The sequence below is a fragment of the Podarcis liolepis genome (genome assembly GCF_965112155.1).
Source record: "Podarcis liolepis genome assembly, chromosome: 13".
NCBI classification, from domain to species: domain Eukaryota; kingdom Metazoa; phylum Chordata; class Lepidosauria; order Squamata; family Lacertidae; genus Podarcis; species Podarcis liolepis.
Window position 1 is genome coordinate 56578141 of NC_139573.1, and position 112693 is coordinate 56690833.

Here is a 112693-nt window from a genome sequence, read left to right on the forward strand (position 1 = left end):
CCTCTTTCCTTTTAGAACATAATGCACACGTGCCTTGAAAAGGTGGGCCACACAAGCCACGGGACTACTTGCCTCATGTAATTAGCTTTACTCCTAGCCATTGCGCTGACAATCTGTTAAGGAGGTTTTGCAGCAGGGTTTACCTGTCTCTAATGAGATTCATGCTTTTATTTGCAAACTTCCACATCATTAGTGTTTGAAAAGATCAACCCTGGGACTTGTGAGTGTGTACACACAGTCACATATCTCGTTTATCCCCTAAATGTTCTTTTCTTAGGTCCTGGGAGGAGCTCTAGAGCATGATAAACCTCCCTCTCGGTGGGCAGAGATCCATCTGCTTTGGAGGTCCTACTTTGATCATGATTGAAAAGGCCCGCTGCTGTGGCTTTCCTAATGGTGGTAATCTGCAGGTGGTAAAGGCATTCTGAAGCATCTTGGGGAAGCTCTGGATCCCTCCACAAATATTCCCTTTTTGCCTTTGCCACCTGTGGAGAGCCAACAGTGGGACAGCCAGGGCAATGGGTCTTCCCTTGTTCCTTGGGGAGGCAACTATGCCATCCCTAAAGCTGATGTGGATATTTTCTCTCCCATTGGAATTGGTGGGAGAGAACATTTTAAAAAGAAAGATACTGCAAGAAAAGGGGGGAGAGGCTAGGGGGGGAGCCATTCCTCATCTGTCTTCCTTTGTGGCTGCTGTGAGTCTGGGAGGCCTGAGGAAGTGGCGGTTCCCCTGGCACGGACGCGTCCCATCCTGCCACCTGACCTCCCTAGGACTGCTCTGCAAGTCTGCAAAGAGTAAGCTTGAAATGTGATTGCAAACTGTAGCTGCTAACTTGGTCATAACAAATGTTGAACCACGTCCTGCTCAGTACCATCTGGGAATTAAATTTTAGCTTGGATTTCCTGCCCTTTACCAATATGAAATTATTCTAAATGTAAACAAAGGTATGGCAGTATCTTGTAACCTATACTTACAATGATTGGCTTTGCAAAATATGGGGACCCAAGCCTTTTTGCTTAGGATGTAGGCATACAACTTCAAATTCTGTAGTGAATAGAGTGGTAGATATGGGTGTGGGAAACTCAAGATTCAAATCCCCACCCAGCCATCGCTTGCTGGCTATTAACTAAAACAGTCAAATGACCTTCCAGGTTCAGAAGCAGTAGACCGACCCCCAGGCGCCATATGTGTGGGAAGGATGTGTCTGCCTTCCTACATCTCAGATACATTTGCGAAACCATTGGAAGCAAAATGATGGACCTTTGCCATGACCCAGCATGGCTCCGCAACCTTGGGCCACACACACCCAGGTTGCTGCAAGGCTAAAATGCTATTCTAAGCTCTATGTATTAAGGGCTGGATACCAATATAAAAAATAAATTAAATATCAGCAGAGGAAAATAAATAGCTTTTATTTCACTTACTAACATAAACAGAACTGTAAAGGTCCACCCCTGCTGATAAAGCGTGCAAACCTATGCATGTCTACTCATAAGTAAAACACACTTAATTCAATTGAACCTACTCCCAGGAAGTGTATATAGGGTTGCAACTAAAGATGGCCATTTCTGCTCTAGACTACAACTGTAAATAGCTTATGTCCACCAAAATATATCTGCAGATATAGCTGAGTCTGAAGCTTCTGTTTATTTCCTTAAAATAGCCTGCTTTCAAACATTACAAATCTAATTCTCCTATCACCACAAATTTCAAAACCGTTTCTGCTGGCCTACAAACTATTTCAACTTTTTTAAAAGCAACAACAATCCCCCACACCAAATTTTAATGAAAGGGGGGGGGGTTGATGTGCTTGGCCGAAGCCAGGATTTATGGGGGGGGGGAGGCAGAACCTCAATTTGTGAAGTGTTTTTGTAGATTTACTTGATTTGGCCCTGCCCATGTTGATGCACAGCATTGCAATTTATGGTGGGTGCATCAAGCACATGCTGAAACATTCAAGGGCAGTCCAATAATATGTGGCAAGTGCTCAATTATATCTTTATCCCCACTACAACTTCAGTGCATGCAATAATAAATTAACTCCCCATTTCTAAACACATTTGCTGGGTGTGGGTGGAAAGTTGCCTCTGATTCAAAACTTTATTTGCTGTGGGGGTTTCTTTTTCTTTCTTTTTCTTCTTAAAAATAGTGCTCTCTGGCAAACACCCCAATAAATCTCGGGCAACCTTTTTGTGAGAGCCTCCAACAAACAGAGCTGCACTTATCAGAGTGAAGCTGATATGTTTCAACTGGTCATCCTGGTGTGAATTTGCACTTCTAATAATTCTTTAGGGTTGCACACCTTAGCACATTTAAATTGGTAGATTTATCAACCAGATTTAAGGGCACACTTTCTTTTTTTTCTTGTTGAATGAAAATGAAAATATTAAAGATATTTTCCACCAAAAATGAATAGTAGCTTTTACTAAATTCTAAATTCTCATATTTTCTTCTTTTTAAAAAAAGCACCTATTTTGAGGTTTCAGTAATATGTAACTGCTGCTTAAAAGTAATACGTTAAAGGCTAATCAATCAACTGAACATTATTTAATCAATTGACAGATCTAAAAATGTTTAATTGTACCAATTAGAAGTTCATTTATACTGGTACAACAGCAACAGATAATTTTGATGCAGCAATCTCTGAACCTACAAATAGGGGGAAATGCCCTGTATGGCATATGGCATTGTACATTCCCAAGAAGAACTGTAGCATGATGCTTCTAATTTTCAGAGTTTGCAACTAATTCAAAACCTTAGCAATATAAATTGAATCTTGAAATGTCAAGGTTCAGTTTGAAATATCTGGAGAACTTAGCTTTGTATTAAAATAACCAACGTTACATCATCACTGCAAGTTATTATCTAGCTCATATTAAATGTAAACTATTTTGAGCTGGTAATCTATTTGGTATATTTTCAATTATATAACTAGAAATAGACATAAATATGAGTTCACTGTCTACAAAGAAGACAGAAATATCTGCCAGCATGCCCTTCACCACTTATTTCAGATTGCAACCTCCTAAATAAATTTCCGGAACTCTATTTTTACATGTGTATAATATTAATGCACACTATTTTGAAAGGGAAGGATCCAGTACCTGGTCCTCAAAAACAGATTGTATATTTACAGCCTATATCAGCTTAAAATAAACTTTTTTGCCTACCTTGATCCAAAACAAGCATATTTCCCTTTTGGACACGGATGCCTGGTCTGAAAAGTCTGAAGGAGCTGTAAAGTGTTTATGAGCTGCAAGAAGAAGCTTAACTCAATACGAAACAAAGTGTCCTGAGACCTCTTATTTCCTGTTGATGATTGGTTAGCTTTTCCGTTTATTTATTCAGTTATTGTCAAATAATTATGAGGAATGAAATGAAACAAATTTACTTGCCTTGTAGGAACAACTGAGAAAATCAAATCAGTCCCTCACTTCAACCTGGGTTCAGTCCTTTGCATAAGGTATCATATTTGTTCAAAAAGAAGAAACTTAAGTTTATTAGTGTAGCTCAAAGACCAAAACTGAAAGCATTGCAGAACCTTATTCCTAAACCTTCTGATCAACACTTTTTGTGTATTTTAAAGGTATCTCACAGGCTGATCTCACTTCATCCGATGTAAATCCCATTCACATCCAACTACTGCAGCCTGACTTCCAGTTCATTTCAAGGAGATAGTTAAGCACATCAAACTGAAGAAACGCGCTTTTAAAAATATTCCAGTGGTGCATACAATCCAGTGCTCTTAAGCACCCTAATTAATGTCTACAATCCATTGATTTAAAATTAATGCAGCTGTTTTCAGTACCTCAGATATTCAGCTCAATCTGATGCACACCCCTTGATGTTCTTACTGAGTTCAGTTAAACATGCTCCAAAGTAGGTGTGCATATGATTCTTTTTTTAAAAAAAACACCACACAGTATATCAATGAATTAAATTGTATAGATCAAATGTTTCCTGTTCATGGACTGGGAGAAAAACTTAGCCTTATAAACAGTAAGAAATTGGGATAATTGGAGAAATTTAGGATATGAACTTCCTAAAATCTTGCCTAGTAAAATGCTTGTTTGGCAAGCCTTGATCTTGTGCTAATTTTTTTGGTGCAATCCTATGCTGATTTACTTGTTAAGTTTTAGCGTTTTAATGAGGTTTACTCCATAGTAAGTGTGGTCTAAATGTACAGTTTTTCCCACTCCTGTTGCTTTTCTAATGTCTGTCCATGGAAGTAACGGCAACAGCATATCAGCAGCCATCTTGATGGCAAGTGCAGTAAATTTCTTCATTCTTCCTCTTCATTTCTACATGTAAACTTATCAGAAAAGATCTATTGCATAGAACTTTCTATGGAAACTATTTCTACAGTAGGACTACTTTTAGAAAATGACCTTCTGAACCATTTTTGGTTCAGTTCATGGACTTAAAACAATTTTAAGAATGCTAATTTCATAGCCCACACATGGCCATATAAGTGTCACAGACTCTATAGCAATGAGCATTTATTTGCAAGTGGTTAATATAGCAACAATAAGGTATAAACTTTCTGGAAACCTCTTTAAAAATGCTTGTTTTCCCAGTGATATTAGAGAATCTATTTACCTTTCAAAGATATTCAGGGGCATGCAAACATGACTTCATTCCTTGAACTGTAATAAAATTTAAAGTGCAATCTAGAAGATCCAAAGTGTAATCCCCCCTCCGGTACGTTAATCATGAATGATAAGAAAATGTCTGCTATCTCCTGAATAAAACTTACATATCTAACCTCGTTTTCTGACAACTGCCAAACTTGTCTGCTGTGTCTTGTAAGTCTTGGATTACTTTTACAACTACTGTACTTTAACTTCAACACATAAATTTAAAGATTCCTTTAAAGTGTATACATTTAGATTCCAGTTAACATAGTCTTACTCTCTGGGTGTTGTGCTGGGCTACATAAGGAAACTTTTTTTACTGGTGGGATAAACTTCCACAGCCTCAGTTACATCTGATAAAGTAGATGTAAGCTCATGCTATGGTGAATTTGTCAGCCTTGGGAGTGTCACAAGCCTGTTCCCTCTGCTCCATGGGGCTACTGGGGGTCCCATCTGCAAACCTGGAGGGGATGTCAATCATCACGAGTCCCCCTTTGGATCTTTCAGTGAACATGTACGGCACTTTTTTCTCTTTTTTACATCTTTATGAAAATTAATAGAAATTACATTGGGTTCTTCCTCCCCACTTTTTTAGGAGGGGGTTGCCAATAATAATCATCATGAAATTCTTGTAACACCACATTTATTCATAAAACAACATTCCACTACTAACATTCAAAGCCCCCCGAGTTGTTGTCTCCCCAGCCGGCCACGCGCAGCTTTGCTTGTCGTTTATTCCTCCACCCCGAACCACTTTCAGAAACTGGGGGTCGGGGAGGGGGAGAGAAGGGGAGCAAAACCTTGTCTCCTTCGGGCAGATCACAATCGAATCCATGGACTCTGAATGGATCGATCGTTAGACAGACAGATCTAATCACCTCTCAGACCAGAAAAACAAAGTCAGCAGGCAGCTCCTGAAGTTTAGAGGCGCGGAAGGCTCCGTACAAAGTTGCCGGCTGCTTTCCTTGAACTCGACAGCCAGGATCGCGCGCACTTTGCCCGCGGGCTCAGGCGCTCCGCGCGCGCTCTTTCCGCCGGGCGGAGTTGGCGCTGCCTTTCCCCACCAGAACTTTTCTCTCCCGAAAAAGTTTGCTGCCGCGAAAGACAAGAGGGGAAAGAGAGAGGGAGAGAGGGAGAGGGGAGAGCGCAAGGCGGGGAGGCGAGACGGTACCTGCTCCGGGCGCGGCGGGATGTCGGCGGCTGGCGGGGCCGAGCTCTCGGTGTGGCGGCAGCAGCGGCGAGGGCAGCAGCAGCGCGCCCGCAGGCAGCTCGGCTCCGTCGGCGCCCCAGCCCACTTCCGCCCGCCAAGGCAGCATCGCGGCGGCGGCGCCCGGCAGCGCCCAACCTGCTCCCTCGCCGCCGGCGCAGAAAGCGCGCCGCGCTCGCCCAGCCCGTCAGCTGACGAGGACCCCCCCCCCTCCCCACGCCGGGCCGGGAGGGGCGCACCTGGCAGAGGCCACCTGGCCGGCGAGGAGGAGGCGCCCACTGGATGCCCCTCGCCCGGTGCGCCGCCTGGTTGGACGTGCGCTCTCCGCGCGCCGAGCGCCCCAGAAGAAAAGGCGCAGAAAGTGGGGCGGCCCGTGGGGTTCAGGGCCACCTGCTCGCAGGGGGAAACCTCCCAGGGGCTTCCATTTTATTTGGGGGTTGTTTTTTTTAGAAAAACCATAGCTAAAACATTTACAGCATGATTTAAAACATGCGGAGAGTTGAGAACCCGGACAGAGCAGACGAAAACCAAGTGAAAACACCTGCAGACCTTGCAAGCAACCGGGGAGGCTTCCCTGCACCAGAATGTCTGGAGCAGCCCAGAAAAGAGGAGGCGGGAGGCGCCCTCTTGCTGTCCAGAGGCAGGGAGTTCCAAAGGGCCAATGGCGCCACACGAAAAAGGCGGCGTTTCTCGCCATCCCTCCCCATCTTGCACCCCTTATCACAGCGATCCTGACTTGGAAAGGACGCTCTGGTCTTCAGTACAGTTACACTGTGTTATTCAGAAGTAAAATCTCATTGAGCGCAACCGGGTTGGATTTGAGTAAATGCGCTTAAAGACCGAAACCTACGTGCTGCTTTCCGCACAGGAGTTCTGCCCCGTGGGAAAGGGCACTTGGGTTTCGGGCTGGAGAACTTTCCCCCAGACACTTAGGGAGCATCGGGAGGCGCATGAAGCCTCCATGTAGGTTGCTGGGGGTTCGGGCTGGTGCACCCCTGCTGGGAAGCTGTGGAAGTGGATGGACCAACCGCATCCACACGGCAGCAAGTGCGAGGTCATTCGGGCGGGATGACCTGGCCAGCAGACTAGTTTCTCTCTTCTTTGAGTAGCTCCTGTTCATCCTGTGATGAAGTAGATTAAATGCTCCAAGCAGGTGAGCAGGGACGGACTACACTGGTGCCAATCCCAGAATGGGCAGCCTGCTGTAAGGAAGATGCCAGTTCCAAGAGGAAGCATCCACAGCTGCCAAAAAAGTATGAAAACTGGCTGAAGATGTTGGAAGATGGCTATTATACTGTTTCTCCCAGTTAAACATTCCCAGCTCTCCCAACTGTTCCTCATCAGTCTTGGCTTCCAGATCATTGATCATCTTGGCCATCCTCTTCTGCACACCTTCCAGCTTATCAATATCCTTCTTAAACAGTGGTGCCCAATAACTGGTCTCTGGACTCTAGATGGGCTCTAACCAAAGCAGAATAGAGTGGCACTATGGCTCTCCTTGATGTGGTGTGTTGAACCAAAGGTGAGACGGCTCTGGAAGGTTTGCAAGTCAAGATAACCCTGTGGGTCCTGGGGTGCCCTGTCAGCCTTGGATCATTGGCACTTATTCCCTCACCTGTCAGGTGGATTGAAGAGAGGTTCTGGCCAAGCTGATGTATGCTGCTTCTTGTATAAGTAACGTCTACATGTTTAACTGGGTGCAGACAAGCAATAACACTGGCTTGCTGATATGGTTGTCCGTCTCGCATCTGTAAGGGCAGAGAGGCTCTGTTTGCTGTGCTGTAGGTTTACACTTTTCTTTGGGACTCCCTACCTCAGAGCTTTCCAAACTGTGTGTCGCGAAACGTTGTGTGGGTTGCAGTGCATCGGTGTGTCGTGCGAAGGCTCTCCACGCTCCTCCTGGGGCTGGAAAGGGGTTAGTTTAACCTACCTTAGCTTGGCTCCATCCTTAGAAGACAAAGTCCAGCAACTGGAGGAACGTGTAGCTACGCTCCAAAGAATTAGAGAGCTGGAGCTCTTCTTGGAAGCAACAGAGAACACCGTCTCCACCAAGGAGGAGACAGGGGCACCCCTGAGAAGGAGGCTAGTTCACCAACACAGGTGCCAGATATATGGAGAAACGTGACTCAAAGAAGTAGGAGGCCCAGGGTTCGCTCTGATTGCTTAGAAATACACAATCGCTTTGAAGTCCTCTCCCCTAGCATGGAAGACGAAGAACAGACTCCATTTGAGGATCTGTACCTCATTACAGTCGATCAGGTATATGAAGACGAGCAGCAAAGTCAGTCCTCAGGGAATGTGCAGGCGACCTTGGAACGGACAGCTCACGGAAGAACCCCGACCAAACCTAAGAGGAGGCGTGTAGTGGTGATAGGGGATTCCCTACTGAGGGGAACAGAAGCAGTGATCTGTGGGCCTGACAAGATGTCTCGGGAAGTGTGCTGTCTCCCCGGGGCTAAGATCCAAGATGTAACTGAACGACTGCATAAAACCCACTGACAAATACCCCTTCCTCTTGGTTCATGTGGGAACCAATGACACTGCAAGCAATAGCCTCCAGAAGATCAAAAGAGACTACGAGGCTCTGGGCAGGAAATTGAAGCATTTAAATGCACAAATTGTTATCTCATCTGTCCTCCCAGTTGAACGACGTGGCCCAGGGAGAGAGGGGAAAATAGTGGAAGTGAACAGCTGGCTTCGCAAATGGTGTAAACGGTTTGGATTCTTAGATCACGGACTGCAGTTTCTTGAAGATGGACTTCTGGCAAGCGATGGGCTGCACCTCACAACGGTTGGGAGGAATGTTTTTGCCAAAAATCTCAGAAACCTCATCAGGACGGCTTTAAACTGACTAATATGGGGGAGGGAGACGGTGCTCCTGAAGGTAGGAGTCTATCAATTGATGAAGATGATCATCCAAATGTCATAGACCAAATGGAGCAAACAGCACGCAGACCTAGTGGTGGGAGGAAAAAATCCTTAAATAAGAGACACGGGGGAATAATTAATGGACTTCAATGTCTGTACACTAATGCGCAAAGCATGGGAAATAAACAAGATGAGCTTGAGCTCTTGGTACAGCAAACTAAATATGACATAATAGGCATCACTGAAACCTGGTGGGATAAGTCCCACGATTGGAATGTAATAATGGGGGGATACAATCTATTTCAGAGAAACAGACCAGACAAGAAAAGAGGAGGAGTGGCGTTATATTTCAGGGATGTGTATACCTATGAAGAGATCCAAGATTTAGAATCTCAAAGCCAAAGTGAGAGCATTTGGGTCAAAATTAAGGGAGAGAAGAATAACAGAAACCTCATTGTGGGAGTTTACTATAGATCCCCAAGCCAAACGGAGGACATAGATGATGCCTTCCTGGAACAGATGGCCAAGTATGCAAAAGGAAGGGAGATAGTAGTAATGGGGGGACTTCAATTACCCGGATATTTGTTGGAGGTCAAACTCAGCCAAGAGCATAAGGTCAAACAGATTCCTCACTGGCCTTGCAGACAACTTCATTGTCCAGAAAGTGGGAGAAGCAACAAGAGGAACAGCCATTTTAGATCTGGTCCTAACCAACGTTGATGACCTGGTTAGTGGGGTAGAAGTGGAAGGATCATTAGGCGCGAGTGATCATGCTCTTCTGAAGTTTACTATACAGCGGAAAGGAGCAGCCAAGCATACTAGGACTCAATTTCTTGACTTTAAGAAAGCCGACTTCATAAAACTTAGGGAAGTGCTGGGTGAGATCCCATGGACAGTAATACTAAAAGGAAAGGGAGTTCATGATGGCTGGGAGTTTGTTAAGAGGGAGATAGTAAAAGCACAACGTCAGGCAATACCAATGAGACGGAAACATGGAAGGTGCCTAAAGAAGCCAGGGTGGCTATCTAAAGAACTTTTAACTGAGTTAAGATTAAAAAAGGATGTGTACAAAAAATGGAAAAGGGGGGAAACCACCAAAGAGGAATTCAAACAAATAGCCAGCACGTGTAGACACAAAGTCAGAAAAGCTAAAGCACAGAATGAACTCAGGCTTGCTAGAGAGGTTAAAAGCAACAAAAAAGGCTTTTATGGGTATGTTTGTAGCAAAAGGAAGAACAAAGAAACAGTGGGGTCACTCAGAGGAGAAGATGGTGAAATGCAAACAGGGGACACAGAAAGGGCTGAACTCCTCAATGCCTTCTTTGCCTCAGTCTTCTCCGATAAAGAAAACAATGCCCGACCTGAAGAATTTGGAGCAAATGATTCAGCAGAGGAAACACAGCCCAGAATAACTAAGGAGATAGTACAAGAATATTTGGCTAGTTTAGATGTATTCAAGTCTCCAGGGCCAGATGAACTGCATCCAAGAGTATTAAAAGAACTGGCAGATGTGATCTCAGAACCACTGGCACTCATCTTTGAGAATTCCTGGAGAACAGGCGAAGTCCCGGCAGACTGGAGGAGGGCAAATGTTGTTCCTATTTTCAAAAAGGGGAAAAGAGAGGACCCAAATAATTATTGCCCAGTCAGTCTGACATCAATACCAGGGAAGATTCTGGAGCAGATCATTAAGCAAACAGTCTGTGAGCACCTAGAAAGGAATGCTGTGATCACCAATAGTCAGCATGGATTTCTGAAAAATAAGTCATGTCAGACTAACCTGATCTCGTTTTTTGACAGAATTACAAGCCTGGTAGATGAAGGGAACGCAGTGGATGTAGCCTACCTTGATTTCAGCAAGGCATTTGACAAGGTGCCCCATGATATTCTTGTAAAGAAGCTGGTAAAATGCGGTCTTGACTATGCTACCACTCAGTGGATTTGTAACTGGCTGACTGACCGAACCCAAAGGGTGCTCATCAATGGTTCCTCTTCATCCTGGAGAAGAGTGACTAGTGCGGTGCCACAGGGTTCTGTCTTGGGCCCGGTCTTATTCAACATCTTTATCAACGACTTGGATGATGGACTCAAGGGCATCCTGATCAAATTTGCAGATGACACCAAACTGGGAGGGGTGGCTAACACCCCAGAGGACAGGATCACACTTCAAAACGACCTTGACAGATTAGAGAACTGGGCCAAAACAAACAAGATGAACTTTAACAGGGAGAAATGTAAAGTATTGCACTTGGGCCAAAAAAATGAGAGGCACAAATACAAGATGGGGGACACCTGGCTTGAGAGCAGTACATGTGAAAAGGATCTAGGAGTCTTGGTTGACCACAAACTTGACATGAGCCAACAGTGCGACGCGGCAGCTAAAAAAGCCAATGCAATTCTGGGCCTCATCAATAGGAGTATAGCATCTAGATCAAGGGAAGTAATAGTGCCACTGTATTCTGCTCTGGTCAGACCTCACCTGGAGTACTGTGTCCAGTTCTGGGCACCACAGTACAAGAAGGACACTGACAAACTGGAACGTGTCCAGAGGAGGGCAACCAAAATGGTCAAAGGCCTGGAAACGATGCCTTATGAGGAACGGCTAAGGGAGCTGGGCATGTTTAGCCTGGAGAAGAGGAGGTTAAGGGGTAATATGATAGCCATGTTCAAATATATAAAAGGATGTCACATAGAGGAGGGAGAAAGGTTGTTTCCTGCTGCTCCAGAGAAGCGGACACGGAGCAATGGATCCAAACTACAAGAAAGAAGATTCCACCTAAACATTAGGAAGAACTTCCTGACAGTAAGAGCTGTTTGACAGTGGAATCTGCTGCCAAGGAGTGTGGTGGAGTCTCCTACTTTGGAGGTCTTTAAGCAGAGGCTTGACAACCATATGTCAGGAGTGCTCTGATGGTGTTTCCTGCTTGGCAGGGGGTTGGACTCGATGGCCCTTGTGGTCTCTTCCAACTCTAGGATTCTATGATTCTTCTTGTCCTTCTGCTGCCAGGTGAAGACTGTTGTGTTCCAGCAGGCTTTAGGAAACTTACTGCTTTTAAGGAAAGGGGTTTTAACGTGATTTTTCCATTGTTTTAATTCCATTATAGTTTAATTACTTTCTAATTATTATATTTTATATCTTTTTTAGCTTCTAAGTTCGTATTGGTTTTTGTAAGCCACTTTGAAACTCAGTTCTGGGGAAAAGGTTGGGTATGTAATAGTAGTAGTAATAATAATAAATACAATACAATATAAAAAAGATGTATTGGATAAATACACAATGCCTAATGACAATGGTTTCTCTGTTTTGCATAACTGAAAGAGCATACTTATATTTTAATTTATAAATAAGACAAAACATAAAGCTTATATTGCACATGACTGAACTATAAGCTGAGTGAGGCTGCTACCCACCCACCCACCCACCTGAGTGCGCACAGCACTGCCAGGAGCCCCCCCCCCCCCGGCATCTCCTGCATCTCCTCCCTTCCTCTCCTCAAAGGGCTAAGGGGGGGCAGGATTTCATCCCTGATTAAATTAAAAATGTATGATGTTGGGTGTAATATAGAAATGGAAGCATGGGAACGATTGTGGAAGCATGTTAGCATGTTATGATTTATGAGAAAATTATATGGAAATGCTATATAGATGGTACCTAACACCTAGTGGATTGGCTAAAATGTATAAATCAAAGTCAAGTAAGTGGTGGAAATGTGGTGGTCTTATAATAAGGTTAAAGCTTGCTGAGAAATGATATATAATGAATTGAAAAAGATGTTTAAGATACCATTTATGTATTAAAAAAATCAGAAACCCTTTTCTTGGGAATTATAGGATTAGAACTACCCAAACAGTATGGAAATTTGTTTATGTACTCATAACTACAGCCGCAAGAATGTTATTTGCCCAAAAGTGGAACCGTGAAGAGGTCCCAACAAAAGAAGATTGGATACAGAAACTAATGGTGTATGCAGAAATGGCGAAACTTACTGGAAGAATAAGAAATCAAGATTACAAACTCTTTAGAAAGAAGCGGAAGTGATTTATTGAGTATTTTCAAACAAATTGTAAACAGATTAAGACATTGGCAGAATTATTGTAAAAACCTGCAGTTTTTTTAAAAAAGTGAGATATATATTCGAATAGACAAAAGAATAAGTTAAAACAATTTGGAGTATGCAGAAAAAGATGAAAATAAATTTAAGGAACCACAGAAAGAGGGGGAAGGGAGCCCAAATTAAAAATGTTAAAAATTGGCAAAATTATTGTTGTAATGTATATAAATAAAAATCATAAATATTTTTTTTTAAATAAATGTAAAAAGGTATGCGCATGTGACATTTTCCCCATTACAGGGGGAGTTTTTTGTTGTTGCTGCTGTCATGCAGCTGTTAAAGGCAAAGGACATAAGATCTTGGGGCTTTTTAGTGGTCCTGCAGTTGAAGAAGGATCCCCATTGGGGGGAAATGCCTGGGGGGGGCGGGCTTTTCTGCCCACTTTTTGGTAGCTTGGGGGGGGTTAACTCATGCATTTTACAATAGTGCAAGCAGTAACTTTTGAGGTTTTCAACTATTTTATGTGATCATTCCCCCTCCCAATACATTTTATTTATGTGGGGTGTGTGTGTGTGTGTGTGTGTGTATCTTATTATTGGAAAACATCTAAAAACACATTTTTAGTACTTTGAGGGGGTTTTCTACAATCAATTGGTATAAAAAATGAAAATAAATAAACGTTAATGAAAAATTTAAAAAACAGCATGTTTTATAAGCAACAAGTAAAACATTTTTGGAAGCTGATTATTCGGTATTCACAAGATTATGAATTAGTCACAGAGACTGGATTAGAAGGAACAAACTTTACTAAGCAGTTAAGATGTGTCCTAGATATTTTATTTCAAACGCGGCAAATCTGCCCTTCACTTGGTGTTGGTTTCCCTTGTGGCACCTGCGTAGAACTTGCTTCAGTCTCTCCTTACATTCCTCCTTGGTCTTCCACCCACATCGGGATATCATCTGTGCAGCCTGTCACCCCCACCAATGCCCTCAAATGTCTGTGGGGTCACAGACCTTTGGGTTATAAAACTTGGGAGCTGGAGACCTAATGGCATCCTTGTAAACTGGTACCTGCCAAAAGACATATTAAATGTACTTAGCCTGGAATGTCCATCATCAAGCTGCATATGCCAGAATCCACTACTGGCATCAATGATCAACTTCTGCTTCTGCTACCTTACTGGTAGTTTCTTGTATGGTAGGCAACTGAACATGTTCTTTTTAAAATTGTCTCTTGGGGCTAAACAAATTATTGTCCGGTCTTGGCTAGGCTTGTCTACAACCAAGGTTGAATTCATCCACTCTGGAGTTCTACCTTAACTATCACTTCAACTGTCAGTGAGAAGCAGTTCTTTTGGACTTTATCCCTTAGTGTCACAGAGTCTCCAACAAAGATGTGCTCTCCCAAACCCACATCCCCAGCATGTTCACACTCTTGTCTCAGCGATGTCTGTGCTGGCTTGGTCATGTCCACAGTATGGAAGATGGCAGGATCTATGGGGAGGATGTGCTCTAACGGATGCAGGATTTGGGCGCCAGGCCAGTTGGTACACCAACTCTATGCTCCAAAGATGTCTGCAAATGTGACGTCAAGGCTGGCCACATGAACCTCGCCGTGTGGGAATCCCTTGCAAATGACTGCAGGGCCTGGAGATAGACATTCAGGTCCTGTATCCAGTGACCATTGGGAGGAGTGCAAAGAGAAGAAATGCCCTGGTGCATCTGCAGCAGCATAACCAGACACCTTCACCTGCCCCAGGTGCAACAATCCATGGCAGATGGCCATCCAACCTCTGCCCAAAAACCAAATCATTAGCATTTTTATCTGGTTCATCCACTTAAGAGACTCGTGCTCTTCCAACTGAGCTATCTCCAAAATCTCACCCAAATAATGTGACATGAATGCAGGCATCTATTGCAACAATCCTCAAATTCATAAATTTGGAAGCTCCTAAAGTGCCTGGCGTGCTTTGGTCTATGGGGTCACAAAGAGTCGGACATGACTGAACAACAACAACAAAAGTACTGTTATGAGTTTGTGGGTGCCAGGGCATGTGGGTGCAAGACACCCATAATTCCTGGATTTAGTAAATGATAGAATTTGATCAATGTCTGGAGAGTTAAACTGGGAAGTCAGATTCTTAATAGTTGGACTTAGCTTCTCATATTCAAAAGATCGCCTGAGAGATGTGCCATTGTTGTTGTTTAGTCGTGTCCAACTCTTCGTGACCCCATGGACCAGAGCATGCCAGGCACTTCTGTCTTCCACTGCCTCCCGCAGTTTGGTCAAACTCATGCTGGTAGCTCCGAGAACACTATCCAACCATCTCGTCCTCTGTCGTCCCCTTCTCCTTGTGCCCTCCATCTTTCCCAACATCAGGGTCTTTTCCAGGGAGTCTTCTCTTCTCATGAGGTGGCCAAAGTCTTGGAGCCTCAGCTTCACAATCTGTCCTTCCAGTGAGCACTCAGGGCTGATTTCCTTCAGAATGGATAGGTTTGTTCTTCTTGCAGTCCATGGGACTCTCAAGAGTCTCCTCCAGCACCATAATTCAAAAGCATCAATTCTTCGGCGATCAGCCTTCTTTATGGTCCAGCTCTCACTTCCATACATCACTACCAGGAAAACCATAGCTTTTACTATACAGACCTTTGTTGGCAAGGTGATGTCTCTACTTTTTAAGATGCTGTCTAGGTTTGTCATTGCTTTTCTCCCAAGAAGCAGGCGTCTTTTAATTTCGTGGCTGCTGTCACCATCTGCAGTGATCATGGAGCCCAAGAAAGTAAAATCTCTCACTGCCTCCATTTCTTCCCCTTCTATTTGCCAGGTGGTGATGGGCCAAGTGGCCATGATCTTTGCTTTTTTGATATTGAGCTTCGGACCATATTTTGCACACTCCTCTTTCACCCTCAATAAAAGGTTCTTTAATTCCTCCTCACTTTCTGCCATCAAGGTTGTGTCATCTGCATATCTGAGGTTGTTGATATTTCTTCCGGCAATCTTGATTCCGGTTTGGGATTCATCCAGCCCAGCCTTTCGCATGATGAATTCTGCGTATAAGTTAAATAAGCAGGGAGACAATATACAGCCTTGCCGTACTCCTTTCCCAATTTCGAACCAAACCGTTGTTCCATATCCAGTTCTAACTGTAGCTTCTTGTCCCACATAGGAGACAGATGAGGTGATCAGGCACTCCCATTTCTTTAAGAACTTGCCATACTTTGCTGTGGTCGACACAGTCAAAGGCTTTTGCATAGTCAATGAAGCAGAAGCAGATGTCTTTCTAGAACTCTCTAGCTTTCTCCATAATCCAGCGCATGTTTGCAATTTGGTCTCTGGTTCCTCTGCCCCTTCGAAATCCAGCTTGCACTTCTGGGAGTTCTCGGTCCACATACTGCTTAAGCCTGCCTTGTAGAATTTTAAGCATAACCTTGCTAGCGTGTGAAATGAGCGCAGTTGTGTGGTAGAATCATAGAATCATAGAATCATAGAGTTGGAAGAGACCACAAGGGCCATCGAGTCCAACCCCCTGCCAAGCAGGAAACACCATCAGAGCACTCCTGACATATGGTTGTCAAGCCTCTGCTTAAAGACCTCCAAAGCAGGAGACTCCACCACACTCCTTGGCAGCAAATTCCACTGTCAAACAGCTCTTACTGTCAGGAAGTTCTTCCTAATGTTTAGGTGGAATCTTCTTTCTTGTAGTTTGGATCCATTGCTCCGTGTCCGCTTCTCTGGAGCATTCTCTGGTAGTTGGAGCATTCTTTGGCACTGCCCTTCTTTGGGATTGGGATGTAAACTGATCTTCTCCAATCCTCTGGCCACTGCTGAGTTTTCCAAATTTGCTGGCATATGGAGTGTAGCACCTTAATAGCATCATCTTTTAAAATTTTAAATAGTTCAGCTGGAATATCATCACTTCCACTGGCCTTGTTATTTGCAGTGCTTTCTAAGGCCCATTTGACTTCACTCTCCAGGATGTCTGGCTCAAGGTCAGCAACCACACTACCTGGGGTTTACGAGCCATCCATATCTTTCTGGTATAATTCCTCTGTGTATTCTTGCCACCTCTTCTTGATGTCTTCTGCTTCTGTTAGGTCCTTTCCACTTTTGTCCTTTATTATGGTAATCTTTATACGAAATCTTCCTTTCATTTCTCCGATTTTCTTGAACAGATCTCTGGTTTTTCCCATTCTATTGTTTTACATATTGGGTAGAATTCATATTATCTTACCACTCTGGCAAATTTCCTTTAGCTGGGCAGAAAATCCCATTTAAGGTAGCAGAACCAGACATTTCCACAAAGGGACAGAAATTACATCCTCATATCCCAAATATCCTCATTTCGTATCAATTTGAGAGAACTAAGTGCATTTAAGAGTCGAGCTTAGGCAGAAAATATGACGATCTGAGCTCCTGCTAAGCCCCAGTGCTCCCAGGGATGCAAACTTTAATTTGGACCACAGCCCTGAAGGGAATTTCTGTAGCCTTCTGGTGCAATCCTGGAGGTGTGGAAATTCCATTCCTGGCTTTGGGTCAAAGCTCCTTCACAGAATAAAGCCATATTCCACTACTTGCACCTTTGGACCTGGAGGAGGAATTTCTGGTATCTATTATATCTCGTAGCAGTAGAGGCCTTTTAGCATTAGAGTTATGAATGGAGGCCAGATACAGGATAAAGGAAGTCTTTTATTAGGTTTTTTGTATTGTTATATGTTATGCTCACTGTATGTTATGTTCACATTTAATGAGGGTGGATTTGTGTATTGGGGGTGGGGGGTTTGTGTTATGTTGTAAATAAAATTCAAATAAAAAATTAAATTAATAGTTATGAATGGGCTAGGCGATTAATAATTAATGCTACAACACCACCCCAAATTTTGTATCTCTGTTTCTCTCTTTTCTTACAATGAAAGAAAGCTTTGCTTCAGTCTCATTTGGATCTACATTCTTGGGTTTTACACAAGTATTCAAGCACATTCAAGGACAGCACCTGTTTATTGCTCGCAAAACACACACACACACACCGCCCCTGTCAAGGAGGCATATTTAAAGGGATGTGGGGATGGCAAGTTCACACACGAGGTTTCCCAATGGACTTTATGTTAACAGCTTCTGTCATCTCATATCACTTCCTGGGAACCTGTCTTTATTAAAAAAAAATTCTACTGAGTAGAAGCTTTTGTTAAGCAGTGCAAGGTAAAGGTAAAAGTACCCCTGACCGTTAGGTCCCGTCATGGACAACTCTGGGGTTGCGCGCTCAAACAACGGGAGCTCACCCCATTGCAGGGATTCGAACTGCCTTCCGAACGGCAAGCCCTAGGCTCTGTGGTTTAGACCACAGCGCCACCCGCGTCCTTAAGCAGCGCAAAAGGGATTCCAAATAGACAATTGCAAAAACGTGGCTGTTGCCTCTTATCAAAGCCCAAGTGACGTGAGCCAATATACATCTCCACTGCTTGGAAAGTTCATTTTAAAAATGAGTTAGTTGCAGTTCCAGTTCCCTTCTCCAAAAACGAACTAAGTTCCCATCAATTGTGATCCTTAAGCTTTAAACAGCAGCAGCATTTTCCATATAGGTAAAAAACAATAAATGCAATGACCACAATCAAACACAGAGTTAAGTGCAATGAATCTTCTACGTATGCAAATTGTTGAATTAAAATTGGGCAATTTTAAATTCAATTTAATTTCACCATGAAGGGAACACTTCGCATTCAGTTCACCTGGAAATTATAGGAACTACTTTCAGGTGTAATTCAGTGATTTTCAAATTAATTCAGTGAATTAGTGACTTAGTTTATTCCAAACTGGCCTTTTGTTACATAATTGTGTGTGTGTGTGTGTGTGTGTGTGTGTTGGCTCTTGGTAGGCTGGGAGTGTTCTCATATGATGCCCGTACTGAGCACCTCTGGTTCTCCTCTCTCACTAGGCTCTGCCTTAGGTAGGATACATTGAAGATGGAAACGGTGCTGTAAAGGGGAAATTAACCACAGGAAGGATGATTAATGGGGCACTGGGGCTATTAGGCTGCAGTGAGTGAATGTCAGGAAAAGAAATGTTTACTACAACTGCCCCATTACACTATAATTGGTTTATATAATTCAAGCTTAGTTCTATGTAATTTATATGAGAGAAAAACTCTTTAGAGGCCGACTGGATGCGCCACATGGAACAAGTGCGCGGCTGGACTTAAACTCCTGCCAAAGCAACAGCAGTGAGGTTACCTTCTCATGCTACGCTGTGCTGACAAATAGCTCTTGACAGACCACAGCTAATTCAGTGAAAAATATTATTCATCTCAAGAATGGCGAATAGTAACTGTTTTCCCTGTTTCTCCGACTTCATTTTCCTGTGCGTAAGCTAGTGTGAAAAGGAAAGCGGGGGGGGGGGCGGGGAGGGGGAGCTGAAATAAGTTTGAAATTTCAGGTCATGCCATGAGCTGCAAGGCAGGAATTCTTGCTCTTTCGGACACGCCTGCCTTGAACATCTCCTCCCCCCCCTCCGCCCTACTCTCCTTTGGTTTCTCAAGTCCCTGGCCAGCCACAAATACAAGGCTGGTGGGCTGAATTAGGCTTGACGGATCAGATGTGTGGGCCTGATAGGGAGAGAACTTATTCATTTAGTTGGAAGCTGCAGCTTCTTAGCTGCTAGTCATGTTCACCCCACCACCTCGAATCAAGGATGCCAAGTATTCTGTGGTTTCCCCCAGGAGCCCTCGCTGCTAACCTCAGCCCTAGAGCAACTGTGTAAAGAGAGGAAGCCGACATTTTAATAATCTCTGTCAGGATCTGACAATTTTCTCAAGGAAACTCTTACCCAAACATGCCACTATTTTTATCTTCCGTTTGTGTTATAAAAAGGAAGGGGGAGGGAGAGGGGGAGCAGATGGAGTGGAGTGGGAGCTGAGCCAGCCAGGAGGCCAGGTGAGTCACCTGTCTCAGGGAGCAGAATCCGCAGGCAGAGCACCTCTGGCCTCCAAGGAACATGCTCCTTGGATCTGACTCTGCTGCCTCCTACGCAGCCCCTCCGCTCCATGCAGCCACACCAGCACTGTGGCTGCTGCCTGCCTGCCTCAGGACGCCTGTGCCATGATGGGCATCACGTTCTTCCATACACTTTTGGAGAGGTGGGCCATTGCCCTAGCTGCCTTGCCAATACGCTTGTCTCACTTGGCATCGATGGAGAGGTTGCTGGTTATGGTGAAATTGAGATAGACAACATTGTCTACTCCCTCTAGCATGTGGTCACCAATGCTGATGCATGGAGTGCTGGCAATGTCCTGATCCAAGATGCCGGTCTTTGTCAGGTTGATGGCAACACCAAATTCCCTGCAGACCTGGGCAAAATGGTAGGTGAGTCTCTTGAGAGCTTCCTCGAATTGCACTGTCAAGGCCACGTCATCTGCAAACACCAGCTTTCGGATAAGGTTCCGCTACACTTTTGTCTTGGCATGGAGGCGTGCCAAGTTGAATAGACTCTAGTCGCTCCTTGAATGGATGTACACACCGTCTTCAGCTGAGTACTAGGGAGAAGAATCTGCCCCAAGAGAACTGGGGTGAGAACACAGCCCTGTTTTGCACTGCTCTTTATGTCCAAGGAGGAGCCGTCATACTAGACGGTGCCACTCATGTCCACCATAATCTTGTGGAGCTTAGGTGGGCATCCTGTCTTATTTAGCAGTGTGAAGAGTCCTTTTTGGCTAACTCGGTCAAAGGCCTTTGTCAGGTCTGTAAAGGTGAGGTACAAGTGGCACCTCTGCTCTCGGCATCTCTTCTGCAGCTGGCACAGTGGGAAAATCATGTCGACTGTTGACCTCTGATTTCTAAAGCCGCATTGTGACTCGGGATAGACCCTGTCAGCAGATGACTGTAATCTGCCAAGAACGGCACAGGCAAAGGCTTTCCTCACAGTACTCCGCAGGGAGATTCCACAGTCGTTGCCACAGTCATGGCAGTCACCTTTGTTCTTGTAGAGGTGCCACATGTCTTATGGCACAGATCCTTGTTCCCAACACTGCAAAAGGCGGCGCAAACTCTCAGCGGTGGGATCCTGGTTTTACAAGTGGTTTCCTTCAATGTCATGCCTCCAGTATAAGCAGGTTCTACTTAGCCACTACGCAGCACCAGCTTTCCAACTATCCATCCCTCTGATCCACACTGGCTCTCAGCTTTCACATTCCCCCCCCCCCCAAGCTGGGCAAGGGGGCTGCTCTACCCGGGTATGAGCACACTTTTAGATTCCACTCTCCCCTCCCTTCTGAACCATGTAAACCAGAGGAACATACAGGAAAATGGGGTTTGGACCAGCATGCGACACCCTGAAGTTGCAAGGAATGATGGGAATCGGGGCCTGCACGCTGCCTTCCCATTCTCAAACTTCCTTGTAGGCTTGGTGTGTATTGTCAAAACTTCAGAGGCTGATGGGCAAATAGGTTGTGTGGGTTGTCTCCCTCTCTCACCCATCAAATCTCTCTCCCGAAATCTACAGCAGAAAAAAGAAAGAGTGCCTTAAACATTTTTTAAAAAGAAAGGTAAAATGAATTTTAAGCAAGCCTATGTTGAAGAACCAGGATAGTATATTCATTTTATTTTGTATATCTAGACATTGATTTTAATGTTATGTAAATTCAGCTAGCAATTCCTAATCTATCCTGAAATGCAAGTGTCAGCGCTCTTGTGTAGTACAGGTTACTGATGATAAAAACAAGCTGTGTTTTGCCCAGGGAAGGAGCATGATTACCAGCTTTAGAAATTCAGGGCTTTCCCCCCTTCATTACAAATTTTAAAATAGGACAAGCTAATGCAATGGAATCTGAGGGAGCACCGGCAGCTGAAAAAGACAGTATTTTTTTAAAAAGAGTCAAGTTTGACAAGAATTGTTTTTCCTCTCTCCTTGAATCTGGACCAGACACTGTTAGATGGAGCTAAGCACTTATTAATTGTCCAGGCTGAGCATTGGCATTCACTTTCTCTTTTTAAAGGAAAGCTCAAAGGATGTTTCCAAACATATTGGCTTAGTTTCGCATGGGTAACTTGAGGCAATCATGATGAGTAAGTAATTCCTGTCCATTGGCTCAGCGGCAACGGAGCTGAACAAAGCAAAGGCAGCCTGTCCAATCTCCTGTGATTGAACTCATCAAATGCTGCTCAATCCCTGGCGCAGCCATTTAACAGTGGGAATCTGCCAGAGCGTTCGGAGGATCACCACGGAAATTTCGCCTCGAGGAATAAGGAGGCAAACAGGAAAGTGAAGTCCCCCCCTCAGGTGAAACATGTGAAGAAATCTGAGGGGAAACATCTGTAACGAGACTAGCAAAATTTCCCAGGGAGGGTTCCACATCCCCCAAGGTGGTTGCCAGATTTCAAAATTTGGAGCAAATGGAGATGAAGAATACTGGGGAAACACAAGGCACTTGATAAAATTGGTGAAATTTTTCAGAGGCTGCAGTGGAGAAGATACAAAACTAACTTATACAATCCAAGTCAGACTATTGTTCAGTCTAACCCAGGCTGACAGTGTTTTTTCAGACCGACTGTGACATAGATCTTTCCTAGCCCTGAAACTGGAGATGTTTTAACTCGAGTTGCTTGAGATTTAGCATCAGGTGTTTTGCATGCAAATAATGAAGACTGGTACAGTACAATGCCTACCAGGTTGTATTTGTATTAAAAGCTCCAATTCATCTTGCTTGTTTCCCATACTCTGTGCGTCTCCTGTAGAAACAATTGAAACCATGAGTTGTTCCCTCTAGCTGCTTCCTTCTTTTAGTTTCTTGCCCTTTAGCAAGTTTCTGGAGTACCACCTCAATTTCCTGTGCATCAGTGAAGCTATTATCCCCAGTACCGTGTATTCTTCTGTTGTCTGTAATGCTGTCTCCCTCCCCCTCAATATCTAGTTTAAAGCTCGCCTGACCACGTTCGCAAGACTCTTAACAAACACATTTTTGCCAACTGCTTGAGAGTGGTGCAGCCCATCTCTTGCCACAAGTCCTTCCTCAGGGAAGCAGAGACCATGACCCAAGAAACCAAACCCTTCCTGATGTCACCATCTGTGCAGTCAATGGTTTACCTCCAACATTTTCCTCTCACTTCCTGGGCCACAACCTTCAACAGGAAGGAGTGATGAAAAAACCACCTGTGCCCCAAGGCTCTTCAGCTTCCTGCACAGAGTCTCATAGACAGCACACCTCCTGGGACACCCAGTTTCCTACGCACACTACTACCTCTGCACACACACACCCCGTAGGGAGTTACCTATCAGCACCACACATCACTTCATCCTCTAGGGAGTGGCAGGAATTGTTCTGTACATTGTGCCTTCAAAGCCTCCTTGGAGTATTCTGAGGTCTGCAACGGCTGTTCTTGAGTCTTCCCCTGTTCTCTTCTGGAGCATATTTGGATATTGTTGGGATAGATCACAAAGGCAGGAAACCAATGGCTTGAGTACTTCCTACTCCTTCCTCTCAGCTTGTCTTCATGCTGGTGGGGATCAGTTGGTCTGTCACCACCACATGGCCTGTCATGGTGATGTCAGCAGTGGATGCAGGAGTTGGTTTGGGGTGCTGTGGCGAGTGAGGTGGGTCCAGATGAGGTGGTTATTTCTCACAATGCAGCAGCTGTTGGGAAGCCATCATCCATGGTGGGCGCAGAGGGGGATGACTGGGACTTGAACTGCACGGATCCAGGACATGCTGGGGACAAGGATGCTGAAGGAGGGCGTGGCAAGAAGGCCTTGTGCTGCTGAAGCAGCACCCAGCAGGATTGAATCGTCCTGCTCTCTGCAGGGCCATTGTGGGTGGGATGCAGGATCTCCCCTCCCCCCCCCCCGCTTGTATAGCATTTAAAAACCTTAATTATACATTGTGGTGGTGGCTATTTCGGGGACAGATCTGGGTTGCTGGGAGGGTGACTGGCGCTCCCAGCCCTAGAAATTAACAAATTATTTTATCCAGTTATAAATCTCAGTATTTATATTGTTTCTTGCCATTCCTGAGCAATACTGCACACTTTACAGCTAGCAAGCTATGTTCTGCACGCAGAAGGTGTAAGTGTTCAGTTGAATTGTGGAGTTTGCACACCCTGGTACAAAATGTTTTAAATAATTCACAGCATCTCAAGCAAGTCTAGTGGTACAGGGATAGCTGTGTGCTGGGACATGACACTTTACAGGAATGAATTAATTTTTGCTTCCAAGGAAGGTCAGAGGTTACTTCAAAACAGCAACATGTTCAACAGCACAGGCACATCTGCCTTGGCTACTGTTGTCAATGAAGTTAAAACAGATGCAAGCATTCATCTAAGTAATTGCAGGAGGGGAAAACATTAAGAATATGGCACATGTTAAAAATGAACCCTAATTAAAACTGTTACTTAATAAACAGGCCCATTTTATTAATCATGAATTAAAAAAACAAGTAAGTGGCTGTAAAGCAAGCAGTTATAAGGCTCATAGAACTCTATATTGTGATTAGGAGGGAAAGTCATTTCACAATCGTCCAGTGATCCATTTTCTACCCCACAGCTGTCAAAGTAAGCAGGCAATTGGCACTCCTTTCATCTAGAGATGCACCGTTGCTATACTGTTGCTCTTAGAGCCAGTAAGAGCAGCACTCTCAGACTGGTCCAGGCTGTAACTGATTACAAGCTTGCTGACATAACTGTGTATATTTTTATGTATGTATTTATAAAAGTATTTTTATGCCAAGTTATAGTGTACAAGGCGGTGTACATTAATAAAACAGAAAGCATCAACTAATTTTCTCCCAATGTCTCCCAAGACAGATGAATACAAACAAGATAAACTAATGAAGAATAATTTATTTTTACAAAATCATTTAGAAGGCAGTGGCGAGGCGTGGGTTGTCAGCACCCGGGGCTGCGCCCCCCAACCCGTGGATTTGTGCCCCCTAACTTGTGGATTTGCGCCCCCTAACCCTAACCCCCAGATGTTGCGCCCGGTGCGGCCGGCCCCCCCTGCACCCCCCATGCTACGCCACTGTTAGAAGGTATGCATTTATGTATTTATAAACATTTATTTGAAAACTGCTGCAACTTCTTCCATTCTTAACTACAAGAACCTGCCAGAGTCATTTTGCTGTACCACATCATTACTACTAATCACATTTGTATACCCTTCCTCCAAGGAGCTAAAGACAGAGGCTGTCCTGTTTTATTGTCCCAACACCAAGCACTGCTAAGCAGAAAAGTATGGGCCGGCTGAAGGTCACACCGAGTCTCAGGTCTCCCTGATCCATATTCCGCATGCTCCCCATTATGCCAGGCTGGCTTTTCCATCCAGCGAGTCGAGAAGAGTTCCCAAGCACCCTCTGTAGCGTTGCTGCAGTTCTTGGGGTGTACCTTATCAGATCATAACATTGCCTAACTGAGTCTTGCCGACACAAAGCCTTGCCAACAGTAATTCACACCAACCCTCATTTGCCCAGGTATTTTATAATCCAAATCAGTTGTAGATCTTCTGTGCTGTCCTGCATTCTGGCAGAGGCAGATTTAGGGGAGCAAGACCAGTTCAGTTGCACTGGGGGCGAAGCCTTGGGGACACAGCACCACTATTATTTAGAAGGGAAGGGGGCGGGGAGACGGACAACCAAATTTTGGTGTTGTATAGGGCACCGCTGAAATTCAAGACCCCAAGGTCTGCCTCTGATTCTGATTTAACTGAATGTATTGTATGCAGCATTTTTTAAATTCTTCTAGAAAAACAGGTGCCAATACGCACCATGAAGTTGTTACAGTAATTGCCACACTTTTTAACAACAACAAAAGAGGTGCTGGTACTGCATACCGCTGAGTACCCCCTGAAAAAAGCACCGATTGTACGAATGATGCCCACAAGCTTGTCTTGTGTACAAATCATGGCAGCAATCCATGGCCACCTCTCTCACCATTCTATAGAAAGTGTGCACGACGTTGTGCTTCTCTGCTTCTTGCCTTTTCAAATTCGTGTGATGAAAGAGGAGCCAGTTTTCTGAAAGGTGGGGAGTCTTGAGTGAGACTACATATCCTATCCTTGCCAGCATTCTAGAGAGACTCAAAGTGCCATTGAGCCTCTCTTGTTTGTGTCTACATTCAATCAGATAGAATCAGTGGCGTAGCGTGGGGGGTGCCAGGGGTGCCGACCGCACCGGGCGCAACATCTGGGGGGGCGCGAGTCCAGAGGGAAGGGACAAGTTCCTTCCTCCGCCGGGCTCCCCGCCGCCACCGCCAGCCTTGCGCCCTAGCGCGCGCGCCCCCCGCCGTCGCTGTGGCTGCGCTCCGCTCACTGCTCGCAGGAGGAGCAGCCGCTGCAGCAGCGCCGACGCCGCCACCGACGCCTGGCCGGGCACGGGCAGCCTCTGCACCCTGCCGCCGCCGCCGCCATCCCCTCGGCCGAGCCACAGCCGGCGGCTGCTTCTGCCTCCATCCTCCTCCGGGCAAGCAGCGTTGTTTGCGCGGCAGCGCCAGCGGCAACTCGCAGGTTAGGGGTTGGGGGGGGCGCAAATTACTTGCCTTGCCCCGGGTTAGGGGGCGCAAATTACTTGCGTTGCCCCGGGTGCTGACAACTCACGCTACGCCGCTGGATAGAATAGATAAAAATGGCAGATAGAAAGTTGGATAATTTCCAACATTAGTCACCTCCAAGTGGCACTTCCTCCTAATTCAGATTTTCCGAAACTGGGGGGCACGGGGGGGGGGAATCCTCTTTTTTGTTTTGTTATTTTCTTATTTCTTGGAAAATAAAAAGAATAGCAGTAGAATCATGTGGGGGTTTTTAAGCTTTGGAAGATGAGAAATGTCAGGGATCTGTGGAATACAGACCTTGCAAAGGCATGGAAACTCAAGGATAAGAGTAGTAGATAGGTAGCCGTGTTGGTCTGCCATAGTCAAAATAAAAAATTCCTTCCAGTAGCACCTTAAAGACCAACTAAGTTAGTTCTTGGTATGAGCTTTCGTGTGCATGCACACTTCTTCAGATACCAGTATCTGAAGAAGTGTGCATGCACACGAAAGCTCATACCAAGAACTAACTTAGTTGGTCTTTAAGGTGCTACTGGAAGGAATTTTTTATCAAGGATAAGAAGAAGAGGGAAAATATCAGAGATAAAAGTGGGTCTGAAACAGAGAAAGAAACATAATGAATATTAGAGACAACGTATCAGAAATGGAAACCCTGAATAAAAACCGTTGTTATTTAATTCAGCAGCTTTTAGCTAGTTGTACTGAATACTTTATTTAGTTGAATAAAAATGATAGATTTACACAGGAGTTTGTGCTAGATTTATGGATGAATAGGAAGAAACAGAAGTCAAATAGTAAATCAAGACAGAAAAGCAAGAGAGGAAAGATGGGTATTCAAATACTGGGTGTTCAAATATTTCATCCACTGATATATTTCCCACATTGGCCAAGCAAATCTGATCTTATAAAAAGTCAATTTCAGTAGAGTAGGAAGATATATCATGTCAGCCCAAGCTCACAAGCAGAGCATCGTTTTGCAGATGCTGTGCTTTAGCAGAGGGGACAGTGGGTGCAGAATTCTGCTTTCTGGAAATCATAGATTCCTAGAATTGTAGAGTTGGAAGGGATCACGAGGGTCCACCCCCTGCTGTGCAAGACTAGGTTGCCCAATGTGGGGCTCAAACCCACAAGCCTGAGATGCAGAGCCTCATGGTCTACTGACTGAATCATCCCTGACAATTGGCCTCACTAACCTGGACCAAATCTCAGCTTTCCTTTACAAAAAAAAGTAAGTGTCTCCCCCACACAGATAGGAAGATCTGTGGAGAGAGCGGTGAATTCTCAGAAGCCAAAATAATGGTAGGGATAAGATTTCTGGTAGTTGTGGTGGTTGAGTGGGGAAGGATGGGGGGTGAGGCCCTTGATGAAAAGTGCTCCTGTTTGCAAAGAGGAGAAGAATCAAACAAAGGAAGATGAAAGAAATCCTTGCTCATGATTAGCACCAGGAAGGCAATAAGCATGTTCTGTATAATGCAAATAACTAACCTTGAGTAACAGGAAAAGGGAGGCCATTGCTATAGTCAGGAAGTGGGAGATAATGAAACAGGTGGCAATTGGAGGATTTGAACAGCAAGTGCAGCATGCTTTTCAACATATTGGGGTTACTTACTAGAAAAGGGATACACACTACAAATTGTGGATTAGGGTGTAAGATTTGTGCAAGGCACCCTAAGGCCTCTTGTAAGTGAGCCCCATCAAATGCAATGGGATTTACGGAATAGACATGCATGTCAGTGGGCTTACTTATTGTGTTTGACAAGCTCAGTCCTAGTTTTCTGGATCTTGCACCTTGTAGACCAGGCATAGGCAAACTCCAAATGTTTGGGACTACAATTCCCATCATCCCTGATCACTGGTCCTGTTAGCTAGGGATGATGGGAACTGTAGTCCCAAATATCTGGAGGGCCGGAGTTTGCCTTGTCCCTGTTCTGTCTTCTGAGATTGGGAGCCAGGACAGGAGACTAGTAATGTGAGCTGCTCATCTTCAGGATATGGCCCCTTCGATTCAGGAGTCTCTAGTCTAAAAGTTAATCTCTGACTAGCAGGCATATGCATCTTGTCTCAAATGCATATACATGCAAACGCAAGTTCATGAAATTCTGAGGTGTCACGTGAAGCATAGCCCAGCATTTTGCATGCTGTAGCTGGTACTTGTTTTAATGTAGTAACATTAGTGAAAATTAAGTGCTCCGGTGGGTGCACAAGTACAAATGCAAAGAATGTACAAGTGCAAAGCATTGGGAGAATGTGCATCTTCTGAGGAAAGATGTGCATTCTGGACTTCAGATGTGACAGTATGGTGAGAGAAAGCACATGTATTTCATGCTCTCATGCTGCAAAATGTCTGGAGCCCCTTGTGTTTAGGAGGCCCTTTCAATGGGCGATCGTTCACAAGGCTGGGAGCTGCTGCAACCGATACATGGCTTTAGCAGCGGTTGAAGGGCTGCTAAGTGGGCATGCCTTAAATATTCTTCTTCCAAAGAGCTTTAGAGATGCCAATAACTTTATTTTTCAGAAAAACTATGCTCATCCAACTGCAAACTGATCCCTATCAGAAGAATCAGAAAACTGAAGAGCCGGAGGAGGAAGGAAGATGATAAGTATCTGTGGGCACACTCTCAAGATCACTTGAAGGTGTCTGTTGACCTTTTGCTGCAGCTCTGTGTGTAAAGCTTGGCAAAGGGGTGTGAAGTTGTTTTCTTCCTTCCTTCCTCTATCTGCTTCTTAGCATGGAACATTTGCATTTTTGATTCTGAGAATATTCCTGCTAAATAAAAATTAACGGACTGCTTTCATAAACATGCATTGGGTGGGCACACTGGCAGAGGAAGGGGGGTGCGTCCGCCCTGGGTGTCATTCCTGAGGGGGTGACATCGCCCCCACCCCCTGGCAGGCTCACCGCCCCCCCCCCCCGTGGGTGGCTCACCCTGCCCCCGGGTGCACAGCAAGTGTGCCGCTCCGGGTGCCAGAGCAGCTAGCTCCGCCTCTGGGTGGGCAGAAGCCACACCTTCTTTTTAATAGTAGATAGGTAGCCGTGTTGGTCTGCCATAGTCAAAATAAAAAAAAATTCCTTCCAGTAGCACCTTAAAGACCAACTAAGTTAGTTCTTGGTATGAGCTTTCGTGTGCATGCACACACACGAAAGCTCATACCAAGAACTAACTTAGTTGGTCTTTAAGGTGCTACTGGAAGGAATTTTTTTTATTTCTTCTTTTTAATGTATTTTTTGCTAGCATATTTTTGTGGAAAGGATGGTAATTCAAGCATAATAACATAATAACAATCTTGAAAATGCAGTGTAGAAAATGATCAGACCTGCACAATTTGCAACGCACTAAACTGAGTTACCATGGCACCTCCTGCAAGCTTCTGCCTTTGTTGCCTAGTTGGGACTACCAAATGGAAAAGAAAAATGGGTAGGTTATAAGAACCTGCCAGGCTGCACAACGCTGAGTTGAGTTTGGTGCGTCACAAGCCCCAGTGTAGACTGTCATTTTAATTCAGGTTTATGAAAACAGTGCGGATGGTGAAATTGAATTTGGGGTCTTCCATGCACACTAAATATTAATGAGGCAAGACTTTGCTGCAAAATAAATGCAGAATCACTCGAGTGCCTGAAAGTTAGAGTCCGGCAAACCTTGGCTTCAGTTGGATCGAAGAGATTTTAATCTGAATGGTCTGTTTTAAGGTTATGAGTGTCAAACTGTTCGTTCTGCAGAAATCAGCAAGTGAAGTTTTCCATTGCATGAAGACAAACAGTATTGTGCAGGGGTAGCGGCTTTTTAAGAGTTAGGCAATCCTAACACAAATCCTAAAGCAATGAGATTGTGCTAGTCAGTTTACCAACACACACCCTTCAGAAGCCATTGCAGGATTGACTATTTCAGCGTAAAGGAATGCTGTGTACAACAAGGAATAAATTTTACAAATTCACATCCATATTTGCACCTGTGAAATGTTGAAGGCATGCCTGCAGAAAGCAGCCCAAATATGCTTTCCCTGTTAATGTTCAATATATATATTGCCTCTGCAGTTACTCTTTTTTTAAAAAAAGGATTTGACTTGCAAACCTTCTCCGAGCTCCCAGATGCCCTGATTGCCCCGCTGAGAATACAACATTATCGACCACCTGAACGTTTAGTGCACTGTGCAGCCACACTGAGCATGATATTTATAGTACATCTTCTGTAACCAAAACCATGTCAGTTAAACCACTAGAGACCAATAAATGTCTTGGTGCCATTTGACAACAGGATATAGTGTCATGTGAGAGGAACACCTACGCTTCTGTCTGTTTCTCTCTTTTGCAGAGAGGAGCAGCCTACAGACCTGTCTTTGAGGCGACCAGTAAACATAGCAAGCAAGCAAGCTTACTAGGATTTTCCCAGCCCCCAAATGGTCTCCTGGGCAGGGCTGGTTCCAGGTTTTGAGGGACCCTCAGCAAAATGCCCTCTGGCGCTCTCCTGCCCAGGGGGCCTCCAGTGGTGGGCTTGCTCAGTGATGGTGGCAGCAGGGAGCTTTGCGTGACTACAGTGGGTGCTTGGGTTGCAAACGTGATCCGTGTGGGAGGCACATTCACAACCCACAGTGTTCGCAACCCGCATCTGCGCATGTGCAGGTTGCAATTTGGCGCTTCTGTGCATGTGCAAAGTGCGATTTAGCACTTCTGCACATGCATGACTGCCAAAACCCGGAATTATAGAATCATAGAATCATAGAGTTGGAAGAGACCACAAGGGCCATCGAGTCCAACCCCCTGCCAAGCAGGAAGTAACCTGTTCCAGTATTTCCGGGTTTCGGTGGTCCGCAACCTGAAAAAATGCAACCTGAAGCGTCTGTAACCCGAGGTATGACTGTATTTTAAATTGCAAGCTGAATGGTGGAGGGGGTCCACAGCAAATCCTAGAACAGGCCTCCGTGCTGGGCCCCCAGCAGCTGCCTGAGAGTGATAATGGCCAAAGTGCAAAGCTGTGTCCTGGCTCACAGCAGAGCGCCCAAGTCCGTTGCCATTGTGCTGGGAAAAGGAAACTCAGTTAAAGAGTCCACTTGGGTGGAGGCTGCCTGCAGTGTCTCTGCATGCTTTACAACTCAGCCCTTGCCGCCTTTCAGTCCACGTCTCCTGGAAGAGGGAGGATCGCAAGTGGCCGTTCTCTTTGCATCACATGCAATCAACTACTTCAGTCACACCTGATGCAGAGACACACCATGGAGATATATTTCTCTCTGTGTGTGTATTTTAATTCTATTAATGTTTGATTGTTTTCAATGAGTCCCTCGTTTGTTTTTAGCTGCCTTCCCTGTCAGGGAAAAAGGTGGGTTATATACAAACAAGCAAGGAAGCAAGGAAGCAAGCAGTGCAATCCTATGCACATCGACATGGGAGTAAAATCCACGGACTTCAGTGGAAACCCCTTCTGAGTAAACACACCTAGGATGCCCCTCCTGGGCCCTTCTCTCAGTGGGGGCTATTAGACTCCCTATTAGAGCTACAAGGAAGCAGGGAAGCATTGGCCAGTTCCACTTTGGGCATCCGGCTGGCCCCAAGGCTGTTCTCCTGTGCGGAGCAGGGAAGCTTCAATGGCTGAAGAGGGATATAGTTTGTATATATAGCTTTACCCAAATAACAGTTGGCTTTTAAGTGAAAGGAGGACAACAAATTAAAGTAGTATACTTTTTATTTTCTATTTATTAAATTTGTATGCTGCCTTTCATCTGCAGATCTCAGGGAGGTTCACAACATAAAAATACAAGATTAAAACACAAAATGCATAACAAAAACAAGAAGAAAATGAAAATAAAAGCACAAACCATTAACCCTACACCCCCCAACCCCACAAACACATTTTAAAAGGGCATTGGATGTCAATCAGCCAAAGGCCTAGTTAAAGAGGATCCTTTTTGCCTAATGAAGGCACCAGGCAAGCCTCCCTGAGGAGAGCATTCCACACATGGGGAGCCACTGCAGAAAAGGCCCCGTTCTCGTGTTGCCACCCTCCAGACCTCTCATGGAGGAGGCACACAAAGGAGGACCTCCGGTGGTGATCTTAGAGTCCGGGTAGGTTCCTTGAGGTACAGAGTTTCTGAGCCATTTAAGGCTTTATAGGTCAAGAGCAGCAGTTTGAATGGAGCCCCAAAATGAATTGGCAGCCAGTGCAATTGAGCCAGGATTGGTGCAATGTGCTCAAACCTTCTTGCCCTGGGGAGCTGCCTGATTCTGCACTAGCTGAAGTTTCCAAACAGCCCTACTTATAACGCATTGCTGTAATCTAACTTTGAGGTTACCAGAACATAGACAGCAGTAGTTAGGCTGTCCCTGTCCAGATAGGGGTGCAGCTGGGCCACCAGCCGAAGCCGAAGGAAGGTACTCTGGGCCACTGAGGCCACCTGGGCCTTGAGCAACAACAAAGGATCCAGAAGGACCCTGAAGTGATGTACCTGCTCCTACGGTTGGAGTGGAACCTTCATCATTGTGCCTGTGTAGCTGGAGGGTGGTATCCTTGGTATGAGAATAGGATTGTCATGTGCTCCTATTTTCACCTACGGAATACTGGAGAGTATGCTCATATGAGCTGAGTGCGTGCTCTTGAAAATCCCTTGGAACACAATTCTCTGTAACAAGCGGACTCTGTAGGGGGCTTTCAAGGATTCTCCAGCAGAGAAGCTGATGTGGAAAGTGTTCTCTGGAGGGAGAATGTTTCTAAAACATTGCATAATACAAGATTCTCTGGAACTGATGTTGAGCCAATGGTGTTGGGGACTTGAAGCCATCCCTGGCAGATGTTTATCCTACCCCTTCATGAACCAACAAAGATTCTGCAACTTCTTTGGCAACTTGCTGTATTGCCCAACTTCTCTTACTACTAGGAAATTTTTCCTAATATTTGTCTCGAATCTCTGCAGATAGAACCACTTCCTCTTGTCCTAAAACAACAGGCAAAAGGAGAACAAAGCTGTGGGCTACCTTCTCTGTAACAAGCATTTGGGGTTGGTTGTTTTTTTTGGTGTTTGGCTTTTATTCTGTCCCCCCTCCCCCACTCCCAAGTTGTTTCTTCTTTTGGTTACTCAGCAGCGAAGGCTGGCGGCAGATCGGCTTGAAGGTGTTCTTGGGTGGAGCCTGGGAAGCGACTCCTTGAGAAATCCCCCCCCCATGCAAATAAACAGTGTGCCCTTAAGCAGTGCAGTTATACAAATGCTTAGTGCTGAAAAGCGTCTGCCTTGGTTCAGAGGGATCCCTGCTGTCCCACTTGCTTCTCTGCAATCACATTTCTGGAACTCCAGTTAGAGGGAAAGCATTTGAGGAAATCCAAGTCCCACCTCTCCTCTCACTGGTTTCCCTTTGAAACCCCCCCCCCCCCTTTCACAACTTCGCCACTCTAAGTCAGAGATGCAAAATTCTTCCAAATGTGTGGTTCTGGTCTCAAATCTTCAGTCTTACACCACTTTGTAAGCCATATCCGCCATGGAGTCTATATATTGTATATACAGTATTGTATATACAGAAAGCAACACTACTTAGCATGACCACTAATGTTTCAGAAAAATACTGATTTGGCCAGAAAGCAAGCAGCACATTGGGCTATGGTACGTGTGCAGGTGGTTTTGAGTGTAAGTTCTACTAAGATCATTGGAGCTTACTCCCAGGTTAGTGGGTGTGGGATTGCTACCTTTCTTGTGAAGGTTGGAGAGATGTGACCTACAATGCTCCATATCAGGTCTATTCAGAAGTACTCCCAGGAAGGAGGGTTAGAACTGGAGTTAGCATGTAACTGTAACCCAGTTACCTGGGAGCAGTGCTTCACCTCTGAGCAGAAGTATGACTGGGGTTATGCAGGTAGTCCTTCTATGCTCTCCCACAAAGCCTGCAACATAATTAAAAGGGAATCCTCCGAGATGGCAGGGCATTAACTTGCTTAACCGCCTGGTTCCCAAATTGTGCAAAACACAATTCCTAACAGAGTGGAGGTTCAGTCCTCTGTCCATTCCCTGGGAGACCAGTCATGTGAAGGCTGCACTTAATGGGCACCTCTGTCCTGGCATAAGTTTATATGGGCTGGAGTTCCCTACAGCAACTGCATATTGTATTCTGTTGCCCCCACAGCCCTCTCATGCAACATAAGAAAGAACGCAGCCCCAGCCAGTTCCCTTTGCCATCCAAGCCTCTGCCCATCGTCATTTGCCTTGTCTCACCCTTGGAAAAGGACCCAACGCCCCTCTGCTGTAGAGAAGGCAACATCCCTCTACCCCACCCCACACAACCTGCTGCATGAAGGGCCCCCATTCTCCCCCCTCCACCGGGCGGGGGGGGAGAGGGGTTCTGCCTCCTTGTTTCCTCTACTGGGGATGGGTCTGGAGCTGACCCCTCAGTTTCTCACAAAATCAATGTTTCAAAAGCAAGACCCAAACACTCCCACACAGGCTGGCAGCATGGTGGGCTGCCAGGGCAAGAGCCCAGGGCACATTTTTTAAGGGGGCTCTGCACATTTGGCTCCTCCGGCCACCCTGCCAGCCCAAGCTGCTTTGCCATGCTGGGATCTGATCTGAATAATAATAATAATAATAATAATAATAATAATAATGGTGGTTTCTTCTGTTTTGTATTTTTTTATTTTGTCTGCTTCTCAGAAATCAGCAAAACCTAGCAAAACCAAAACGACACCAGATTCCTTACACTTCAACAGCTTGTAACGTAAATGTAATATAAAAAAAATCAGTTTGTAATTATTGTCTGAATAAACTATACTTTCAATAAGTAAATGTGGTCATTTTGGGGCAAAGCAAGTTACAATTACAATTTAGGATCCTAAAGGAACATAGTTGCTTTTATTCTGCAAAGGGCACTAAAAAAATTGCAAATTGTTCAACCTCCCTAGCCATTTTATTCTTTTTTTGTTCCTTATTAAATTCATATACTACCCTTTATCCAAAGATCACAGGGTGGTTTACAGGTTTAAGGTTTCCATTTGTGGGGGAGGGGATTTTTCCTCTATGGATTCAAAATTTATGGAAATTTTACATCTCTAATTATGTGTAGAACAACATAGCTGTCAATTGTCCCTTATTTGAAGGGACAGTCCCTTATTCTAGCGCTATGTCCCGCTGCTGTCCCTTATTGATGGATGTCCCTTAAATGTCCCTTAAATGATGTCCCTTAAATTTCAAAGGAAGCAGCTCCTCCCTGCCGGCCAGGGAGGAGGGAGGCTCCAACTGTGTTGCTTGGCTCTGTTGCTCACCCAATAAGAAGTCTAAGAACGACTGGGGGGGGGTGGAGCTTGCATGCCTTCTGTGTGGCTAGTTAATGCAAGCTGAGGGGTTTTTTGAATGCTGGGCGCCATTTTGTTGCACGTGCTGCTGCAAACTTTGCAGTGCAAAGCCAGGCCGGGGAGCCATCTTAAGTTGAGACTGCATAGGCCTTGTGGTGATTCAGATTCTATTCCGTTGAACCTCTGGTTACAAAGTTGGTTGGACAGTGTTCTCGAAGCTACCAGCATGAGTTTGACCAGACTGCAGGAGGACAGGAAGACTGGAGTGCCTGGAACAGGTGAGGCTGCTGGTCCCTTATTTTCAAGGCTGCTGGTCCCTTATTTTCAAATCTGTAAGTTGACAGCTATGGTAGAACAACTTATGTCTGTACTGAATCTCCTGCCAATTAGATTCATTGGAGGAACCCAAGATGGAGCCACTCTGCCCACGTCAGCTAGACTTCTGAGGACAGGCGCAGCTTTGAAGCAGCTCACATCTTAAAACATTTAAGGGTGCTTCTCCCTTCCCCAGCTACTGCACTTGAACTTGGAACAGATAAGTGGTGAAGATCTATTAAAACATGATTGCAGAAAAGCTTTATCAATCACAAAATACACAATCTCTGCTGAATCCCTGGGTTTTTCTAAGCTGCTGTGCAAAGTCCGTAATGGAAAGGTGGGAAGAAAATACAGCATCTCTATTTTAGACTTCATGGATCTTTAACAATTATTTAATGAAAGCTTTGGGATTCTAGGGCAAAATAACCGAGCCAGTAATGACATCAAACAGTTAAGAAAAAACGAGTTAATGGTGTTCAACACAAGTAATCATGTTAAATAGTAAAATTATATTTCTTAAAAACTTAAATCCTCATATCTTCTGGAATGCATTGTATTGCAAGATGTTGGAGTAAATTAAATTCTCCCTTCACTCTAAAGCATCAATTTCCTTATGGTAATTATCTGCTAGATTGGATCTGTCAGTAGCAGGGAAGCATGCCTGACATTATACCCTCTTCACAAAAATGATTACAAAAAATTAAGACGAATGAGTAAAATTAAGGCTGGGGCTGGTAAGCCTATATAAAGCTCTCATAGATCACTTTACATAAGGTCCCATTGTACTGGGGGCTTCAGCTTTTAATGACTAGCCATATAATGAGGTGAAGTCCATTAAAGTGCCGCAAAGGTAACCGATCACAAAGATAAGGGCTCAAAAAAGGATTTTTCAGCCAACTAGAAGCAATTTATTATATACAGCTCTAAGTGAAATGCCTGGATGGATGCAAAAGTTTTTGCAGATTGACAGATTTTCTTCCTGGGAAAGTTTTTGCAAATATGATGGGATTGCATTTTGTCTCATTTGATTCCATGTGCCCCCTTCCTTTTGGTCATTCATTTCTCTAAAAGACACTTTTTAAAATGACTGAGTGAAAGCACCCAGCTGCATTAAATCACATAAAATAAATTAGAAGTTGGCATGAGGGACAAGACAGCATTTCTTACACACAGAGTCTGCACTGAGAAACAAACTAATTTTCAGCCTACCTCTGTAAAATTGTTCCTGGTACCCACAGTTGCCAGGGGGAGGGGGAATCTAGAGCAGCATAGTGAGAAACTTCTAAAGGGAATTCTGAAGTTGTATGCAGGAAATGAATGATTTCTAAGAAGAGAGGTGCAGCTTGGAAGTCTGATTCCTTGACTGGCAGCTCTGTCCCCAAACTCAGATATTTGGACGGTGGTCTTGTTTGAAAGGAGGAAGCATTATTCGTACACTCAGACTGGCCTCCAGTTGCTGTTATTTCAGCACCACGATGCTAATATTACTAACAGGTTGACCATGCAGGTCCCAGCTCAGTTTAATTTCTGGCCATATGCAGCACAGTCCCATTTAATTCAGTTATGCAATCTGAGCAGCCACTTTCCATATCAGCTGAAGCTTCTCTGGTCTCTGTCAGTTTTGTGCCCTTTTTTAAAAAGGATTTACCAATGTTTTCTTTCTTGTTTTTGCAGCCTGAACTGCTGGAACCTAATTTTTTTTTTTAAATGAATGCAGAGACTAATCTGATTCTCAGTTCAGTTTAGATAGAAAAAGCACAAACTTGTGATCCTTTTCTGACAACTAGTTCTGAGTTTAAATGGGGCACGTCTTAAATTCTGCATATACTTAATATTTAACAGCTTTGTTTTCTTTCGGAGGAAATACCTCTTGAAAGCAATGCTGGTTATTAAAAAGACTTTGTGTTGTTTATAGTGTATTGGCCTGAATATAAGCTGCACTTTTTTTCCAAATTCCGATTGTGAAAAGTTAAAGTGCGGCTTAATTTCGCGACCTCACAAAAACTGGCTTTTACGATATCACTGCTAAAACAGAACAGGTGTGAGTGCCTGCGGAATTTTAAGGGAGCGACTTATATTGTTATTGTCTTCTTTTCTTTTTTTTCCTTGAATTTTAAAGGTGTGGCTTATATTTGGGTGTGGCTTATATTTGGGCCAATACTATTGTTTAGTACCTGGGTGCAGAAACAACAGCAGGATTAGCATCCCAGAATCCCCACAGATGCTTTTGCAGGACAGAAAGCCTTTTTAGTCAGCTCCCAACCTCAAAGAGATTTCCTTTTCAATTCTCTCAGCCCACACAATTTCCCCCTTCAGACGTGTCCCCCTTCCACTCTGCAGCTGGGTGCGAGCTCCCCAAAAACTGCGATGAAATGATCTGCTGCATTACTTGCCCATTTACGGGCATTAATTGTTGGGGGTCAAGCCAGGGCAAAGCTGAAGCAACACTTTGAAGAAAAGAATATTGTGACATCATCAATGCTCACAGAGTAAGGTGAAACTAAAACTGTGGCCTATGTACATTATGAGAGTAGGGGGGGGGGGAATTGATTTTATTTGCATTTAAAGGTGATTTTTACCAAATTTGCCATTTCTGAAATAGAATGAGAACTGAAACACAGCCATCCTTCAAAATCCACACTTATCCAGATTTTTCAATGCAGTTCTCCAAGTTGCAAAAATGTATAAATTAGGGGAAAGCGTGCATAAAAATGAATTTCTTATCGAAAATAACATACAAAAATAAAGGGAAATTGCCTGCAGAAATTTGTGCACTAGTCAAAATAGTATATAAAAATGTTTCTTTTAGGATAAATTCATAATAAAATGCTGATGATGAATTTGCACAGCAAAGTGCCACAGAAATGCGGAGAGCTGAATTTAAGATTGAAAACATGAGAGACAGAGAGAACTGCCACTGGCAGATCCTTCCATCCCTACCTGAGAGTAAATCCAGATGGAACTCAATGGGACTTTCTTCTGGGGAGATCTTTTTTATATTCCGCTGTGAAATTGTTTAGCAGTCATTCCTTCTCTCTCCTGAGGAAGCTGTAGTTACGTGAGGAGCACCAGGGAGGAGTGTCTGGCTGAATTAACTTTTTCCTTGGGGGCAGGTCCTGTACTTCCATTTCTTCTAATCGTTTTCAGTTTTGCATTGAAAACCCTTCAAGGCCTCAGCGGTTAGGATGTGCAGCCTGCGCAGAGCATTGGCACTTCAGCCGTGTAAATACCAGCTTATTTACTGTGTTAAGCTGTTTGTAGCTAATATAATTATATGCTTTCTCACTGATATCTGATCTGTTAATTAGCTGGAAAAAAACACTTTGATTGGGGTGACTGCTTAGTTAAATTGTTTAATAGTCCCACAAGCAAGGCTGTCAGCGAAAAATATGAAAATGACCGCAAAGCAGACACAGGCTTTTGTTGCCGTTTTTAAATCACATTAATTGAGCTCCAGGTTATATGCTAGATGAACATGACTAGAAAATGTGGCAAAGAAGCAAATGGGAGACAATTTTTTTTTTATTTTTGCAACTGAATTTGGTATTTGACACTTGAGATATGTATATCTTAAGGCTATTATTTTAAACTGTTTTTACTACTGTATTTTAAATTGTTGTGACCCTGGCACCTTCTGGCAAAGGCTAGGTAATAAGTTAAAGTAATAAATTAAATAATAAGGATAAAAACCAAGAGCTCCCAGGCTGTTCTTCTTAAACCCATGAATCTCAGTAAACTTCATTACTTTGTCAGAGTGTGGAGTACATTCCCTGTTGCTTTTCAAAAGATTCCTGCCTGGTTGCAGCTGGAGTGTGCGCCTCGTTGTTGAGATACTCCATTTAAATGAAGCCTTTCTAGCAAGCAGGTCTTGAAGTACTAATGCTGGAACAGTTCCGAGGTGGACAGTTCTCTGCAAACCCTTTTACCTCTTTCACCATGTTTTTGTTTCAGATCATTTCTTTTTTCAGGAAGAAAAAGTATTCTAGACTCAAAAGAAATAGACTGAAACTTATTGATTAATATATGCTTTCCTATCCTCTTTAAACATATTATTTTCTCCAAATTCATTTTCATGATGTCAGGACCAGCCACCAGCTCCTCCTCATGCCATCTCATTTTCAACCATTCATTTGTTTCCGTGTATTGTTTATCCAAGAGACATTTCTCTTTCACTTGGTATATTCATTATGAAATAATTCTCTGAGAAGATACAGGCCACTGATTTTTTGCAATTTGCATCAGCACACTCTTAAGTTATGTTGAAAGCTAAGCTTTTTGGTCCTCTTGCTTCAGAAGTACATTAATATTTCTGTGACCTTTACCGGGTGGCAGACGAGAAGCATTAGGAATAAAATAACAAACAAACCCAGAGAGGTGTACTTGAAATTACATATTTGTGAGCCTGTGCTAAAAATGAGCATGAGGGGAAAGAACCTGCTCGTTACGAAGATGTCACATAAACTAAAATTTAAAATAACCCTGCTACCCTGGGCCAATTATTTATTACATTTATCTCTCTCCGTTCTTCCACCATGGAATTCAAGGGTAAGTGGATGAGATCCCCAAGGATATGAGGTTCACAGCTCATCTCCAGCCCAAGTCTGCTAGGCTTCCACAGGGCTATTGCCTCACGGCCTTCAGACCGTACCCCAGCTTTTAAAAAACCAAACAGAACTAAGGCTGTACTTCTAAGCACATTTAAACGTCACTGACCTCATAGGACTTTCTTCTGATTAAACATATGTAGCCTCACACTGCAAAAGCTCTAAGGAACATCTCCTGCTAACATCTCGTTCAACATGTCCCATGTCACTGTACTGTCTTTCCTCACCTTCCCACTGCGCACCATTCCTTATGGATGGGGTGGGGAAAACCACAGGGGAATCACGGTCCGGAGACAGTGGACAGAATCCTAGCATTGTAGAGTTGGAAGGGACCCCAAGGGTCATCTAGTCCAGTGTTCCCCAACCAGGGGCCATATGGCCCCCTGGGCCCCCCAGAATATTCCATGGGGGCCACAGATGAAAAATGTGTAAATGGGGGGCCACAGTGGAAAGTGAGAAATGAAGAAGAAAAAAAATATTTTAAAAAAATCCCGATTGGCTGGCTAACTACTTACCAATCACAAGCAGGTAAGGGAGCAGGGGCTCACTGGGTTATTTATGGGTTATAATGCTCCTTTTTGCCACATGCATTTCTTGAAGCAGTCTTGGGTTTTTTCCGGTAGCAGAGGGTGATCACTGAGCCTCCCGTTTTGACCAGTAGAGCCCGCAATCCAGAACCCCCAGGTCAGGTTTAGTGTGGTGGTGGGGTGGCAATGGGTAGGGCTGGGCGAGCCAGAACTGCTTGTTGCTGCCGCCAGTGCTGGGCCCGGTGGCAGCCTGGGCCTGGCTCTGCAAGGTGCAATCCACCCCAGCGCCTAGTGGATCAGGGCCTTCAGATGTTGCCAAGGGGCACAGGGGCCTGTCAGCAGTGCCAGCCCGGCTCTGCAAGGCATGGGGTGAAATCTACCCCAGCACTTAGACAAACAGGGTCGTCTGGTGTCACCGACTTGCATCTAGTAAATAACTGTCTACTCAGAAGAAAGTTCAGTGGGCCTTCCTACCAGGTAAGGGGGGGGGGCTATAATGTTTTATCTAGGCAGCCAGGACTCCTTCGGATGACAAGATCTTTTTACATCAGGTCAGTGAGGACCACTTGCTTTTTAAAATTCCCCCATATATACAGAGCACCTTGTGCACCTTTTGGACTGTATCTGTAGCTGTCCCAGTTTGTGTCAAATAACTGGGGTCACATGAGTGCTGTTTACTTTTTATAGTACATGGAAGATGGATCTCACTTGCGAGGTTCTGGACTCTCCTTCCTTGGAGGTTTCTAAGCAGAGCTTGGATGGCCATCTGTCAGGGATGCTTTAGCTGAGATTCCTGCATTGCAGGGGGTTGGACTAGGAAGATGACTCTTGGGGTCCCTTCCAGCCCCATGATTCTGTGTTTTTCTGCTTCAACAATATTGAAGATCCCTTTTCACACAGACTACTCGAAAGCCAGGTCTCCCCCAGGTGTTCCTTGGCTGTTCTCTCCCTGCTTGAGAAACTTGAGGAAGAGTCTTGTGCTGTTTGCTCTGCTTGAGGGTCCTGCTTGGAGCGCCCATTAGATCTAGGTGCACTGCGAAGAGCTACTCGCTGGGCGACACGGGGTGGGTTTGTGTCTGGCTGTGGACTAGGGAGGGCATTTGGAGCCTGAAATCAGCCCCTGCTTGCTGCTATCCTTCGCTTGTTTGTTTATTCATTTATTTCATAAAATTATCAGTAAAAAAATTACAACCACTAAAGGGACCAGGAGACAGCTTATAGTGAGGGATGTACGGCATTCCTGGGTGCTCAAGCTTCCTGGCTTCCAGTCAGGCTACCTCTGCTGCTGTTCTTTAGTTAGAGATACGCCATCCCTCCTCCCACCCTAGTAATCCTCCAAATGTCTGTTGCAGCAAAAGGACCAGGGCTGCTGTTCTGTTGGGCAGCTTATGGTGGGGGGGACACATTTTTCACTGCTTCCAGCCCCTGCTTTGCCCCGACCTCGATTGTGCTTGCCTGGCTGAGTCCTCCTTGGACGTGGATTCCTGCTTGCCTGGATGGGAAGAGAGAGGAGTTGGGACAACGTAGGTAGAAACTGTACAAAGAAAAAATACACATTGGTTGCTCTGCCCACCTTTGCTCTCACCCACCTTCAAGCTATTATTTTGTGCTGTGCATTTAAGTATTGAAGCTAAGTACTGTGTAAGTATCACACACAAATTGATACTGAATCATTCCAGGCTCATTCACTTTCAAAGTATTCGAGTTAGTTCATAAAGCTACTGTTGCAAGCAACAAGTTGTATAGCTTTTTCCTTTGTGTGAACAAAATAATCAGCTTCAGATGATGGCTTGAAGAAGTGTAACTTCTCCTTCTGTGGAGTGCTGGTTTGTTCAGTGTTTTAACTTCACACAGGAAGTCAACTCATTTCCTGTTCACTTAAGTAATGTTAATGTTAACTAAGGTCTCTGGCATAGATGTATCATTATCAATCTCTGAACTCTGTTTAGGAGATCAGGGCCACGCAGGGGGCTTTTTCATTCCTGTCCTCTTCCCCATCTAATGAACACCTTTCAGAAGAAGAGCCGGCTGCATCAGAGCAATGGTCCATCTAATCTCGCATTCTGTTCCCATAGAGGCTAACCAGATGCCTGTGGGAAACCAGGGAGCAGAACATGAGCAGTTTCCAGCAAGGGGTGTTCAGAAGTATTGCTGCCTCCAGCTGTAGAGCATAACCATTATGGCTAGGAGAGCTGTCTCCTCCTCCTCTGTCTGATCATCTTTAAAAGCCATCTAAGTTGCTGGCTATCCCTGCCTCCTGGGGAGTCTGCAGGTGGACTATGTGCTGCACGAAGAAATCTTTTCTTTGACCTGTCCTGAAGCTTCCAACATTCAGCTTCACTGGATGCCAGGGAGTTCTAGTGTTAGGAGAGAGGGAGAAAAACCGTTTTTGTCCATTTTCTCCATGCCATAAACCTCTATCATGTCCCCTCTTACTCACCTTTTCCCTAGACAAAAAAGCCCTAACCCCGGCAAGCTTTCTTTACAGGGGACTTGCTCCAGTCCCGTGATCATTTCGGTTGCCTTCTTCTGAACCTTCTCCAAATCTTCAATACCCTTTTTGAGGTCAGGTGACCAGAACTGAACACAGTGCTCCAAATGTAGCCGCACCATAGATTTGTATAGCAGCGTTATGATATTGGCAGTTTTATTTTCGATTCCTTTCCTACTGATCTCTAGAAAGGAATTTGTCTTTTTCACAGCTGCCACACACTTGGCCAACATCTTCCTCCAGTTACCTGCTATAACCCCAAGGCCCTGCTCCTGCTGTGTCACCACCACTGAAATACAGGCACAGGGTTGCACGTCAGTAATCTATAACATACAAAGCCTGCTGGGCCAGAGATAATAATGAGAGAAAGAAAATCAAAGCACATATGTAGAACAACAATGACTTAAAATGCTGGAGTGGGGGGAGCTTCTGTGGTGAATGTGCAAATTCAGCTTAATTCTTTTGACGTGTTGGAGGGGGGAATATTGTAATAACAAGGAACAAGGTGGAGAATGGGTAAGCATTCATAAATTCAACATACATATGGAAAAGATGGCAGTAATAGGGGGCTGTAAAACTAGGATTAGGGACCTTCTGAGAAGCATTTCAAAAAACATGGCTCCTGGAACAAAGCACGACGTTTTGTACGGACTAGAGAGACTGCTGCACAAGTTCTGACCTGTCGGCTCCAATGCTTCCACCTGCATGCACTGTGGCCAGCCTCCTCCATGGAGGCTGAAGAAAGAGGCTCTTGCAGGGCTGGCAGGCTAAATTCAGGCACAATTAGCTAAGCAGACATGGTAAAGGCAAAAATGCTCCACATTAGGCTACATTCATAAGAATATCTCTTTATTTAAGTCAATCAAAACATTCCACAGGACCCAAAGTAATGATTGCAGTATAAGATCAGTTTACCATTATTTGAGGGCACGCACAGGAGTCCCACCGGGCAGCAGATGGGTGGCATATAAGGCAGGCCTGTTGAAGCAATGCCAGCGGCCTCACAACTGGTGTGGGCTGAAGAGCATGAAGCACCTCAGACATGCGTGGCCGCTGCAGCTGGGCATGAGGAAATGTTAATGAATACGAAGAGAGAAAGTACATTGAAAAAGAAATGCATTAATCGGTGTGTGCGTGAAATGGTCATTTGGAATATACAGAAGGCATGCCCTTATGAAGTTTTGTTTCTTGACCATTCTTGAAGAAGACAGTCATTCCACAGCCTTGCTTGTTTCCCATTATCTCTTAAAGCTTGGAGTTGTGCCGTCAGAGACAGATATTCCTTCAAAGTTCAATTCTTTTTTTCTCCTTCTTATTGAAAGGATTTTGAGGTTCAGTGGGTACAAGGGTCTGTGACAAAGGCCCCAGATGCGGAAATTCAGATGGTTGCCCATGCTTAGCCAGGTAACTGCAATCACAAGAGGAGACAAGCATCTTTCTCACCTGAATGTGAATTTCAAGGTCACAATCACTACTGACACCAAGAAACAGTGGGTAGAACTTGCTGGTATTCCAAACAACTGTAGACTGTAAGGGGTTGTTGTTTTTCTTTGTTATTATGTTATATAGTTACAGTGGTACCTCTGGTTGCAAACTTAATTCATTCCGGAACTCTGTTCTTAAGCTGAAACCGTTCTTATCCTGAGGCGCGCTTTCGCTAATGGGGCCTCCCGCTGCGCAAGCGCCTCCGGTGCACGATTTGCTTTCATATCCTGGGGCAAAGTTCGCAACCAGGAGCAGCTACTTCTGGGTTAGCGGAGTTTGTAATCTGAAGCGTTCGTAACCAGAGGTACCACTGTATAAGGTAAACCTCCCTGTGATCTTTGGACAAAGGGCCGTATAGAAATTTAATGAGCAATACAGTGTTGCCCCGCAAGACGAATGCCTCGCAAGACGGAAAACTCGCTAGACGAAAGAGTTTTCCGTCTTGGAGGTGCTTCGCAAAACGAATTTCCTATGGGCTTGCTTCGCAAGACGACAATGCCTTGCGAGTTCCTACGGGGTTTTTTCCTCCCCCCTTTTTTTAAGCCACTAAGCCGCTTATCAGCTGATCCGATCAGCAGATAAGCTGCTAAAAGCCGCTAATAGCGCTAATCCGTCAATGGGCTTGCTTCGCAAGACGAAAAAACCGCTAGACGAAGAGAATCACAGAACGGATTCTTTTCATCTTGCGAGGCACCACTGTAACAGTAATTCCCTCTGACCCCTTCTCCCTCACAGTCCTGCAGAGGCATAAGAGCTGCTTCCTCCTGGGGTGATCTTGCACTGCTGTGTCATGCATGCAAATAAACAGAGGCACCCCGTGTTTGGGGTCAATGGCGTGACTCTTTCTGCCCCAGTTGTTGCCTAGCTTGAAGGGAAGGCAGTCAGGTGAAAAAGACACACACAACTGACCCAAGCCAGGCGGGTGCACACTAGGCTTGGGTGTTGCACCGATACATTGCCCAGGCCTGGTATGAGGGCCAGAGGGGGGTGGCTGCTTCACCAGTGGAATAGCGCAGGTGAAGCCGCCACTGCCACTCCCAAGTCCCTCTGCCACCACTCTGGGGTAAACTTCTGATGCCTAAAAGTTTAAGGATCACAATATGGAGGGAAGAGTTAACACCCATTCCAAGTGCCATGTTCACAAGCCTGATAGCAGCCATCGAGAAATTTACACTTTAAAACACACACAAATTGCATTAAACTATATGACACATAGGGTGCTTCCAGAGTATAAATTATTATTATTATTATTATTATTATTATTATTATTATTATTATTATTATTACCCCACCCATCTGGCTGGGTTTCCCCACTCACTCTGGGCAGCTCCAAACAGAATATTAAAAACACGATAAAACATGAAACATTAAAAGCTTCCCTGAACAGGGCTGCCTTCAGATGTCTTCTAAAAGTCAGATAGTTGTTTATTTCCTTGACATCTGATGGGAGGGCGTTCCACGGGGCAGGCGCCACTACCGAGAAGGCCCTCTGCCTGGTTCCCTGTAACCTCACTTCTCGCAGTGAGGGAACTGCCAGAAGGCCCTCGGAGCTGGACGTCAGTGTCTGGGCTGAACAATGGGGGTGGAGATGCTCTTTCAGGCAGACTGGCAGTATATTGTAGGAGGACTTCATGTACATACCAGAATTTTAGTTTTTGGCAATTAAAGTGAATTTTGTTGCTTCAGCCCAACTAATCCATTTTAAAAACACATAACTTATTGTGGTTAGGAAGTAATAGGAAAATGCATTGAAAAGTGTGGTATGAAGGAATAATTCCTAGGAAGACAGATAAACAGCCTGCAAGCAAATGAAGGTGACTGCTCGTTGCTGTATAACCCCCACTGCTCACAAACACATCAGAATGAATGCTCAGCTGAGCTCTGTGAAAACTCTGAGCTAGCAAGGCAGGATGATGGCTCAATAAATAGGTCATCTGGAGAAGCCCAGTTTTGCCCTCCATGCTTTAGAATTCTTTCCCCCTCTCTCTCTGTTTTCAAAGGAAAAGAATACAAATTTCAAAGGAAATACAAAGGAATCTGAAAACTACAGCAGATGTCAAATAATCTTGAAAGCTTTTCTTATGGGTTTTGACTCCAAATTTTTCAAAACCAAAGAAATGTTGTGCTTAATATTTAATTGTTCTTTAATGAAATAACCATAATTAGAATTCTAATGCATCTGAGCAAATTAAGTAATGTGCCTCACACTTACCAATACATTCGTGAAATTATTGATGGTGATGTTGGTGGAAGATTAGAATTTGCTGGTTGGGTGGCTGACCAATGAACCTTGCCAGTGTATCCAGAGGTGTTTGGAGAGCTAAGGGTAAAAGTTAAAGGGAGAAAAGGAATTGATTAAATGGGCACAGGCTTGAAATAATGACTTCTTGATAGCTCTAATTAAGGCAAAAGCTTTTGTTGTTGCATCTGAGGTGGGTGGGGAGAGAAAAGATGATGCAGCAGGAAAATACCAGGCTGCTTCCTAAATGAAAATTGTTATTCCACTCATCTTCATAAAACTCAATCACTTTAGATGAGGATCTTGTTGACATTTAATATACTTTTATACCACTTTTCAGTCTAACCTCACAAAGTAATTTACATTAAAATATAAAAACAATTAACTATCAGTTAAACAAAAACAGTCAAGGAAAGCTACAAGGGTGGGGAGTGAAGGGTTTTTTGGAAGCCAGATCTCTCCTCTATGCAGGGCAAAATGGTCAAGTAGCCGCTGGTGGCAGATGGAAGAGGGAACAGGTCACCTCAGCTGGGAGCTAGATGGCAGGCCCTATCCTGCACAGATACAGAATGATGCAAAATTCCACATATTTGTATTTTACACCCCCATATCAGATTTCTCACTTTTTTCCATTGGCAACATTTTGCACTAATGGAATACCATCTGATTCTAGAAGAACTGATATTAGATACTGCCACATACTCTTGGCAGCTGTATTTTCATGGATATGGAATTTTGCCCTAAAACCAAATTTCACACATAGAGCTCTAAAGCATAAAATGACAGCACAAGGCCCATTTGCAAAATAAAGAAGCAAAGAATCTTATGTACCAATGTACAAATTAGATTCAAGCAACAGAACTACATACATGTAGAATGAATTTGTGCATACAAATTGTCTAGTCTGTGGGCAAAAAATAAATTTCAGGTTCAGTTTATTTGGCCATAAACATAAAATGCAGTGGAGAATTATCAAAACAACAACAGGTGGGGAGAAAGATAATATATAAATACATAATGAGAAATAGATAAAAATACAATTAATAATTGTTTCGATGGCATCAAAAGCATTGGAAACTGCCACTAAAATTGAAACATCAAATTCATCTCTGTCTCTCAAACTGACGGGCAAATACCTAGCAAGTTGATAATCACTACTAGATTGTTGTTCAAGTTACAGTGGTGAGCAAGCCCCGTTTGCCAGAGCTAATGAATTTTGCAAATTAAGACCCAGAGCTCTGTCTAGTATAAACGGTTGCCTTTTCTAGCTCAAGTGGCAGAAGTTGGGGTAGTGACAAGCCAACAGGGAACCTGCCAGCTGGGCAGGCCCAGCAACCATTGGATCCAGGCTGGGGAGGCGTCACTCACCTGCAACGCTGCCACACCAGGAAGGCTAAGTGGACTTGTGTATCTCTCCCCCCTTTCCATATCTAGGATTTCTCAATGTATGATGTGATAATTCCTGATTGCTGTTGTGATACATTGCTTGATAATCAGCATCCAGTCACATGAGAGAGAGGCTGGGAAACTTGTTTTGTATCCCCAGCATGGAAATATAAAACAGGGGGCTGTTTTTGGTAGCAATCCTGTATTTCTAAGAATATTTACTTTCAGGTTCAGCTGGTCCTCAAGTGTACTGTGATGCAATGCATGCCCACCCATGAGGCAAGGTGAGGCAACTGCCTCCAGTGGCAGGATCCACTGGGGCAGCAGATCCCAATAGAGATATTTATTTTGTCCTTGTTCCTGATGTACATCTTCACTCACTCCTTCTGCCCTGACAGAGAGGGGGCGCCATTTTGTGGTTTGCCTTGGGTGTCAAAATGTCTTGGGCCAGCCCTGCCACAGTGCAACATAGATAAATTTAATGATATGCATGCATGCACCAGGCCTAGAGAGCACTTGAGATTTGCTAGCACTGAGCATTGTCACACGAAGCAATGATGTGTTAGCAGCACTAGTAATGAAAAGGAATTTGTAGTTGTTGATATGACATTTGGCTAAGAATTGCACGGCCATCCATCTTCCTTCCCATGAATGTTCCACAGGAAAACCCCACCTTTAGTGGCGTTTCTCCCCCATTGACTTAGAACACCTGCAGAACAAAGTTTCTTGAGTGCTGTAACCTCAGCACAGCATTGTGGGGAGGGGGAGCAGAAAAAGGATAAGATACAGCTAAATGAAGCTGAGAAATGTGCAAAATATCAAGTCTGTGCAATTATGTTTATGTGTGTGAATCATTTGTTGTTTGCCAATGAAAAATTAATAGTATGTTTTTTCTGTTTAATGTATAAGGAACAGAGGGGTTCAGATTACCAGATACAACGTCCTGTACAATAGAGGTTTCTGCTTACTGTGTAGCCTTGCAGATGATTCTGAACTCCAATGCCCATCAGCCTCAGCCCAGCTTCATCACTGATCAGTGATGATGGGAACATAGTCCAGCAACTCCTCTACAAAATCCATTCATTGGGAGAGTATCTAGGGCAGGCATAGGCAAACTTGGCCCTCCATCTGTTTTGGGACTACAACTCCCATCATCCCTGACCACTGGTCCTGTTAGCTAGGGATGATAGAGTTGTTGTCCCAAAACATCTGGGGGGCCATGTTTGTCTATGCCTGATCTAGGGTATCTAGGCAGCAGCACACAGGTGCAGAAGACGACAGGGTTCCCATGCCTTAAATTGTTGTGTAAAAAGAGAATTTTGCAGATGCAGCTTCTCATCACGCTCATGACAAGCTAAAATCAAGCTAAAAAAAGAGACCCTGCTAGTTTGAAAACTAGGCATGAGATTGAGAGCAGCAGTTGTTTAAAGTTGGAGGAAAAGTTGGGTATTATGGTAGACCCAGTGAAAAGCACTGGATTTGAATAAATTAAGATCATTGGATTCAGTAGCTTCAGGTATGCTTAGTACTGGAAGAATATAACTATATAACTAAGGAATAAAACTAAGGAAAAATATAAATAGAAAATAAATTGGGGGGGGGGGACCAGAAACTCTACTAGGGTAAATGTAGACAGCAGCACCTATGTTTTGAACTTTTACTACAAGAAACCAATACTATTTTGAGATATACAGCATAAGCAGATGTAAGCATTATATCCACATAAAACGTCAAACCGCACCATAGGTGGGAAGAAGGGTTTCTACCGCTATTTATATTTTGGGGTTTCTCTGACATTTAGGTCATCATGAGGACTATTCTTAAAGGCAGCATCTCCCAACTGCTGTTACAAGCCATTAAGGGCACATGAAAAGCATTGTATCCCAGGCCCTGCCCATCCTGCACTTCCATAGCAAGGCCACAGCCTTGACAGGAGCACTGGCCATGTCAACAAGGAAATCTCCCTGAGCATTCAGGAATGCATCAGATTCCATTCATCCATAACAATCCATGCCGAGGGACACTGCCAGTCCGCCAAAATCTCACTGGGGAATGATCTGTCCATAACATTGGCCTCCCCAAGCCCTCCTAACACTGCATCTGTGCTAGCCAACTCTGCAGACCAAACACCTGCCCTGCCACATCTATGTATCACTCCGGCCTGTGACACAGTGAGATAGCTCCATGGTTGTCATGGAGACCATGAAATCGTGAGCTAGCCCATGACCATGACAAGGCCACCACAGCACAAATGTTAGGCATGAAATCGCCTCTAAGCTGTGGAGCTGAGGGCGCTGCGGTGCACTTGGGTGGGCTACACACCAACATCATCTTGGGCCCAACACCGGGAACAACCCCTTGAAATCAGTCAGAGCCAGCTGGCCTCCTGGTGAGAGCAATGGAAATGTTATGGATGACAGTGACTTGCACCCTGCGCCACTGGGCTGGGTTGGTGTTGCACCAAGTATCTGGGGGGACAGTGCTGAGTCAGCCCAGCCCCCTCACACCAAGTCAGCCCACTCACCCATGATCAGATCGTGAATGACAGATCACTTGTTTTGGACCACCCTGGAGGTTAGTGGCATCACCAGAAGGGAATTGGTTGGCACGCTCTTCCAAATCATGACAAGTGCAGAAGGAATGATTGATTAAAAGCTCTCTCACTCCTTTATCTGTACCCCACTGTCATACCAACCCCATGCTTGTCACTACAAAAATGGAATCCCTCTGCCCCAGACCCCCGGACCTAGCCCAGGCACACAGCGCCATCTCCTCTCAATCAAGCAACAGTCAACAAATGCAGTAATGAACAACCCTGTGTAAAACTGCCTAAATGCCAAGCAGCAATGGAGTGCAGATATAGCAGAAATAAAAGTATCTAATAACAGAAAAGAAGGACCATGTTCCAAGCGCAAGAGACCTCACCTTTAGGGATAGGCAATATCTGTTTTTCAACATTGTGATATATCACCAGCTAACCATGGTGATATAGTGATATATCACGATGCCTGAAATAATGCTGGAAAAGCAGCTGGGCTGGGGAGGGAGGGAGAAGCGACCAGGAGGAAGAGAAGGAGGCTGCTGCTGACTCAGGTGAAGGAGCTCCTGCCTGATCCCTCCCTCCGCAGCCCAGCCTCAGCCAAGGGAGCCTAAGAAGGTGCTCTCCCATCTGCTTGCCTTCGCCTGAGCAAGTGGGCTGCCTCTTTCCTCTCCGCTGGTCGCAGGAGTGACAGACCAAGACTGCCTTTGTCCAGTGACACGCACAGCCCTCTCGAACTTCAAGCGAAAGGAACAGTCAGAGTTCAAGGCACATCCAAGCTATGCAGAAACAACTGGTGCCAAGCAGGGCTAATGAGCTAATGGGCTAACCCTGGGGAGAATTTTGAGGGTCCGACAGAGAGGCCTGCAGGGCTGTATTTGGCTCCTGGGCCAGAGGTTCCCCACCCAACTTAAACTGTGATGCTGCAAAACAAAACAAAACCACCCTGCAGCACCATCAGCTTTAATGGTCATTAAGGGGCAACGATTTTCTGCAACAGGCGGCCAGTGCTCGGTATAGCAGTCCCCTCCTCCAGTGGCCTCCCGCCTCTCACCCAGGAAATATACCACCACACCAAAGCTAATCCTGTCCAGGCTCTCACCTCAGGAGTCACAGATATCTGGTGCCCAGAGACCCAGCCAACTCCAATCGCTGTGCCAAACCAACATGTGTACGTGTGTATGCCTCCCCTTATTGCAGGGGGTTGGACTAGGTTACTCTTGGTGTCCCTTCCAACTCTACAATTCTGTGATCTCCCCTTTGGTGTTGCTTTGACTGACAGTGTTCTGTTATCTATGGCAAGACTTGCTCCTTTCAACAGCTGAGCCCTGGGATTGGTCCCGTGGTGTCCCTGGCACCTCCCACTGCTCTTGCAACCAGCAGTGAGTGTAGTTGGCCTCCCCCTGCAACCCCTGTCCTGCAGATGGCAAGCTGTCATAGAGGGAAGCTTGCAAGCCATAACTGATCTCCACATTCAGGAATCCCTAAGAGGCTTCCAAGGAACAGCAGAATTCCCCACACGGTTTAAAAATGCTTATTTGGCAGTAGCACAATATTCCTCTTCTGATTTCTTGTTCCTTTTGGCATGCTCCACTACTAAGATTCTCTAGTTCATATAAGACTATCTTTCAGAAATGGCATGTGGCAGAAGCACGATTAGCAGCTGTGTGAAAAGGTAAAGGAACCAACATTTTTGCAGCAGTAAACCTTTAGCATCTTCAGGTGATCTCTAGTGGCCAAATGTCCTCTCCACACCTAAAGTACATGGAGGTACTTTGCTTGGGCAGAGAGTATATTTCAAATAACCCCATGTTTTCTTCTTGTGTTCTTAATGGTGAAGAATCATAGAACTGTTGGAAGGGACCCAAAGGGTATTCTGTCTAGCCCAGCCCCCGGAAATACAGGGTTGTGTTTCTCTGGAAAATTCTTAGTTTTGAAAGTGTACCTGACAATTTTATAATTGAAATGAATATATATTTAGTTACATTTCAGTACACACATATAACTTCCCTTTCAAATGAGACAGTAAATTGGGATTTCCCGTTGTGCACCATGCATAGTAAACAATTAAAGTCTCCTGTGAGCCCAAAGTCATTGGGAGTGGAATTCCTCACACCAGCTTTGGGGTGGCTGTAAATTTCCACAGTCTGCCTGGGAGTGGCTGGGAAATGAAGGGGTGTAGGCTTGGCAAATGTGTGCATTCTGCCAGCATTCTTCCATGGGCACCTATGTCATGCTGGTGGCATCTTCCAAGACCCACAGATGTGGCTGAGCTCCCCACTCTGTCACCTTCCTAAAGCCATCAGATATCCAAGCATTACACCTTAAAAGTTTTTTTTAAAAAAAGACTTTAAGCATGAAGGCTGTGTACACACTCCAGTTTACTCTGTATCCAGGGGATTCCCATGGATAGTTTGTGAAGCTGTGTGCTCATGATATTAGACTCAATGCTTATCCATCCTGTAGTTTGAGAAACACTGCATTTTCAAACCAGTTTTGAACTGATTTGAAAACAGAACCCTTTGGAAGACCTCCATGCCCCCTCTCCACCCACTGGTGTGGACAGGCAGTGTGCAACTGAAAACGCATCCATCCATACTGATGTGTACAATGACATGCAACATGCAATTACAGGGTAAAGGACCTCTGGATGGTTAAGTCCAGTCAAAATCGACTATGGGGTGTGGCACTCATCTCCGCTTTCAGGCCAAGGGAGCTGGCATTTGTCTGCAGACAATTTTTCCAGGTCATGTGGCCAGCATAACTAAACCACTTCTGGTGCAACGGGACACTGTGACAGAAGCCAAAGCACAAGGAAATGCTGTTTACCTTCCCGCTACAGTGGTACCTATTTATCTACTCATGCTAGGTTGGCAGGAGCTGGGACAGAGCAACGGGAGTTCACCCCGTCACACAGATTCGAACTGCCGACCTTGCAATCAGCAAGCCCAAGAGGCTCGGTGGTTTAGACCATAGCGCCACCTGTATCCCATATATTCAATTAGAAGTGCTAGGTGGGGGGGGGGGGACAATGACCTTGCTGAGTTTTAAGTAGGTAGTGAGTACACTGCTGAAGAGTGCCTCTGTTTTCAATCTTTAAAAAAGCATGCCTCAGGGAGCTTGGGAAAGATCCATTGAAACACTGAAATAAAGAGAAATTCCTCCATACTTATTATTAAATTTATACCCTGCCTTTTTTCCCCCTGGCAGGGACTCAAGGCAGCTTACAGACAGAAATAACTGCTAAAAACATGGGGGGAATAATTAAACAATTAAACATAGATTGAATTAAAACCAGTGCAATTTTTCAAGAAAAAGAGGTGCCTGAACTCAGCATGAACACCTCCCTTGTTTTAATATAATGGCAACGGCCTGAGAGGTGCCAGAACTGAGTTTTGGCTTAAAAAACACCCTAATTATATGTGTGTATCTATCAATCTATTATCAATTAAAACAAACAAATAATTACAACAGAAACAGCATAGCACCAGCTGTCCTGGGTGGCCAGGGGGTGGGGGGTTTCCCGGCTATGTCACTGGCCGGCCCGGCCAATCCAGTCGGTCTGGGGGTGTGGCCTGCCCATTAAGGGCAGGATGCAGCCGGGAGATCTCTCCCTTTTGGCTTCCAGTGCTCCAGTTTACCCACCCTCCCGCCCTTTAAGGTTTTTGTCCCTTTTGACCTTGCTATGGACTTTGGTTGGTTGCCACTGAGGGGCCTGGTAGGAATTTTTCCACTTGGCCAATTGGCAGCAGCCACTTGGTTTTTGCCTACCTCGTAGCAAATTGTCACAACTTTTATGGTATGGCGGTTAGGCATTGGAATAACTCTGGAGAAGAGATGAGGGGAGGTAGCGCCATCACCTGCCCCACATATTGAAGGGTATTCTGTTAAAGGATTCTGGGGTGTGTGGCCCTGTCCGAAGCCTAGGGAGGTGAGGGCCCAAGGCACGACCCCTATTGATTACCCCCGGGGGACCTCCTAGTTGATGTGCATCAGCAGGACTCCCCCTACTGGTGGTTAACCCTTTCTGGGCTCCCAGCAGATGGGCTGGAGTCAGATATAGTTGGTTAGATCCAATGCCTAAGCTGATAGCGCTCATCATCTGTAACCAATAAAGTTGTGGCCTTTTTTAGCCCATTAACCTTAATTATTTGAGTCTTGTGTCTTTATCCAACAAAAGGGGGGTGGGGTTGAGACCTAGCCACACAAGGTAAACAGCGTTTCTGCGCGCTGCTCTGGTTCGCCAGAAGCGGCTAAGTCATGCTGGCCACATGACCCGTAAGCTGTCTGTGGACAAATGCTGGCTCCCTCGGCCTATAGAGCGAGATGAGCATGCAACCCCAGAGTCGTTCACGGCTGGACCTAATGGTCACGGGTACCTTTACTATCCCAGAAGTCTGTAGTTGAGTCACCCGCATCCAGTCCCATATGCTCTGGTTCCAAATAAACTTAAATCCTGCTTGGCAGCATGATATGGAGTCTCTCAGGTTCTCAATCAGTAATTACTATACAAGAAAGGAAACTTGAGGTTTACATACTAGGAAGATTTCACATATTGTGGTTCTGCATTTCGAACTCTGCTGTGAAAGATTGCATCTACATAGGGATTGTCCAGGTCATCAGGATTCTCTGCACCAACACAGCCTCTGTTTGGATGAAAAGGGGGAAGGAATCAAAAGGCAAATATGTATTATTTATAACACAGCTGGCTGAGGCCACTGAAGCTCCAAGTTTTTCGTTATTTATTTAAAAGGTGCACAAAAACATACACAGAGATTTGTGCAGTCACGTACCAAAATACACATAAAACTAGGCAGTGTGCTTGTAGGAAAAAATGGATGACAACGTTTTACCACGTAGGTGGAATAAGCTAATTTGGGGAAACTGTAAATAATGTGAGAACGAAATGGAGTCACCATTGCTTCCACTGCCTTTTGTATTCAGCCCCAAGAAACTGGTATAGCTCATTTTTTTGTAACAGTTTCGTTAGTTTCTTCCATATTTCTATATCCAGTACACAAAAAACCAACCATAATAATAGTACTAGGAAATAGCAGAGCAATGTCTCAGAAGCCATGATTTCTGACCCACAATGCTGAATGTAGCCCATTACTCTCATGTTGTGATATGCTACGTGCTTGATAATCCCCCTCATGCTTTTGCCATTCCAAGCAAGTGGCAAAAAGAGGAGGTTTCTCAAGCCACTGGGCAAGGCGGTGGGTGTGGCTGGCGGGCTGTGCTTGGCTTGCTGGATCACAGGTTGTGCAGGCCTGGGGCAAATAAATATGCAGGGGCCACAAATTTCAGTTGGCCTCAGTAACCAGACATGGATGGTGTTTCTTGTTGAGCCCTAGTACACGCTTGCATCCTAACATGGACAGCGGGTGTAGAGGAGGAGCACAGTATCATCTCTGACCTTCTGCTGCATTTTGGAGACAAAATGCCTTGGTATATCCAGAATGGTCCACAAAAGGTGCTTATCACCATTTCTGTAGTGCCTTGTTCCTATCCCTTTTGACAAGCACCTCTTCTCTCATGTCTGATTCGATACTATGCTTTGGAGACACGATTTCTTAAACACAAGGACCCTGCCCAGGGATGTAGGCGCTAATAAGACCCTCTTAAATCCTCCAGTGGGGCTTCCTTATTGCACATTTCAAACCTATTCAGTGCTGGTATTTAGAACTGCCTGGCCTCACCTCCAAGTGAAACACCCCCTCCCAAAAAAAAAAACCACCTACACCTCCTGTTTTTTGCCTCTTGCTTAGAATAGCAAAACTCATGTGGCAAGTGCCAACAGGACTGGAGCCAAAAAGGGACACTGAGAAACAGGGGAGTGGATATACTAAAAACCACTGGTAGGTGTGGGGACCTCTCCTGCATAGCCCAATGAGAACTGAGTATGCTCAGTAGCCATAGCCGGAAAAGAACAATGAAAAGCAGAAAGGAGAGAAGGGTGGGGTGGTCTGCTGGAGCCCCTTATGCCTTCTACCTTATCATATGGTGCTTCGGGGTGAGGATTCACTGCAATATTTTGTCATAGGTCTGACTTGTCCCAGCTGGCTGTTCAACTGTCCACAAGGACCACAATTGCTAGAGCAACTTCTCAAGTCAGTTTCCAAGCTGTTCATAGATGATTTATGAAATCACACAGCCATAGGATAGGTTTTGCAGCAGGTAATAGCCTGAATTGCATGCCTATTCTATTTATCAGCCCTCTTAATATGAAGTCAAGCATGAGAATGAGTTCATTTCAACTGACAATCTTCTAAAATCAATTCTATACATTGGGATAATCACAATGTAGGGAAAATATGTATATTAAAATGGTGGAGGGGTGGTACAAAGTTGCTTTTTCTGCCGTGAACTGCCATAAACTGAGAAGTAGCATATAAGAGTATAAGAAACTATAAATTTTGACCAAACTCTATTAATTTTGACCAAACATCCAGTGAGACTAGAAGTGACCAGTTAGATAGGAAGCTCATATGAAGTCAACATTGTTTATCTCCAGCATAAATAAGCACACTGCCTTTGAAAGGGAAAGTTCTGTTTAGCTGTCATGGCTGATATTTAGTAAAAAAAATTCTCTATAATCTGTCCAGTCCTTTAAATATCAGGCTAATCTAGTGGCCACAACATACTGTATATTTTGTGGCAATGAATTTAATATGCTAATTATGTACTGTGTTTCCTCATGGACTCTACTGGAAGATCAGCAACATTTGGCTTATCTCTTCCTTTAAATCTTTCCATTTCAGCTGGTCATTACATTCTGTAACTTGAGAAATGGTGCTAAAGGGCTCATCCAGGCACAGGTCCAGGCTTTAACTCTGTGTCTGAGTGGTTTCCTTTTCTCCCTGGCACTTTCCCCAGGAAAACCCACATTTTACTACTGAATCAGAGCAAATGCCAATGGGGTTTTCTGCAGATTGCTGGTTGCTCTGATTCAATTGTAAAATGCAGGTTTTCCCAGGGAAAGTGCCATAACAAAAACAAAACACAATAACTGCTCGGACATGGAGTTTTAAAGCATGGACCTGTGCCTCGGAAGTGCAGCGCAAAAGAAAGTTTTGATGAGTCCTGGTTTTGCTTTTCCCTCCTCCTTCCCAATCCCTTTTCTTTCTGTCATATATTTTGAGACAGGAAGCCTAAAGACAAGGATTTTCTAATCAATGACATTTGTAAGGTATTCTGAAAACATTTTATGGCTAGGGTGACTAGATGCACAAGATGCACGCTTGTGTAGAAGAAATTTCAGTAGCTATACATGTAATAACAAGCTATGCCTGCTGAAATTTTCTCCCCTAAACCGCCATCAAGAGTCCTGCATTCTTTTGTGTCTGACCACCTTATTTCTGGTTGTAGAGTGGGTTAAAAATGCTTTAAATAAATACACGTATTTTTCTTCTGTCCTCCTGCCAATTAATTTATCTGGTGATTCTGAATTCTAATATTATGAACTCACACAACATCCATTTTCTCATTATAGAAGACTGCAGTCCTACACTTACCTGGGAGTAGACCCATCAAGCTCAACTGGGCTTACTTCTGGTGCAGAGTCCTGCTATCTCCTCAGCTCAGATTCATGACATTACTCCTCCTATTGTTGAATCTCCACCTCACTTTGGGAATCTCTTTCTGTGATCCGTTGCCTACTGCTCTTGGCTCAGTGGCTCAGGCTTAAGTGCTCCTTGGTCCTCTGGATGCCAGTGTAAATCAGAAGACAGGAGTCAAGGGCATCCAGAGGACCAAGGAGCACTTATGCAAACAGACTGCGTCTCTTTTTGTCTCTTTTTGAATGAACAAATCCCCTGCTTAAGAGAAAAGATATATATTCACATAACAACTTTTACTTACGTGTATAAAGGGAGATGTTGAGTTCGAGAGTAAGGACTAACACTGTTAAAGATGAAAGGCACATTAAATTGGTTAACTTACTTCCTACTAATGTACAATCAATATTTGGTATGTTATCAGATGTGACAACTTTCAGACAATTTACAATGGCATGTGTATTTTTAAGAGCACATAGTGGACGCAGGGTCCTAGTTCAGCCTTGGTAGGTAGTAAAAACTTTAATTCTGGGTTTCCGACACTTAGGATGTTACCATTGCCTGACCGGCTAGGCCTTGCAGATTCTAGCCTTGCCACCTGGTGCCTTTTGCACCACCAGCTTGCCCTGGATCACCAGACTTCATTTAAAGTGTGCATGCGCGTGCACTCACACACACACACACACACACACACACACACACACAGCAAGTCTTTTTGCTCCTTGAAGAGTTTCCACTGTGATGCTTGCTCCTTAGAATGCAGCTCTGCAAAGGGTCAGGCAATGAGGTAATGAGGAAAGAGGGAGAGTCAGTTAAGGAAGGGCAGTTGGTAAAGGAGAGAAGCAGACTGAAGAAACTGGAGACAGAGATCTGAGGAAGAAAGGAGAGAACAAGGAGGATAGCAAACTCTGGTGGCCTGAAAGACCTGGGACAGAAGGACCAGGGACACAGACTGTCACATGACTATAGCAGCAGCCAACTGCCACTATTCATCTGCTCAACAAACTTGCTGTTGCCAAGTTCCATGTGGGCAGGGCCAGCTCACCCCTGAGGCAGCTCCTCAGGCGGCAGAATTGCACACTTTGGGAGAAGCAGTGGCAGTGGCTGGGGGTGAAATCTTGCAATGAATTACAGAACTCTTGTGAGATCTTGCCAGAAGCCTGGTAGGTGAAGCTTTGCGGGCAGTGAAGGAGGCAGCAATTTGCCATTTTGCCTCAGATGGTGAAACAGGACAGGCTGCCCCTGCCTGCAGGGTTTGGGATTGGTTAGGGTGGGCATTGCGATTGCTAATCGCTCTTAAGTTTATGTGCTAAAGAAACATGGTTACACCTATTTGACTCCCATGTGTTTGTTTGTTTATTTGTTTGTTTGTTTGTCAGTCTGTCTGTCCCTCCTCCTCATCACAGAACTCTGAGAAGAAATACCATTCTTCTTAGTCAATGAGAAGAGTCATAGCTGTGGCTGACGTTTAAGGAACTCATGCTGCCCGGGGAGAACTTAAGCTGCCTAGAGTAGGGACAGAGGATTTAATTCACCTTGCGCATAAAGGGAATCAACCTGATTTGCACCTTCAGTGCAAACAGTGGGGTCACTCAGAGGAGAAGATGGTGAAATGCAAACAGGGGACACAGAAAGGGCTGAACTCCTCAATGCCTTCTTTGCCTCAGTCTTCTCCGATAAAGAAAACAATGCCCGACCTGAAGAATTTGGAGCCAATGATTCAGCAAAGGAAACACAGCCCAGAATAACTAAGGAGATAGTACAAGAATACTTGGCTCGTTTAGATGTATTCAAGTCTCCAGGGCCAGATGAACTGCATCCAAGAGTATTAAAAGAACTGGCAGATGTGATCTCAGAACCACTGGCAGTCATCTTTGAGAATTCCTGGAGAACAGGCAAAGTCCCGGCAGACTGGAGGAGGGCAAATGTTGTCCCTATTTTCAAAAAGGGGAAAAGAGAGGACCCAAATAATTACCGCCCAGTCAGTCTGACATCGATACCAGGGAAGATTCTGGAGCAGATCATTAAGCAAACAGTCTGTGAGCACCTAGAAAGGAATGCTGTGATCACCAATAGTCAGCATGGATTTCTGAAAAATAAGTCATGTCAGACTAACCTGATCTTGTTTTTTGACAGAATTACAAGCCTGGTAGATGAAGGGAACGCAGTGGATATAGCCTACCTTGATTTCAGCAAGGCATTTGACAAGGTGCCCCATGATATTCTTGTAAAGAAGCTGGTAAAATGCGGTCTTGACTATGCTACCACTCAGTGGATTTGTAACTGGCTGACTGACTGAACCCAAAGGGTGCTCATCAATGGTTCCTCTTCATCCTGGAGAAGAGTGACTAGTGGGGTGCCACAGGGTTCTGTCTTGGGCCCGGTCTTATTCAACATCTTTATCAACGACTTAGATGATGGACTCAAGGGCATCCTGATCAAATTTGCAGATGACACCAAACTGGGAGGGGTGGCTAACACCCCAGAGGACAGGATCACACTTCAAAACGACCTTGACAGATTAGAGAACTGGGCCAAAACAAACAAGATGAATTTTAACAGGGAGAAATGTAAAGTATTGCACTTGGGCAAAAAAAATGAGAGGCACAAATACAAGATGGGGGACACCTGGCTTGAGAGCAGTACATGTGAAAAGGATCTAGGAGTCTTGGTTGACCACAAACTTGACATGAGCCAACAGTGTGACGCGGCAGCTAAAAAAGTCAATGCAATTCTGGGCTGCATCAATAGGAGTATAGCATCTAGATCAAGGGAAGTAATAGTGCCACTGTAATCTGCTCTGGTCAGACCTCACCTGGAGTACTGTGTCCAGTTCTGGGCACCACAGTTCAAGAAGGACACTGACAAACTGGAACAGAGGAGGGCAACCAAAATGGTCAAAGGCCTGGAAACGATGCCTTATGAGGAACGGCTAAGGGAGCTGGGCATGTTTAGCCTGGAGAAGAGGAGGTTAAGGGGTGATATGATAGCCATGTTCCAATATATAAAAGGATGTCATATAGAGGAGGGAGAAAGGTTGTTTTCTGCTGCTCCAGAGAAGCGGACACGGAGCAATGGATCCAAACTACAAGAAGATTCCACCTAAACATTACGAAGAACTTCCTGACAGTAAGAGCTGTTTGACAGTGGAATTTGCTGCCAAGGAGTGTGGTGGAGTCTCCTACTTTGGAGGTCTTTAAGCAGAGGCTTGACAACCATATGTCAGGAGTGCTCTGATGGTGTTTCCTGCTTGGCAGGGGGTTGGACTTGATGGCCCTTGTGGTCTATTCCAACTCTATGATTCTATGATTCCGAAACTAAAAACCAACTGTTACAGACATATAGAGAACTGAATTTAAGATTAGGAAAAAAGAGAAACAGAGAGAGGCAGAAATGGGCAAGATTCACCAACCTCCTGTACTAGGCAAGTTGACAGCTGGGGTGGAGTTAGTCCACACAATCCTGTGTGTGCGTGCATTCTTCAAATGTGCAAGTATTATCTGAACTGTCCTTTTGCAGAAGCAGTACTGGGAGAGAATTTTCTCCTTTCCCAGGTGGTGCTGGGGAGCAGATGGATTCTTGCGAGGAAGGGTAACAGTGATAGTAAAATCAGGCAGAGTGGAAAGTACCTCTGCTGCAACCAGCATATGAGGCCCTTGTACCCTGCATTCCCCTTTAAAAAAAAAACCCAAACACAAACCCTAAAATAGTTTGGCCTTCAAGGTCGCTGGCAGCAAATGTTGCAGTATAAGTTATTCCCACCTCAGCTGGCCACTCTCTGTCAGGGGCTAACAGAGAGTGACCCAGCCCCTGACAGCTCCCTGCCACCACCCTGCTCCGCCTTACAAACACAGAAATGCACTTCTGGTCATAGCAAAGATCAGTCTACCTTAATTGCACTCTCTCTCTCTCCCCCAGCCCAAATTCAGTGCCACCAAAACAACTGTGCATATGCGTACAGCAAAAATCTTGCTTCGTGTCACTTTAAAATTCCCATGATGTGAAACCATAAAAGAAAGTACAGATAATTTTTAAAAATCTACAAACATTTTCAAACTATAGAAATCAATGTAGCTCACAAATTAATTGGCTTGTCCGGTGATATGAAGGCTCTTCTTTGAAATCTGTCCCAGAGGCTTCCAACAACCTGGAACAATAAGAATGTTTCTGGGATCACCACCTGTGTGAATAACACCGTTACTGCTAATAATCACAGTAACAATAAAACTAATCACATTCTCCACAGAAATTTTCAGTACTGTACTAAAAGTGTCTGGCACATTGTAGCTGGTTATACAAGAAGAACTGGAAGTTTATGTACATGGGATGCGGATGTTGGGACATGCCTGGGTCACAATTTCAGCACACATTTCTGCACAGGAAGAGTAGAAAGTATCACAAGAAACTCGCTCAGTGTCACAGAAAGACAACAGAGGCACGAGTTCTCATGATTATTATTTGTTCATTTAGATATTTGCTTATATACCAAGATGGCTTCTGGAGAGTGGTGAGGTTATGACACCTACCTTCACTTCAACCATGCCATAGCAGGTCTTTGCTGTAGCCAGTGAGCATGGTGGGAATAATATGGATGAGAGGAATGGAACAAAACTTGTTTTGGCACTGAGGTAGTTTTTCTGCCATGGGACAGGATGCCTTTAATTGTGACATAAAGGCTACTTAAATGACTATAGCTCCTCTCATCCAAGTCCTACATGAAGGCTTCCCCCAGGGAGCAGCTATTAAGAGCAGGTGAACGTCAGCTTCATGTGGATACCTGTCTGGGCAGCACATATGGATTTATGTTTTTTAATTAATGTGGATGGGTGGGATGGTTATTGTATTTATAATGTGAAATTATGGGTTTTCTCTCACACACTTCCCCCCCCCCTCTCTCTCTCACACACACACACTTTCCCTTTTCCCTTCCTTTCTTAGTTCTCTGTTAAATTTGTTAAAAATAAAAGAGTAAACTAAAAATTCCACATGGAAAAATCCTGTCCCAGTCCCTAATTTCTTGCCTGGTTAACTCATTCCTCACTTTTCAGCACTAAAAATGAGCCCCAAGGCAACTTAGCTAAATACTTACAAAAAACATAATGAAAAGAGACAGCATTTAAACAGAGCCATCAACCCACAACCAAGCAGGAGGGAAATCCAGAGCAGGTTCAGCAACTACGGTTGGAACTATGGCTCTCCTACATTACATGTGAACTTACCTGATACTTAGGCAGAGCGTCCATCTAGCCTCATACTGTTCATTCCTGGCTAGCAGCAGCTCTGGGGGGGTCTCCAGTAGAGTGCTTGCCCAGCTCTGCTACTTGAGATCCTTTTAACTGGAGAGCCAGGGGATTAAACATGGGGGGCACCTGTATGAAAAGTGTGTGTTCTACCACTGATCTATGACTATGATTTAAACAACAAACAACAACAACAACCCATAAACAAGCTAAAATGAAGTTCACTGACTTGGCTTGTTTCTGCTTCTGGTTCATACTGCTTCATTGAAAAACGCTGCGAGACTCTATCAGCCCTTGGCTCTAATGTCGAATCTGGAGGCTTGACTTTGGGGGGCAACATTCTATCCCAGGGAATGTCTTCATTTGCTCTTCATTAAAAAGAAGGGAAAGAGGTTTTACAGCAGTGGTTGTGGCTAGACAGTGAAATAAATAACACAGATTTCCACCACCCAAAGGTGGACAGATTTTGTAATGCTGGTTCCATAAGAGACATTGACTATGCATATAAGGGGGGTACACAGAGGGGGTTTGGTTATGTTATACGTTCACAGAAAGTGTCTGAGATGGAAGAGCTTATTTCATGAAAAAGAAATCTGGCTGTATTATGAAGCACAGAATATAATATGCATACTCCATAATTATGATAAAATTATACATGGAGAGAGCCAGGACAGAAGCATGTGAGTTCTTGGCTTTTTACATCTAATAGTCAAAACTATTAACTTTATTTCGTAACAAAGGTCCCCATTCCATCACAGAACAAGCTAAACCACACATGTATGAAATGCTGAGCGACTCCTCCGCTGCCTCTTCACAGCCAAAGTATAATTTAGGATGGGCTGCAGCTTGGAGGATGTAAATGCACCTTTGCTGATTGAACACTAGGAGCTGAGCGTTTGTAACAAGAGAAAAAACACATCTTACACGAAGCAGACAGTCATATGCCATTGAGGTGAACACCAACTGTTTAAAGAATCCTTCCTTACCAGAAACAGAAGCTCACCTTTGAGCCACTGAGGTATACATATACTTCCGCGCTTTCTCATCTCTGAAGGCTTCAGAGGAAGGATCACTTGACTTCGTAAGAAACCATTATGAAGAGAAATCATAAAAGATATTGCAGGGATTAGTCCTTTAATTGAATAGTTTTCCAAGCTGTGTAATGTCTCAAGCACACAAGCATAAGATTGCTACCCCTTTTCCTACTCCTGCACCTTTAGAGCAGCCTAAAATGTTCAGAGTGGCTTATTCAATAGAGCATGAGACTCTTAATGTCAGGAGCAGGGATTCGAGCCTCACGCTGGGCTAAAGATTCCTGCATGGCAGAGGTGCCAGGTTGCCCCTACGACTGAGGGGGCCCATCGCCTGCCACATGTGAATGACGCCCCACACAGACAACCGCACATCGCCTGGAGGAGGCTGAGCACTCTGGAGGAGCCAGCTGCTGAAGCTGCAACACACCCTCTCAACACCGAGGAGGCCCAGCCCCTTTCTAACAAATAGTGAGGGGGATGAAGACACCTCGGCCCCCTAGATTTAAGATGCCTGTTGGACTAGTATTAATTTGAAAATATGCTCCAGGTTTATACCAACAGCAAAATCAATAGCAGGAAACAAAAATACCTTAATGTCTGGGTCCACATGAAATGCAAATGTATGAGGTGAAAAATTTCCTTTGACTTTAGGTGGAGCAGGTATAACTTTTACTGCACTTGTCCATCCTGAAAAAAATGTTGAATTTCTTGTGCTATGCAGCCTACTACAGTATTAAAGATTACAACTAAGTTAAATAACTCTTATATTGCTACGTTAACTAACTTAAATGATTCTATGATGACTGTGGTGGTTACTGTGGTGGAAACAATGAAGTCTATGGCAGTAATTTGCCAAACTAATGTTATACCATGAAATGCTTGCAAACATACTTCCTAATGAGGGATGATATCAACAACTGAATGGTTGCCGCAGTCCACTTCAATGAGTCAAAGTGAATTTTGAGTTTGGCTGAGAAAATACCACAGAAAACCCTGAAAGAGCACTATAGGTCAAAAAGAGAGAGTGAAATCAATGGCTAGCAGACACAGTGAGAGAGTGGTCCCAAGATGCCAGGGAACCTAAGAGACAGGTAACAAGGAGGCAGAGTAATTGAAGGAAGGGGCAGAGCAGGTACTGAGAAGCAAGAACCTGAAGGAAGGGCAGATGGAGGAGGAACAAAGGGCTTGACAAAATGAGCACTTAATAACGTGCGTGAGCTGCGGAGACGCACAAAGGAAGACATGGTGGGCAGAGTTCGGGAAGAGCCATCAAGGAATAAAGATCCAAGGAAATGGGGCAGTGGGTGCATGGCTGAAGAAAAAAGGGGTTAAGAAGGAAGTTTGTTTGGGATCTAGAGAGCTAAAAAAAGGTAAAGGTACCCCTGCCCGTACAGGCCAGTCATGACCGACTCTAGGGTTGTGCGCCCATCTCACTTAAGAGGCCGGGAGCCAGCGCCATCCGAAGACACTTCCGGGTCACGTGGCCAGCGTGACGAAGCTGCACTGGTGAGCCAGCACCAGTGCCGCACACGGAAACACCATTTACCTTCCCGCTATAAAGCGGTACCTATTTATCTACTTGCACTTAGGGGTGCTTTCGAACTGCTAGGTGGGCAGGAGCTGGGACCGAACGATGGGAGTGCACCCCGCCGCGGGGATTCGAACCGCTGACCTTACGATCAGCAAGTCTTAGGCACTGAGGTTTTACCCACAGGCGCCACCCGTGTCCCTGTCTAGAGAGCTAGACAGTGCCTTAACTGGGGGGGGGAGGGGGGTTAAGCTGGGTTTTTTGCCCTGGGTGAAGCCTCCAGAGCAGCCCCATTGAGGCTCCCAGCCTGGGTGGGTGGGTGTGTACACAAATGCGAGTGGGTGGGTGAGCCAAACTGGGTCTTTGGCCCTGTTAAAATAAAGCCTAGTTTCATCCCTGGATCTAGAGACAAAAGAGACAGTGAGCTGCTGTCAGGAAGTAGACAGGAGGCTGGAGGTTGTGACCCAGAGAGCCAATTGCTTATATGTTTACCAGGCCCAATAGGGTGCCATTTTCTTTACTGCTGCTCCCCCTTTTAATATAATTTATATAACATTTTAAATTTGATATTTTACAGTTTTTACTGTGTTTGTTCTTCAAACGCTCCCATGAAGTACATATTGTTCCTTTTTATTTCCCTCCCACAGATATAGGTTACATCCACACCACACATTTAAAGAACTCTTATACCCTCTCTTCAGCTTCCCACAAAGAATCCTGGGAACTGTAGTTTGTAACAGGTGCTAAGCCTTGTTAGAACCTTAAACTAGTTCCCATGATCCTTTGGGGGAAGCAATGACAGAGTCCTTTCAATGTGTGGTGTGGATGTGATCCGAGGCCGGGGTGCGGTGATTTACCCAAGGCCACATAGTGAATCCATGGCAGAGGTGGGACTTGAAATTAAATTTAGCCTCTTAGATTAAAAATGAACCACTCTTCTGCTTTAAAAATGAACCACTCTTCTGCTTTAGATTAGTGAGCCTTTGGAACAACACAACGTATAGTTTAGCAAACAGTTACATGATCTGAGTTGTTTGGACAGGCAAGCTAAATCTCATCTTATATATTCTTATAGCTAACAAACCACCTATCAATATTTAAATTTATTTGTTTTAAAAACTTAGATTTCTACCTACTTTCTTTATAAAATAAATCAAGGTAGATTACAACCACAAAATATCAAACAATATAAAAACAAAACAGGAAATAAAAATTGCAGCAACAGAAGCAGTCTATCACAAGGGAGGGGGGAGGGGGAACTGTGCCTGTATGCGGGTGGCGCTGACTTGCCGATCGCATGGTCGGCGGTTCGAATCCCCGTGGCGGGGTGAGCTCCCGTCGTTCGGTCCCAGCGCCTGCCAACCTAGCAGTTCGAAAGCACCCACGGGTGCAAGTAGATAAATAGGGACCGCTTATTAGCGGGAAGGTAAATGGCATTTCCGTGTGCGGCTCTGGCTCGCCAGAGTAGCTTCGTCACGCTGGCCACGTGACCCAGAAGTGTCTGCGGACAGCGCTGGCTCCCGGCCTATAGAGTGAGATGAGCGCACAACCATAGAGTCTGTCAAGACTGGCCCGTACCAACAGGGGTACCTTTATTGCAGCGACAACTTGTTGTCTCTGTCAGTGGAGGATAGATTATTCAGGATCAGGAGAGGGATGTGTGCATTTGCTCTCCATAGAACAGTGTCCTCAAATGCAATACTGTACTTCACTTTTCCCCTTTGAAGTGCATGACAGCATTTACTCATACTGCATGGAAGAAACCAAAAGGGTGCACCCAGAACCGTGTCTGAGTGAGGGTCAAGTCCGCCCTCTACATTTGATAAGCCCAGTACTGCAGGGAGGAAAGATTTTGCCCCTGCAAACGCCCTGCCAACTGAACTTAAACAGAACAATGGTCAGCAGGGAAAAGGTTAAACAACCCATTCCCCTCACCTGTTCTCCTTCAGCACTGCAACTTTTTCATTCACTAGGGGGAAAGTTAAATAAAACTCTGCATAGCATGCATTTTGGCACTTTGAGGGACATCATTTATGTACCTTGCGTCCTTTCATCAGACAATATAGTGAATACAATGAGAACAGTAAAAGATAGCACCATGTACCTCCAAGTTTGGACCTGAGGGAAATATCTGGCACTGCTCTTGAGTTCCACTGCTGGTCCTGCTTTATCTCTTCCAATATCGAAGGCTGGTGTGTCGTATGTGGGAAGGGGGCCGGCGGTGGAGGCTGCACATCTTTACCATTCCCCAGGGGTTCCTTGTTTTTGCTATACATGATTTGGTTAGCTTCAGCTGCACCTCCTGGGCTCACAAATCCTGAAGAAGGGTTAATTATTGGCAGATCATCCCGATGTGGAGCTAAAAGGTAGGATTTATCTTCAGGTCGAATGAATGGATTGGATTTGAGAAAAGCATTACTGCATTTGTTGTGGAAACTGGTAAAAAGGTGCCTGTCTTCAGGTCCTCTCACAAAAGGCATATACATTCTCTTTAAGAGACCTTCATGCTGCTTCTGATGCATCTTGTGGGAATTGAAGTGGCTGAACTGCCTTGCAGTGACTCCAGAAGTCATAATTATTTTTGTATTGTTTCCAAGTAGAGATATTAGAGTCTTGATTGTTTTCTAATCCTGTCCAGGAACTCACACGGAAACTAACAGCACACCGACACAACCAAAAACCTTTCCAACCTATGGAAGAAAACACTACTTTAAAACCAAAGTAAAAGGAGATAGAAACCCGGAAGGGAACAGAGCTGTCAAATGAGAAGAGTCTCTTTGTTGCTTAGTGACAGTAGAACATGAGCACACAATGGAAGTTGTAGTGATGCATTTCATAGGGATTTGGATCCAGGAGAAAAGGCAGCGATCTTTCTGATCTATGAATGAAGCAATCGTTTTCTCTGCTTCACAAACAAATTATATGCTTTTTTCTTCCCTACTGCAATGTTTTAAAATGTATTAAAGATTTAGATTGTCAAACATCAAAGTTCAAAATAATCACCTTATATAGCAATATAGATTTAGGGTAAGCCCTAGAAATTAATAAATGCTGGGGTTTGGGTTGTTTGTGATATGATGGGAGAATTTAAGCTGCAAAGGAATTCCTGAGCTACAGTGATCAAGGAATAATTGAGGAACAAGAACAATAATTGAGGAACAAGAACAAGGGAACTCCTTCCGCCAGGTGTGAACGGAGACTGCTGTTTTCCACTTCTAGTTCACATCACTCTCCTCTGCCCTTTCTTCTTCTTCTTGTCCTTTTTAACTAACAGTTGAGGGAGTGTATCTGCAAAGAGCCCCTTCCTTCCTTCCGTTAACGGCCCATCACCTGGCTTATATTTTAACACTTGCTGGATCCAGGGGTCGCCCCCCCCCAATACCCTCCTCCTCCTCCTCCGTTCAGTTGCTATGCTGCCCTTCAGGGAAGACCGCAGGGCCTTTGCTTTGGGCGCAGCCGCCTGAGGCGCCTCTGCCGCCCTTCCTCCATCCCCCCCCCCGCCGGAGCCGACCAATCCAAGGCGAGCGCGTGCGCGCGCTTAAGTCTTGTCGCGTGCAAAACAAGGGCGCTAAGAAGGGCGAGAAAGAGGGCGGGGCGCGAGGCGAAAAGCCCGCCAATGCTCTGCGGCTGCGCAGTGGCGGCGAGAACCCCGAGGCGCGAGGCGCGGGTTCTTCTCCTTCGGCGGCCATTGTGACGACGAGGGGAGTCGAAGGCGGGCGGTTAACGACCTCGCTGCGCTCCCGCCCCGGCTGGGGAAAGAGCGCGAGCAGCAGCAGGAGGCGCCTTTTCCGGCGGCGGGGGAAATGCGGCGCCTGCGGCGGAGGAGGCTCGCGCCGCCGCCTCGCACCTTCCTCTGCGCGCCGCTGCTGGTGGTGGCGCTCTCGGTGCTGCAGGGCCTCGCCTCAGGTGAGGGGCTCGGGAGGCGCTTCCGTCTGGCCCCGAGGGGCTGCAGGCGAAGCTCCTTGCGTATCAGGTTCTCCTCAAAATGTGCGCATCGTGCGCCCCGATCCCGAGATCGCCAACTTTTTTTGTTTTTGAATTAAGGTTTCTGGCATTTATAACTATAGGAGGCGAGCGCGCAGGCATTTACTCGCGTTTGTTTAGTGCAAAACGTAACTGCTCCCATATGTATTTCCCCAACTTCCTCCCAAAAATACTCCCGCAGTTCTTCATGATAGTAAGGAGGATGCCATGAGAGAGAAAACGGGGACTTGGGGATTCTGAACCGTGAAATGGTGGAAGTGTGGGTGCAAACTATTTCAAAAGAGAGGAGGATCTCAAGAAGTCAAGGCTTAAAAAAGAGCAATATAGTATTGATTTATTAAATTAATATACCACCCTTCATCTGAAAATCTCAGAGCAGTATATAATTGAAAGTGGTGGGCCAGATAACAAAGAATGGGTACAATAAGCCTACCAAGACCTGATTCTTGTTAGAAATGCTAAGAAAGCACTATACTGTATTTGGAGCAATAACAAGAAAGGAAGGTGATTTATTAAATTTTTATACCACCCTATACCCCCAAGTCTCAGAAACCCAAGAACAAACCTTGGCTTTACATTGTGGTTTGGAGAGAAACAAACCACAAACACTGATTTGGATATCCGGCTAAGCCAAGTTCATGGTTGTGTTGCTCTTGGGTGGACAAATAGAGGAATGCTAGAGCTTGTGTTTAAACATATCACACCTTGATTTAGCATTATGTAAATGAAGACAGTGTGTGTCTTAGCTAATCATAAGCTAAAGCATGACTTGAAAAACTTGGTATCTGAAGAAGTGTGCATGCACACGGAAGCTCATACCAACAATAAACTTAGTTGGTCTCTAAGGTGCTACTGGAAGCAATTTTTTTATTTTGTTTCGACTATGGCAGACCAACACGGCTACCTACCTGTAACTTGAAAAACTTACATTGCATTAATGGGCAGATTGTGGCCAAATCATAATAGTTGCACTCCATTTATGCTAGTCGGGTAGCTTCTGGAGTACTGTGTCTAGTTTTGGATGCCACATTTTAAGGACATTTACCCAACTGGAGCTGGTCCAGAGAAGGGTGATCAGGGTGGGGTGGGGGGCTGGAAACCAAGACCTATGAGAAACAGCTGACATGTTTAGCATGGACAAGAGAAATTTAAGGAGCAGTCCTCAAATCTCTCAAGGGCTGTTACAACAGAAGATTGAAAATATTTGTTTTCTGTTGCTTCAAAGGACAGGAATATATAATGTTGTTATTTAGTCGTGTCCGACTCTTCGTGACCCCATGGACCAGAGCACGCCAGGCACTCCTGTCTTTCACTGCCTCCCGCAATGGAAGTTGGTCAAACTCACGCTGGCAGCTTCAAGAACACTGTCCAACCATCTCATCCTCTGTTGTCCCCTTCTCCTTGTGTGCCCTCCATCTTTCCCAACATCAGGGTCTTTCCCAGGGAGTCTCCTCTTCTTATGAGGTAGCCAAAGTATTGGAGCCTCAGCTTCTGGATCTGTCCTTCCAGTGAGCACTCAGGGCTGATTTCCTTCAGAATGGATAGGTTTTATCTTCTTGCAGTCCATGAGAGTCTCCTCCAGCACCATAATTCAAAAGCATCAATTCTTCGGCGATCAGCCTTCTTTATGGTCCAGCTCTCACTTCCATACATCACTACTGGGAAAACCATAGCTTTAACTATATGGACCTTTGTTGGCAAGGTGATGTCTCTGCTTTTTAAGATGCTGTCTAAGTTTGTCATTGCTTTTCTCCCAAGAAGCAGGCATCTTTTAATTTCATGACTGCTGTCACCATCTGCAGTGATCATGGAGGCCTAGAAAGTAAAATCGTTCACTGCCTCCATTTCTTCCCCTTCTATTTGCCAGGAGGTGATGGGCCCAGTGGCCATGATCTTCGTTTTTTTGATGTTGAGCTTCAGGCCATATTTTGCGCTCTCCTCTTTCACCCTCATTAAAAGGTTCTTTGATTCCTCCTCACTTTCTGTCAACAAGGTTGTGTCATCTGAGGTTGTTGATATTTCTTCCGGCAATCTTAATTCCGGCTTGGGATCCATCCAGCTCAGCCTTTCGCATGATGAATTCTGCATATAAGTTAAAAAAGCAGGGGGACAATATACAGCCTTGTACTCCTTTCCCAATTTTGAACCAATCTGTTGTTCCATATCCAGTTCTAACTGTAGCTTCTTGTCCCATATAGAGATTTCTCAGGAGGTGATCAGGCACTCCCATTTCTTTAAGAACTTGCCATAGTTTGCTGTGGTCGACACAGTCAAAGGCTTTTGCATAGGAATAGAATAGAATAGGTGGAAATTGCAGGGAAGTAGATTTTGGCTAAAGATTAGAAGGAACTTAAAGGTAAGAGCTGCTTGACAGTGAAACTGCTGCATGAGGTGGTTACCTCTCCTGAAAGTTTTAAAATATTTGAACAGAGATTTAACAGACATCTGTCAGGCTTCGGCAACCCAGTCATATGGACAAGTAAAATAATAATAATGCAATCTTGGATTGCATATCCTGCACTGATAGCGGGTTGGACTAGTAGGTGACTCCCAACTCATTAATTCTGTGATTTCCTTGCCTGGTTTATGGTTATCAGGACAAGTAGACTGCTGCCTTTTTGTAAATAGTTGCCTAAGAGCTCATCCCCCCACATACCGTATTTTTCTGTGTATAAGATGACCCTTATTTTTTTTAACCCAAAATTAAGTTGTTTAGCTTTGGGGGTGGTGGGGGAGGTCACTTCCGCCAATCGTTCACCTGCCTGCCTGCCTGCCACTGCTGATAGCTTGCCACTCCCAATTGCACACCTCGCCGCAGCAACCAATTGCCCGCTTGCCGCCACCAACAGCCCACTTGCCGCAGCTGCCAATCGCCTGCCCACTTCGCCACAGCTGCCAATCGCCTGCCCAATTGCCACAACCAATTGCCAGCAGGCCTGGCCGCAGCCACCAATTGCTGCTGCCAATCTCCTGCTTGATGCTGCCATTAATCGCACATCCCTCCCTCTGCATTCACTATTTGTGTATAACACGACACCCAATTGTTGCCTAATTTTTTTAAGCAAAAAGCATCGTCTTACACACGGAAAAAAACGGTATTTCTGTCAGTGGCTGATTAACCTGTGGCCTTCCAGGTGTTGTTGGGCTCCCTTTGCCCTGCCCATTGGTCATGCTGGCTGAGGCTAGTGGGTATTGGGAGCCATGTAGGGCAAATTTTCCTGCCTACAAACACTGGTCATGCCTGTGCTGCTGCACTCATAGAGCTCACAACCCAGAAAGTCCTACATGTTACGTGGGGTAAAACTTTATTCTAGTAAATAAAACTGTACCAGGTCCTGAGGCAAACCTCCTTATGTGCCGGCAATGGGTTTCAGCTATGTCCACAAGGTTCTTCCTGCTGAATAGACGGACAAAGGACATAGTGGGTGTATTTTTTTTTAAATTTTACATTTATATCATCCAAAGACTTCAAAGAGACTCTCAATTGGCCTAAACTGGAAGTCCCAAACCAGTGCCTGCGGGTGCCATGGCGGAAGCCTTTCAGGGCAACTGGGGGACATCTATCATCACTCAGCTGTTGTTGCCCACCAGCCATGTGGAGCTTCTGGCAGGCACTTCCTCTTCCCCACAAAGGGCCTATTTTCCACTGGGGGGCAATATAGGGATAGCCTTACTTGCTCAGCATTGTTGCCCACCAGCCATGTGGAGCTTTTGGCAGGTAGTTCCTTTACTCTTTTGATGGACTTTTCTGAAGGGGATGTTGTTCTCTCTTGGGCAGAGCAAAAAAGAGAAGTATGTGTGTGTATTGTCTGTGTATGTACTGTTCACATATGTACAAGAAAGCATGGTGTGGCCACTAGGTATATTTTCCCTTCCTATTATTAGATAACAGCATCATTGTGTGTGGAAAACATCAATAAGGAGTGATCTCGACAATCAGAACCAGCAGGACATATCTGACTTCTGTTAGCAGTGGGCTGTTGCACTCTTTCTAATGTTGGGACTGGTGTCATGACACTTACTTAAAATGTAAAATGTGCCCGTTTGTCTCCATAGTTTGGAAGTCCCTGCATAATCAAATAATGTAATTGTAAATGGGAGGCTTGACTGGTAGGCCTTCATTACATACCAGTATCTCTAGAAGCCATGTGAAAATGTTTCTCTATAACCAGGCCTTTGGCTGAATAACATCCTACAACCATGGGAAGTGGGTTATTGATTTGCTTTTTTATTGTGTATTTTGTGTTCTCATTTTGTTTTTTTAATTTAGGAACCATCTGTGATCTTCAATTGAAGGGTTGTACACAAATTTAAGTAAATTTATAAATATCCTGACTGACATCTTCATGAACAACATATACATTCAATATATCTTTATGTCAGGTATAACAATTCCCTGCCACATTAACTCTACTTTTCTTCAAAGTAATTGAGCTTACAGAAACTTTTTGGAAACTGGGAAACATTGAGCTATAGCTGCTTCCCTTCCCAAACTACCCAAATCAAATCAGTCAGTCCTTGTTTTCCTCTACCTTATATTGCTATATACACTCAAATAAACAAAAACTTATAAGAAATACTTTATTACACACGGTCACCTGGATTGTTTTAAGTTTAGTTTAAAATCATGCATCAGGTTTGAAACCCCTCTGACAATTACTGCCTTATATCATGTGCTATACTGTACTGTGGCTCAGTTCACACATAAACTAAGCCAAACCATGACTTCCCACAGACGTACAGGTTCCCAGAGAACAGATTGCAGCCAATGTGTTCCACTAGTCTTGCTGTCAGGTAAGTCATGGTTTGCCTTACCTGTCTTCTGAACCCAGGCTCATCATTTATCTCCTCCAGAGAAGCCGCTAGTTGTAAACCATGGTTTATCTTAGCATTACATGTGAGCCAGGTCAGTAAGTAGTATACTGTGGACCGTGAATAAATATAAAAAGCATACTGGTATTTCTAGAGAGAAAGTGTAAGATCTATTCAAAATCTCTATATTCAAAGTGGTTTCAAAAACACATTGCAACACTTTTCTAATATATTTTTCCTTGAGTATTGTCATAAGAACTTTCTAATTATATTTCTTTTCTCAAGGAAAATGTTCTAAATTTTAAAGAACTGGTTTGGTTTTGGTTTTCAGTCTTTTATACTGTTTCTGAACTTTGATTTGATGATTTTTTAAAAAAAGCTTTTTGTAGAATTTAAAAAATAACATAACTGTCAGAGCTGCTTCCAGATCCTAGCTCACAGAGAATCACGCTAGCCAGCGGTCACTTGTAAAAGTCTTTTATTGAGTTACAGTTTCCATTCTCAAGCTGCTGCGCGCAACTCTACGTCTTAAGGGTTAGACCGGCGAAGCTCCGTCTGAATCTCCGCCCCCCTGTACACCAACTTAATACCCTAGCCTTACTCCACCTTTTCCGCCTGACTGTTCTTCTCTGGGTCCCTCTGCCCCCCGGGGTCTCTTCCTTCCGGGATTCTTCTGACGCTGACCCCCCGGACCCTCCTGTCTCCTTGCGCCGGGCTTTAGGACCTGGCTCCCTTTCCGGGCTGCTTACTGCGCCACCTTCCTGTGCATTTGAACTTGGCGCGCGCGCCCAACCTTCCACTTTCCGTCTGACCGTTTCTTCGCTCCCCGATGGAGGTGTGGCCACTCCTGACTCGTGCCCTCCCTCCTGTTGTGAGCTTCCAGCGCTTGATCCCTGGCGCCCTTCCTCTCCCCTGCTCTCTGTTGGTGACGCTGGTCCCGATTTCCAACTGCTCCCCTCTGAGCCCCCTCTGGCCCTTTCTTCCTGGGGTGTCCCCCTAGGCTCCCCCCTTGCCCTGGCCACTGGTGCTCCTTTCTGTGAATCTTCTGATTCACTGGAAAGACTCGGAGATCTCGGGTCGTCGTCATCACTCATCTTTTCTTCTGCCTCCTCCCCCTCGCTCTCTGTTTCCTCCCTTGCCCTTGCCTCTGCTCCTGAACCCCTGACAATAATGTTTAAAAAGAAACATATATGCATAATGTTGGTGCATTACCGAGCTTTTTTAATAGTACATTTATAAATAAATAGACGGTGTGTACTGAAAACATGCTCAAAGAAGTTTGATGTATACTCTATAAATCAGGTTTTTTTATTTATACTACTAGTATTTTGTATTAGCAGTTAAAGTGCTCCATCTTGTGGCTCTAGCTACTGCATGTTTTTTCTGTTCAGAAAATCTGAAACTAAAAACTTAGAAATATTGAACAGATGAGATGAAAGTAGCTTGAATAATAGATCAAGCTCAGGATGCTGGAAAAGCACAGGTATGTTGCTCAAAATAAAAACCCCAAAACCACTTTTCATATTCAGACTGATGTTATTTGTTGTTAATATAATATAAGATAAGATAAGATAAGATAAGATAATATAATATAATATATATTGTTATATTATAATACAATATAATCATATGATGTAATTTGTTGTTTATATTTGTTATTATAAGTGCAAGTAGATAAATAGGTACTGCTCCGGCGGGAAGGTAAACGGCGTTTCTGTGCACTGCTCTGGTTCTCCAGAAGCGGCTTAGTCATGCTGGCCACATGACCCGGAAGCTGTACGCCGGCTCCCCCGGCCAATAAAGCGAGATGAGCGCTGCAACCCCAGAGTCGGCCACGACTGGACCTAATGGTCAGGGGTCCCTTTACCTTTACCTATTTGTTGTTTAACAAACACTCAGTTTTATATGCAATGGATCCAGAGGTTTTAAGGACAAATTAAGTTAATTTTATGGATGCGGGTGGCGCTGTGGGTTAAACCACTGAGCCTAGGACTTGCTGATCAGAAGGTCGGTGGTTCGAATCTCCGCGATGGGGTGAGCTCCCGTTGCTCAGTCCCAGCTCCTGCCAGCCTAGCAGTTCGAAAGCACGTCAGAGTGCAAGTAGATAAATAGGTACCGCTCCGGTGGGAAGGTAAACGGCGCTTCCGTGCACTGCTCTGGTTCTCCAGAAGCGGCTTAGTCATGCTGGCCACATGACCCGGAAGCTGTACGCCGGCTCCCTCGGCCAATAAAGCGAGATGAGTGCCGCATCCCCAGAGTCGGCCATGATTGGACCTAATGGTCAGGGGTCCCTTTACCTTAAGTTAATTTTATCAGATGGGATCACATTGCCTCTGGTAGCAATTAGATTAAAACTTCCAAGATGTAAGAACTTGTTGAAGTTTTGTGGTCCTAGGCTTAGAAGAAATCACTACTCAAATGATAGAGTTCTAAAAGTGTTTAGATGTTTTGTTTGTTTAGCCCCCTGCCCTTTATGGTGCAGTCCCTATAAACACATCTACTCATAAATCCCATTAAGCTCAGTTGGCTTATTCCCATGTAACTAATTGCTTGTTAAATGTATCACCGCTATAATTCTCTCCTGTAAATAACACCCAAGGAAATATACAAATAATTATATTAATTAAATTTATAATTTCAATTCCAGAAACATTTAATACAAGGGTCTTATTTATTAATCCATTTATTAAAGTTTGCTGTCTCAATAATACGGAATTGTGATTCAGTAAGTGCTGTGAAATCTTAAATGTGTTGAATATTCAGTATCAAAGATCTATTTTAATATAAACATAGCAGAGTTTTAGAAAAAAGAAATAAAGCAGTATCTTTCACATTAATATATTAACTAGTAGAGAAACCATGACAAACCAATGATTAGTCTGGGGTTAACACATAGTTAAGCACACAAGCCTATTGTGCCAAAGGCCATATGGGCTTTCCTGTTAATTTCAGAGTTTATCCATAATTGCAAACCTTTTCTTTAGCTAGATCAGATCTCTTCATGTTTGACGCTTGTAAAATCAGGAGCTTTGGTAGTTTTGCTGAGAGCATCTTGCACTTTGCAATAGGAAATTTATTTACTGAGGAGGGGCCACTAGGGGCGCATCGGAAGATGGCTGACAATAACATCTCTCCAACCCACACGAGGTAATTAAGAGGCTGTGATGGGAGTAAACAGCCTCCCGCCCCCCCCAAGTGGGTGGGGGGGACTGCCCCTGCCTGCTGTGCCCTATACCACCCCCGAATTTGAGGCCGTGGGGCACTAGGCAGAAAGCCCTTGTGCGGACTTCGGCGCTCCTGGACGCTGTCTCTAATCCGTGCCTCTAGCTGCAGCAACTTCAAAAGAAACAGTTAGGAGGAAGCTAATGCACATATTTCAAGGAAGAAGGGGGAGTAAAGACTGCTTACCGAAGAGATCTCTGAGAAACAAGACGGGTGGGAGGAACAGGAATAAATCATGAGAAGACACACCAAGGCTCGGTATGTTCGGCAACGGGACTGGATGGGGGGGGCGGACTTTCCTTTCTTTTCTCTATGTGATTAACCAAGAATCCCCCCCACAAGTCACAATTCAGAAATGCCGTTTAAATGACTCAAGCTGAGGATTTAAGACTCTGTGGAGATAATTTTCTAACCAAAGCATGTTTTAAGGAGACTGTGGAAAGTATAAGAGCTTTGGAATGATGCAGCAAAAAATAGTGTCGCCATTTTGGCAAGCTCTGTTGAAAGACTTATGTCTGGGAGGAGGGATAGATCTGTTTTCATATTGTGGGTGAGCCTCCTCAGAGGGACTAAAAAAGGCGACAGATGCGAGACCGATGATGGAAAGAGTGCTTTTATTTATGAAAGTGAAGATATGTGGAAACCATCTCGATATAATGATTGGACAAACGGAAAATTCACACAGGATTAAAACTGGTGTTGACCTGCTTGAGATTATCAGAAGAGATCATAAAGAAAAAAAGAAAAATATACGAACAAGATGAGATGTGAGAACAGCAAGATAGGACTGGATAGAATTATGGACATTATTTGGACAGATTTGTGGATATTAACGCAGCAGCAAGAAGATGATTGGAATCCCCTTCGGAACTTGAAATATGGGTCCCCTCAACAAAAATTTAAAATTCGGCTTTGTAATTCGGAATTTATGTGATGTGATTTGATTTGATTTGATTGATCAGTTAATAAAAATTAAATTTTTTTTTTAAAAGGAAATTTATTTACTGAATATAAAAAGGTAAAGGTACCCCTGCTTGTACGGGCCAGTCGTGTCCGACTCTGGGGTTGTGCGCCCATCTCGCTTAAGAGGCCGGGGGCCAGCGCTGTCCGGAGACACTTCCGGGTCACGTGGCCAGCGTGACAAAGCTGCATCTGGCGAGCCAGCGCAGCACACGGAAACACCGTTTACCTTCCCGCTAGTAAGCGGTCACTATTTATCTACTTGCACTTAGGGGTGCTTTTGAACTGCTAGGTGGGCAGGAGCTGGGACCAAAAGACGGGAGCTCACCCCGTCGCGGGGATTCAAACCGCCGACCATACGATCGGCAAGTCCTAGGCGCTGAGGTTTTACCCACAGCGCCACCCGCGCCCCTTTACTGAATATAGAATGTGTTTAAAGTACAGTTGCACCTTGCTTTTCAAATGGAATCTGTTTGGGAAATCCGTTCAACTTCTGAAAATGTTCAAAAACCAAGGTGCAGCTTCTGATTGGCTGCAGGAGCTTCCTGCACTCAAGCGGAAGCTGTGTTCGATGTTCGGGTTCCAAAGAACATTCACAAACTGGAACACTCACTTCCGGGTTTGTGGCGTTCGGGAGCCAAAACATTTGAGTCGCAAGGCGTTCAACAACCAATGTACAGCTGTACTTTTTAAAAGAAGATCCATCCTCTTTCCAAATGCAGATAAAGAAAGGAATAAAAGGGAGGTTACCATAGAATGATATTTTATCTTTATCATTGTTATGTGTTTGCCATCTACAGCAGCTCTTCTAGTAAATCTCTCAGACTTTTAAAAATTGTTCTTGTATGCTGCCCTTCCAAGGAGCTCAAACGGCTTTTCATGGGAATCATTACATTGCATTCTGTAAGGTTACTTAGTCTGAAAGTGAATGAGTGACCCCAAAAGTGTGTGAATTTGATCCCAGCAGTAGCATCCACATCTAAAATTCTATCCACAGCACTGCACTGAGGCTGTGTTGGAGTTTTGATGTGATGGGTAGCTCTGGCATAATTCAAGGTCGGTTCTTCTCCAAAGCCAGCAAGTGACAGGTGGGATGGGAGGGGGATGCGCCACCATGGTCCTTGACCACTGCTTCATAACCTATGATTTATTATCATGCCTCTTGTTACAGTCACTGCCTAATTATACTGTATTTTTCGCCCCATAGGACACACTTTTCCCCCTCCAAAAATGAAGGGGAAATGTGTGTGCGTCCTATGGGGCGAATGCAGGCATTCGCTGAAGCCTGGAGAGCGAGAGGAGTCGGTGTGCCCGCGCTGGGCTCCCGCGGCTTGCGGAGAGTTTCCTGCATGCTGAAGGCTGGGCGCGCTGCGCTCAGCACGCCCAGACTTTGCGCAGCTGTCCACAAGGCACGGGAGCCCAGCACTGGGCTCCCGGGGCTTGCGGAGAGTTGCCTGTTCTGGGGGCTGGGGTCGGGGGAAGCTCGGGCTTCCCCCGCCCCAGCCCCGCACCTGGGGGGGGGGAATAAATTTTTTTCCCTTTATTTCCCCCCCAAAAAACTAGGTGCGCCTTATGGGACGGTGTGTCCTATAGGGCGAAAAATACGGTACTTGTTCAAGTTCATTGATTTTGTTATGATCAATCGTCATTTTTTTTATTCCTAAGAAGCTTGAATTTTTATGCTAACTTTTAAAAATTCTGTTTTGACAGTTCATACTTCGGCCAGTACAGATTCTAGTACATTGAAAGTTGTAGGATCAACCAATTTACCAGGTATAAAGTAAATATTTTAAATTCATTCATGTTAATCTTTTGAAGTCTTTTGAACAATGAAAATGTTATGGCTGGATTTTAAAATACTGTTTTCTTTAAGGTCAGTTATACTATTTATATGATTATTCTGTGACACTAAGACTGCAATCCTAAACATCTAACTTGGGAGGAAGCCCATTGAACTCAGTGGGACTCATGTCTGAGTAGACATGCATAGGATTGCCATGTTAGAGTGGTATTGACTATTGCAGAAGAATATACTTGCCAAAAATAATTCTAAATTTTTTAAAATAGTATTTAACTACAGTGGTGCCCCGCAAGACGAAATTAATTCGTTCCGCAATTTTTGTTGTCTAACGAATTTTTCGTCTTGCGAAGCACGAAATCCCATAGGAATGCATTGAAAATCAATTAATGCGTTCCTATGGTCAAAAAAAGTCCAAACAAAGCCAAATTTGGTACAACAACAGTTTATTAACTGCTCTTTAAAGTCACACATACTGTAAAGAGCAGTTCGAAAATTTAAGGGAAAATAAATTAACTTTATAAACAAAACATGTCTTTGTTTTTAGTCAAAGAAAAAAAGTCGCGAGACGTTTTCGTCTTGCGAAGCAAGCCCATAGGGGAAATTCGTCTTGCGAGGCAAATCGCGAACGGAAAAACCTTTCGTCTAGCGAGTTTTTTGTCTTGCGAGGCATTCTTCTTGCGGGGCACCACTGTACATTAAAACTTAGAATGAGGGAGCGTCAAAAACATATTCTTGAACAGTGCTGCTTTCATTTGATAGGTGGCCAAAGCAATATGGAATGATATAAAAAGGTGTTTGAAGTTGTACACGTGATGTTAGGGATTGATTAGCTGCTTGTGCGTAAAAACGTGCTCCCTCAGAGTTTGTGCGACCCCACAAACCTCCGTGTGTGACGGAGCTCCTCAGACATGTCTGCTCTAGTCACTAGTAGAGTCCGACAGTGGCTGTCTGCGGAAGCGTTTCCAGCAAAGGAGCTCCTTAACGGAAACGCGTCTCCTGGACTCACGGCGTGACAGTTTCCGGCGAGGTGTGGGTCTCCCTATGGGAGACTCAGATACCTCCCCACTGTTCTCGCTGGAAGCGTCCCTGAGCCCTCCCTCCTGCTCGCATTCCCTCAGAGAACCACTCCTCCCCCTGCTGGTCCCTGCTTCAGCTGTTGAGTCTCTTTCTTCCTCCCTGAGTCCCTCCACCACCTGATGCTCCGATGGCAGTTCCCTGACACGTGACTTTGTATTTTGACAGAGCAATTACCAGATTTTCCCTGTTTCCTCTTTAACGTGTACACATTTTTTTCCTGCTACTTGTGTCTAGTATGGTTTAGAAAGTCTTGGTTTTATCTTTGTTGAGGGTATGTAGGACTGGATCCAGTTGGCTTTTTAGTATGTGTCATTAAGCATGTTCAAACAGTTCTGAGTTTGTAGGATACCTGCCTATGTGTTTGTATCTTAAGTGCCAGGAGGATACAGGAGCCATGAGTGGGAGGGAACAGATGCTAGAAGAGGGGAAAGGACAAGGCCAGGAAGGTAGAAATAAAATAGACAGGCTGCAATTAGAACCAGAAAGGAAAGAGACTGATTCTGGGAGTAAGGGAATATTGCAGAATAGCATGGGCTGGTGAATGGAACTACTATGCTATGGACATTTAGATGTGGGTGCAGGGAGAAAAGCCATACACCTAGGAAATAAAAACAAAAAGGGGTTCTTGTGAGAAAAAGTCATCTCCTAGCCCTTGGAGTAAGGGTTTCACAAGGCAGTCTCTGAGGTCAAGAGACTATTTGAGATTCTAAGGATCCTGGGGACCTGGCAAAAAAAAGGGGGGACACCAGGATTGGCACCTTCTAAATATGGAGCAGAATGCACAAGAAAAGGTGAAGATGCAACGTATGGCTTGAGAATTAATCTTGCAATCAAAATACTTTTCTGTTTAAAGCACGGGTGTTAAACACAAGGCCCGCGGGCCAAATCCGGCCTGCCAGACCTCGTCATATGGCCCGTGTAGCCGCCGCCGGCTGCCAGTCTAGGGATTTGTTGTCTCGGCAGTTTCCCGTGAAGCCGCTGCTTTTATCTCACGATATTTGGAAAGCGCGCGGTTTCCCGCCCACTCCGCCGGAAGCGCCGCGAGGCGTTCGAAACCCGGCGCGAGTCGGAAGCGGCGGCGCGATGCCCGTGGAGGAGAACGGCGCAGGTGGGGAGCCGCCAAGAGAGGCCGGGCTGCCTCCTCAGGGTCCGGGGGGAGGGTGTTTATTGTGGGCTAAGGGGTCTCCTGAGCATGTGCAGAGCGCTCTCCGCCTTGCCCGCCCCCCCCCCCTGGTGGGATTATAACCTCCCTCATGAGGATAAGTCGGAATTTAGCAAAGTAGGGTGCAGCTTTCTTCCCCCCTCCAAAAAACAAACAAACAGAAAAGTTTGTAGCACTGATCCTGAAGCCAAAGTACAATTTTAGCATGCTGCTATTATTTTCCACCTCATTTTGCTTTGTAGCTGGTGACTGGTATCCGTGACTGGCTGGTGACTTGTTGTTTGTATTCTTGATGAATGCTATATTATAAAAAGACAACAACAGGGGGACAACGGAAGAATTTGGGAAATAGATGGTGGCAAAGGGGTTGGAGGTCTTTTAAGATAGAGCTTTCAGGAGCTAGAACCAACAAGTACCGTGGGGTGTGTGTGTGTGCAACACATAACAAGAAGCAACAAGTACTGTGTTTTATATATGGGTTATTTTGTGCTAGTTCTTAAGGCAGGCATATCCAAAGTCTGCTTTGGGGCCCAATTCGGCCCTCTGGCCGGTTTTATCAGGCCCCTGTGGCAGTTCATTCATTTATTGCTGTCAAATCCTTTAAAAAGGTCAATAAACCTTGGGGGGACATCCCCCAAAAAGCTCTTCAATCCTAAAAAAAAGCTCAACTTTGGTTGGCCCCCATGCATGTTCACTTCCATCAAATCTGGCCTTCTTTGAAAAATGTTTGGGCACCCCTGGTTTAAAGCATAGCCTTATTAGTAGAATTCCATTGAACTTTTGATGTACTTTGCTTTGCCTACAATTGATGATTAAATTATACTGTATTTTCAGTCAAAGTATACGTCAGGTTGAATCATAACAGTCCACGTATTCTATGTGTAACAAAGCGTCTGAGAAATTCAGAATTGATCGATCCAATATTTCAGTGGCATGGACCTGGAGGTGACCTGGTTACAGGTAAGGTTAGTTACCCTTTTAAGTCCAGCTGGCTGCATTTTGATGTTGTACTAAACTGTTTAGTGAGATGTGACTGAGCCATGCTACTCTGTATCCAAACCTCTCTAATTGCTTAGAATAGAGGTAAAATGACACCCCCCACACCCACACACCCCCTGCCCCCGCTTGGAAAAAGAACTCAGTGTTTCAGTGATCCCCTCCCCCCCCCCCCCCGAAAAGAGATAAATTCTGGTTAAAATGTTTTCTTACATATATGAGCCAGTTTTGCCCTGCCCTTAAAGACTTTGTTGGTAAACCCATGGCATAGCTTTTGTCTGGGGTCTAACGGTGAATTTTAGGGGTAGAGTCTAAACTTGAGGTGGTTCTGTCAATTTTGTTGTTTTTGCTTGAAAGGTTTGCTGCTCCCAAGCACACACCTTTAGCTGCTTGTTCTAGGCAAGGCTTGACATCTGGCTAGCAGCTTTTACATAATTGATGGGGGGGCTAGTTGGTTTTTTTTCATCTTGTGTACATTCTTACCAATGAAAAGTGAATTATTCTTTGGATTTTTCCATTGTATGGAATCAAATACAATGTTTTGGAATTTGAAGGTCTGCAGACTATTAATAAACGTGAACTGACCTACTTCAGAGTGAAGACTGAATTGGATTCTTCTGCCCTTAGCAATGGAGTTGCATAAGTGAATTGTATTGGCTGAGCTGGATTGGCAAGGCAGCTATAGCAGTGGCTCACTTCTCCGAAAGGGCATGGGAAAATGTGATGCTAATGTTCAATACTAAGATGAAGGTCTACCAGGCTTTATCAAGGGCTTTATCAAGCCCATTGCTTTATAGAAGTGAGTTGTGGACAACTTAAAACTTTCAGGAGTGATGCCTCAACGCCTTCCACATGCGCTGCGTCAGGAGGATTTTGGGTGTCACAAGGCAGGACAGAATTCCAAACAAAGATGTGCTTTCCCAAACCCAAATTCTGAGCATGTTTACACTCCTGTCTCAGTGACATCTACGCTGGCTTGGATGCAAGATGGCAGGATCCCCCAAGGACATGCTTTTGGTGAGCTGGCCCCAGGCCCATTGGCAAACCAACTCTGAGTTACAAAGATGTCTGCAAACTTGGCATGAAGCCTGGCAACATCAGTCCTGCCATGTGGAAATCCCTTGCAGAGGACTGCAGTACCCATAGACAGTCAAGTTGTTATCCATAGCAGTGACCAGAGGAGAAATGAGCACTGGTGGAGCATAGAGAGAAGAAATGCCATGGTGCATCTGCAACAGCACAACTGGATGCCTTCCTCTACCCCAGCTGCAGCAAAACATCTCTCTCCTGCATCAGTCTCTACAGCCACAGCAGGTGCTGCAATCTCCCAACAGCTTGACCTCACCTGCAAAGGTGCACTCCTCCCCAGACAGATGGATGCCAACAACATGACAGTTTTATTTGCTTGAGATTTATTGGAAAATAAAAAACCCAGTAGCCAATAATGGCAGTGAATTGGTGTACAAAAAGTTTCATTTAGTAATTTGGACTCTCAAAAGCCTTTCTTGTACAGAATATGTGCAATCCTAATGATTTCTAATGGTGGAATTGCAAAAGCAATTTCTAAATATGCTTTAGTTGCATCTGGAATTTCAAGGTGGAGGCTTTGCTTATTCTTGGATTTTCCTTCTCCCAAGAGACTAAGAGGCCTAAGGCAATCTTAATGTGTCTGAGATCATGACTGTATTCACATGGATTAAAAAAATAATTATTGTACAATAGTTTTGACTGATCTTTCTTTAAGCTTGCCCTTGAACTTATTTTCTGCTCTCCCTTTAGGCCAAACAGAACCTTCTTGATATTCCAATAATTACTACTAAAAGTTTTGCAACTAAAATAGCTTGTTTGTTTGCTTGTTTGTTTGTTTGTTGTCCTTTGTCCCATACTTCCTCCTGAAAGACCTGTGCTCAAATGTTCATTGCAATCTGCAGCTGCATAGTACTGACTTAGATTCCTCATAGGAATTAAATGGTCATGTCAGAATGTCTTGATTTCCATGCTAAGTTGTGCCCACCCCAGTCTCATGTAATGGGATTAAAGTGGCTGTTCAACAATTAATTTGTTGATAATTAATATCTCTAAAAAGTAATCACTGACTTTTTAGTTTCAAATGAATTATCCATTTGCACCAAAAATTCAGGTGTCTCAGATGCTGTGAAGGCTGCTGGACCAAACAAAGCCACTAAAAGATGTTGTAGCTGCAAGTATTGCCATTGGGCCACCTCTGGCTGATGGTGTTTTTCTCTCAGAGCATCGTACGTACAAAATTCGTCTTCCTCATCTATCAGTTGGTCCAGGGTCAATACATCTGCTATCATCCAGTTTTTCCACATTACCATCTTTTTTCCAATTATTAAAATAGGATTTTCTCACAGAGTAGGTTTAGCATGTGCAAATGAATCAAATTTATTTTTATTAGCGAATATATTCCATATCTTTCTAACTGGCTTAATTGTTTCAAGATTTGTTGGAACTTTCAAATATTTTGATTGTAATATTGTCCACCCAACTAAAGGTGTTATATGTTTATACTCCAACCTTTCCCAACTTAGGAGATTACAACCGTCAGCAGGTCTCCAGTGTTTGATACTTGTCAATAAATAAGCATGATGGTATAATTCCAAATTTGGAATTCCAAATCCACCTTCCTTAATTTGTAATTGCATTTTCTTCAACAATATTCTCGGTGCGTTTTCTGGGTATTCCTAGAAAAATGGTGTATGTGTGTTAAGCTGTTGTGGAAATACCTTTTTGGGTGGGTATGAGGCCTCACTGAGTTAGGAATGTGTGTGGCCAGTTTAATCTTTATTCTTGAAAACTAATGAGTCCCATAGAAAAAGCAATATTCACAGAAATCTATACATATTTGTGAGATATTGGGACCTTAAAGTGTAATCACTTGTTCATGCATAATTTTACTATCCATGAGGGTACTGAGATGTAGTTAGCCTTGGAATAAATATGGAAAGGTTGCAGTATGAAGCAACGGTTGGGTGGTGGTAATTTCTTTTTCAGTAAAACTAACTTTGTTACATTTTTTGAAATAGAAAATCAGACTGTGAAAATAACACCAACAGGAACTTTGCTATTCCGACACTTCAAAAATGAGTTCAGTGGAGTCTACACATGTTCTCTTGTTTTTAAGCCAACCATTGAACAAGATGAAAAAAGCTATTTAATCAAATATATCATTTATGGTAAGAAATTCACCTTCATTTCTGAACCATTTTTCCTTTTAAAAATATTAGTGGATTTGTTGGAATTATGAGGGGAAATCAGTGCATAGTTAAAAATCCCAGTTGAGTTTGGTGATGGGCTTCATTGTCCTCATTTCACCCTTAATGAGCAAAATCTAAACCATTTACATTTGATTCTCATTGATAGACAACACGTGGTATATCCCAAACAGATTTTCTTTAGTCTTCTCAATCAGAAGTTCTAGACTGGGGGTTACCAACCTGGTGCCCATGGGCGTCGTGGTGTCTGCAAAGGCCTTTGTTGGTGTCCCCAGGAAGCACTCTCTGACTTTTGAGTTGACAGGGAGCATATTCCAGATACCTGAATTCCTAGTTTTCCTAACTTTTAAGCAACTGAAATAAAGTTCATGTTTTATTGATTAGGAGTGCACCGGGGGGGGGGGGGCTTTTTTCCTTTGCTGTGGACTCCCAGCTCCCATTTGAACAAGCCAACTTAGCCATTGATCAGGGATGACGGGAGTTCTGAAGGGGTCCCCATCCCTGCTGTAGTCAGCACTTCCTAGAGAGCTGGTTATTTTCTTGAATTAAAGTTTTGCTGCTGCTTCCTTCTAAACTTATTATTTCATACTTTTCTAGGAATTGGAGTGAAAGGAATTGAATTGGGCAGATCTTATATTATTGTGGCTCTCTATAGCAGCTGAGCAGCCCTGTGGTGCAATTGACATCTGACCCAGAGCTTGCATAGGTGTAGATGCCACCTGTCAGCAGAAATCTGAGCATGGTGGAACATTTCTGATCTGCTGTGCTCATGAGAAACACAGCTTAGAACCAACCACTGTAATCATGGGCATGCTGAGTCAGGCATTATATCCATTGCACTGTGTCTGTTGGACTGCTCAGTACAGAGGTATTTTCAAAAGGTTGTTAAAATTACAATTAGAGTTCCAATAAAACATTCTAAACAGATGCATCGGACTGCTTCTGTTTCACTCTTTTTTGTTTTGTGAAACAAATCATTCTTTTGTATTCTCTTCGTTTTTAAAACAAGTTGTCTCTGAGATATTCTTATGTACCATTTAGATCTTCCCCGTCCACCAAGGGAATCGAAGTGACATACACGGTCTTTCCTGGTCCTTCCCCCAACAACCCTGTGATGGAGGATAGGTTGCCATGTCATAACTGACTCTAGGTCATCCAGTGTACTTTGTGATTAAACAGGGATTTCGGCTTTCCACTTCTAGTCCCAAACTCTCTTGACTTATCAAAACAGATTGGGAGATTGAGTTGTAATGTAGGCCTGGATAGGAACAACTGCATGAACCCTGGATGATGAAGAAATCTTTGGATTTGTGTTTCTTGAAGAGCGGCCTTTATGCTGCTGCTAAACTTCTTTTGAAACTAGGGGAAGTTTCAAAAGCAATTTGATGTAAGATATACTGTTCATAAGAAAAATAATAACCCACACGGCCTAACCCCTTGGTTGTGCCTGTTGTAGTTTGGATCTTTGGTGTAATCTTTTGCTTGGATGGCATTTTCCAAGTGTCCGTGAAAACCAAAACGTGTATAATAAAAGCATGTTTTGTTAATCAACAGTTCAAAATGTAACTCAAATAATTTTATAATACCATCAATAGAAGGGGAAAGCTGAAATGTTAATCTTGTGTTTTTCTTCTGCAGCTTACTCTGACCCTAACTTTTACTATGAGTTTACAGCACGATATCATGCAGCTCCCTGCAACAGTATCTATAACACTTCATTTGAGAAGAAGTTGCTTCAGATACTGACCAAGCTTGTCGTTGAGCTATCCTGTGAGGTTGCATTACGCAAATCAGAATGCCATCATGTAAAAATGCAGAGAGCTGGAATGCAAAATGAAATCTTCTTCACTTTTACAGGTAAAATTTGTTGCCTTTTGAAGAATTGCTTGAATAAAAAATGTTGTGATACATGTATTAAAAATGTTTTACTGCCATCAGCCAGATACATGGAAAGGCACTTTTTGTACAAATGCTGTCTGAAAAGTGTATATAATAAGTAACTTATTTGAATGCACAGTTGATACTGCATTTTTGGTAACTTTCCCGTTTTGTTAATTGATTGGATTATTTTAAAATATTTTGTGAATCAGAACATACTGTTTGAGATTTCAGTTGTTTCTTTGGAACAATTTTTTAAATCAGCTTTTAAAAAACCACTTTCTCATTTATTGACCCATAATGGCCTGCTTCTCAAGCCAAACTCTTCCAAACAGCAGCTTAGTGTGTCCACACATACCCAGAAAGGAGCTTGCAGCCCTATTGCTCCTCAGTCCTAATTGTTGTTACACCACATGGAGCTGTTTTCTGATTTGGGGCTCATGGGTCAGTTCTCTTCTCGCTAACCATGAGCTATAATCAAGGTTTGTTCCTGGTTACAGCTCGTGTTAGAGCGCAAGGAAAGAGCCAGGGATGAGCAGAAGAGCTGGAAATTCCTCTTCCAGGAGCCTACACACGTTTTGCTCCACCAGGGCTTAGCTAAGGTTGCTTAGGGAGAACCAAACCAAATCTTTGGCTACTCAAATAATAGTGATCTAGTTGCCCTTCAAAATGTAGACTTTTTAGTAGCAAAATATTGCAGCTTGTATCACAGACCATAATGGATGCCAATCCTGAAACTATTCCAAGACTCAAACGTTAAAAAAAAGTCTCTGTGTTGTCACTGAAAATAGTTGGGTGCTCTTTCAATTTTCTGAATATACCGGAAATCTTTCACTCAAATAAGGTACAAATAGAGTTGCGAATTGATTTGTTGCTGAAGGTCAGAGAAGCAGAGAATGATGTTACTGACATGATACTGAAGAGTAATGTTAGTATGTCGTTTTTTATTGTACGGCAGCATTTTAGTTCTTAGTAGCAATAACACAGGGTGGTGGTATCAGTGCACTAAATGCATTGATTTCAGTGGGTCTATTCTGAGTATGACTCTTGGATATCACCCACAGTTTTTCCACTTTTTAAGCCATTGCAGGATTGGTGTATGGCTTTCAATTGATTAATTTTTTTACGATAGCACTGTCTTAATTTCGTAGCAAGATCCATCTCCACAGTTTTGCATTATCACTGCTTTTAACATTCTAAGCTCTGTGTTTGGGCTAGAGCAGAGTTAACCTATTTAACATCAGAATGGGCTTAGTCCTAATCAAAAGTATGTGGAAGGAAATGTATGACTATGTATATGTATTTCTTAAAAACAATGAAGATGAGAGTTAAGGGACTTAGAAATGTGCAAAAACACATTGAAGTTGTAAGTTAAGGTGTTAACTTTTGTGCAAAATGTTTTCCAGCAGGCATGGGAAACCACCCTGTGGGTCATACAAGGCCCTCCAGGCTGCTTTCTCAAAACCTTGCTCACCTGCCCCATACCTGGTGGCTGCAGAAAATAGGCTTGCACATCAGTCCAGTTCGAGCAGTATCCTCCCCCACCTCCAACTTTGATAGGTGGGCAAGAATACCCACCTGGTGGCGATACCCACCAAGAATTACCTGGTGGCGATATGATGCCAGATGATTGACAGGTGGGTGATCTCACTCACCTGTCATAGTTGGCCCACTAGGGTGGGAGAGAGAAAGAACTCGCCTGTCGGGCCCAAACATTTCTCCACTCCTGAAAAAGCAACATCCTTTTTCAATTGTATGGGTATAAGAATATAATTGTAAAATTCCTAACAGTTGGTGACCCTTGAATAAGAAATAGGGCTTTTTAAAAAACAATCAAGTGGTATATAAATAAATAAACAACAAAGATTTTTGAACTTCATAAAATTCCTGAGATTTATTAAGAAATGTGGCTTAAAGGTTTGCATTTAAATGGATGCAGTTAATGACCTTGGAAAACATGAATGCTTTATGTTGTGCAATGTGTGTTGCTTCCCTTGTAAAGCAGAACATTATTTTACAGTTGCTTCTTTAGATACAGAGAAAGGCAAAAGTGTGTGTCAGAAAAGTTCATGCGACGTCACAAGAAGATTACGAAAGGTAGTGTAGATCCACCTTAAAGGAAATAAAAGTCAGCAGAAGTTTACCATTGTTTCTAACTCTTCATCATTTAAAAAGGGATTGGAATGTTTAAAAAGGTAATAATGATGACCCCTGGCTTTGATGACTTCAAAGGGGGATGGGATGCATTCATGGAGGATAGCTTTGTCAACAACTGTTAGCTGTGTGGAGCCTCTGGGTTAAAAGGCAGTAGACCTCTGAATACAAGTTTCTGGGAACTGTGATGTTTAGTCTTTGTGTTCTGTTTATAAGATTTCCCAAGGTACCTAGTCAGGCACTGTAAAAAAACAGGGTGCTGGACTAGATAGCTGTTGGTCTGATCTAGCTGTGCTGTTGCATTGTAAGGTTATGAGAAGATGGTTCCAAATTTCCTAATAAGTCCTTGCACCCTCAAAAAATAGTTTTAGAAGCCAGTTGTTGACACACATTATACAGTAGCATCACACAATGGATTTGAATGCATAATGGAAGCATGTTCATGGAAGGAGGAAGAAATTGCTTGCAGCATGTTGAGTTCTCCATGGCTTTTATTGTGCAGTAGTGGGTAAACTGAATGAACTACAAAGCTGAGAGAGGGCAGAATTTGCTTCAAGCTGAAAATACTACAGGATGTCAGATTTTGCTCCAATGAAATGGTGGTTCTGACTGAAATCCTTTGCTTTTTCCCATAAAGGTGAATGACCACCATTCATCCATATGGAGAAATACAAAGCACTGAATAAGAAACAGCATAGCAAAAGCTATCCACTACAATTTTATCTGGCAGAGGTTCCCCAGCATACAGTCTTTCCACAAATATCCTGCCGGTCATAATGATGGACTTCTCACTATTTAGAATTTGTAGTAATATTACTGGCTATTGCTACTAATGAGGTATTTTTTCATGATATTTTCTAATATTAACTTGAGAGTATTAGAAAAACATTGGAAACCCAGAAGCTGTATCCACATACATAGATTAATTAAGCAAAGAATAAGATAAATTGAACTTATTCTTTGGTCTCTGTGCAGTCACACACAATGGCTATGATCAAGAAGACTCTGACCAGTGGTTTTCCTTCTTACTTAGGGAAAGGCAAAAGTCATCTCTCACATAGTACTTTGCATTTCAAAAAGAGAAATTTGTGAACTTGCAGGTTTTCTGTACTCCAAACAGCAATTCTTATCTTGAAAAGGGCTTCCATCTGCAGATCAGTCTTCCCAATGTGAGCCTATCCATAAGGAACTCTGTATTGAGTGGATGGAAACATATCACTCCTACAGTTATAGCTACATTTTCACACAGGTGATTAGCGCTGTCTCCCACTGCTGGTTGCCTGTTGTGGGGCTGTGGGTGGAGGGAAGAGAAGAGTTGCAGGCGTTGCAAATGGCACCCAGCCCCCACCCTTCATGCCGAATGCAAGAGTGGCACCTACAGCTGTGCATTAGGATCGCTAAACAGGGCCCATGTATAAATAAGCTTCAATTAGGTGCTGGGCTATGAACTAAAATCTTCCTGTAAGCTATGGTTTTCTCAAAAGGTTGCTCTGTGTGTGATCGCACAGAAACGTAGACAAGAATTGTTCAATCCCAGCTATTCAAGACCATCCCCACTTCCTTTGTGTGGAGAAGGTAAATTTGCTGGACTGAGTCCAACTTTACATGATTAACCAAACTGAACACCAGTGCTACATTAAATTATTTTGTTGCCTTGAGTTTTACACGTGTGTGTGTGTGTGTGTGTGTGTGCGCACGTGTACGCACGCTACTCATTATCCATGTCAGTCATGGCTAAAAATTTTACTAAGGTTATAGGCTGTTTAAGAAATAAAGTACTTTGTTTAAATGCCCAATTTAAATAACCATATTTAGATATAGATAGTTTTGGTGTAATATATGCAGAGGACAGACTAAAGCTGTGCCTCCATGACCATTTTTTATGCTCAAATTAAATGCAAAAGAGATTCCCCCCCCCATCACTTACTATCTTCAAAATATCAGTGATACCTCTCAAATGATATCAATATATTCTGGATCTCTTCTGATCAATTGGCGCCCTTGGAATCTTTATGGACAAAATGTGTGAAATGTATATTATGTATTTTAGGCTGTTTTTTATGCAAGTAAGATGTTTGGTATTTTTCAGTGGAAACTCAATAAAAATGGCTAAACATTTTGTCAGTGTACTTGTAGGCTATTGAGCAAACTGTCTCATTTAGCATTCAGAATGGTACCAACAACCTCTTGTGGCCTATAGACTAGTTCTAATAATGTCTGAATGGGACTTATGGTTCACCATGGAAGAGGGAACAAAAGGAAATTCTTACCGTGAATTTCTATTCCCAGAGACTCCTGGAGGACAGCCTTTATGCTGGGATGGCTCCTCTCCTCTGACTGGACAGGCAGGGTCACATAAAGATCCTTGCTGGGGGAGGAGTCATTCCATGGTCCCCAGACCAGCTGATCAAGCAGGAAAGAACCCCTCCCCATACATTGCCACATTGCAGGTACTTTGCTGTACCCCGCTTTGGTTGGCATCTTTCGTGACGTTCATGTCCACCTCAAGTTCAAGAGTTTGGTTGTATCCCCAGCCATGTGTGACTCTCCCAGAGTGGTGGGTGCTGTCCTCCAGGAGTCTCTGGGAATAGAAATTAATGGTAAGAATTTCCTTTCATTCCCCAGAGGCTCCTGGAGGACAGCCTTTATGCTGGGACTACCTGAGCTTCGCTAACTAGAGGCATTATGGCTGTACCACCCTTTGCAGCACCTTCCTACTGAAGGCTGCGTCAGTGGATGCTCATTTGTCCAGTTTGTAGTGTCTAGTGCTCTGCATATGTCCAAGGCCTATATACCATATTTTTCCGTGTATAAGACAATGCTTTTTGCTAATGAATGAATGAATGTGTCTTCTTAAACACGGATGGTGAATGCAGAGGGAGGACATGTGATTAATGGCAGCGGCAAGCAGGAGATTGGCAGCGGCAATTGGGCGGGTAATTGGTGGCTGCAGCAAGGCCTGCCGGCGAGTGGCTGTGGCAAGGCGGGCAGGCGATTGATGGCTGTGGCAAGTGGGCAGGTGGGCTGTTTGGCAGCGAGTGGGCAGACAGTTGGTGGCTGCGGCAAGGTGTGCAATCAGCAGTGGCGGACAGGTGGGTGAGCGATTGGTGGAAATGACCTCCCTGACCCCAAAAAGCTAAACAACTTAATGTCTTAATTTTGGGTTAAAAATAATAGGGGTCGTCTTATACATAGAGGGTCTTATACATAGAAAAATCCTGTGTGTGTGTGTGTGTGTGTGTGTGTAGCAGCTGATTGATTGCAGCCCATTATTATATGCCGTTTCAGGAGCGCCTCATAATTAACACCAATATTCCAAATTAGTGAGGAACTGACCACAGATCATTCCGGAGACAGAGGTTGGTCCATGGCAGGGACACACTTCCCAGGTCCCACCCATTCTGCCTTTCAAGGTGACAGATATGGGCTTAAGTGACACTGCAGGATGCAGTAAACTCCCCAGAACCTCCTGAGGAGCCTTGCCAGGAATTTACCTCATAAATCCTGTCTTTCCCCTGCCCAAACAGCTCCACTGCCCCGGAGGCCAGCAGAGCACGATCATCATAAATTGTGATGTCAGCCGGAAACATCCATGGCCCCATTGAATGCTGTTGATGTCCCGTCCCCCGTCCCCCCCGCCGCCGCCTTGGAATGTGCTGTCAGCCCTCCCAGGGGTGTTTTTCCCACTGTCCAGTGGACACTGAGATGGCTTCCTGGAGCTATCTGGAGATTGAGGAGGTGAAAACTTTACACCCCTGATTATCTCCACACTTGAATGAGACCAATAGGGATTCAGATTTCTAAAGACTGCCTCTTGTGGTACTTATTGGGATATTGCCAGGGAGACGGAGGCATCAGGCAGGCCCCCAGTTGTCTCCGGGCGATCACTGGTCTCCCGTGGAACAGCATCAGTCAATTAGCGACACAAGCCTCAGAGACGTTCCAAGACGCATGCACACCCTTTCAACAGTGTCTCCACAATAAAAGATTCAGACAGGAGAGCATATTTACAGCTTTATTTAACGTAGTTCAGAACAAAGGAAAAACATGACTGCTTGCCTCCGTGTCCAGGAAAACAGCCAGAGCAAAAGAGAAAGTTCCCAGCAGACAGTGCTGGACGTAAGTAGGCATGTGATACACAACAATCATTCTTGACTCTTTTAAGGTGGAACGGAACTATCCTAACAGTACTACCTCTTGTGCCCTGTGGAATAGGGAATTAACCTTAGGAATGAAAGGTCTAGCTGTAAGACCACCTTGTCCTGGTGGAAGATGCATAACTGGGTGTCCGAGGATTGGGCTCCTATCTGAAACTCCTCACTGATGTGATCACAACCAGAAACACCGTTTTAGGGTTAGTAGACAGGTATCTGTTGTTGCCAGGGGCTCGAAGGGTGAGCCTGTTAAGGCTGTTAGCACCCAGTTCAAATTCTAATAGGGGAGTCTATGCACTACTGGTGGGTTTTTCTGGTTCACCCCCTTTAGAAACCTACGGAGCAGAGGGTGGGTGTGAAGACAGAAAACTCCCCTTTGCATCCCAGGATGCTGCTCAGGGCTGCTGCTTGCCTCTTCACAGTATTGGTGCTGAACCCTTTATCCAGTCTCACCTGGAATAATTCTAGGATGTCAAAGACATCCTTAGCTGTAGGGTCCTTTTTACTCTGACCATGTCACTCTAGGTAGACCTTCCACATAGAGCTATATGTTCTATAAGTTGAGGCCATGTGTGAAGCCAGAAGTGTTTCTAGGACCCTCCCGGGCTCTTAGTCTTCAAGCAGTTAGGTGGAAAGGCTCTGGGTCGGAATGGAGCAGTCCTTGCCTGAGTACATGTCTCCTGTTTGGTAGTCACCACAGAGCTGGTCTGGAAAGATGCAAGAGTTCTGGGAACCATGGCCTCCTCGACCAGTGTTGGGTGATGAGGATCATCTCTGCTGCTTGATCTTCTGGATCATTCTTGGCAGGAGACTGAATGGTGGGAATGCATATAGGAGACCCATTGGCTGTTCTGTCACCAGTGTCCATGCCCTGTGTTCCCTGAACATTGTAATGTGACATAAACATTGCTGTCTGAGCGTTTTGTCCATGACTGGTTATCCAAAGAGCTGTGCTAGCTGCTGGAATACCTGAGGGTGTGTCAGTCTGCTTCTGATGGTTTGGTGGTTGAGCCAGCCTTTGTTTTCCACCCCAGTGACATGTTTTGCCTTCAGAGAAAGGATGTTCCCTTCTGCCTATTTGACCAGTCTTTTGGCCTCTTCCATCAGATCCCCCCAATAGTTCAAATATGCCTTGGCGGAAATATTGTCTGAATGTATCAGCAAGTGTATCAGTATCCCCTGATCATAGTTCCGAACTGCAGTATTGCCAAGTGTACTTCTCTCACGGCCAGCCAATTTACGCTCATGTTCACTTCTGCTCTGGATCAAGTTCCCTGAGCTGTGTGGCATTGCATGTGAGCTCCCCAGCCTGATATGCTGGCGTTGGTGGTTATGACTTTCCCTTCATTAGTTTGGGACCAGCTACCATTTCAGTTCTTCACACATAGACTTTGGAATTGCTATCTGCAAATGGTGTGCTGATGTGATGTGGTCCTGAAATGGTAGAAGGATCTGAAGAATCCACCAATCCTTTGCATGAGACCATCATGCCTTGAAGTTGGGCCAGGAGCATGATGTCTGCCTCTTCTGCCTCTCGTCTCTGTTGGCTTAAAGATCTGAGCTTCTAGATTTGTTCCTCTGTGAGGTGAAGACGGTATTTTTTTTGGAGGCTATCTGTACTCCCAGGTGAATTATGTTTTGTGGGGGATTCGACGAGCTCTTCTCCATGTTTAGCATGAAGCTGTGTCTTCCGAGTGTGTCCAGCGTACTCTCAATATCCCTCTGACATCTGTCTCTTGTCAGGGCCCAGATCAGAATGTTGTATAGGTATGGAGGTAAGCCCCTAATGCCGCCAAGACCTTGCTGAATACTCTTGGCATGGACATGAGGCCAAAAGATAATGCCCGGTATTGCAGAGGTAGATTTCTGTAGCAGAATCTGAGGTGTTTCCTTTAGCTCTTGTGTATGCAGTGTGTGGGTCTGTCTCTGATAGAGCTATGGAGGCCGTCCAGTCCTCCCACTCTATCGCCTCTGAAATGGAGTTCAGTGTCTCCATCTTGAAGTGTTCATACTGGATGTGCTTGTTGAGCCATTTGAGATCTAGGATCTTCGGCACCAGAAAAAAAATTGAAGACACCCCCACCCCTCTCCCTACATAGGACGTGCTTGATTGCTTGTACATTCATTAGGTGTTCTTTTGCTTTCATGTATGCCTTGTGCTTCTCTGCTTTCTGGGAGCAAGAGTTGCCCACAAACTTCTCTCTTCTTGAAAACTGCAAAGGGTATCCTGAGGAAATCATACAGTTGATACATCAGTCCAATGTTGTCCTTGCTCACTTGTGGGCAAAGTGTAGGAGTCTGCATCCTATAGGGGGCTCCATTATTTGTTGCATGGTGTCACTGAGCATTGCCCCCTTTCTTGGCTTGCTGAGGCACTGTTCCCCCTGCCTGATTGTGTCTTGGAGTGCCTGATCTGTCCCAATGTGAGCGGAAGGAGTTAGAACTCCACTTCCCTTTCCCTTGGCAGTGCTTTCTGTTTTGCCCCTGGTCTCCACCAAAACCTTCCCCAGGGCGCCCCCCAATAACTTGCCAACTCCAAAGGGTGAATTGCCAAGCCTTTCTTGGGAACCGGGATTGGCATCACAAATGTGTAGATACAGATTTTGCCTCATGCTTGTCCTGGCTGCCGTAACGCTGGCTGACATCTGCATGGCATCCCTGGAGGTGTTTGCTTGGATTGTAGATGCTGTCAAAATCTAGCCTTTAATCTGCTTTATTATGTCCTCCTCAGAAGTTGATCTGTCCAAAGCATGGTCACTCTGGTCATCTCTGAACTCTGCTAGGAGTGTCCCATTCTGAGTCACATTTGTAGAAAATAATTTGGGAGAGGTAGCACCAAGATGTGTGGCTGGCCGTCTGGGAAGGCATTCTTAGCTCTGCCTCCTCAGGTTCCTTCAGCTTCTCTTTGGGTAGTTCCAAAATCCTCTTTGCCTTGGCTACCACGGATCAAAAGTATTCTGAGGTGAAAAGCCTACCCTTGGGTAGGGAGTGGCTTCGATCTCCTCCTCTGAAAGCTCTCCCTCCTCCTCTGAGGTATGATCCAGATCATCTGATGAGACCAAGCCTGATGCATTAGCCATCCACCTGCTATTCAAGCTGCTTTTTACTATGGCTTTGTCACTGCATGACCTGCAGTTTATCTGCCTAGGCTGCTTGTTCCTGTGCGGCCTTCTTCCGGTACTGGGACTGAGGATGAGAGGGACTCCCTTGATACTGAGCAGGTTGGTGATAGTAATGGTGAAAGAGATGAGTATGGGCTGAAAGGAGATGCCCTCTGTTGCCTCCTTCTTGAGCTATGGGTTTTCCTTGTGCCCTTTCTTCCCCGTCCCCTTCTCTCCTGCTGGTTTGGGGTGGGAATTAGTTGGGGAGGGGTGGTGAGTTTGCCTGTGCTGGAGTGGAGGTTTGGGTAGCTGATGCCAGTTGAGCCACTACTATCCCCTGAGCCCCCTGCGTCCTTATTCCTCTTACCCAGGATATGAATCTAGGAAGTTTCTCCCCTGGCCATGTGGATGCTGCCCCATTGGGTCCTAGGGAACATTCCCCTTCTGATGGCTGTGTCAGTGGTGCCTGGTACCTGTTTGAGTGGCCTTGGTAGCAGCTGGATCCTGTCTCCTGCTCTCCACTGCTATATCCACCAGCCTCCTCTGAGAGGGCACCCTCTGATGGTGGAGATTGGGTGCTGGGCAATGCCTCTTACCCTGTTCTCTGGCCTGTGGTGAGGAGGGAAGTGCATGGAGTTGGGTCCTTGTGGGCAAGGTAGGCCCAAGATGGTGCCTGCAGCTGTGTTAGCCAATAAGGCGATGGACATGGGCCACACTGCTCTCCTGCCCTTTGCTAGCCTCCAGATCTGCAGTTGGCTTGCAGGCGGAAGAAGACTCTCAGGTTAAAAAGCAGTCCTTTGGTTTTGTCAATGATAGAGACTACGGCGCAGGCTAAACATGCACACGGGAGCTCCCTGTGCTAAACAAAACAGCTGAGAGGTGGGAGACATATTTTCAGTGGAGCTGGTGTGCGTCTCTCCTGATCGCTCTGTCCTACTTTGCTCAGTCCCTCTTGACCCAGAACGCTTCTGCTACTCAGAGAGAGGTAGAGCTCTCCCTTGCTCTTGCAGGCAGTCTGAGGCATGGAAAAGGGGAGCGTTCCAAAATTCCCCTGAGTCTGCTCTAGTGCCATCTCTGCGGCATTGAATTGAGGCAGGTGGAAAAGGGAAGCTAAAGGAACAAAGCCTTGGAGGAGCAGGAGGACTGTAAAAGTAAATTAAATTCAGGTAGAATCCAAAGAAAACCCTCCAAAAGGAAAAATAAGTAACTCCATAGAAAGGCAAAATTAAATCCAAGCAAAGAAGAAAAGAAGTTTTTAGGGTCACTGAATTTGTTCAGCACTGGAGAGGAAAAACCCACCTGCCCATCTCGAAAGACAGGGACCGTCTGGGGACTGTGGGATGACTCCTCCCCCAGCAAGGATCTTCATGAGACCCTGCCTGCCTGTCCAGACAGAGGAGAGGAGTCGTCCCAGCGTAAAGGCTGTCCTCCAGGAGCCTCTGGGGAATCATGAGTGCACAAGGGTGGAAAGGAATGGATGAGCCTTGGACTTGCTTATGCAATGTCAAACTGTAGAGCTACCCATAACTAAAAATCAATATTGCTTCAGTTAGTCATATAACACATTTATTTTTCCATGTGTGAAATTAATACATAAAAACAGGAAGGATAAATTTCAGATAAAATTTAGTTACAGTTAGAAGGTTATTTATTGCTGCCCCTTATGTGATTCAGAGGAAGACTGAAACCACTGTAACTTTACCTTTAACAAATTATGTATTATCTCAGACTATAGGAATCCATTGCACTGAATATGATAACTTGCCAGAATATCCGTACTGTACAGAATATCAATGTATTCTGTATTCTTATCTAGTTAGATAAGAAAAGTATTGCTTTTTATTTTCTCCCTCCCCAAGAAAACCATTTCTGTTTACTTCAGGCAAAAGACCTAATAGAGAAATTTTTTAGCCAGCAAGTTGAAGTTCTTGGGAAACGGACAGCACCGCTGCCTGAGATCTACTATATTGAAGGCACTCTGCAAATGGTGTGGGTTAATCGTTGTACTCCAGGTTATGGAATAAATCCTCTACTACATCCAGATTGTCCTAACTGTTGTGGTAGGTAGAAAGTATAACAATCTCACAGGTTATAAATCTTAATTTTTAAGAAATACTTTTTATTTCAATGGAATTAGCAATTGTCCTTTCATCATTTCAGGTAATTTAGTTCATGGGCATATGCTGGAGGTATTGAAAAATACTAATTAATTGCAAATATATGTTAATTACTAATTGCTTAATATGGTGCATTAGAATGTTAATAGCCACTTAAGATGTGTCTGCAATTGCTGGCCTGTCTACAAAGTACATACAAATACATGGAATAAACACGAATGAGTGTGCAAACTTCAACCTCAAGTGAGATGTATAGATGTAGCCATTTAACTTGCTACATTCATACCCTTTTGAGTAGTGTTAGAATGATGCTTGATGCTGAAGAGATTGCCTGTCTCTGCCAAGGGATCTTATGCAAAATTCATTGTAACTGAATGCAAGTTTGGCTAGGAGACCTAAAATAAACCATTGTGCTGATAGATGGTATTTGAAGTGCAAATTTTAAAATACAGCAGTGATTGTGTTGTGCTTATTTTATTTTATTGTATTGTATTTTTTTAAAGCCTTGATATAAGGCTATGAATTATGTCATCAGTATTGTGGTGAATTCCATCTGAATCTGCCCTTGAGTGTTCTGTTGGAGGTCTGCGATATGGGTGCATTTCTGTCACATTTTAGCCAGTATAGACAGACTTTTAGGCTGAAGGTGCAGTCATCCAGATCTAAGCCTGTGGACTGAAGCATGATCTTTTATTATGAAAGAGCCTTTGAAATATGCTTCCAGAGTAGTATAATTTCACAGGGAAAAGGGAGATTATTTCAAAGGGGAACATATGTTTAACTACCAAGTTCAGCTATTTGTCTATCTAGCTCAGTGTTGTTTGCATCCCAAGAGCTCTGCAGGGTTTCATGCAAGAGTCTTTTCTAGCCCTACCTGGATATACCAAGGATTGAATCTGGGACCTTTTGCATGCAAAGCATATGTCTTGCCACTGAGCTAGGACTCTGTATAATATAGTGTATAATGTAATCTGCATTGTATTTGCTATAAATCAAATAGAAAATGTCACTTAGAACAATTTAACATGTTCCGTGCACTAAAATTTGTAAGGTGTGAAACGGCACAATAGGCCATAAAATATATCAAGTAGAATATACTTGTCGGGTTGAAACAGCACCATGGAAGCTGATGTCCCCTAAAGACAACTTAGGTGTAGTTTATTTATTGTGTAGATAAATGCTATTTACTTTATCAGCAGTGATCTAAATAAGTGCCAGATCACCCATTCAAGTTCCCCTTGCTTGCCTTCTAAGAGACAGAAATTATGCTGTGTTCAAAAATGCAAGTCCTTGCAGATCTAGATCTTTCTCCCATTGATTTTGCTTAAGAATATTATGAAATCTTATGTGAACTCTTGGGGCCAGTTAGGAAATGACAATCTTGGCTTAATAAATGAAGTTCATGAAGCAGAGAGTGATCATTGTACCTTTGTGCTCCTTCTTGCATTGAAGTTAAACCCCTTTCCCGTATTAATGTAAGTAGAAATTAACAAACCCTAGAAGTCTTCAATTCTAGCCTGTGAAGAAACCACAATACTAGTTCTTGGCTTTATTTAAGCTGAGTCTTATGTCTGAAACAACCCTTGCTATTAAGGAGTAGAGAGGAGAAGTTAATCTTACTGGTTGATGTAATGCTAAGTTTGCTCTGACATATTAAAAGATTATTTCCTCCATTAAAAAACAACTTGAAATTATTTAAGACTATGAGTTATGTCATCAGTATTGTATTACTGAACTATATTACTTCCATTTGGATCTGTCCTTGAGTGTATTACAGTGGTACCTCTGTTTAAGAACAGTCCGGTTTAAGAATGATTTCCGCAAAACCGGAAATAGTGTCTTGGTTTGAGAACTCTACCTCGGTCTAAGAACAGAATCCGAACAGTGGAAGGGCACTGGCGGGAGGCCTCATCAGGGAAAGAATGGTTAAGAATGGTTGTGGTTTAAGAACAGACTTCCTGAATAGATTAAGTTCGTAAACCGAGGTACCACTGTACTAGATTCCTAGTGTATGCTTTGTTGTGTTATTCTAAAGTATTGCAACTTTAGTTGTACCAAAATACAGTGGTGCCTCGCAAGACGAAAATAATCCGTTCCGCAAGTCTCTTCGTCTAGTGGTTTTTTCGTCTTGCGAAGCAACCCTATTAGCGGATTAGCGGTTTAGTGGATTAGCGGCTATTAAAGGCTTAGCGGCTAAAAGGCTATTAGCAGCTTAGAAAAAGGAGGAAAAAAGCGGGGGGAAATTGGGACACTCGCAAGACGTTTTCGTCTTGCGAAGCAAGCCCATAGGAAAATTCGTCTTGCGAAGCAGCTCAAAAACGGAAAACCCTTTCGTCTAGCGGGTTTTCCGTCTTGCGAGGCATTCGTCTTGCGGGGCACCACTGTAGCATTTATGTTTTGCTTTTGAGTTTTGTTGTTGCTGTTGAAAAGCACTTAAAGCATGTTGTTATATGTAAAAGGGACACTGTTGAAGTTTTTGTTCAATTGATTGAGGAACTTTTTTGAGCTGTGCCCTGTGTGGTTGTACATGGACTGCACAACTGTACACTGAAGCCTTGAAACAAACACTGAAGGTCTTTTCCCAGCTCTGGGCTGGGCTCCAAGATTCAGGGCTTAGCCACACTTACCTTTGCCCTAGACTTTCTAGGCACTGATCTGTGCTTTAAAGTTCCATGCCCAAGATCTTCTTTTTTTCCTTTTCCTTTGTCCCACCATTTCCCTCAGGAATTGGAACCTGCTTCTTTACCGCTGAATTGGAACAAACAGCAATTCAGGTTTTCCACGGGGAACATGGAGCTTTAAAGCGTAGGCCTGTGTCTAGAAACGCAGCACGGAAGGAAGTCTGAATGAGACTAGACAAAAGGAAGAGAAACCTCTCCAGTTCTCATGTCATCTTAAACATTTGAAAGGTTCTCCTCTTCCATACCATCCTTGGCACTGTATGGAGCAGAAATATTCAGGCAACTACTGTATTTTTCTCTCTATAGGACTCAACTTTTCCCCTCCAAAAATGAAGGGGAAATGTGTGTGCGTCCTATGGAGCGAATGCAGGCTCCTTGGCTTCAGCGATAGCAACGCGAAGCCTCCAAAGCGCAGAGGGAGAGCTCCCCCCGCGCTCCGGAGGCTTCGCATTGCTTTCACTGAAGCCGCCGGAGCGCAGGGAACTCCTGCTGTGCTCCGGGGGCTTCAGGCAGCTATCCGCAAGCCTTTGGAGCGCAGCAGGAGTTCCCGCCACACACTGAAGGCTTGCAGATAGCCGCCTGAAGCCTGGAGAGCGAGAGGGGTCGGTGCACACCGATCCCTCTTGCTCTCCAGGCTTCGCTTTGCTGAAGGGGCGTTGCGCAGAGAGGGAGAGCTGTGCAGCACTCCTTCAGCGAAGCGGGAGGAGAAATGGAAGGGGCTCCGTTTCTCCTGCCGCTTCGCTGAAGGGGCGCTGAGCAGAGAGCGGGAGAATTTTTTCCCCCCTGTTCTCCCCCTCCTATGGTCCGGTGCGTCCTATAGAGCGAAAAAAACGGTAAATCATAGATTTGGAGAATTCTTTGTTCGTGTTTAGTGTGTTAGCTCGTATGACTCACTAAAGCCACACAACAGATTCCACAAGCACACCAGTTTGCCTGAACCCGAGTCTGCCTTGGGTGCTGATGGGGGTGTTGTGTCAGTGCAGGAGCTGAACCTGCTACTTGCTTTCCTGTCCCTTCTTTTTAATCTTAAACCCTGCCCTTCTGAATATACTGTATTGCTTCATAGAGCTATAACTGTTAAATCAATTTAAAGGATTGTTAGTTTAGACAGCAGCCTAGGGGGTCTGTTGCCACATCTAGTTTGACTGTTAAACTGCTTGAACAGTCTCCTGGTGGAAGGGCCTTGGCAATTAAAAGTGGTATTAAACGTTGTGTAACTAGGGTTTAAACAAGAGCTACAAGGGTCAAGACAGGGTGAAACTAAGCCCCCCTCCTATTATGGCTGGGGGAGCCCTGCTGTGGATACTCTAAATACATCATTATGCAGATGTTGTTGAAGAAATTCATATAGTGGATGCTGAGCAAATCCATCCCCTGGTGACCAATTTATTTAGAGCAGCTGTTGATTATATTATGCTTAAAGGAGGGCATGGACCCCACAAATGTTATACTTCTTAAAACTGAAGTAGCCCATGATGAATGCCTATTTATTTGACTCTATGCCAAATAAGCTAACATAGGCAAATGTTCTTGCAAAAAAATAGTAGTAGTGATATTTATTTACTTAATTTCTAATCTCCCCACCCTTTCACTGACAGGTGATTCCAGGGTAGTTATTACTTAATGAAAGCAAATGCTTATACCATAGTTCAATTTAATTGATTGATATAATATTAAATTTTCATTAAAATACCATTCAAATACTGTTTGGCAATGCTTAGTTCTAACTGGCCTGCAATGTTTTGATCACTAGGTGGAGCTAATGCTATTTAATAAAAATCTACAATATGAAAAACAGGAGGATAAGGCCGTGTATTCCTCTGAATACTTCAAATAACAGCCTGGGAATCTCGTGGAGAGAGTGCTTTTTCCCTCAGCTCCAGCTTGCAGGCTTCCCATTAGTATCTGGTTGGTCCCTGTGAGGACAGGGCGCTGCATTTAGATGGGCCTTTGTTGTGACCCAGCCAGGCTCTTGTGCTCTTTTCTTAAATCTCAGTACGTCCAGTGGAACCTACAAGTAAATATGGATAGTGTATGTAATGTAACATTGTCCATTTCCTAGGAGTTATTTCCATACCAGCATCCAGCATTATGTCTGCACAGGTGTTAGTTTGCAAACTCTGGTTGTGTTCTCATATCCTAAAAATCACATACACTGAATATGGAACACATACAGGTAATGTTGGCATGAATGAAACTAGGAAATCTTGGTGACCTGCTGTTCACTTTTTGGGACAACTGATCAATAGGAGGAAATGCCACAATATTGAATACATAACACAAAGGTTCTTGCTTGTCTTTTATAGACATTGCTGTTTCCGCATATTGAGAAATCCATGAGAATAATAGAAACCAGAATGAAGAGAACTCATAGCATCCACTGGGGCTATATGGTTCCAAGAGTAATTCATGGAATTTGGCCTTCATTATCTCTCTATAGCATGTGTTCATGCCTTCAGAAAATTTGTATATGGAAACTGGTTTACACAAATCAATTCAGTTTTCCAATCATGAAGCTATCACTGCAGCTTCTTAAAAATTAAATTGTTTGCCTAAAAGTAATTCCGAATATAAGGCAGGGATGGGGAGCTTGACATGGCACCCTCATACGCCACATTTGGCAGGTGGGTGAGGCCATCTAGTTGTCAATTGCTTGATGTCACAATGGCATCTGGTGATGATTGTAAGGACTGAAATCACCACACAGGCCGTGCAAAGATCCCTGCACAGTGCTTTGGAGCACTGCTGATCAGCAGGTTTGAAGTCATGGCCCATCAGCTGTTGGACTATGACTTTATACTTGCTTTCTGTAAGGATTGGGTGCTCAGTTGATTTCCTCATGAAGAGCTCAGTCACACAGTTGGTCCAGATATGTCTGTCTGCCACCCACTGATTGTCCCATATGATGTCAAGTGGGCCTGCTTTGGGGAAAACAAACTTGAAGGCTTAGTTGGGACCCCTGCCAAGCCACAATTGACCCACAAGCTGGAGCCTCCTCACTCACCCCCGATACAAGGAGTTAACTTGGTGGCCATTTTGACCAGGATAATTTACTCCGACTGGCAGCATCTCTTTCCCAGCCTTGTTACTGGAGATCCTTTCTAGACTGGCAGAATTTGAAATTTATATGAAGAATTAAAGCAGAATGAATTTCAGAGTTTAAAAATCCTAACAAATACGCTATAAATGATTTTTTAAAAATGGTTGTTCAATGTGTTTGTTTACAGTGGTTTGCAGTCCAGGATCCTATAACCCTCGTGAAGGAACTCACTGCCTTCCATGCAACAAAAGTTTGGAATATGGAGCAACACATTGTTAACAGAATACCAGCATAGACCTTGTGCTATATTTAGTAGCACTGATGTACTTGATTTATAATATCTTTGTAATGCAAATAAAATGATTTTTTTAACTCCAATTTAATTGGTATTAAATTTGCGTTTGGTTGAATGAAAAATAGTATGAGATTGCTGCCAGAAAAACTACACCCTGTTTTGATGCCTCTCGTTTCACATATTTCACATATTCTTAAGGGCAAAGGGATATGTTATTTTTACCAAGTTCTCTTATCTTAAGGCCTTTATCAGACCTGTGTCTGATGTAGTAGATGATCCAACTGAGTGCATCCATATGGACTGAACAGAACTGGATCTGCTCATCCCTTATGCTTACCTTGGGCCATTCACTAGCACTCACCCTGATGAGCTTGAGAGTTACAAAAAGGCAGGATCTGAATCAGGCATAGGCAAACTTGGCCCTCCAGATATTTTGGGACTACAATTCCCATCATCCCTGTTAGCTAGGGATCATGGGAGTTGTAGGCCAAAAACACTGGGAGGGCCGAGTTTGCCTGTGCCTGATCTAAATGCTGTCCATAAAGAAATAAATATGAGGGGGAAATATGCTAGCAGTGCATGTTCCCGAAGTTCTTTTGGAGGGATATAAATAGGGTGCAGATGTGGTAAGTAAGTGATATTTTCAGATACGGAGCCAAGGCTATTTTTCGTGTTGTGAAACTCTTGCTATGTACTAAAATTATGAAAGAAAAAGTTAGCAACCCTTCTGAAATTAGCTTAATGTAATTGTTGAACAATCTGTTCGCCGCAATCGATGTAATTGTTGAACAATCTGTTCGCCGCAATCGATGTATTCTGGGCTATAGGGCTCTGAAGTGTGCTGGTTCATCCCGCTATTTAAGTCATAATATGAAATGGTTTTTGCAAACTCTGTAAAAGGTCACTAAACAAATTCATGTGGAAATTATAGGCTCCTTCCATTGAAATAGAGATTCTTGTACATTCAAAAAACCAGTGAGTATATATGAACACAGTAATCTCTATTGGAAGCAGTTTTATGAAAGCTAGTTAGACCCAAAGATTGTTACTGATCTGTGTTGCTGGCATAGAAGACAGTGGAGGAGTGTGCCTTTGCGGGTGAGGTCAAACAGTTGGGTGGTTAACGCAGACCTGGTCAACAGCCTAGTGCATGAGGCCAGCTCTCCATAGAGCACGTCCTTGGGGTTCCTGCCATCCTCCATTCTGCGGACATGACCAAGCCAGCGTCGACGTCGTCGAGACGGGTGCGAACATGCTGGGATTGTGGGCTTGGGAGAGCACATCTTCGTTTGTAATGCTGTCCTGCCATGTGATATACCCTGATGCAGCACATGTGGAAGACATTGAGCCATCGCTTCTGATGGTTGTAAGTAGCCCATGACCTCCATAAAGCAGCGTGCTCAACACCCAAGCCTGGTAGACCTACATTTTGGTATTGGACGTTAGCATCACATTTTCCCATGCCTTTTGAAGAGGTGAGTGATTGCCATAGGTGCTTTGCCAATACACTTGTGCAGTTCAGCCTTGAGGGAGAGGTTTGCTGGTTATGGTGGAGGCCAGGTAGACAAAATCATCTATTGCCTCAAGTGTGTGGTCACCAATGCTGGTGTATTATTATTATTTTGAAATTTTTTTATTAATTTACAACAAAACAAAACATACATAAAATTTTCACATCCAATTTTCACAAATTGCTTCTTTTCTGGACTTCCTTCAGCTTCTCCGTAAATCATCCATAGTCATTATTTTAGATACGCATTTCCTAATTTATATTGTCATTGTTTATACCCTTGATTTCCTTTCTCTTTAGACAATACTTCTCAGTTTTTTCACAGTGCTTTTTTAAACCCCTCTAGCGTTATCTGTCCCTCACTTATACTTTCCAGATATTCCACAAATTTTCCCCAGTCCTCGATGAACTTTTGGTCTCTTAAGTATCTAATTTTCCCGGTCATTTCGTCCAACTCAGCAGCTTCATTCTCCATTCTTCCACCGTCGGTATTTCCTGTTGTTTCCATTTCTGAGCCAATAACACTCTTGCTGCTGTCACTGCATATTGGAAAAATTTACAATCCTTTCTCTGTATCTCATTTCCTAGTATTCCTAACAGGCCTCAGGTTTCTTTGTAAATGTATATTTTAAAATCTTCTTCAATTCATTGTATATACTTTCCCAGAAGCCTTTCACTTTCTTACATTCCCACCACATATGATAAAAAGAACCTTCTTTATCTTTACATTTCCAACACTTACTGCATGTCTTATACATTTTTGCTAATTTCACCGGTGTTATATACCATCTATAAAACATTTTCATAACATTCTCTTTTAACGTCATACATGCTGTAAATTTTAGATTTTCTTTCCATAGTTTTTCACAATCCTCAAATTGTATATTATATCCAACATCTCTGGCCCAGTGTATCATTACCGACTTAACTTCCTCATCTTTCAGATTCCATTCTAACAACAACTTGTACATTTTGGATAGAATTTTGTAATCATTTATTATTATTTCAATCTGAAATTTTGAATCTTTATCAGCATAACCGCCATCTTTAATATCTTTCCTAAACATTTCATTTATTTGAAAATAATGCAACCAATCATATACATATTCTTTAACCTGTTCGTATGGTTTCATTTTCCATTTCCCCCCTTCTTTAGATAACAATTGACCATATGTGATCCAATTGCCTCTCATATTAATTTTCTTTGCACTCATGACTTCTAACGGAGATAACCAGTGTGGTATTTTAGGTTCTAATAGGTTTTTATACCTATCCCATACTTCAATCAAAGGACCTCTGAAGATGTGGTTCTCGAAACCTTTATGGATTTTCTTTTTCTCATACCATAAATACGCGTGCCACCCAAATCTGTTATCGAACCCCTCTAAATCTAACAGTTCCTTATTTTCTAATTTTATCCAGTCTTTCAACCAGCAAAGGCAAGATGCCTCATAATATAATTTCAACTCCGGCAGGGCAAAGCCTCCTCTTTCTTTCACATCTGTCAATAACTTAAATTGAATTCTCGGCTTTTTGCCCTGCCAGATATATCTTGAAATTGCTCTTTGCCATTCTTTGAAAATCTTGTTTCCCTTAATTATAGGGATAGTCTGGAATAGAAATAACATCTTTGGAAGCACGTTCATCTTAATTGTAGATATCCTACCCCAAAATGACAACTTCATTCTTCCCCACACCTCTAGGTCCTTTCTTATTCCATTCCAAACTGGTTCGTAGTTATTCTTGTATAAATCTGTATTTTTGGGGGTTACCCATATTCCTAAATATTTCACCTTTTTGACCACCTCTATCTCTGTTTGTTGTTGCATTACTTCAATTACACTTTGATCCATATTCTTCACTTTTCGTTTTCTTCTTATTTAGTCTAAAACCTGCTACTCTTCCAAATTGTTCAATTTCTTCCAATACTTCTTTTGCTGTACTCATTGGTTCTTCTATCGTTATTACCAAATCATCTGCAAACGCTTTAACTTTGTATTCATTTGGCCAATTGTTACTCCTTTTATTTTCCTATTTTGTCTTATCGAATTCAAAAGAACTTCTAACACCATTATGAATAATAATGGGGAAAGTGGACATCCTTGTCTTGTTCCTTTTGCTATCTTTATTTCTTCTGTGACTACATTATTTATAATCAATTTTGCTTTTTGTTCTGTATAAATTGCCTTTATTCCATTAAAGAATTCTTTACCAACCTCCATATATTCCAAATTTCTCAACATAAAGTCCCAAGCTATATTGTCAAAGGCCTTTTCTGCATCCACAAACGTCATTATGGCTTGTTTCTCATTCCTGGCAGACTGATATTCCACTATATTTATTATATTTATTATATTGTCTTTCATCTTCCTGCCTGGTAAGAAACCCGCCTGGTCCCTGTGAATGATTTCTAGCAATATATTTTTCATTCTTTTCGCAAGAATTTCTGCAAAAATTTTATAGTCTGTGTTTAATAATGAAATCGGCCTGTAGTTTTTTACTTGGGTTAGATCTGAATCCTGTTTTGGAATAAATGTAATATATGCTTCTTTCCATGTTTCTGGGATGTCTCTTTCTCTTAAAATATTGTTCATTACTTCTTTCATTGGTATCATCAACGTAGATTTCATTTCTTTGTAGTAACTTGCGGTGAATCCGTCTGGACCTGGAGCCTTTTCCCTTTTTAAATCTTTTATTACTTCTTTTATCTCTTCTGCTTCTATTGGGGTATTCAACTGTTCTTTTTTATCTGTCGGGATCTTCTGCACCTTTTTTCCTTCAGAAATCTTTCTATTTTCCTCAAATTGTTTTGTTCTCTGTTTTTATATAATCCTCTATAATAATCCAAGAATCCCTTTCTAATTTCCTTCAGATTGGTTATCTCTTCTCCCTCCACTGTAATTTTGTTTATTGTATTTTGTTCCTTTCTTTTTTTGATTTGCCATGCAAGCCATTTTCCTGATTTATTTGTGAACTCGAAGCTTCTTTGTCTCAGTTTTTTGATGTTCCATTCCACTTCTCTGTTTATTATCATTGCAAACTGGGATTGTAAAGCTTTAATATTTTCTTTTATTTTCTTGTTGTTGGGCTTTTTAACTAATTTTTGTTCATTGTCCATTATCTGCTTCAAAATTTCTTTTTTACCTTTTTCTCTACTTTTATTCTTGATTGTGTTCTGCTGAATGAAGAATCCTCTCATCACTGCCTTGCTTGCATCCCAAACCACTTTTGTCTTTGTACCCTTGTTCAAGTTGTCCACAAAATATTCTGTTAACCTCTTTTGTGCTTTTTCAATAATTTCCTGATCATCTAAGAGATAATATTTCATTCTCCATCTGAAAGTTCTCTCTTCAAAGCCTTTTAATTCCAATTTTATTGGATTATGATCAGAGATCACTTTCGGTTGAATTTCTGTCCGTTGGGTTCTTGGAGTGCTGGTGTATGGAGTGCTGATGATGTCCTGACCCAGGATGTTGGTCTTCATCAGGCTGATGGTCCTCTGATCTTGCTGAGCAATGTGAAGAGTCCTTTATGGCTAGCAAGGTCAAAGATCTGTGCTACTTGTGAAACGGTGATGATTCTAAGGTGGGATGGTGGAGCTGTGACCTATGGGCCAAATCCAGCCCTCATCTAGCCACTTCATGTCATCCACCAGCCCCAGGGAAAATCGAATGTCTCTTCACATTCAAAAGCTGCTACTTCCTGTGACAAGATGACCTTGCTAGGAGTTGCTAGCAGCTAGGAAGGGCTACCAAGATCTACTAACAATGGCACCATGCAAGAGGGACAAGAGGTGCCTTTTCAAGGTAAGCACTGGGTTCTCTTCCTCATCACAGTGGTAAGACTGAGAAGAGTATTAAATCTGTGCTGTGACCGGGCAGTTTGAATCTCCATCCCCCTCTATGCATGTGTGCAAGTAGGTCCTTTGGCTGTGCTGATTACTAGCATGTGGCTCTTGGAAAGCTGGTCAGCTTTGAATATGAACCTCAGGCCAATAAAAGGTTAGCCGCTCCTGCTCTGAGAACTGAA

At 43.9% G+C, this 112693-nt stretch overlaps 3 protein-coding genes across 10 annotated transcripts in view; 1 reads left to right on the forward strand and 2 right to left on the reverse strand.

Moving 5' to 3' along the window:
* The window catches only part of IKZF1 (IKAROS family zinc finger 1), a 79485-nt gene extending 73482 nt beyond the window's left edge, over positions 1-6003 (reverse strand). For 2 of the 5 annotated variants that reach the window (XM_083473241.1, XM_083473240.1), the window contains exon 1: positions 5807-6003. In XM_083473241.1, the coding sequence (XP_083329367.1) occupies positions 5807-5951 (145 nt within the window). In that variant the 5' untranslated portion in view covers positions 5952-6003. Of the gene's footprint in view, positions 1-3171; positions 3259-4884; positions 4904-5513; positions 5529-5806 lie in introns of those variants that run through there. The other 3 variants (XM_083473244.1, XM_083473243.1, XM_083473245.1) reach the window with 3 other exon arrangements.
* A 37707-nt stretch (positions 6004-43710) lies between these two features.
* On the reverse strand, positions 43711-69613 carry SPMIP7 (sperm microtubule inner protein 7). 2 transcript variants are annotated; one of them, XM_083473307.1, is made up of 9 exons: positions 68589-69613; positions 65546-65643; positions 64926-64999; positions 64152-64290; positions 62762-62829; positions 58987-59028; positions 55665-55772; positions 47175-47282; positions 43711-43816 (listed from the first exon to the last, which is right to left on the reverse strand). In XM_083473307.1, the coding sequence occupies exons 1-9, from the start codon at positions 69055-69057 to the stop codon at positions 43801-43803; spliced, it is 1122 nt and encodes a 373-aa protein (XP_083329433.1). In that variant the 5' UTR covers positions 69058-69613; the 3' UTR covers positions 43711-43800. The 2 variants fall into 2 exon arrangements, with proteins under 2 accessions (XP_083329433.1, XP_083329432.1); XM_083473306.1 differs by lacking the exon at positions 43711-43816 and adding an exon at positions 44310-44885 and having other exon boundaries at positions 68589-69609.
* Positions 69614-70047: 434 nt separating this feature from the next.
* On the forward strand, positions 70048-107237 carry ZPBP (zona pellucida binding protein). 3 transcript variants are annotated; one of them, XM_083473327.1, is made up of 8 exons: positions 70048-70390; positions 81173-81235; positions 84337-84462; positions 87546-87695; positions 89373-89591; positions 91633-91709; positions 100904-101081; positions 107047-107237. In XM_083473327.1, the coding sequence occupies exons 1-8, from the start codon at positions 70288-70290 to the stop codon at positions 107136-107138; spliced, it is 1008 nt and encodes a 335-aa protein (XP_083329453.1). In that variant the 5' UTR covers positions 70048-70287; the 3' UTR covers positions 107139-107237. The 3 variants fall into 3 exon arrangements, with proteins under 3 accessions (XP_083329453.1, XP_083329454.1, XP_083329455.1); XM_083473328.1 differs by lacking the exon at positions 100904-101081 and having other exon boundaries at positions 70135-70390; XM_083473329.1 differs by lacking the exons at positions 91633-91709; positions 100904-101081 and having other exon boundaries at positions 70135-70390.
* The last annotated feature ends 5456 nt before the right edge of the window (positions 107238-112693 follow it).

Bases quoted from the DNA above. Each gene is read 5' to 3' on its own strand.
- SPMIP7 (XM_083473306.1), bottom strand. From the start codon at position 69,057: ATGACTTCTGGAGTCACTGCAAGGCAGTTCAGCCACTTCAATTCCCAC. The intron at 55,773-58,986 runs GTAAGTAAAAGT...TCATCCAAACAG, and splicing joins CAACATCTCCCTTTATACAC to AGGCTGTGTTGGTGCAGAGA. The intron at 44,886-47,174 runs GTAAGTGTGAGG...TTGTGATTGCAG, and splicing joins ATAATTTCACGAATGTATTG to TTACCTGGCTAAGCATGGGC.
- ZPBP (XM_083473327.1), top strand. From the start codon at position 70,288: ATGCGGCGCCTGCGGCGGAGGAGGCTCGCGCCGCCGCCTCGCACCTTC. The intron at 87,696-89,372 runs GTAAGAAATTCA...TTTCTTCTGCAG, and splicing joins AATCAAATATATCATTTATG to CTTACTCTGACCCTAACTTT. The intron at 89,592-91,632 runs GTAAAATTTGTT...ATTATTTTACAG, and splicing joins AATCTTCTTCACTTTTACAG to TTGCTTCTTTAGATACAGAG.